This window comes from Emydura macquarii, unplaced genomic scaffold (assembly GCF_026122565.2).
Source record: "Emydura macquarii macquarii isolate MOO-44397 ecotype Brisbane River unplaced genomic scaffold, CSIRO-AGI_Emac_v2 contig_306, whole genome shotgun sequence".
Lineage (NCBI taxonomy): Eukaryota > Metazoa > Chordata > Testudines > Chelidae > Emydura > Emydura macquarii.
Genome location: NW_027130443.1, coordinates 600183 through 734208, shown reverse-complemented (window position 1 = coordinate 734208; position 134026 = coordinate 600183). Strand labels below are relative to the sequence as shown.

The 134026-nt window shown below is 62.0% G+C and overlaps 10 protein-coding genes, 1 long non-coding RNA gene and 2 other non-coding genes across 17 annotated transcripts; 8 read left to right on the top strand and 5 right to left on the bottom strand.

Annotated features, from left to right (window-relative positions):
* The first annotated feature begins 1555 nt into the window (after positions 1-1555).
* TRIP6 (thyroid hormone receptor interactor 6) lies at positions 1556-8058 on the top strand. The gene is made up of 10 exons (XM_067555326.1): positions 1556-1678; positions 2312-2462; positions 2600-2775; positions 3267-3374; positions 4058-4633; positions 4890-4980; positions 5289-5458; positions 5664-5842; positions 6061-6181; positions 6412-8058. The coding sequence occupies exons 2-10, from the start codon at positions 2321-2323 to the stop codon at positions 6541-6543; spliced, it is 1695 nt and encodes a 564-aa protein (XP_067411427.1). The 5' UTR covers positions 1556-1678; positions 2312-2320; the 3' UTR covers positions 6544-8058.
* Positions 8059-10577: 2519 nt separating this feature from the next.
* On the top strand, positions 10578-11993 carry LOC137158030 (uncharacterized). Its single transcript, XR_010921274.1, has 2 exons — positions 10578-10703; positions 11633-11993. It is a non-coding gene; the product is annotated as an uncharacterized lncRNA (long non-coding RNA).
* Positions 11994-13692: 1699 nt separating this feature from the next.
* Positions 13693-17001, bottom strand: LOC137162201 (thialysine N-epsilon-acetyltransferase-like). Its single transcript, XM_067561776.1, has 6 exons — positions 16939-17001; positions 16564-16615; positions 16205-16288; positions 15649-15747; positions 14348-14388; positions 13693-13971 (listed from the first exon to the last, which is right to left on the bottom strand). The coding sequence occupies exons 1-6, from the start codon at positions 16999-17001 to the stop codon at positions 13693-13695; spliced, it is 618 nt and encodes a 205-aa protein (XP_067417877.1).
* Positions 17002-20079: 3078 nt separating this feature from the next.
* LOC137158016 (thialysine N-epsilon-acetyltransferase-like) lies at positions 20080-24223 on the bottom strand. The gene is made up of 6 exons (XM_067555525.1): positions 24102-24223; positions 23727-23778; positions 23361-23444; positions 21826-21924; positions 20946-20986; positions 20080-20552 (listed from the first exon to the last, which is right to left on the bottom strand). The coding sequence occupies exons 1-6, from the start codon at positions 24162-24164 to the stop codon at positions 20274-20276; spliced, it is 618 nt and encodes a 205-aa protein (XP_067411626.1). The 5' UTR covers positions 24165-24223; the 3' UTR covers positions 20080-20273.
* Positions 24224-24816: 593 nt separating this feature from the next.
* TP53 (tumor protein p53) lies at positions 24817-34632 on the top strand. Of its 2 annotated transcripts, none has more exons than XM_067555399.1 (11): positions 24817-24891; positions 29478-29574; positions 30408-30453; positions 30905-31117; positions 31368-31554; positions 31890-32002; positions 32168-32277; positions 32568-32719; positions 33204-33283; positions 33680-33786; positions 34216-34632. In XM_067555399.1, exons 2-11 carry the CDS (start codon positions 29501-29503, stop codon positions 34301-34303), a joined length of 1170 nt encoding a protein of 389 aa, XP_067411500.1. In that variant the 5' UTR covers positions 24817-24891; positions 29478-29500; the 3' UTR covers positions 34304-34632. The 2 variants fall into 2 exon arrangements, with proteins under 2 accessions (XP_067411500.1, XP_067411509.1); XM_067555408.1 differs by lacking the exon at positions 24817-24891 and adding an exon at positions 24989-25062.
* Positions 34633-43836: 9204 nt separating this feature from the next.
* On the bottom strand, positions 43837-52565 carry ATP1B2 (ATPase Na+/K+ transporting subunit beta 2). Its single transcript, XM_067555511.1, has 7 exons — positions 52420-52565; positions 49004-49132; positions 48556-48660; positions 47738-47943; positions 47486-47542; positions 46232-46330; positions 43837-45889 (listed from the first exon to the last, which is right to left on the bottom strand). The coding sequence occupies exons 1-7, from the start codon at positions 52529-52531 to the stop codon at positions 45725-45727; spliced, it is 873 nt and encodes a 290-aa protein (XP_067411612.1). The 5' UTR covers positions 52532-52565; the 3' UTR covers positions 43837-45724.
* Positions 52566-62929: 10364 nt separating this feature from the next.
* Positions 62930-69843, top strand: GRK1 (G protein-coupled receptor kinase 1). Its single transcript, XM_067555336.1, has 7 exons — positions 62930-63628; positions 65983-66110; positions 66738-66895; positions 67120-67203; positions 67449-67573; positions 67795-67996; positions 69295-69843. Exons 1-7 carry the CDS (start codon positions 62930-62932, stop codon positions 69588-69590), a joined length of 1692 nt encoding a protein of 563 aa, XP_067411437.1. The 3' UTR covers positions 69591-69843.
* Positions 69844-72480: 2637 nt separating this feature from the next.
* SHBG (sex hormone binding globulin) lies at positions 72481-83257 on the bottom strand. The gene is made up of 8 exons (XM_067561762.1): positions 82780-83257; positions 75631-75746; positions 75138-75327; positions 74484-74645; positions 74058-74223; positions 73619-73764; positions 73197-73416; positions 72481-72656 (listed from the first exon to the last, which is right to left on the bottom strand). The coding sequence occupies exons 1-8, from the start codon at positions 82876-82878 to the stop codon at positions 72481-72483; spliced, it is 1275 nt and encodes a 424-aa protein (XP_067417863.1). The 5' UTR covers positions 82879-83257.
* Positions 83258-84017: 760 nt separating this feature from the next.
* ZBTB4 (zinc finger and BTB domain containing 4) lies at positions 84018-110878 on the bottom strand. 4 transcript variants are annotated; one of them, XM_067555298.1, is made up of 5 exons: positions 110650-110878; positions 109575-109722; positions 97104-97179; positions 94092-94168; positions 84018-90113 (listed from the first exon to the last, which is right to left on the bottom strand). In XM_067555298.1, exon 5 carries the CDS (start codon positions 90096-90098, stop codon positions 86526-86528), a length of 3573 nt encoding a protein of 1190 aa, XP_067411399.1. In that variant the 5' UTR covers positions 90099-90113; positions 94092-94168; positions 97104-97179; positions 109575-109722; positions 110650-110878; the 3' UTR covers positions 84018-86525. The 4 variants fall into 4 exon arrangements, with proteins under 4 accessions (XP_067411399.1, XP_067411392.1, XP_067411407.1 ...); XM_067555291.1 differs by lacking the exons at positions 109575-109722; positions 110650-110878 and adding an exon at positions 101831-102383; XM_067555306.1 differs by lacking the exons at positions 109575-109722; positions 110650-110878 and adding an exon at positions 99589-100482.
* LOC137162189 (solute carrier family 35 member G3-like) lies at positions 104230-106746 on the top strand. Its single transcript, XM_067561750.1, has 2 exons — positions 104230-104547; positions 105670-106746. Exon 2 carries the CDS (start codon positions 105703-105705, stop codon positions 106744-106746), a length of 1044 nt encoding a protein of 347 aa, XP_067417851.1. The 5' UTR covers positions 104230-104547; positions 105670-105702.
* Positions 110879-111368: 490 nt separating the features above from the next.
* On the top strand, positions 111369-129564 carry POLR2A (RNA polymerase II subunit A). The gene is given in 30 exon segments (XM_067555271.1): positions 111369-111686; positions 113812-113944; positions 114372-114508; positions 115352-115525; positions 115619-115900; positions 116047-116208; positions 116686-116906; positions 117003-117135; positions 117299-117423; positions 117846-118056; positions 118703-118912; positions 118996-119164; positions 119788-119882; positions 120163-120366; positions 120756-120978; positions 121436-121619; positions 121955-122126; positions 122323-122428; positions 123475-123680; positions 123986-124210; positions 124296-124542; positions 124918-125018; positions 125103-125207; positions 125513-125695; positions 125962-126165; positions 126270-126456; positions 126799-126912; positions 127226-127375; positions 127476-127928; positions 127931-129564. Coding segments are annotated over 30 exon segments (5907 nt in total). The 5' UTR covers positions 111369-111596; the 3' UTR covers positions 128632-129564.
* Positions 129565-133100: 3536 nt separating this feature from the next.
* On the top strand, positions 133101-133182 carry TRNAL-UAG (transfer RNA leucine (anticodon UAG)). Its single transcript has one exon. It is a non-coding gene; the product is annotated as a tRNA-Leu (tRNA).
* A 160-nt stretch (positions 133183-133342) lies between these two features.
* TRNAG-UCC (transfer RNA glycine (anticodon UCC)) lies at positions 133343-133414 on the top strand. The gene has a single exon. It is a non-coding gene; the product is annotated as a tRNA-Gly (tRNA).
* Positions 133415-134026: the final 612 nt, after the last annotated feature.

The following is a 134026-nucleotide window of genomic DNA, read 5'->3' as shown; positions in this document are numbered from 1 at the left end:
ACCACTAGTCCCCCCTGCCCTCCCCTTCCCTCCCAGAGCCAGGATAGAACCCAGGAGTCCCGGCTCCCAGCCCCCCGGTTCAATCCCCCCCCCCCGGCCCTACTTCCATATCTATTCCATTCACACCAGGACTTGGGAGAATTTGGTCCCTGAATGAATTTTCTCTGTGCCATTTCCTTGTATTGTCCCAGCCTGGCCTGGGAGATGGGGGGGGGGGGCGGGTCAGGCGAGGAGATGGGAATTGCAGGGGAGGGGGAGGAAATGGGCTGTTTATTTTGGACCCCGACCCCCAGTGAGACGAGACAAAGACGTACTTGGGGGGAAGCAGTGGGATGGCTCACACACATCCAGCTGAGCGCCGGGCGAGGGGTCCATGTATACCCAGCCGCCCCGCCCCAGAGGTGGCCGCATCTCAGCGCCGGGTGAGGGGTCCATGAATACCCAGCTGCCTCGCCCCAGAGGTGGCCGCATCTCAGCGCCGGGCGAGGGGTCCCTGGATAACCAGCCGCCCCGCCCCAGAGGTGGCCGCATCTCAGCGCCGGGCGAGGGGTCCATGAATACCCAGCCGCCCCGCCCCAGAGGTGGCCGCATCTCAGCGCCGGGCGAGGGGTCCATGAATACCCAGCCGCCCCGCCCCAGAGGTGGCCGCATCTCAGCGCCGGGCGAGGGGTCCCTGTACACATTTCTTCCATCTGGCTGCAGAGTTCATTGTGGTACAGTAACAAATGCAGGAAACTCCTGGTGCAGGGAGGGGGGGGGGAGGCGGGGGTGCCCCAGGAAGCGACGTCATTCACTTGGGGGGGGTGGAGGGGATCATCGCAGCAGCAGCTTGGGGGGACACCGGCCCCCTTCCTCTGCCCGACACCCGAGAGCCTGTGGGAAGGACACCGCTGCCTGTGGGTCGGCTGTGCCCCAAGGCCGTGCATACCAACGCCAGGCAGAGAACCCAGGCGTCCTGGCCACCTGCTCTAACCACTAGCCCCCACTCCCGTCCCAGAGCCGGGGAGAGAACCCAGGCGTCCCGGCTCCGCCCCGCCCCCGTCTCACGCCTTGAGCCCGGCGATGGGGGCGTCCATCGAGGTGTCAGTACCAGGCTGTGGCCGGCAGGTGGCGCTGCCGCACCGCGCGTCGCCGCGGTCTGCAGTGTCCGCCCTTTGGCCAGCAGGGGGCGCGCTGTGGAACTGGATTCCAGCCCGGACGCCTGGGTTCTTTCCCCGGCTGTGGGCCCGGAGTGGGGGCTGGTGGTCTACTCCTGGCTCCCAGCCCCGCCCTGCTTCACCCACTAGCCCCCCCTGCCCTCCCAGAGCTGATCAGAGAACCCAGGCGTCCTGGCTCCCAGCCCCCCGCCACCCTCCGAGCCGGGGAGGGAACCCAGGAGTCCGGGCTCCCAGCTCAGGGTGGGCTTGTGCTGCCCCTCCCGTCTGCCCCCCCACCGGAAGTGGTAGGAATTCCCGGCCCCACGTGACCCCCCTGGAATGTGGTGACGTCACACAGGGGGGTAGATTAAAAAAAAAGTTTTGGGGGAGGAAGGGGGGAAGAAAACTTTTTTTCCGGGGAGTTTTCGGGGCCGGAGCCGCCGGGATCTTCCCCTCCCCCCACCCAGTGTCTGCCCCCCCGCAGTGGGGCGGGACAGGCGGGGCTGGGAGCCCCACCGCTGGGATACCCCAACTGGGGCCAGGTAAGCATCGGATCCCCCACGCAGGATTCCGCCCCCGCGCCAGGAATCCCCTCCCCGGGATCCCCGCCCCCCCCCCCCCCAGGGCCAGGGACCCCCCCCCGCGATCCCCGCCCCCCTCCCGCGCCAGGGACCCCCTGACGCTACCTGGGCCAGGGACCCCCCCAGGACCTCTCCTCACCCCCACCAGACCCGGGTTCCCCCCTCCCACCCCCTGGGGTCTAGCAGGAGAGGGTGGGGGCCCCCCCAGCTGAGTTCCAACCCTGGAAATACACCCCCCGCAGCAAGGCCAGCCTGGCCCCCGTCCCCACTCTGCCCCGGGGGTTGGATCCCCCCACTGCAGCCGGCTCAGAGATGGAAGGCAGTGCCCCATTTTCCAAGGGGTTGCAGCCAGGGATCCCCTTGTCACCCCAATCTGGAGCCTAGGGAGTTGGGACCGCCCCCGAATTTCTTAATCTGGGCCCAGATTGAGAATATCCAGGGGTTTCCCCTCGACTAGGTGAGGTAGGGGTGAGAAGGGAATTGACCCCCCCCCCCGCTCTAACCACTAGCCCCCATCCCTGTCCTAGAGCTGGGCAGAGAACCCAGGAGTCCGGGCTCCCAGCCCCCAGTCTAACCTCTCCCCGTCCTCCACAGGTCCCAGAGATGTCCGGTCCCACCTGGCTTCCCCCCAAGCAGGGGGGCTCTTCAGGGAAATACGCCACGGTCCCCTCGTCCCCCCGGCTGACCCCCCAGGAGCAGAACAGGGGGGGCGCGAGCGGGACAGGCTACCAGCCAGCGGGCCCTGGTAAATACCCACCCCCCAGTACCCTATTGGTGTAATCCAGAGGGGCTGGGGGGTGGCAGGGGAGACATGGGTCTGGTGGGGCAAGGGAATACATGGGGAGGGGCCTGTGGGTCTGACCCCTTGTTCTCCTCCTCTAGGCGGCCACCCCTCCTGTCCCCAGGATCCCAGGGGGCCGGCCCCCCTGCCTTCCAGTTTTGGCCCCCTGGCTGGCTCGGAGCATCGTTACCCATCAGTCCCTGGGCACAAGGATGAGCCGGGGGTGGGGGCGGCCTGGGTTGGGCCCCCCTCTGCCGGACCCGGGTACCACATGCAGGTAGGAGGGGGGCAGGGGTACCGGAAGGTGGAGGGTGGGACAGGACTTGGGGTGCCTGGTGAGGTAGGGATTGGGGGGGGTCCTCTGGGCTGAACTTCCATCTTGGGTGGAGGGCAGGGTTCCCCCAGCCTTGAGGACCCCCAACCTCTCCTGGCCCTCAGGAATTCGGGGTGCTGGTTCAGGGTGGGGTGCTATAGGGAGGGGGTCATAACTTGGACCAGTGGCCGATTGGCGAAGGCATCATTTTCCCACAATGCACCTGCCTTCATCCTTTGGGGGCCCCACCCCCCACGGGTGTGTGGGAAGGTCCCTTCCTGACCCGTGAGCAGGTCACGCCCTGGAGCATGGTGCTTGTTTCCCGTTACCCTGTGGAACTGCCCACCACTGGAACGCACCCCTGCGGCAGCTGGACTGCATGACCCCAGCATATGGCACCTTGCCACCCGCCCGCATCCCAACACACACTCCGACCCCCTTGTCTGTTTCCCTAGGGGTCCGCCCTAGACCGCCCCTCCAGCATTGACGCCCAGATAGACTCGCTCACCAGCATGTTGGCTGACATGGAGAGTGCTGGCCCCCCGCGCCGGGGGGAGAGGCAGGTGAGCAGCCCCCCAGGAAGGGTCTGGGGGGGTTGACTTGGGGGGCGGGGGTTTGCCGCTCCCACACTAGTGAGATTTCGGACCCTCCAGTCCTGTCCTTCCAAGTACCTTCTTGCCTCTCTCCTGCCCAGCGCCTTGTCGCTCCGGCGCCCGATATCTCCGGAACCGCGGGACACAGGCGCCCGCGGGGCGTGCCGTTGGAAAGCAGAGACCCTGGGCTTTCCGGCCGGCTCCCTCGCCGGTTCCTCCCTCGATCGGTTCCATGAAAACTGCGTCCCGACCGCCGGAACCCCGGCGCCAGAGCCGGTGCCTCGCTCTGCTGGCCGGCGCCCCAGGGACCTCCTTTCTGGCCCGCTCTCTCGCAAAGCGGTGGGCGCGGAGACGGGCGCTGGGCGCCACTGGAAAGCTGACGAGCGGGGCTTTCCGACGGGGCGGGAGCTGCGTTTCCGGCCATCCCGGTTGGTGCGGTACCGGCGGTTTCTTGGCGTCTTTCCGGGCCCGGTGAGAGGTGACGCCACGCTGGGCAGGCTGGGTCTGTTCCCAGTGGGTTTTTCAGTACATTTCGGGGTGCAGCGGGGAGCATTTAGGGTGGGGAGCCGGTCCCCCAAAACCAAGAGGGGGTCCCCCAAATCCTCCCACCGCCCTACGTCTCAGCCGCCGGCCTGTCTCTCCTGTCTCTCCAGAGCTTCGACGCCGTCCCGTACCTGCCGGCTTCCGGCCCCCCCAGGATGCCCTACAAGCCAGGCCCCTTCGCCCCGGCCAAGCCCCCCAAGAACTCGCCCTACGGCCCAGCGGCCCCGGCCCCCACCTACATGGCTTCCTCCGTGCCGGCCCCCCAGTATGGGGCGGGGTATCCGCACGGCTACCCCCAGCCCACGCCGGCCTCCTATGCCACGGCATCGACCTCGGCCGGGCCGGCTTTCAACGTCCAGGTGAAAGTGGCCAAGCCGGTGCCGGGCTACAGCCAGCCGAGACGCCGGGCCGAGCTGGCCTCCGTGCCCCCCTCGCCCAGAGCCGGCAACGGGCTCCCGCCCCCCGCCAGCTACGCCTTGGAGCCGGGGGGTCGGGGACCGGAGGGCTGGTACCTGGAGCCGGGGGGTTACGGACGGAGGCTGGGCGAAGGGGAGTGCTACGGGGCCGGGGGGCTGGTCAAGCCGGGGGAGGCCGCCGGGGGGCTGTACCAGGCAACTGCTGGGACCCCCGGCAAGGAAGAGATGGGGAAGGGACCCCCTGGCGGCAGCAGCGGATACCACCACCAGGTAACGGGAGAGTGAATGAGAGGGGGGTGTCTCTGCTTGGGGAGTGGGGGCTAGTGGTTAGAGCAGGGGGGCTGAGAGCCAGGACGCCTGGGTTCTCTTCCCAGCTCTGGGAGGGGAATGAGGTCTAGTGGTTAGAGCGGGCAGGGGAGGAGGACTGGGAGCCAGGACGCCTGGGTTCTCTCCTGCTGGGGATTGCACCTGCGCCTGGGGGGTGAGTGATGCCCCCAGCTGAGGTCTCTCCCCTTCCCTCCTCCAGGCCCCCCCGATCCGCCCAGAGGACGAGCTGGACAGACTGACCAAGAAGCTGGTCTATGACATGAACCACCCGCCGGCAGGGGAGTACTTCGGTGAGGGGGGCGGGATTGTGGGGGGACTGAGAAGGGGGCTGGAGGGTGATGGAGGATGGGAACTAGGGGTGCGTGATGGGGGGGCTGGGAGTTGGGAGGGGTTATCTGTTGGGAGAGCTGGGGGCCTGAAGGCTGTGGGGGGCTGGGAGGGGGTTAGCCGGAAGTTGGGGGCTGAGAGGTGGGGGATATTGGGGGGGCTGGGAGGGGGCTAGCTGGCAGAGGGGGGCTGAGAGGTGGGGGAGGTGTTGGGGGGCTGGGGGTTGTGGGGGCACCGTATGACCCACCCCCTCCCTTCCCCCCGCTCCCAGGGCGCTGCGCCCGCTGTGGGGAGAACGTGGTGGGCGACGGGACGGGCTGCGTGGCCATGGACCAGGTCTTCCACGTCCACTGCTTCACCTGCACCACCTGCCACGCCCGCCTGCGGGGCCAGCCCTTCTACGCCATGGAGCGCAGCGCCTACTGCGAGGCCTGCTACGTGGTGAGCCTGCCCGGACGCCTGGGTCCCTGCCCCGGCTCTGCGAGGGGAGAGGGGGCTAGTGGGTAGAGCAGGGGGCAGGGAGCCAGGACTCCTGGGTTCTCTCCCCGGCTCTGCGAGGGGAGGGGGGGCTAGTGGGTAGAGCGGGGGGGGCTGGGGCTGTTCCGTCCCTACCAGCCGTGCCCCACGGCTCTCCCCCTGCCCCCAGGTGACCCTGGAGAAATGTTCCATGTGCTCCAAGCCGATCCTGGACCGGATCCTGCGGGCCATGGGCAAGGCCTATCACCCCCAGTGCTTCACCTGTGTCGTCTGCCACCGCTGCCTGGACGGGGTCCCCTTCACCGTCGACGCCACCAGCCAGGTGCACTGCATCGACGACTTCCACCGGTATGGCCCCGCCCCCGGCCCCGGCCTCTTGCCCCGCCCCCTGGCCTCCGGCCCCTCGCTTCCAACCCACTGCCCGGCCTCCTGGCCCTGCTCTCCTGACCCACAGCCCAGCCCCTCAGCCCCGCCGGTGCCCCTCACTCCTGACCCACGGCCCCCTGCTAGCCCGGTCCCCCCCGGTTTGCCCTGATCTCTCTCCCCTTCTGCGCCCCCCCTTGCAGGAAGTTCGCCCCCCGCTGTTCCGTCTGCGGAAACGCCATCATGCCGGAGCCCGGGCAGGAGGAGACGGTCAGGATCGTAGCCCTGGACCGCAGCTTCCACATTGGGTGCTACAAGTGTGAGGTACGGGGGCCGGGAGCCAGGACGCCTGGGTTCTCTCCCTAGTTCTGGGAGGGGAGCGGGGGCTAGTGGTTAGAGCGGCAGGGGGGCTGGGAGCCAGGACGCCTGGGTTCTCTGCCCGGCTCTGGGAGGAGAATGGGGGATAGTGGTTAGAGCAGGGGGGCTGGGCATCAGGATGCCTGGGTTCTAACTGCATCTCTGTCCTCCCCCATTTTACCCCCCCCCCGCCCCAGGAGTGTGAGCTGCTGCTGTCGTCGGAGGGCGAGGGCCGCGGCTGCTACCCCCTGGATGGGCACATCCTCTGCAAGGCGTGCAGCGCCCGGCGCATTCAGGAGCTGTCCTCGAAGATCACCACCGACTGCTGAGGGCGCTGGGTTCTCCCCCCCTGCAGCTGCCGCCCGATCGCTGTCTCTGGCATGTGGGGTGGGGGCTCCTTTCTCTCCTCACAGCCATCAGCTGCTTCCTCTTCTGGCAATTGGGGGCCCCCCTGCACCCCACTTCTCCCATCCCCTGAGGGGGGCAAAGTGTTTTTCTCCTGCCCCCCCAGATTTGTGACTCCCCCCCCCCCAGCTCTCAGTGTATTAATTTGGGAGTTCCCCCAGCACTTCACTTCTCCATCCCTTGGGGGGTGAAGAATCTGCCTTGTGCCCCCCAGGTTCCTGCCCCCTAGCGATGCCATGTCTATTAACATAGGGGGTCCTTCTGCACCTCTCTTCGCCCATCATTTTTGGGGAGGCCGAGCCCCCCAATTCCTGCTGCCCCTCAGCTCTCTTGTTTCCTGCTAACCCCTCTCTGTGTCCCATTTCTCCCTTCACTTTGGGGGGACCCCTCCATCCCACTCTGCTCCCCCCCCCGAATCTCTGCTCCTCCAGCAGCTGTGAAGTTGGGGTCCCCTGTGCCCCAAACCTGCCCATGGACTGAGCCTTCCTTGCCTCCCCCAGATTTGTGAGTCCCTAAAACCAGCCAGACCCCCAGGTTGAGATTGGGGGGGGCAGCGGATGGGTGTAGAACAAACCCCACTTTAATATTGGGGCGACCCCGCCAGCTGCTATAAGGGAGGGGGAGGGGCTTTCCACTGTCCACGCCCCCAGGTGGCAGGCCCCGCCCCAGATGACTTCTAGCTCCTCCTCCCTGCTTCCTGTCTGGCTCCTCCCCCATGAATTGTCACTTTCTCCTGGCCCAGCCTCCCAGCCCCGCCCCTTCTTGGGCGGGGGCTGTATTTCTCCTGCCCCTTCACCCCAGCTGCAGGTTTTCTCTCTCCCCCAATCCCTAGAGGCTGCAAATGGGATTTTCCCGTGTGTGTGGGGGGGTGACCTGGGGCAGCCCCCCCAAATCAGCCCCCAGTTTCATCTGGGTGTGCCCAACTATTAGTGGGGGGACCCCTATATCTCCGGGGGGCAGTTGCCCAGCAGGTCTCCCCAGTATTTCTCATGGGGGGGTGTGATTTTTCTTTCTGCTCTTGGGGTTCACAGCCCAGACTGGGGGGAGAGGGGGCTGAGGATTTTCTCCCCTCAATTCCTAGGTCAGTTTTATATGTAGGGTCACGGTGGGGGGGAACTGCACCCCCCCGAAGGAGCCCTGACTCCCCACCCAGCTTGGGGGGCCCTTCAGACCCTGAGCTGGTCTCAGGGTGCTGGGCCGGGGGCAGAGGATATGCCATTAATCCCCGCCCCCTGTCAACTGGTGCGGACTGGTTTGATGCCAGGATGCCAGGGTTCCATTCCCAGGGCGAGGCGGGAAGTGGGGGCTAGTGGTTAGAGCTGGGAACCAGGACTCCTGGGTTCTCTCCCTGGCTCTGGGAGGGGGCTCTATCACCTGTAACCATTTCCAGTGCATGCTTCTCCCTCCCACCCCAGAACTCTGTAAAACCCCATCCCCCTTTCTGGCGTGTCGGGGGGCCTGGATTAAAGGTGTTTTTTTTCACTCTTGGCAACAAACTTGCTGTACGTAGAGCCTTCCTTGGGTCGGAGATGTCACCCCAACGGGCACCCATCACGGCCTGGGGAGGGGGGGCTAGGGGGTACAGCGGGGGAGCTGGGAGCCAGGACGCCTGGGTTCCGTCCCTGGCTCTGGGAGGGGAGTGGGGGCTGTCTCTCACCAGGGGAAGGAAGCAAAAGCGTTTGGGGGTGAGGGGCAGGGAGGATGGGGCGGGGGGCAGCCAAGCGCTGCGATATCCGAGGGTGAGGCGGTCGGATCTCTGCCTTGAGCCGTCGGGATGGGGGTGGGACCAGCCGCTGGCTCCACTGACATCTGAGGCCGGGCCCGTGGGGCAGGCTGGGGGGGGCCCAGCTGGCTTCTAGATTCTAAGGCCCAAAGGGACCCCTGTGTTTGTCTAACCTCTGCCCCGAAATAATCCCAGACAGATCGGTGAGGAAAACATCCCCCCTCGATTTAAAAATTGCCAGCGCTTGAGACCCTCCCCCCACCCCCGCCTTGGCCACTTGTCCCAATGGCTAATTACCCTCCCCATCAAAAAATTGACGCCTGGCATCCGGTTGTCAGCTTCTGTTAGACTTTCCTCTGCCGGATGGAAGAGCCAGCCCTTAAATATTTATTCCTCACGGGCTCATGGCCCTGGATCAAGCTACCCCTTCGCCTTCTCTGCATTAAGCGAAATCGAAGGCGGCTGGTGTCGCCCCCGCTGGCCACCTCATTTTCTAATCCATCTTGGGGCTCCTCTCGGACCCATCTCCAATTCAGCCCCGCTGGCGTCCAATCCAGAGGTAAAAATCCCCTTTCTGCTCCTACTCCAGATTCCTCTGTTTACACACGCCAGGCTCCCGTTAGCTCTTTGAGCTGCGGCGTCGCACTGGGACCTCATCCACCATGACATCCAAATCACTTCCTAAGACAGAGTCCCCCACCCTGTAACTATGGCCTGTGTTCCTGGACGTCGATTTGTCTTTTAATATCGCTAAATATATTGTGCTTAATACGTTTTTAAAACCTCCTTATTCTCCTTAACTCTGCCGACCCTACATGTCCCTTTGGGTCCCTTTTGCTTCCCTTATCAATCCTCTACAATTCCTAGCTTCTGGTTTATGTTCATTACAAGCAATCGCCCCATTCTTCATTTTTTTTACAGCTGCCTTTTGCCCCTCTGAACTAGGGTCAGGGTTGGGGTTTTTTTTTAACCTTGACAGCTTTCTTGGCCTTAAGTGAAGCGCTCTGAAACAACTCCCAAGGGAGCCATGGCATTTGTCTGATTCCTTTTGTTTCCTCCCAGCTGCTTTGGCGTGCAAGGGCTTTCCGCTTTGGGAAACGGGTCCTTCAAAAGCCCCACCCCGGCACTTGCACGCGCATGTGTGTGTGTGTAAAAACCCCCATTGGGATTGCGTTCCGTGCACCATGATCGAGTCACGCGCTGGTGGGATTCGGAAACAGGCAACACGTGGCCCTGCACTTGATCCTTCCGAAATAGGTTATAACCCCGGATTTTAACGCCCAAGGGCGCCATCTTAGAGCCCCCCCCCGGTCCCGCGATACCAGTGAGGGCCAATTTAAATGAGCAGCTCCCTGGCGGTGTCCCGGGGGTCTCGGCCCTCCGAGGAGTTTCTTCTCCGCTCCCGGGCTTCCTGCATTCATTTTGCTCTCCACGCCTGGGCCCTTGGCTTGGCTTTTGCTGCTAGTTGAGTGCCCTGCCTCCCCGGGCACCTCCTGCCAGCTTAGCCCGGAGCAGGCGGGTCTCCTGCCAGCTGTGGGGTGTCCCCCACAGCCCCTCCCCCCACCAAAGCAACCCGACATCTCACCGACCCCAGATCCTCCGCCCTGTCCCGTCCCCCAGTCTTTCGCCTCGGAGCTGCCGGCGCGCAGCCCGGGGAAGCTGTTGCTGGAGGACGCGGGGCAGGTGGGCGGGGTTTGTCCCATGGGGGGGCCAGGGAATGGGGCATGGGGCCTCTTCCCTCTAGGGGGTGCCAGCCCTGATCCACCCCCAGGATGGGGGGCTGGCTGTCTTGGGGAGGATTATGTGGGGGCAGGAGAAAAAGCAATTGGCTATTTTTTACACCCCCCCCCCCAAATTCCTCAGCTTGGTCTGGTGCATTGAGGCCAGAATTGGGGGGGGGGGAAGCTCTGTCTGTCTGTCTGTCTGCTCCCAGGGCGCAGCCTTCCCCTTGCCCCCCCCACCCTCAGTCACGGTGCCCCCCCCCCCCAGGAGTGTGTGTCTGGGTGGCAGAAGAGCCGCTGGCACCCCACCCCCTCCTAACTCCTGGGGGGGTCCTGGGATCTCGAGCCCCCGCTTTCTTCCCCTGCCTTGCCCCCCCCCATCCCCTGTCTGCTCATTGGCTGTGCTGCCCCCCCACCCTCTCGGGGGGGGGGGGAGATATAAGAGACACAGCTGGTGTGGGGGGGGTTGCACACAAATCTCTGCTTCCTGGCTTGGTCTGAGGCAGCTGGTTTTGGGGGGGACGCCATGGGATCCCCGCTCTTCCTCCTCCTCCTCCTCCTCGCCAGCGCTGCGCTGCGCCCCGGGACCCCCCTGCCTGCCAGCGCCCCCCGGCCCCATGCCTCCTGCCTGGGGAGCCAGGTGAGATGGGGGGAACCCAAAGGGCTGTGGGGGAGGGTCAGGGGGTCTCTGGGGAGGGTGCGGCAGGGAAGGGGTAATTTGGGGGGGGGTGGAGGGATTGGGAGGTTGTGGGGGCCTGCAGTGACGGGGTGGACTGACCCAGGTGGTTAGGGGGCGGTAGATTGGGGAAGTCCTGGTGGCTGGAGAGTGGGGGAGCTCCAGGGGAATCTGGGGGTGTCACATAGACTGAGGGAGGGGGTGTGCACGAGGGGGGGCACAGGGCACTGAGATCTAAAGATAGGCGGCTGAGGCCCACGGGGGTGGGGGTCAGAGGGGGACATCCCATTTCCTGAGTGGGCTGGACCTAGATGGGAGTTCCGGGGGGGGCGGACAGTCACCCCTGCCCCCCATTTCTCCCAGGCTCCCTCCAGACGACCCCACCAACCACCCTTATTCCCTCTCTTTTCTCTACCCCCACCCCCTAGAATTAGCCTAAAGTGGGGGATCTGCGTATCTGGGAACGGGGGGGGGGGCTGTGTGAGCTGTTTGGGGGTCCCCCCATCGCGAGGTAGATAAATTCAGGTTGATTTTAGGGGTGACACAAAGGGAAGGGGCGTGAGGTAGAGCCAGGGGTGGCGGGGGAGAGCCAGGACTCCTGGGTTCTCTGCCCGGCTCTGGGAGGGGCATGGGGTTTACTGGTTAGAGCAGGGGGCTGGGAGCCAGGACTCCTGGGTTCTCTCCCCAGCTCTGGGTGGGGGTCTGGTGGGTCGGGAGGAGGGGCAGAGCCAGGACTCCTGGGTTCTCTGCCCGGCTCTGGGTGGGGGTCTGGTGGGTCGGGAGGAGGGGCAGAGCCAGGACTCCTGGGTTCTCTGCCCGGCTCTGGGTGGGGGTCTGGTGGGTCGGGAGGAGGGGCAGAGCCAGGACTCCTGGGTTCTCTCTCTCCCCTCCAGGCGCTGTCCAGGCCCCTGGTGCTAAGAGCCGTCTCCGGACTCCTGCGTGCCGAGCTGTCCCCGCACGATGGTGCCGCCCCCCGGCCCCCGCCCCCCCCGGCTCCCCGGGAGCGCAAGGCCGGCTGCAAGAGCTTCTACTGGAAAGCCCTCACCTCCTGCTAACCCCGCCCCCCGGGGTCTTAGCCCCGCCCCCCGCCCGGCTCCCGGGGGGCGGGTGTCTCCGCTGTCCCAACCCTGGGTGCTTTGGGGTGTCCGGAAAGTCCGTGATCAGTTCCCATAAATGACAATAAAACACGTGCCGGTGCGTCCGTCTGTCTGTCTGTCTGTCTGCTCCGCACCGGCCGGGCCGCAGCGTGAGCCGGGAGGGAACCCAGGAGTCCTGGCTCCCAGCCCCGCCCCCCCCAGCATTCTAGCCGAGCACAGAGCCAGGACACCTGGGTTCTCTCCCCGGCTCTGGCAGGGGAGTGGGAGCTAGTGGTTAGAGCGGGGAGGGGGCTGCTGGGAGCCAGGACTCCTGGGTTCTCTCCCAGGGCAGTGGTGTCTAGTGGTTAGAGCGGGGAGGGGGGGCTGGGAGCCAGGACTCCTGGGTTGTCTCCCATCTTTAGGCGGCAGAGGGATACTGGGGGGGCCCTTTATAGACCCCGCTTTGCTCTCCCCACTGCAGCAGGGGGTGTCCCCCCCCCCCCCGCGGTGCCGCCCCGTTCTTCTCTCTCTGTTCCGGCACTGGGAGGGTTAAGGGGACTCGGCCCAGCCAGGCCCCCCCCCCCGACCTTTCTGCTGCTGACTATGAAACATGATGAGTTTTCCCTTAATTGTGCCCAGCACGGGGTGCTGGGGGGGGTGATGAAGTCACCGCCCCCCGCCCCCCGCAACTCTCTGCTGCAGACCCAACTGCCGGAAGTGGCCTCCACCCCCCACCGCCCCTGAATTTGTGGGGGGAGGAGCTGGCCGGTGGGGAGGGGCCAATCCGAGTGAGAGACCCCTTCAATTTGCCCCCTCCCGGACAGCCTGACCCCCCCCCACTCCATCGTGACTCCAACACACCCCCCCCCCATCCCATCACACCCCTGGCAATGTGCTGGGTTGGGGGGGGGAGCTAGGACGCCTGGGTTCTATCCCTGGGAGGGCTGTGGGGTAGCTGCCCCGCTCAATAGGCTGGGGGGGGGGGGGGTTGTAGAAAGGCAGGAGGAGAGAGATGCTCCCCACCTCGCCCCCCCAGCGCTGATGGATTAGAGCTGGCACTTGTGACCTGCTCACACCAGCGGGGGGGTTCTGTGATTCAGCAGGGGGGCCCTGTGGACTCCCCCAGGCTGTCACAACTCAGTGCCAGCTTTGCCTCCCCCCACTTCTCCCAGCTGCCCCCCATTGCTAAGGGGTGGGGGTGTTGATTCCCAGCCATGCAGGTGGCAGGGACTGAGTCATACAGGCGGAGGAGGGCTAGCGCATTGGGCAGGGGGGCCAGGATACCTGGGTTCTCTCCCAGGCTCTGGGAGGGGAGTGATTCCTACTGGTTAGAGCTTCAGGTTCCCCAGCTCTTAAATGGAGAGGGTTTATTAATGCTGGTGAAATGCCCGGACAACACGAACGGTCCCCAGCCGGCCGCATCAGCCGCAGGGTGCAGGGGTCCCGGAGCAAGCGGTGAGCCGAGGCGCTGGAGTTTCCCTGCTTACCAGACCCAGCCGGGCGTTTGTGTAGGCTGCCCTCATGTTCCAAGGCATCGTCCAGCGTGGTCAGGGGGCAGGGGCCCGTGTGCACCAAGAGCTGAGCCGGAGGGCTGGATGGTTGTGGGGGGGCTGGATGCGGGGCAGGGGGAGGTCACTGGGGGATGGATGGATGGAGGCAGGGTGTTGGAGGTGTGGGGGGTTGGATGGATGGGGGTTGGATGGATGGATGCGGGTGTGTGGGGGGGGACGGACGGACGCATGGAGGCATGGTGGGGGAGAGAGGGACAGATGGCGGTGTGGGGAGGCTGCACGGGATGGTAGACCGCAGAGGGCTGCGGGTGGGGGGTGGACACGGGACCCCTCGGTACCCGAACGGCTCCCTGCATGTTTAGCCCGTCACCCCTGCCCAGAGCCGGTGGCTGCCTCCAGCCTGGATCCCCGCGGCCCCGTATCGCCGTCTGCACCCTCTGCCAAGCTGGGGGTCGCTGAGCAGCCGGCCCCCTGCCCCGTGTCCCCTGCCAGCCTGTGCAAGGCCTCGTCTTCCAGCTCCAGAGCGTGCCAGCCGGCCGTCTCCGTCTTGTCCTGGGCCCCCAGGCGCCGGTACCACGCCAGGGCCTGGGCGTTCCACTCCGCCACCGAGAACTTCATCTCGGTGCAGCCTCGCGCCAGGGCAACCTAATCCAGATTGCAGTCATCCACTCCCAATCCTCATTCAGCCCCTCTTCTTTTCCCTCTCCCAGTCCTAATCCTAATCCTAGACCTAATCCCGCTCCAAATCGCTTAATCTAGCCCCAATCCAGATCATCCTTCTCCTGCCCGAATCCGGATCCGTCGGGGCCTCTTGAAAACCTACTCGCCAGGGCCCATTGCGGTAGCCTCTTCTAGGGGAGGTGCTGGCCGCCTTGGGGGCTGCCCTACCCCCTCTAGGGCAGGGGTCGGGGGGTGAAGGAGAGGGGAACCAGCCCTTGACACTCATAGACTCAATCCCCTCCCCCCACTTGGGAGGAGCTTAAGGGGGGAGGAGCCTAAGGGGGAAGGGGGAATATTTTACCTTGGCCACTTCACTCATCAGCTGCCGTCCGATGCCCCGGCCTGGGAAGGCAAAGCCCGGCAAAGGGGGTTACCAGGCTTGTTTTGTGTCCATATGGGCACTGATTTCTCCCCTCCCGCACAAATCAGCATCCATAGCACCCCACCCCCTCCAGGCCCCCTCACCACTCTCCAAAACGGAGCAAACCCAGCATCTCCTAGCCAGCTAGAGCCAGTGGAGTGACTCCGAATTGACTCTGGGATGAGGGGAATCAGTCGCATTGACTCCAGTGGAGTGACTCTGGATTGACTCCGAGATGATGAAGAGGAGAACCAGCTACACTGACTCCAGTGGAGTGACTCCAGATTGACTCCGGAATGAAGGAGAAGGGAATCAGCCACACTGACTCCAGCGGAGAGACTCTGGATTGACACTGGGATGAAGGAGAGGAGAACCAGCTGCACTGACTCTAGTGGAGTGACTCTGCATTGACACTGGGATGAGGGAGAGGAGAACCAGTCACTGAATCCAGTGGAATGACTCCTGATTGACACCGGGATGAAGAGGAGAACTAGCTGCACTGAATCCAGTGGAGTGACTCCTGATTGACTCTGAGATAAGGGAGAGGAAAACCAGTCACTGAATTCAGTGGAGTGACTCCGGATTGACTTCAGGATATAGGGGAATCAGTCACATTGATTCCAGTGGAGTGACTCCTGATTGACTCCCAGATGAGGGTGAGGGGAATCAACTGCACTGACTCCAGTGGAGTGACTCCTGATTGACTCTAAGATGATGGAGAGGAGAACCAGTTGTGCTGACTCCAGTGGAGTGACTCTGGATTGACTCCGAGATGAAGGAGAGGGGAACCAGCTGCACTGCCTTCAGTGGTGTCACTCCGGATTGACGTTGGGGACTACTGAGCGATGCCACAGTTTCTTTTTCACATCCCAGTGGCCTGGCTCGTTAATCATTGCCGGACTCAGGGCGCAGATCGTACCTTGATTGCCATGACGTGAAGAGATGGGAGGAGGCAGGGGAGCTGTCTGGGACCGTCATCGCGCCGAGGGGAAGCGTGTGCCCTTGACCTTTGGCTGCATGATCTCAGCTCCTCGAACCGCAGTTACTAAACTCACCGGCTGAAACCTTCCTTCTTTTTCTTGATGTCAAGACCAGTTTCTGCTCCACTCCAGTGTCAATCCGGAGTCACTCCACTCAAGACACTGGGACTGATTCCCCTCTGGCACAGTCAGCTCCCCTTCCTCTCCCCTCCCCTCAGAGGCTCAGTTCCCAAAGGACGCAGGATTGGGATTACTCCCTACCTCTGAACTCAGACTCCACATACAGATTTTCCACGTAGATGATGCGGCCGGTGTTCACACTGTACCCAAAGAAGAATAGGGCATAGCCAATGAGGTGACCTGGAGAAAAGAGAGGGATCAAAGAGGGACCAGCGCCACTGTGTGGTAGGGCCAAGGGGGTTCCCCACATATAAGCTGGGGGTCCAGAGCCAGCTCCAGTTAGAGGTGGGATTTGGACCTGGTTTAGACGGGGATAACGCAGCAGAGTTAAATGGCACTACTTTGGATTCACACCGGTTCAGGATCCAGATTGCTGGCTCCAATGGAGTGACTGCTGATTGACTTCGGGATGAGGGGGAGTGGAGTCTGCCCCATTGACTCCACTGGAGTGACTCTGGATTGACAGCAGGGTGAGTGATGGGGAATGAGACCCATTGACTCCAGTGGGATGACTCCTGATTGACTCTGGGATGAGGGAGAGTGGAGTGAGCCCCACTGACTCCAGTGGAGTGACTCCGGAGTGACACCAGACTGAGCCAAACGGGAATTGTTGCTAAGGGATGTGAATCTTAGTTACCTTGCTTGTCTCCTTGCCCTGGAGGCAGTTCAGCCACAAGACATCGGAAGAAGGGCTCGCGTCCAAAACCGTCAGCCCTCAGCACTAGGGGAGCAATGGGGCAGACAGAAATAGGTTGTGGGGCGCTGTGTAGGGGCCATTGAAAGGTTTAGTCTGGGGGAAGGATCAGAGGGGCCGGGGGTGAGTTAAGGGTAAACTTTGGAGGTTCAGGAGGGGGGTAGACTCAGGACGGCATAGGGGTGAATTTGGGGGAGGCAGTTTGGGGGGAGTTTCTGGGGAAGGTTGGGGACTCAGGGTGAGGTTAGGGGGGTCAGGGTGAGTTGGGGGGTCCCCTCTCCGCCCTCCACTGTCAGGCTCACCCTGGGCGTTGATTTTGACCTCATCCAGCAGGTTATGATACTTGGCAATCTCCTGGGGGGATAAACACAGTCAGAGACCCCAGGAACAGAGGAGACGCTTGGGGGGCAAGGCGGAACCCCAACGCTGTGGGGAGAGAGAGAATTTGGGCTGCGTCTGGGAACAGCTGGATAGATTAGGGGATGGATGGGGGGAAGGTATCACTCCATTAACAGAACGGATTCTTCTCCCCCGTTCACCCCTGGGGAAATTGAGGCACAGAGCATTTCCCTGCGGGCCCCGAGGTCACTCAGGGAGAGCTGGGAAAGGAACCCTGGAGTCCTGATGTCCCCAGCCACCCCTGGACCACCCCTTCCCTGCCCGCCGCAGCAACTCACGCGGATCATGGCCATGAGGCAGTCGCAGTCGGCGCTCTGGGCCAGGCGGATGGTGCACTCCATGGTGGCCCCGGGGCCGGCTGGCGAGGGCAATGGATGTGCCGTGTCCGCCTCATGCCCGGGATTTATATAGCGCAGGGATTTACAGCCGCCCACGCCCCCCACCCCACCTCCCAGCCAGGCAAAACGGTGCCAGGTAGATGGGCTCAGTGCCAGGAGTCACCTGGGCAGGTTCCAGCAGCTGAGCCAGCTCTGGGGCAGGATTGTCAGCTCTGGGGAACATGAGCAAACCAGGTGCTGGAGCCCGGGGCTGGACGCTGCGTGCTGTTGTTAGCAGATTTGCCCGTCACCTTGAGGTATACTCATTTGCTAGGGCTACCTTCCTGGAAGGAGGGGGTGTGATTCTAGGGGTGTGATTCTATTAACGTACTGCTTGTGTTACTGGTGTGTTCATATGGCTACAAATCCCTTCCCCGTGGAGCTATCCAGGAGGACCTAAGGTTTTCAGGGCTGGGTTCCTCCAGCCCCAGATTCAAATAAACCCCCCCCAGATACACACACACATTCCAGATTAACCGAGCGTCTGAGCGGACCGGGCTAGCAGCACTCTCAGCTGACCCCTTCTGTGTCCCTGAACTCGGCAGGCTGGGTGACACCACACTTTCAGCGGCCACCCTTACATGCCCCTTTGCACCGCACCAGAGTGGAGCGCACTTCTGAGCAGGCTGGGTCCAAACAGCACTTTGAGCTGCTCCCCTTATTTGCCCCTGGACTCCGTAGGCCAGGCAGAGCCGCACTTCTCAGCCGCCTCCTTTATATGCTGCTTTACAATTATTCAAGCAGCAACCCCCTTGGTGAGCAAACCCCAGAGGATTTGTGGGCACTCCAGGGACAGGCAAGAGAAGCGTGGCGGCGGAGCAAGCTAGGAACCAAGAACACCAAGGAGTAAAACAAAGTTCAGAGAGAGAAAGTGGTGACCAGCTTGATTACCAGAGTTAGTTTATTGGCAGGTGCATAAAACTGATGATACTAACAGCGATACCATACAAGGAGAGAAAAACAATCCAACGCTTACAGTGCTACACAATCACAGCTGGGGTATTGGAGGAAGCTAGGCCAGGCTGGATTGCAAAAGCAGAAAGTTATACCTGGACTGAGAGAGAGACAGAGTGTTGGGGGAGGGGAAATGGGGGGGTCTCACCACTCCGTGCCGCTCAGAGGTTCCCAGGAGGCAGGCGGTCAGCTTAGGGTCTGGAGTGCTTGCGACAGGCAGAGCCCCAGCAGGATCGGTCAGGAGAGGGGACGTTCCAGTGGGACTGATGCAGAACTTGGATCCAGGCATCGGAAGAGGGGTTGGAACTCGGGCAGGGGTTTTGTAGACACCAGGTTTGTTCCTGGACAAACAATGTCTGGACACTAGGAGCTGAGCACTCCTGGCTAGGGGCGGTTTCCCTTGAGAGCTCACAGTGCAAGCAGGGGTCAGTGTTTTGCACGGCAATAACTAGAAAGGGCTGATAACTGTGGAGCTGGGTGTGCACAGGTGTGAGTTCACTTACAGCAGGTGCAGAGATCTCCCAGCATGCCGTGCGTCCCAGAGTCCAGGCTTCTGTTCTCCAGTGACGTGCTAAATGAGATGCCTCCGTTTTACATCTTCCATGGAGATGAGGCGTGGGGAGTTGTATCACCCTTGATGGGAGGGTTTTAGGTGTCTCCACTGCCTTTTCATATTGAGCTGCCTTTGGTTTCTGGTTCAAGCAAAGGCTGGGGGAGGAGGGGGATGTAACGCAGGTGAGGTAATGCAGGTGAGCCAGAGAGAGTTGGGGTTTTGCACCCTGGTTCCCCAAAAACACAGAGCTGCCAGGTAACAATGTGCTGGGGGTGAAGGGACCCCCGCCCTGGGAGCCCCTTATTCCCCAGTCCAAATGGCTCCAGCTCCCCCCGCACCCACCTGCTCTAACCACTAGCCCCCACTCCCCTCCAAGAGCCAAGGAGAGAACCCAGGAGTCCTGGTTCCCATGCCCCCTATTCCAACCACTAGACCCCACACCCAGAGCGAAGCAGAGAACCCAGGAGTCCCAGCTCCCAGCCTCCCGCTCTAACCACTAGGCATCACTCCCCTTTCACAGCCAGGCAGAGAACCCAGGAGTCCTGGCTCCCAGACCCCCCCGCTCTAATGCACTGGCCCCCACTCCCCTCCCAGATGGATGGAGGGAGGGGGTGTGGGGTTGGGTGGATGGAGCGTGGGGGACGGACAGACGGAGGGGGGGCATTGACCCCGGACACTCAGCGATCCGTGCGGACAGCAGTGGGACACAGCGCACCTGATGTGCAGCTCCGTACGCTTTAATGTACCCGGCCGGCCAGCGATACACTCGCTGAACACGAAACCCGCGAGGAACCCCCGGCGTCCTATGCTCCCAGCGCCTGGCCAGCCGAGGGGGCTCCGGGTTTCTTTGGGGGTCCCACAGGGAGGCCGTGGCCTCTGGGCCGACCAGCAGCCCCTCCCACGGAGCCTGGAGTGCCCCCCCCCCTTTGTCTGAGGAATGGCTTTCGTTACGCTTGCACTGACAGCGTTCCGCTCGGTCCACGTCTGCTTGTGATTATCGGCGCTAATGGGTTTTTATCACAAGCGGGGTCCTTAAAACAGCATCTGGGGATAAAAGCGGGCGGGGGAAAAATAGGCCCCTGGGCCGTAAAACACGTTCCCCCTCCCCACTTCCCCCCCGGCCGTTTAAAACTAACTTGGTATTCCCGGGACCCGTGTGCGGCGGGGAGCAGGTGGGTCGTGTGTCTTGTCTTGTGGTGCGGCGCGGGACGCGAAAGCGAAGACGTCGGCGGGGTCACGTGGCCATCCCAGGCCTCTCCGCCAACGGCGAAATGTCACAAGAGCCGAGCGCGCAACCAAAGTGACGCCAGGCCCGTAAAACAGCGGCCAGGCCACTGAAATTGTACTGGGCCTCCGACAGGAGCGGGGGTGTGGTGGGGAGGGATGGATGGGGCAGGGGGGACGGATGGAGGGCTGGGGGATGGATGGACGGATGGGGCCTGGGGGAATGGATGGGGTGTATGGGGTTGGGTGGATGCAGTGTGGGGCAATGGATGGACGGATGGGGGTGTGGAGGGGATGGGCGGACGGAGGGCACTGGGGGACAGACGGATGGATGGAGATGTGTGGGGGGACAGACAGACGGATGGAGGGCACTGGAGGACAGATAGGGGTGTGGGGGGACAGATGGATGGATGGGGATGTGGGGGGGACGGACGGATGGGGGTGTGGGAAGGCTGCACGGGACGGGAGACTGCAGAGGGCTGCGTGGGGGGGTGCGTTTGGCCCGTCACCCCTTGCCGGCACCGGTGACTGCCTCCAGCCTGGCTCCCCATGGCCCCGTATCACTGTCTGCGCCCTGTGACACACCGGGGGTCACCCGGCAGCCGGCCCCCTGCCCCGTGTCCCCTGACAGCCTGCGCAGGGCCTCATCTTCCAGCTCCAGAGCGTGCCAGCCGGCCGTCTCCGTCTTGTCCTGGGCCCCCAGGCGCCAGAACCACGCCAGGGGCTGGGCGTTCCACTCCGCCACCGAGAACTTCATCTTGGTGCAGCCTCGCGCCAGGGCAACCTAATCCAGATTGCAGTCATCCACTCCCAATCCTCATTCAGCCCCTCTTCTTTTCCCTCTCCCAGTCCTAATCCTAATCCTGGACCTAATCCCGCTCCAAATCGCTTAATCTAGCCCCAATCCAGATGATCATTCTCCTGCCCGAATCCGGATCCATCGGGGCCCCTTGAAAACCTACTCGCCAGGGCCCACTGCGGTAGCCTCTTCTAGGGGAGGTGCTGGCTGCCGTGGGGACCGCCCCACCCCCTCCGGGGCAGGGGTCGGGGGGGTGAAGGAGAGGGGAACCAGCCCTTGACACTCATAGACTCAATCCCCTCCGCCCACTGGGATGGTCGGGGGGGCGGAGTTATTCAGAGGGGGGAGGAGCCTAAGGGGGAAGGGGGAATATTTTACCTTGGCCACTTCACTCATCAGCTGCCGTCCGATGCCCCGGCCTGGAAAGGCAAAGCCCGGAAAAGGGGGTTACCAGGCTTGTTTTGTGTCCATATGAGCACTGATTTCTCCCCTTCCGCACAAATCAGTATCCACAGCGCCCCACCCCCTCACCACCCTCCAAAACGGGCAAACCCAGCATCTCCCAGCCAACTAGAGCCAGTGGAATGACTTCGGATTGACTCCGGGATGAGGGGACTCAGTCGCATTGACTCCAGTGAAGTGATTCCTGATTGACTCCCAGATGAGGGAGAGGGGAAATCAACTGCACTGACTCCAGTGGAGTCACTCTGGATTGACTCTGGGATGGGGGAGAGGGAAACCAGCCGCACTGAGTCCAGTGGAGTGACTCTGGATTGACTCCGGAATGAAGGAGACGGGAATCAGCCCCACTGACTCCAGTGGAGTGACTCCGGATTGACACCGGGGGACACGCATTAGTTGGGGATTATTGGGCAACGCCACAGTTTCTTTGTCACATCACAGCGGCCTGGCTCATTAATCATTGCTGGACTCAGCGGCGCAGATCGTACCTTGATTGCCATGACGTGAAGAGACGGGACGGGGCGGGGGAGCTGTCTGGGACCGTCATCGTGCCAAGGGGGAGCGTGTGCCCTTGACCTTTGGCTGCGTGATCTCAGCTCCTGGAACCGCAGTCACTAAACTCCCCAGCTGAAACCTTCCTTCTTTTCCAGTTCCTGCTCCACTCCGGTGTCAATCCGGAGTCACTCCACTCAAGTCACTGGGACTGATTCCCCTCTGGCACAATCAGCTCCCCTTCCTCTCCCCTCCCTTCAGTGGCTCAGTCCCCAAAGGACGCAGGATTGGGATCACTCCCTACCTCTGAACTCAGAGTCCACATACAGATTTTCCACGTAGACAATGCGGCCACTTTTCATACTGTAGCTGAAGATGAATAAGGCATAGCCAATGGGGTGCCCTGGGGAAGAGACACAGATCAAAGAGGGACCAGCGCCACTGTGTGGTAGGGCCGGAGGGGTTCTCCACATATGAGCTGAGGGTCCAGGGCCAGCTCCAGAGAAAGGCAGGATTTGGACCTGGTTTAGACAGGGATAACTCTGCAGAGTTGAACGGAGCTACTCTGGATTCACACTGGCTTAGGATCCAGATTGCTGGCTCCAGTGGAATGACTTCTGATTGACATCAGGTTGAGTGAGAGTGGAGTCAGCCCCAGTGAAGTGGAGTGACTCCTGATTGACATCAGGGAGAGTGAGAGGGGAAGCAGCCCCATTGACTCCAGTGGGGTGACTTCGGATGGACTCCGGGATGAGGGAGAGTGGAGTCAGCCCCACTGACTCTACTGGAGTAACTCCGGATTGATACCAGAGTGAGTGACAAGGGAATTAGACCCATTGACTCCAGTGGGGTGACTCCGGATGGACACCAGGGACAGGGAGAGGAGGGGAAGCAGCCCTATTGACTCCAGTGGAGTGACTCCGGATTGACACCAGACTGAGCCAGACGGGAAGAGTTGCTAAGGGATGTGGTAGATACCCTGCAAGGTAGGGATAGGATACAGAGTGACCTAAACAAACTGGAGGATTGGGCCAAAAGAAATCTAATGAGGTTCAACAAAGAAAAGTGCAGAGTCCTCCACTTAGGAAGAAAGAATCCCATGCACAGCTATAGACTGGGGACCGACGAGCTGGGCAGCAGCTCTGCAGAAAAGGACCTGGGGGTAACAGTGGATAAAAAGCTGGATATGAGTCAGCAGTGTGCCCTGGTTGTCAAGAAGGCTAATGGCATATTGGGCTGCATTAGGAGGGGCATTGCCAGCAGGTCACGGGAAGTGATTATTCCCCTCTATTTGGCATTGGTGAGGCCGCATTTAAAATATTGTGTCCAGTTTTGGGCCCCCCACTACAAAAAGGATGTGGACAAGTTGGAGAGAGTCCAGTGGAGGGCAACCAAAATGATGAGGGGGCTGGAGCACAGGACTTATGAGGAGAGGCTAAGGAAACTGGGCTTGTTTAGTCTGCAAAAGAGAAGAATGAGGGGGATTTGATAGCGGCCTTTAACTACCTGAAAGAGGGTTCCAGGGAGGATGGGGCTAGGCTGTTCTCAGTGGTGGCAGATGACAGAACAAGGAGCAACGGTCTCAAGTTGCAGTGGGGGAGGTCTAGGTTGGACATTAGGAAAAACTTTTTCCCTAGGAGGGTGGTGAAGCATTGGAATGGGTTACCTAGGGAGGTGGGGGAATCTCCATCCTTAGAGGTTTTTAAGCTGAGGCTTGACAAAGCCCTGGCTGGGATGATGTAGCTGAGGTTAGTCCTGCACTGAGCAGGGGGTTGGACTAGACACCTCCTGAGGTCCCTTCCAACTCTAATATTCTCTGGTTCTATGAATCTTAGTTACCTTGCTTGTCTCCTTGCCCTGGAGGCAGTTCAGCCACGAGACATCGGAAGAAGGGCTCGCGTCCAAAACCGTCAGCCCTCAGCACTAGGGGAGCAATGGGGCAGACAGAAATAGGTTGTGGGGCGCTGTGTAGGGGCCATTGAAAGGTTTAGTCTGGGGGAAGGATCAGAGGGGCCGGGGGCGAGTTAAGGGTAAACTTTGGAGGTTCAGGAGCAAGTTGGGGGGTAGACTCAGGACAGCATAGGGGTGAATTTGGGGGAGGCAGTTTGGGGGGAGTTTCTGGGGAAGGTTGGGGGCTCAGGGTGAGGTTAGGGGGGTCAGGATGAGTTGGGGGGTCCCCTCTCCGCCCTCCACTGTCAGGCTCACCCTGGGCGTTGATTTTGACCTCATCCAGCAGGTTATGATACTTGGCAATCTCCTGGGGGGATAAACACAGTCAGAGACCCCAGGAACAGAGGAGACGCTTGGGGGGCAAGGCGGAACCCCAACGCTGTGGGGAGAGAGAGAATTTGGGCTGCGTCTGGGAACAGCTGGATAGATTAGGGGATGGATGGGGGGAAGGTATCACTCCATTAACAGAACGGATTCTTCTCCCCCGTTCACCCCTGGGGAAACTGAGGCGCAGAGCATTTCCCTGGGGGCCCCGAGGTCACTCAGGGAGAGCTGGGAAAGGAACCCTGGAGTCCTGATGTCCCCAGCCACCCCTGGACCACCCCTTCCCTGCCCGCCACAGCAACTCACGCGGATCATGGCCATGAGGCAGTCGCAGTCGGCGCTCTGGGCCAGGCGGATGGTGCACTCCATTGCGGTTCCGGGGCCGGCTGGCGAGGGCAATGGATGTGCCGTGTCCGCCTCACGCCTGGGATCTATATAGCGCAGGGATTTACAGCCGCCCACACCCCCCCTGCCTCCCAGCCAGGCAAAACGGTGCCACGTAGACGGGATCTCTGCCAGGGGGCACCTGGGCAGGTTTTGGCAGCTGAGCTGGGCCTGGGGCAGGATTGTCAGCTCTGGGGAACATGAGCAAACCAGGTGCTGGAGCCTGGGGCTGAACGCTGTGTGCTGTGACTGTCCCGCGGGGCAACGTGCCGGGGGTGAAAGGACCCCCGCTCCGGAAGCCCCTCCCAGAGCGAGGGAGAGAACCCAGTAGTCCTGTCTCCCAGCCCCGCCCCCCTGCTCTAACCACTAGCCCCCACTCCCGTCCCAGAGCTGTGGAGAGAACCCAGGAGTCCTGGCTCCCAGCCACCCTCCTCCCCGTTCTAACCACTAGACACCACTCTCCTCCCAGCGCCGGGCAGAGAACCCAGGAGTCCTGGCTCCCGGACATCAGCACTGCCTACCCTATCATAGCCCCGAGGCGAGGCTAATTTTTTTATGCCCACACTAAGCATGGCGCCTGTGGCTTCACCGGGCCTACGGTGACGCTAGTGCGGCCGCGCAATGCATCCTGGGATGCCGGGAATTCCCCAACTCGTGCATGTGGTGGTTGGAAAAGTGGCCGGGGGAGACGGGAGTGGAGATCTCAGCGGAGGTGACTTTGGGGGGCTGGGAGAGGGGGTCGGTGGGGTGTGATGGGGGAAGCGCCCCCCCCCCGGAGTCAGGCACGGGGGACGGCGGGGGGGAGAGGGGGGAGCCTGAAAGTTGGCCGGAGAGCTGAGCGGAGCCGGGCTGGGATGAATGGATGAGACTATGAATCAGGGGGGTGAGTCATGTAGCCGCCCTGGCTGCCGTTCAGGAGTGGGGGTGGGGGCGTGGAATACCCCAAACGCCAAGATCCGCGCGGGACGCTGACAGCCGTGGGGTTCCGGTTTGTGGAACGTTGAAATCCGCGAGATTCTAGTCTTTGGAACTTTGAGATCCGTGGGGTCCCGTCTGTGGAATATTGAGATCCGTGGGGTTCCGGTTCATGGAACATCGAGAGCCGTGGGGTTCCGGTTCATGGAAAGTTGAGATCGGCGAGATTCTGGTCTTTGGAATATCGAGATCTGCAGGGTTCCAGGCTTCGGAACGTTGCGATCTGCTGGGTTCTAGGCTTTGAAATGTTGCAATCCACAGTGTTCCAGGCTTCGGAACGTTGTGATCTGCAGGGTTCCAGGCTTCGGAACATTGAGATCCACGAGGTTCCAGGCTTTGGAACATTGAGATCCACGGGGTTCCTGTCCATGGACCATTGAGCAGAACCTTCCATGGAGCTTTGGGGTCCACCAGGGGTTCCAATCCATTCAACCTCAAGACCCACGGGGCAGGGGGGTGTAGACTCGGACCCTGGAACATCAGGGGTGGCATGGTTCCGGCCAAGGAAACGTGGGGGGGGATCCTGGTCTGTGGATCTTGGGGATCCAGGAGGTTCTGATCCATGCAACGCTGAGATCCGGGGGGTTCGACCCCCGCGCGCCGAAGTTGGGCAGACAGCAGTGGAGGGAATCTCGTACCTTGGGGCCAACCCGCTCTCTCCCTGGAATCCCGTGATTTCCCCAGCCTCGGCGCAGGCCCCCGATGGCGCCGGGTGCTGTACAAACCCAGAACACAAAGCCTCCCCATGTCAGACAAGAGATGAAGACAGACAGATCGGGATGTGGGGGAGGTACAAGGAAACAATATCGGGGAGCATAATGGGCTGTGAGGCAGGGAACCACCATCGGGGTTTCCTGTAGGGCTCCGTTTTGGGGCGCTGGTGGACCAGCTGTGGCATCTCCATAGCCCACAAGAGAGGAGAGGTGCCACCTAAGGGAGACCCCAGAGTGTGTGTGGGGGGAGGATTGGGGAGCTGGGAGGGAGGCAGAATGAGGAAGGAGTTCTGCCCCTTGGAATGTTATAGGAAGGTCGGGGGGGGGGTCCTGAAATGTGTGTGTGGGGGGGGGCAGAACCTTGGTCTAATGAAGGGCAGGGTGATGGGTGTGTATCTGAAGGCGTGTGTGGGGCCCTGGTGAGGTGGGGGGTCCTACATTTTGGGGTGGGTCTGGACAGTGCAGAGCACTGGGGGGATTACATGGGGGGCTCCTGGCTGGGCCAGTTGGAAGGGTGCATGGGGGGTCTAGCTGGGGTGTGGAAGGGGGTTCCTGGCTGGGGCAGCTGGGGGGTGCATGGGGGTTCCTGGCTGGGGCAGCTGGGGGGGTGCATGGGAGGTCCTGGTTGGGGGGGTGCATGGGGGTCTGCTTAACTTGCATGGACTCCGGGGGGGCATTCAGTATGATGGTTTCTCCCGATTCCCAGGGGGACTGTGGCTTCTCCTTCCTCCCCCCTCCCTTCCAGTTTTGGTTCATCCTGGACCAGCCTATTGTGTCTCAATGGAGAGGGAACTCTATATTTTTGATGTGGGGGGGCTCTGTTCCGCCCATCAAGAACGGTGCCCCCCGCTTGTTGCCTGTCTGTATGCCATTAAGGATGGTTATGTGCTCCCCCACCCCGTTTCTAAAGGATTTGAAACCCTTTATTCCAGGCACACACATCCCTTTCCTCTTTCCAGAATGGTAGGGCCCGTCTGCCCTGGTCATTTGAAGGAACCATTGTGCGAAACGGGGGGAAGGGAGAGCAGACAAAGTGGGGGATGGGGTGAGGCTGACTGCCAGGTACATTGCGGGGAGTGGGAGGGGGCCTTTCCACCGAAGCTCAGTGCATGGGGGCGGGGTGTGCGCGTTAAACCTTGAGATGTTGGGAGGATTTTTATGGCGCACACCCCCACATCTCCCCCCCCCGTTGGTAGGAATGGTGTGGCCCGGCCTGGGCATCCTCCTCTCTGGGCTATGTGGAACGTTCAGAGAACGTGGGGTGGGGGGAGGGGTAGAGGAGGGATGAGTGGGGGGGGGGACAGGAAGGGTTGTGGGAGGACAGGAGGGGGGAGGAGGGACAGGAAGGGGGGTGGGGCGTCAGTTGGGGGAGACAGGAAAGGTAGAAGGTGGGGAGCAGGGGGGACAGATGGGGCAGGGCAGTGACAGTCCCCCAACCCGGCCCAGCAGCCCCCCTGCTCCTTGGATCTGTGCTAATCCCACGGCAAATCATCAAGGGGGGGAGCTGAGTGTCCCCACCTGGGTAGCCTGTGAGTGTGTCCCCAAATGCCCCTCCCATCAGCTCCCCCTCCCTGCTGTAACCACTAGCCCCCACTCCCCTCCCAGAGCCGGGGAGAGAACCCAGGCGTCCTGGCTCCTCCCAGCCCCTCTGCTCTGAGATGGCTCAGTGTGCTAAGTAAGAATGCCCAGCAGCCCTGTCTGTGATGAGCGGAAAGAAAAATGGCCGGGCTTTGCCCGTGGAGACACCTGCTAAAGGTTTTATGCAGCCAGCGGTAAAGTAGCCTGAGTGTCTCTAAAACGAAATTTGCTGGTATTCTCCTAACACAGCGGCGTTGCACCCATCCCGCTCTATTTTATGGTGGATAAAGGTGAATTAATCTCTGGCCTGGAAACTGGTGGTTGCTTAGGGGCCAGTGTTTGTGACCTGGTTACATTCAATATGGGCAAACAGATGACGCTCCAAACCAGTAATATATACACCTAGTGCTCCAAAATGGCTAATTTCCCAACGTGGAGGAAAATTGGGAGCAACATTGCCCGGGAGGAAATACTTAGACAGAAAAATGTGAATGAAAATTGGGCGTTCTTTTAAAAGCATTGAGTAGATCCCCAAAAGGCTAGGATTCTACAATCAAGAGAGAGAAATAAATTTGGCCAAAAGCCTGTCGATGAAGTGAAGGCAGCAGTTAGAAATAAAAAAAAGCAATGTACAACAAAGGGGGGGAAGAAAAGGGGAAACAGATTGCAATAAATTAGAAGTTATGAAATGTAGAAAATTGATAAGGGAAGCTAAATGCATCATGAAAAAACTGGCTGGGGCTAAGGCCGATAAAAGTTTTTTTTAAGTATATATTGGGAACAGAAGAAATTGTAGTCGTGGTACAGGCTTGCTGTTAGATGCAAATAGTAAAACTGTTAATAATGATGCAAAAAAGTTAGAAGTGGTCTGTAAACATTGGTGTTCTGTGTTTCGGAAGACAGATTGATAAAACGCTTTCCAGCCTATTCTGTGAACCAAGTAGGATGTTAAACAGCATCTACCAGGGATCGACATTTTTAAAATCAGCCTGCTGGCATAACTTGCATCCAAGAATCCTAAACAAGTTAGCTGAGGGAGGTCTATGGCTCCTGAGGTTAATACAATACCGGGGAAATTCCAGAAGAGGGCTGGTGATATGCCAATATTCAAAAAGGGCAAGCGGGATGATCTGGGAATAGGCCCATTCGCCTGACTCGGTCAGTGTGGTTTTATGGAAAATAATAGGCCTTGTCCAACGAGCTTTGATTTCGTTGCGAGTTGGGTTGATCAAGGCAACTGTGTAGTTGTAACCTATTGTCGTCTGCCCTGGGGCAGTAGCCGTCTTGCTCCCAGGATATTAGAGACCAGGTGGACAGGCAGTATCTTTTATTGGCCCGTCTTCGGGTGGTGAAAGAGAAAGGTCATCTTTCGCACCAACAGAAGTAGAGCCAATGAAAGATGCTGCCTTGCCCGGCTTGTCTCGGGAGTTGTAGTACTCTTGACTTAGCGCTGTGTGACACAGGGATTAAAAATATAGCCCAATACAGTTCCCAATAGCGCGCGTGGTGCTTGGAGAAAGGGTTCCCCGACGGACAGACCTCGGCCGTGGCAGGCGCATCCTCAAAGACGGGGATTTCTGAATGGCTCTCTGCAAGAATCTAGGCAGGGCGCAGCCTTTTTCTCAATGGCCTGGAGTCACGGTGCGTGGAAGTGGTGAAAGACTGGCAGAGCGAGAAAAAGGGGGGCGGCCAGGGCCGGCCTACAGAGCGACTTGGCGAGCCGGGCATGTAAAATGGGGTTTTAATCTAGCCAGATTCAAAGTTATGCCTCTGGGAACAAGAGGGCTGCCTTGAACCCTGTTACCCTGATCTAAACCCTGACCCCTCGCTTTCACCCTCCCCTTACTTTTTCCCAAGCCTCATCTTCAGTTTCACCTTAGCCCTTAACCTTCCATTTCACCTTAACCTTCCATTTCACCTTATCCTTAATTTCACCCTAACTTTCAGTTTCACCCGAGCCCTTCTCTCTACACCCCCTCTCTATCCTCCGTGTCACCCTAACCTTCGATTTCACTCTCTCCTTCTGTTTCAGCCCAGCTCTAGGGAACAGCTGCCATGGAGTCCTTGCTGGACTCCGGCTTGGATCCTCCCCTGAGCCAGGAGAGCTTTGAAGACTTTTGGAGCATGATGTACGTATGAAGGGGACCCCCTTGCTCTCTGGCCCCTTCCAGATTGTTAGCCTCCCACTGCACCAGGCTTCACGCCCCTTCCCTAGCTTAATCCCCCCGCCCCCCTTTCCCGTCCCAAAACCCATCGTGGCTTGCTCTACGCCCCAAGCCCCCGACCGCGTTGTGGGACTCTTGTCATTTCGGCTTGGTGATCTCAGAGAGGGGACAGGGCAGAGCTGGGTTGAGGCCCTGCCCCCCCGAAAACAAAAACCACAGGGGGGGGGGGGGGTTAATCAAAACGTTCCCGGATTCGTTTTACCTGATTCCCGGACCTGTCACCGGGTGAATTGACTGAGACTGAGACCCAGGCAGGTGCAACCAAACAGCTTTTATTTTGGGCCGTGTCAGAAACACAATTCCCACTTAACACGTCTGTAATAAACACTGGGGTCGAGACAGGATGGGGGGAGCGAACCCCAGGCCCAATCCCTTAGAACACAACCCCTTGGGTCCCCTCCATCTGCGAGAGTCACGACAGTTTCTTTTCTCTCCCTCCAAAATCACAATCTCCTTCGTCGAAACTGGGTCTCTCCAGGTAAGTCTGCTCCGGCTGCTTCTAGCCCTGATTCTTAGGTCTCTCGCCGTCACCTGCCGGCAGCCTGCCAAGTGTCAGCGTCCTGCCTGTCTGAGGCCGATTCCCAAATGGATTCGAAATCCCAGATAGAGTTTTCCCTTCTTATTTATCCTATTTACACCCGAAAGAAGGGCACTGAAACAGAACTATTATTTCCACCAAACGGGGGCAGCCTGGAGACCTGCCCCCCCTACATTTTTACCTTTCCTGTTTCTTTCAGGAGTGAGCCCCCCACCAACGTGCAACCTGAGAATCAGGAGCTGTTTGTAAGTGCTGGGGCCCAGTGCCGGAGACAACCCAGGAGTCCTGGATCCCAGCCCCCTGCTCTAACCACTAGCCCCCCACGCCCCTCCCAGAGCTGGGGAGAGAACCCAGGAGTCCTGGCTCCCAGCCCCCTGCTCTAACCACTAGCTCCCACTCCTCTCCCAGAGCTGGGGAGAGAACCCAGGAGTCCTGGCTCCCAGCCCAGCCCCTTCTGCTCCCTGATTGAGCCAGTAGGCCCCAGAAAGGTGCTGACAAGGGGTGGGGGTGCAGTGGGGTGTGGGGAGGTGCTGGGGGTGCAGTGGGGCGTGGGGAGGGGCTGGGGATGCAGTGGGGCGTAAGGAGGCTGGGTTGTGGGGGTTGGCGGGGTTGATGGATCCAAAGGGGGAGGCAAGGGGGTGGGGGGGGCCCTGGCCTGCGGCATTAACCCTTTGCTCGCCGTGTCTCCCCCCACAGAACCTGCAGGATCTGGGCCTGCCAAGCTTGGTGGACGCCTCCCTCCTGGCCCCGCAGGCCGGGGGTAGCGGTGAGGGCTGGGTGCCGGCCGGCCCCGCCCCGGAGCCGCCCCCCACCTCCTCCACCGTCCCCTCCACCGAGGATTACCCCGGCGATCACGGCTTCCAGCTGGCCTTCCAGCAGTCAGGGACCGCCAAGTCCGTCACCTGCACCGTATGGACCGGGGGGCACGAGGGGGGGGAGGGATGGACCAGGGGATTGAGCCCCCCATCTGCGCCACGGCACCCCCTGGCGCCACCGTGGGGCAGTAGGGCCGGCCCTGCTTGTCAGGGCTGAGCACCTGCTGCCGCCCCCCGCCTGCTGCGTGTTGTTTCCCACCCCCCTGCGTAGACGGGCCCACAGGCTACCTGTGGGGCGCTGCTGACCAACCCCCCCTTTTTTCTCTCCCCCGCCCCCATCGCAGTACTCCCCGGATCTGAACAAACTCTTCTGCCAGCTGGCGAAGACCTGCCCGGTGCAGATCAAGGTCTGCAACCCTCCCCCTCCTGGCACCTTTGTCCGGGCCACGGCCGTCTATAAGAAATCGGAGCACGTGGCCGAGGTGGTGACCCGCTGCCCCCACCACGAGCGCTGCGCCGAGTACAGCGACGGTGAGGGGCCTGCTGGGATGTGTGTGGAGGGGATCTGTGGGACTCCCTGCTGCAGGGTGTGGAGGGGGGCCCCCCATGGCTCTGATCTGCAGAAGAGGAAGATCTGTGGGACTCCCTGCTGTAGGATATGTGAGGGGAAGGGGCCCACAGCTCTGATCTGCAGGAGGAGAAAGATCTGTGGGACTCTCTGCTGCAGGGGTGTGTGTGTGTGGGGGGCCCCACGGCTCTGATCCGCGGGAGGAGAAGGCAGAATGTGGGTCGAAAGGGGAGGGGAGCAGGCGGGACACGGGGTCCGATGTGTCCCACCTTGAGCGGCCCCTTGGCTCTCCCGACAGGGGTCGCCCCGGCCCGGCACCTGATCCGGATCGAGGGAAGCCAGCAGGCCCATTACTGCGAGGACGACCACACCAAGCGCCAGAGTGTCACCGTGCCCTACGAGCCGCCCCAGGTACCGGGGTGTGGGGCTGCCCCCCTCTCGGGGGCGCCGGCTGCCATCCGGCCCCAGGGCAGGGCGCTGGCTGGCTCGGAGCGGGACAGGGGTGGGGAACGGGGCATGGGGCCATTCTCCCTCCAGGGAGCGCCGGCCTTGTTTAATTCCCCCTCTGCCCCACAGGTGGGGTCGGACTGCTCCACCATCCTGTACAACTTCATGTGTAACAGTTCCTGCATGGGGGGCATGAATCGGCGCCCCATCCTGGCCATCATCACCCTGGAGGGCAAGAAGTAAGTCCCCCTGCCCCGCCCCGCCCCGGGCAGCCCCCTCCTAGCCCCACACTGGGACTGCAGCTGCCTCCCCGTGGGACCAGTGCGTGGGAGAGAAACGTGCCCACCCCCCCCTCCCCCCGACTACCTACCCCTCATTCAGCCATGACATCCAGGTCAGGACTCCTGGGTTCTCTCCCTGAATCTGGGAGGGGCGTGGGGGCTAGTGGTTAGAGCGGGGGCTGGGAGCCAGGACTCCTGGGTTCCTGTCTGTGCCTAATGTCCGTTCCCTGCCCTCCCTCCTGGCGCAGCGGGCAGCTCCTGGGGCGCCGCTGCTTCGAGGTTCGGGTCTGCGCCTGCCCCGGCCGGGACCGCAAGACGGAGGAGGAGAATTTCCGCAAGAAATCAGCCTGCAGGGCCCTGAACGGGGGCGGGGCCCGCAAAGGGGGCGGAGTCAAGAGGGGTGAGTCGGGGGGGCGGGCCCCAGTGGCGCCAGGTGTAAGAGGAGTTAGGGGGCTCTGAGTGGGCGGGGTCAAAGGGGAGCGTGGAGGCGAGGCCCTAAAGGGGCAGGGATGAATATGGGGGTGGGGCCACAGAGGGGGCGGGGCCAACGGGTAGTGTGCCGGGAGGCCATGAGGGGAGTGTGAGGGTGAGGCTCTGAGAGGAGGGGCCAAGAGGGATGAGGATGGGGGTGGGGCTGGGGCCTTTGAGGGGGCGGGGCCAATGGGTCCTGTGAGGGTGAGGCTCTGAGGGGCGGGGCCAAGAAGAGCCACCTGGAAGTTCTTGCAGCCCTGTTATGGCTGCGGCTGGAATGCTGAGCTTGGGAGAGGAGTAGGGTCTAGTGGGTAGAGCGGGAGGGAGGGGGCTGGGTTAGATTTCCCATCACGGAGCCGTCTGACATTCCCTGGGGGGGGGGGTTTGACGTGAGTTTTTCCTCCCGCCCCCAGCTCTCCAGGTCACTGTGGAGGAAGCTGAGAACCCCAAGAAGCGGGTGGTGTCCCCTGAGAAAGAAGTTTTCTTCCTCCAGGTGAGTGCTGGTGGGGAAACTGAGGGCTCAGGACTCCTGGGTTCTCTCCCAGCTCTGGGAGGGGAGTGGAGGCTAGTGGTTAGAGCAGCCGGGTCCGGGGGCCTGGAGCCATTTGGGTCTGGGAGCTCCTGGTTCTGACTGGGCCCCTCATGGAGGGCGGGCGGTCTTTGGGGCCTATGCCGGAGAAGTGCCTTTGGCTTGGGGGAGGGGAAAGGGGGGCCCCACTGGTTTTGGGGGAGGGGGTCTGGGACTGGTTTGTGCGAGGTGGGGTTTGTCCGTCTGTCCTGTGTGCAATTGGAGGGGGTCTGGGACTGGGGGAAGCAGGGCTGGAGGGGGGTGGGATTGGCCTGTCCTGGGGGGCAATCTGACCCCCCCCTCCTCCTCCTGCCCCCCCAGATTCACGGGCGGGAAAACTACGAGATGCTGAAGAAAATCAACAACGCCCTGGAGATCGCGGGCTCCAAGCAGCCGGGGGAGCCGGACGGGCGCTGGAACCCCAAGGCGTGAGTCACACGCCCCCACGCTGGAAAGGGGGCGGGGCCCTGCTGGAAAGGGGATGGAGCACGCCTGCCCCCTGGGGGGGCCAGGCCTAGCTGCATCATGGGAAGCTCCTCCCCCTGATGGAAGGAGGCGGGGCTCCTGGCTGCAAAGGGGAAGGTGGGGCAGGCCACCCCATGGGAAGCTCCCCTCCCCTCCACCTTTTATGGAAAAAGGGTGGAGCCTGGCCTGGCCCTGGGGGGTGGGAAATGTCCCTGCTGGAAAAGGGGCAGGGTCTAGTTGCACCTTGGGAGGAATGGGGGGAGGGCCTGCTGGGTTCTCTCCCTGGCTCTGGGAAGGCAGTGGGGGTCAGTGGTTAGAGCAGGGGGGCTGGGAGCCAGGACTCCTGGGTTCTCTCCCTGGCTCTGAATCTCGTCCCCCTTTCTCTGGGGCAGGTGGCGGAAGAGCCGGAAGGAGCGGGGGGACGGGCTGCCACCCCCGACTGGGAAGAAGCTGCTGGTGAAGGAGGAGGATTCAGAATAGTCATCTGTCCCCCCAGACCCCCCCCCGCGCGGCCCCCGCTGGCTGCGCTCAGCTAACACCCACTGCCAGTCCTTTACAGAGTAGCTTTTTTCTATGAAATTTCTCTCCTGGGGGACGGAGCCGCCCCCCTCCCGTTACCCACCTCCAGCACTAGGGATCCCCGCCCCACACACCCCCCTTCTCAGGGCTGGGGGAGAGAAGGCTCCTGCCCCCTTTGTGGATCTAGCCTCACCCCCTGGCTCTGTGAATCCGCCCCCATGTTGCCCCCCCCTTCCGTGCTGCTGACACCCCCTCCCTTCCCTTTTGTATCCCCTTTTTATACAATAAAGCTATCTATTTCTTAGCTCCCGCCTCTCTGCCCCGCCCCCCACACGTGTGAGGGTGGGGAGAGAAAGGGGGCTCGGAGGCCGGATGGTGGGTGGGGGCGAATTCACAAGGGCGCCCCTCGAAACCAGCTGCGAATCAGCCCCAAGCGGGGCTTTGCAGGTTGGGATCCGTTCTCCGGCCCGGCGGGATTCAATATTGTTTCGCTCGGTCCCCTCGGAAGGAAACAAATCTGGTGGCATTTGCGGGTGAGCCCGCCCCAGGCGCGAGGGAGGGGTTGATGACCATGGGGCGTGGAGATGGAGCCAGCGGTGTGCGCTTTAATATGGCCCAAAACCGGCATTGAGGAGCAAAGAACGCGGGCCAGGCTTGTGGGGGGGGACAGGGTGACAGGGAGTTGGGGAAAAATTGGGGGTCCGGTTGGATGATCTGGGGAAGATGAGCCCCCTGGGGCGACGCTGCGGCTACAGGCGCTGAGATGCTCCTGGGCTGTGTAGACGGGATTTTTGTGTAGAATCCTAGAAGAGGAGGGTGGGGAGGGACCCCGGGAGGTGTCTGGACCAGCCCCCTGCTCGAAGCAGGACCCACCCCGAGTAAACCACCCCAGGCAGGGCTGTGTCAAGCCGGGCCTAAAAACCTCGAAGGATGGAGATTCCCCCACCTCCCTAGGTAACCCATCCCAGTGCTTCACCACCCATCTAGGGGGGACAGTGTTTGCTAATCTCCAACCTAGACCTGCCCCACTGCAACCTGAGCCCATTGCTCCTAGTTCTGTCTCCTGCCGCCCCGAGAACAGTCTAGCTCCATCCTCCCTGGAACCCCCTTTCAGGTAGTTAAAGGCTGCTATCAAATCCCCCCTCATTCTTCTCTTCTGCAGACTAAACAAGCCCAGTTCCCTCAGCCTCTCCCCATAAGTCTTGTGCTCCAGCCGAGTGATCCTTTTCCTTGCCCTCCGCTGGACTCTCTCCACTTTGTCCACATCCTTCCTGTAGTGGGGGGCCCAAAACCGGACCCAGTACTCCAAATGTGGCCTCCCCAGTGCCGAATAGAGGGGAATAATCACTGCCCTCCATCTGCTGGCAATGCTCCTCCTAATGCAGCCCAATATGCCGCTAGCCTTCTTGACAACCAGGGCACACTGCTGACTCATCTCCAGCTTCTTGTCCACTGTAACCCCCAGGTCCTTTTCTGCAGAACTGCTGCCTAGCCCGTCGGTCCCAGTCTGTAGCCGTGCCTGGGTTTCTTCCGTCCTAAGTGCAGGACTCTGCACTTGTCCTTGTTGAACCTCATCCCATTTCTTTTGACCCCATCCTCCAATTTCTCTAGGTCGCTCTGTATCCTCTCCCTGCTTCCAGCGTATCTACCACTGCCCCAGCTTGGTGTCATCCGCAAACTGGCTGCGAGTGTAAATCCGCCCCGTCCGCCAGATCATTGATGAAGATGTTGAACAAAACCGGCCCCAGCACCGACCCCTGGGGCACTCCGCTTGTGAGCGGCTGCCAGCTAGACATGGAGCCATTGATCACTCCCCATCGAGCCCGCTTTACTCACAGACTCTAAGGTCAGAAGGGACCGTTCTGATCATCTCGTCTGACCCCCTGCACAAGCCAGGCCACAGAACCTCCCCTGTAATAGATCCTGACCTCAGCCTGAGTTACTGACATCCTCAAGGTGCAGAGAATCCACCCGCAAGCGACTCCTGCTAGAGAGGGAAGACGGAAATCCCGCAGAGCCTTTGCCCATCTGCCCTGGGGGGAAATTCCTTCCTGACCCCAAATACGGCGATCCGCTAAACCCTGAGCACGCAGGCCACGCTCGTCAGCCAGCCACCCACGAAAGGATTCTCCGTAGTAACTCAGAGCCCGTCCCATCGCGGGCCATTGGCCTCTCTACCCCCAGTCGTCAAAGATCAGCCAATTGCCTTTGTATCCATCTTCTAGTCCATCCAACCCGGACTTCTTTATCTTGCTGAGAAGAATACACCAGGAGACCGTGCCCAAAGCTTTGCTAAATCAAGATACGTCACGTCCAGCGCTTTCCCCCCGTCCACAGAGCCTTTCTCGCAGCGCAGACAGCCGTCAGGAGGGCCGGGCGCGACTTGCCTCTGGTGAATCGGGGCCGACCGTTCCTGACCACCTCCCTCTCTTCCAAGCGCCTGATTCCTAGAGGACCTGCTCCGGGATTCTTCCAGGGACTGAGTAGGAGCCAGGGAAGGTGATTTGATCGCGGGGTTTGGCGCGTTGCTGGAATCCCAGGTCTGGTTCTGGGGTCGACAAGTCAAGCGGGACGTTGATTTAAAAATAGGCACGGGCTGGGTCTCCACCAAGCCACTGATTCAGGAAGAAGGAAGCGGATGAGTCATTTTTCGAACAGGGAACCATAGGGTTGGAAGAGACTCTCAAGGGGCATCTGGTCTCCTGCCTTGCCAAGACGCAGGATTTGCTGCGTCTAAACCATCCACGATGGACAGCTGGCCAGTCTGCTTTGGAAAACCTCCAGCAACCGGGCTTCCGCGATATGACACAAATATTCTGCTATTAACGAGGGGGCTTTTAACGACCTGGCCGCCCGTTGGAAAAAGTCATGCGGCAATACCCCGAAACTTCCAGTAAGTTCTCGGGGCGGTGTGACAGAGTCCCCCGGGACCGGGTCTCTGGAACCACTCATGCTTCGGAGTCTGCCCCCCCCACCCCCCGCCCTCAGCTCTCCACACACCAGTGGGTTGCGCTCCTCCTGGGTGGGACCCTGGGGAGCTCTTCCACACCCCCAAAGGGGCCATGGCTGCCCCCTCCCCCCCCCCCCCATCTTGCAGTCAGAAGCGATTCACAGCCAGCGTGGGAGTCAGCAGGGCTACGGCCCCGAGCCCTCACGGGGGACTGGCCTCTTCCAGCCCCCCCCGACCCGTTCCCTGGCCCCTCCCTGGTCCTTTGTCTCCTGCCCAGGCAAGGTGGCCACCCCTCCTGGTCTCCTTCTGCCGCGACCCGGCTGACCCAGGAGGGCAAAGGGCTCTGGTCTGCCTACGTGTGGCTGGGGAAAGCCCCTCCACCCTCCTGCGGCCTCTGCAATAATCACACCCCCGGGCCCCATCACTGAAATACACGAGTAACCGGGGAAACTGAGGCACGCAGACAGCACTCAGAGAAAACCCCCAAGAATATCTCCTCTTCCTCACAGATGTGTTGGGGACTTTTTTTTTTTAACCTGGAAAGTGGAGGAAATAATCGCAGTTTAGACTTGATTCGGGCCAACTGGCGGAAGGCAATTTGGGTGAAAGGGAGAAGAAAAGGGGTGATTTTCATGATCATGAGGAAACTAAGGCGTCAGAACAAGGACTTGGAAGCAAAAAAAAAAAGCAGATGAAGCAGCTCAGAGATCTGGGAGGTAAGATCCTACGGTGGGAAGAAAGTCTAAGAGAAAAAGTTCAGGAGAGCTGGCAGGTTTTTGTGGAGGCAAAATTAAAGGCCCAACCGCAAAGAATCCCAACGCAAAGGAAAGACAGGCCCGGAAAAGTCAACGGAGCTCCCTCGGGGGCTCTTTAACGGCCTGAAAATCAGAAAGAAACCCTCCAGACAGTGGAAACGTGGGCGAATTGCTGAGGAGCCATAGAAAACCGGGAGAAAACCAGACAGAAACAAGTCACCCCCAGCTAGGCCCAGAAAAAGGGGTCCCTTTACGAGCAAGAGACGGAAGAAAATAATGAGTGACGGCAGATGGATTCCAGGTGGCAGGGGCTGACGAAATGCGTCCAAGGGAGTTTAAGGACGACAGCCCATCATCTTAATGTCAATCTCTGGGAAGATACGGGGCAAGACGATGAAACGGTCCCATCGGAAGCACCTGGACGATAAAAGGCATGGCATCGTCCAGGACAGATCGTGCTGAGCCGACCTTTGACAGGGTCCCTGGCCTCGGGAAACGGACGGAGCCAGAGACGCAACTCCCTCTCGATTTGAGTCTGCGAGGCGGGCACCTACGGCACGCTCAAAAGCAATTCAGGGAAATCCGGACTGGCCGAAATTGCCGACTGAAAGACCGGTCGTTCTCAACGGCTCGCTGTCAGAGTGGGAGGGCGAATCGGCTCAGGTCCTGCCTGGGATCGGTTCTGGGTCTGGATAACGGAGCGGAGAGGACGTGTGTAACATTGGCAGATGACCCCAAGCCGGGGATGGGGGGAGACCAGAATTCGAACTCTGAACAACCTTGACAAATTGGAGAAGTGGGGCTGAAATCAAGGTGAAATGCAGTGAAGACAAAGGAGAGGGGCTTAGGAAGGAAAATCCTGGGCCCAACTGGGCCCAACTGGCTGCAGGGGGGGGTGTAGGGGTGTGCGGTCGTACGGCTGAAAAGGGTCGGGGAGTTTCAGCAGGTCCCCAATTGAATACAACTCAATACTGTGGCAACAGGCGAATATCATATGCCGGGGGGCGGGGGTGTTTACAGGAGAGCCGCGGGCAGGTAAGCGTCCCGCTGGGGTCAGTGCGAGGAGCTGGAGAAATGAAGACACGCTGGGGCTGAACGGGAGAGAGCCCCGAGAAATGATCCGAGGTGTAGAAAACCCGAAGGGGAAAAGAAAAATCCCGCCCCCGAGGCAGGGTGCAAGAGGAGAAGACGGAGGCGGGGGAATGAGGATCCCCATCCCGGGAAGGGTTGAACAGGTTGGACAAAGGCCGATCCAGGTTGAGGTGGGGCCTGTCTCAACACAAGGGGTCCCACTTGATGGTTGGGGGTGTGTGTGTGTGTGGGGGGGGGGGGGACATCCAGAACCCGGCTCCCCCTCCTGCGTCCCTGAAGTTCGGCGGCTGGATGCACAGGTGAGGGGCTCTCGCTGGCCATGCCCAGCAGACAGACAGCTGGGGTGTAAGGATAACCCTCTGCCCCATAACCCCTTCCCACGCATGCCTTGTTCTTTGCACCGGCTGTTCCCCGATCCGCCACGGGGGGGCAGCACCGCCCCACCGCTTCTTCTCTCCCCCCGCAATTCAATGCAGGGAAAGACAAGGGGTCCCCTGATTTCTATGAATGGGAAGTCGGGGGGGGGGGGGGGGGGATCGTGTGGGGGGGTTGCCCCCCGGCTGCAATCTGTTGAGGGGGGGGGGAGAGGCACAGGCTCCATATAGCCTGATGAGCCCTGACAGGTCTCTGATGGGGGGCACGAGTACAGACCCACCCCCCGCCCCATGGCACAGGCTGAATGGGGTGATGGAAATTCTTGGCCAGCTGGGTCGCGCCGCATCACGCTTTGTGTGTGTGTGTGTGGGGGGGGGGGGGAACAACGGGGGGGGGGGGGCGGGTCAAGGAATGAATGAGGCCAACCCTCCCCCCCCCCCCCGCGCCCAGCTCCTGCCAAGCCTTCATCTCAGCCAGCGGAGGACTGGAAATTTCCTCCGTCCCCTTCCACTGACCTTGAGGCAGATCCCACTACTGACACCAGGTGGCGCGGAGACGAGATCTGGGGCGGGGAGGGCTCCAGAGCGATGCCCCCCCTTCCAGCTGATGGCTCAGCCTCACATGGAGATAAGAACCCAGGAGTCCTGACTCCCAGCCTTCCCAGCTCTAACCACTAGCCCCCACTCCTATCCCAGAGCCAGGGAGAGAACCCAAGAGTCCTGGCTCCCAGCCCCCTCCCCCTGCTCTAACCCACTAGATGCTAATTTTGATCTCCAGACTGATGCTGTTGCAACTCATGGTCTATGGGGCAGCTGTCCTTGTGCCAGGGGCGACTGTATGAGGCTCAGCAGCTAGGGATGCAGGGGACAGAGCCCAGAGAGGTTATGGGGGGGGGGAGGTCTCACAATAGGGGGCCTGGATGAAAGCAACTGGCCTGTGCTAGATGGGAGGCGCTGACGGCCTCTGGTCGCCTTAGCCTCCATGGCTCTGCAATCTATGGGGCAGCAACGGTCTCGCCCACCCCTGCACTGAGTCCAGGAAAAGGGTTTGAGGACTTCATGCTTCCCACCAGTGGAGTCATCACGTCCCTTGTGAGTGGCCAATTCACACTGTTGCAACGGATGTTCTAGCCAGAACCTGCGGCTGGAGCTGGGCTTGGCCTGGCTCAGGTGCAGGCATGGGAGAGGCTGGCTGACTTCTGAGGGTGAGCTGGGGTTTAGATTGGCAAATGGCTCCTGGGCCCAGACCCCCCAAGAGGGTTGCAGGGGCACCGACTCCATGACCAATGGAGATGGGAGAGTGTCCAGTGCAAAGTGGCTGGCTGCGGGAAGCAGTTGTCCAGCCCCACACAACCCCTCCTCCATCCAGTTCCATGCGTCCCCTCCAGCCCCCCAACCTGCCTCTTCATCCCTGCACACCCTCCTGCCACTCCTCTCCCTCCACAGCCCTCCCTCTCATCAAGCCTGCTCTGCCCCCGCCCCTAGCCCCTTCCCCACCTCTTGCCATGCTGGGCTCGGACCCTCCCCACCGCCACCCTGTTGCAGCCCATGTTCTACCCTGAACCTGCCCTGGAACCAGACACAGCTGGGCCTGAGACCTTAGAAAGCCTGCCCCCACCCCCCATTGCCCCACACCTGAAATGAGGGAGTGCTCCCCCTATAGCTATTGGTGGGGGGGGGGAGGCAGCAGCTGCACAGGGGACATGTGAGGGGGAACAGAAAGTCCCCCTCCCCCTACGCTAGATCATCCTACCCCCAGGAAACCCCATTAGCTTCTGTCTCGGGTTCTCAGGGTGGGGGGTGGGGGCTGGAGGGGGGGGGGGTGCAAAGGAGTCAGGGACAGTGGGGGGGGGGGGAAGAGAAGGCAGCAGGGCAAGCGCGGGGCCTGGCAGGATTGGGGGTGATGGGGGAGGCAGGGGGAGCTCATGGGGGAGGAGGAGCTAAGGGGGAGATTGGGGGAGGGGTGGGAGTCAGCAGGGCCCCCCCGCGTGGAGTGGCTGTGCCCCACCTGCTGATGAGCTGGGCTCCGTGCCAGTCCCCCCACCCCCTCCCCGCGCCAGGCCCCACTGCGCCTAGCCCGGAACGCGCTGTTCCCCCGGCCCTGCCGTGCACGCGCGCGCGTGTGTCCCTTCCGCCTCATTGCGGGTGTGTGTGTGTGTGTGTGTGTGTGTCTCCTGCCCACCCCAGTGCAGTTGTATGTGTGTGTTGCAGTGTGTGTCTAGCCACTGAGGTTGTGAGGGCGTGAGCACGTGCGTGTGTGTGTTGAGGTATGTGTGTCCATTGTGATTTTCTGTGTGTATCCACAGAGGTTGTGAGGGAAGTGTGTCCATTGTGTGTTTGTGTGTGTGTGTGTGCCTGTATCCACTGAGATTGTGAAGGGTGTGTGTGTCCATTGTGGTTTTGCATGTGCATGTGGCTGAAGTAATATCTTTGTCACTGCCTGTGTGCTGCAGTGTGTGCGTCTGTGTATCCGTTCTGGTTGTGTTGCAGTGTGGGTGTGTGTGTGTGTGTGTGTCTGTCAGAAGGTGTGGGTGTCAGTGTGTGTCCAGCCCAGGCAGGTGCATTGTGTGCACCCTGTGACTGCTCTGGAACAGGCCTGTCTCCCCCCCCCGGTCTGGCAATGGATGTGGGGGGCCCTTCCAGGCAGGCTGGGGTGAGGGGGTGGAGCAGGGGGCTGGCTGAGCCAGAGCTGGGGGACATGTGGGGAGGGGGGCGGGGGGATGGTTGGCGGGGGGGGGACACAGCAGGCCGGGCATCCGTCCAGGCTGGGCAGGGCCTGGCAGTGCCGGGGGCACACGGGGCCGCGTCCCTTCCCATCAAACCCGGCACAATGCGCCTTCAGGCCTGCCAGGGCAGCCTGCCCAGAGACACAGCCCCCCCCAACGCAGGGGACAGCGAGGCACCCACCAGCCCCAGAATGGGGGGGGGGAGTCAGAGCAGCTGGGCACAGTGGGGTTTCCCAGCCCCCCTGCTGTAACCACTGGATCCCACTCCCCTGCCAGAGCTGGGGGGAGAACCCAGGTGTCCTGGCTCCCAGCCGCCCACAAACACGGCCCGTCTCACCCTCTGTATCCATGGGGCACACGCTGCTCCCGGGCTCAGGCAAATCCCTTGCCCACACAGCTGGGGGGCAGGACCCCTTGGACTCCGGGCTCCCGCCCCTTGGAGCTTGCCCCGCCCCCTGGCCATATTCAGCCAGCAAAGGATCAGGCAGTGCAGGAAGATTAACTGGGAATAATCGGTCTGGCCTGGCCCAGGGGCGGGGGGGATTAAAGTGATCGGAGGGGGGGGGGGTGGAGAGACATGGGGGGAGAATTAAATTCACCCAAGGGGGGGAAAATATACCAGGGGAAAGGGTCCCCCCAAGGACGGGGCCCTGGGGCTCAGACAGGGAGGGGCCGACAACCCAACATGCACCCCTCTCCTCTGGTGCCCGGTCCCCCTGTTGGCTAGCCCCACCCACTTCTATTGAAGACCCCCCCCCCAATCAATGGTCCAGCCCCACCCAACAATCCCCCTTCCTCCCCTCCCGCCCACCATCAGCTATGGCCCATCTTCTCCCTCCTGTGCCAAGAGACATGGTGTGAGCAATGGGATCTCCGGTATCTACCCCAGCAATCTCTGCCCTGGGTGCGGGGGATAGGGGGAGATATAGGGCCATGGTGCTGCACAATGGGCCCCCAACTGCACAATGGGTTCCACCCCCCCAGCAGTGGGGCTGGAGGTTAAACATCCCATTGAGCCACCTGGCACCTTTCCCTGAAACTTATTCAGGTCTCTAGGCAGAGCCGACTCTGATCCGGCCCCCGGCCAGGGGACTGGCTGGCTCAGGGAATGGGGCCACGGGGTGCTGGCTGCAATCTGGCCCTTGAGGGGAAACTGAGGTGTGGAGAGGCTAAAAGATTAGCCCCTCTGTACAATGGGGATCATATCCTGCTTCCCTCACAGGAAGACCAATCAATTAAAAAGACCCCAGGAGGTTCCGTCCCTTTTAATTAATAATCCCTTGCTCCTTTCAACAGTGGCTCTCCACGCACATTACAAAGGGAGTCAGGATCAGGAGCCTCCTTTTCATGGGGAAACTGAGGCACAGAGAAGGCAAGTGACTTTCCTAGTCAGTTCTCGGTTCTATCCACTAGGCCGCATTGCATCCGTAGCTGGAGATAAATTATACTGGGCTCCGTTAGTGCGATATTAAGTCAATTGCAAAGGGCACATTGGTTTTTTTTTGTATCCCATCCGTGACCTCAGTCCCTTGTCGCAGTGAGTTCCACAGGCTCTAAAACACGCCACACTGGAAATTAAATCCTCCGTCACCACCTGCAGTTTTTAAAGGTTTTTTTTTTTTTTTATTTCTCCTCATCTTTTACAGTAGATCCGATGCAGGCAATTAAATAATTCCGCAAATAAAAACAAAACCCGCATAAGAATAATAATAATAAAAAAAAGGGTTAAAAAGCAAAGGAGTTAAGTTATTTCATTCAAGCAGCGAGCTCGCGAGGAGGCAGCATGAGGGAAATGGGAAAGAAAAGGGATTTTGTGATTGTTTTTAAAAAAAAATTACTTCCAGTTCCAAATAAAAGGGAATTATTTTTTCCCCCCTTTAAAAATAAACAAACAAACACACACGCGTGGTTTACAGACCGCAGCAGAGGAGACTAGAGACCAGGCAGGAGTCTGTTTCAGGCAAGGTTTGCATCGGCTGTTTCAGGGGCAGAGTTAAGGACGTCCCAGGAGGGGGAAAATCAAGTCTCGTCTCAGTGCATATGCCGCATTAAGCGAAAAGACAGATTAAAAATAACTGTACATTAAAAGAGGAAGACAAAAACCTAAGATGAGGAAGGGGTGGGGGTGTCACATTTGTGGGAGTACGAGGTGCTGGGGGGGTTACAGCCCAAGATGGCAGCCATTAGCCATGGAGGCCAGGAATCCAAGATGGCCACCATTCCAGGACCAAGCCTCAAAACAGCGACCGCTCCTCAGAGGCTGCGGCAAGCCGGTGATGACAGTGGCCATTTTGTTTCCTCACAGACGTAGAAAAAAGGAGGCTGAAAGGGACGGCCATTTTATTTGCAGGCCTACATGGCCCAGCCAGGTTGATCAGACTTTGCCCACACAGGCCGAGCATCAAAATGGGTCACTTTTCCACAGCCCAAGGGCAGCCATTTTGACTCTGGGCCTACACAACCAATGGCTGCCATGATTATTTCACGGGTCAGGAGTCAAAAGGGCTGACGTTCCACAGCCAACATGGCAGCCATTTTGATTCGCAGCCTATACGGACGATGTGGATATGGCTGTGGAATGACGGCTATTTTGATTCCTGGTCTACGCGGACAACAGCCGCCATGACGTTGGCTGTGGAATGGCGGCCATTTTGATTCCCGGCCTACACGGACGGCGGCTGACACGTCATTGGCTGTGGAATGGCAGCCATTTTGATTCCCGGCATACGTGCCACAACCAACCTGGCATCTACTAGGGAAAGAAAAGTGCCACCCGCTGAAGACAAAACAGCACCCAATCTCCATTTCTGTTTTAGGGGTGCAGGGTGGGTGGCGAATGGAAAATGGGGGGAGAGGTGGGGGACTGGAGGGGAGCGGGGGCGTTGGGGGGGGGGGGGTGCACGGGAGGAAAATAGAGGACTCCGCGGTATCTTAATTTTTAATATATATATATAAAAAATATCTATATACATTTATTATTATATTAGGAAACATCTCCAGGGGAGGGGGGCACAGACTCTGAGCTGCCCCCCAAAAAAAGGGGGAGGGGGCATTAGAAGAGATCACACGACCTAGCATTCCAGAGGTTTTGGGCGGGGGGTGGTACCAGACCCTTCAGTGTAATAAGCACATTTTTTGGGGGTGTGGGGGTAGCGTGGGGGAGGGGGGGAGATTGTCACTAAAGAGGCCCTAAGGGCCAGGTTAGTTATCCAGGATTCTCACAGCAGGAAGATTTCAACAGCAACCATCCCCCCGGCCCCCCCAAATCCCAGGGGGTGTCCCCCACCCCCTCCAGCGAAACAGGCTCCGCCTCCACCAAGCCCCGCCCATGATATATTGGGGTGGGTGGAGCCCTGGGCGACCCTCTACGCAACAGGCTCCTCCTCCTCCATGGAGCCCCACCCACGATGTACTTGCTGGGGAGAGGGGGGGCCCCGGGAGAGGTGTGGGGCAGGGGAAGGGAGGCGGGGGTCGGGGGAGCTCCCTCAGTCCCTGTTGACCCGGATCTTGAAGGCCACGCGGCCGGCGAACTTGTCGCGCTCGTCGGTGGTGGCGATGTTGGCCGCGTTGATCCTGCATTCCACGTTGTGGTCCACGTTGGGCTCCGGGTTCAGGAACTTGACCGCCACGATGGGCTGGGTGTAGTTCACCTGCGGGGGGTGAGGGAGGGAGGATGGCACCCAGGAGTCCTGGCTCCCAGCTCCCCCGCTCTAACCACTAGCCTCCACTCCCCTTCCAGAACCAGGGAGAGAACCCAGGAGTCCTGGCTCCCAGTCCCCCCCCCACTCTAACCACTAGCCCCCGCTCCCCTCTCAGAGCAGGGGTTTCTCTCCCTGATCACTCCACAGCCCCCCCAGCTGAGATCAGGGACCCCCCCCCCCCCATCACTGTACAGCCCCCCCAGAGCTGTGCACTGCCCCCCAGCAGAGATCACCCCCCCCATCCGCACCTGCCCCCTCCCCGGCTGAGGCCAGGGCCCCCCCACCACTCACATGGACTTTCTTGCCGTAGTAGGGGAAGTACATGAGGTCGATGTGGCCCTGGGATGGGAACATGGTCATCTCCCCCAATTTCTGTGCGTCCTCCTCTTTCTTGGGGCGGAGGGGGAGAAAAAAAAAAAAAAGAGAGGTTAGGGGGTGCTCACAATCCCCTCCAGCCCCCCCTGCACTCCTTCCCCCGTGTGTTCACATCAGCATCTTCTGCCCCCCCAAAAAAAAACCCTACCCCAGCTCCCTCGTTGTCCCGCCAGCCTTAGCCTTAGCCCCCTCCCCCATTTCCCTGGCTTCCTCCCCTCCACCCCCGTAATCCCCCCCATTTAATTAGCCATCTCCCCCCCAATGTCCCTGGCTTCCTCCCCCCCGGTATTCCCGCCCCCATTTAATTAGCCACCTCCCCCCAAAAATCTCCTGTTCTTACTGCACGCTCCAACTCGGGGTTCAGCTGCCGGAAGGCGGAGGAGAGCGAGATGAAATGAGTGAATAAGGGGCTGAGAAGGAGAGTGGAGAGAAACCGTGGCTGCTCCGGGGCTGGGAGCTAAGGCGGGTGCAGGGAATTTGGGGGGCCCTCAAAGATTGGGGTGCAGTTGGGATCATCTAAGATTGGGGGTGCAGTTTTGGGGAGGGTCAGCTAAACAGCTGGGATCATCTAAGATTGGGGTGCAGTTCTGGGGGGTCAGCTAAACAGCTGGGATCATCTAAGATTGGGGTGCAGTTCTTGGGGGGTCAGTTAAACAGCTGGGATCATCTAAGATTGGGGTGCAGTTCTTGGGGGTCAGCTAAACAGCTTACTGCACAGGCTCTGGGAGCTAAGGGGATGCAGGGAATTGGGTGCCATTTTTGGGGGGGATCACCTGAGCCACTTACTGCTCAGGGGGTGGGACAGGTGGCGCTAAGGTGAATTTGGGGGACACAATTATCAGGGTGCAGCCAGAAGCCCGCTAACGCCAGGGTACGTGAAGGATCAATTCCACCCACGGCTCCCCCGGTTCCTACTGGATGGGGATGCTACAAGCTAGGGGGTATATACTTGGGGACCCCCCTCAGGCGCCCCCACTTGAGGGGGGTTCCCTGCTGCCCAGGTACGCCCCTTACCGCCTCCAGTTTGGAAACGGGCCTCTGCGGGCAGAAACCGCCGGGGAGAGAAAAGGAAGATGTGTCAATGGAGAGAAAAAGTGGGGGGCGGAAGATGATGGGGGGGCGAAGGGCAGAGGGAATTCAGGGCCGGGGGGGGGGGGTTCAGGGGCTCACCTTGGTGGCACAGGTGATGTTCATGGTCTGGTTGGCCCCCGCAAAGAAGTTGATGACCTGGAAGGCAGGAGGAAGGGGTCAGCCTCAATTGGGGGGGGGCCCACTTTCCAGGAGAACCCCCAAAGCTTTTGGGGGCACGCACCCCAGTTCAGAAGGGGCACTTTCCCCATTTCCCAGCAGGCTAAAGGGGCCCCAACCATGACACGCCCCCCCCTCCACAGGCCCCCAGACCTCTCCCCCCCCCACACCTACCCTGTTCATCTTGATGAGGATGCAGGGGCGCCCGTCGGCATAGCCATAGTGCGTGGGGTCGTCGAGGCCCGAGCAGTTGCCCAGCGCCGTGCGGTTGAACTGGCAGGCCCGCTTGGGGTAGTTCAGGACCCCGTTGTCCGGCTGTTCGTTGTAGCGGCCTGGGCGGCAAACGTCATTGGTGGCCACCTGGATGGAGTTGTTGTAGGCTGGGGGGGCGGGGAAGACGGGAGAAAGAGGGGGCAGGTTAGCATGAAGGAGGTATGGGCCCATCTAGCGTGGTATCCCGCCTCACCCCGCCCCACACACACACACCCATGGGCTCATCTAGCCCGGTATCCTGCCTGCTCCGCGCCCCTGGCATCCTGCCGTGGGCCCACCCGGCCGGGAGCAGAGCCAAGGGACCAGTGGGTGACACCCACCCAGAACACAAAGCTCTCCCTAGCAGATTCGTTCCTGACCCCCCCACCCCACCCCGCTGGGGACTTTGGTTTGGTGCTTGGAACCCCAGGGAAAGTTTTGCCCCCCTGGATGGCGGGGTGGGGTGGGTTACACCTGGGGCTGGGGGAAGAGAGGGCCCGCAAGAGTTACAGCCCTGAAGGAAAATCCTGCGGCAGGGAGTTCTGTGGGTTAACCACGGCCCAATGGGGGGGTGCAGGTTCTGCTGATGGCCACCAGGGGGCAGCAGTGTGCCATTCACCCGCACCCTCCCTCTGTCGAGGCAGCCGTGACTACGAGACACCCCCCCTCTCCCCTCGCGGGATCCTCAGTGCCCCCCCAAAATCTGCTCCTCCACCCCTATGCCCCCCCCCCAAACTCACGCTCCAGAAAGTCATTGAGCATCTTGACGTAATGGTCCCAGGTCTCCGTGTTGCTGACGTTGAAGGTCACGTCCAAAGCCTCCGTCTTGGGGCGGATCATCATCCCTGGGGGGGGGGGGCGGGATATTGGGGGGGCTCAGCTTTAGAGGGCAGTTCCAGCCCCCCTCCCACCCTCCCCAGCACAGCTAGAGACGCCGATCTAGACCCCCCAGCCCTCCGGTGCGCCAATTTCGCTGGGCACATGGGATGAGAGGGAGAGGCGTGGGGGGGAGGGCAGGGGCTCACACAGGCATGTGCAAAAGAGGGGGGGTGTCCCCCCTTACACGAGAGGGTGCAACAGGGTCCCCCTCCACCACCACGGCACAAGTGGGGGGGGGCTGGAGCAAAGGACCCCTGGGCCGGGGTGGACAAGTCGCAGGCGTGCGAGGCGTGCGTGCGAGGGGCTCACCGGGCACGGAGAGGCGGTCCTGGTATTTGGGGACGTAGGGGTCGACAGTCTGGAGCAGGACCCACATGGTGAGCGTGAAGAGGGCGGTGAGGAAGCCGTAGAAGACCAGGTAGAAGAATAAAATCATCGCTGTGGGGGAGGGGGAGAGAAATCGGGGGGGGGGGGTGTCAGGCAGAGTCCACACCTGGGGGAGGGGAGCCCTCCTGTGCCCACCCCCCAAACCCTGTCCCTCCACAGCCCCCCAAACTCTCCCTCTCTCAATCCTTCCTCTCACCGCCCACCCCAATCACTTCCTGGCTGACACCCAGATTCCTTCCACTCTCCCCACCCCCCAATTTGATTAGAGTAACTCTGGTGTAAACCTAAAAGGGATGACGATCAGCCCCTTTACTCCACAGCGACTCCCTGGTGTAAACCCAGAGTAACCCCGGTGTAAACCTAATGGGGATGGCGATCAGCCCCTGTGCCCCTCAGGAGCAAACCCAAAGGTGAGAGAGAACAGAGTAGCTCTGAGCTACAACCTGGTGTAAACTTGGTGCAAACACAGATTAACCCAGCTGTGAATTTAAAAGGTAACTGAGATTGGCATCCTGCCCTTGGTTATTCCCAGTGTAAATCCAGAGTAACCCCTTGGTAAACCTACAAGTGTCTGCCTGCAGCGTACTGGCCCCCTCTGCTTGTAACTACTTCTTGGTGCAAATGCACCTAACCCAATTTCCCCAGCCCCTCCAGAGCCCCTGCGCATGGGAGGGTGTAAATCCAGGGGAACAGGTGTAAATCTGTAGTAACCCTAGTGCAAACCAGAAGGTGACCGAGACCAAGAGTAGCCCCTCCACTCCGAGGTGTCAATCCAGAGTCAGTGGCGTAACCTCAATGGAGATCTGAGTGTGATCCACTACACCTGGGTGTCAATCCGGAGTGACTCCAAACGCAATGGGGATCGAAGCAGTGCATTGCCCCCCCGAGAGTAACCCCACTGATCCCTGCTGCCTTTGGGATTGCAGAGAGTGACCCACTGCTCCCAGATACTCCTGGGTGTCAATCCGGAGTAAACCCATTGCAACCTGAAAGGCAACGGATCAGAGCCGTGCCCCACACACGGCTCATTCTGGAGTGACCCCCGTGAAATCAGCGCAATGCTCCTAGATCCCCCCCACCCCTCCAGTGTAAACGCTCCTTCCCCCTCACCCGAGCCCTTCCTCCTGCCCCACAAACAAACCCCCTGGGTCGGCCCGTTAGCCCAGGACTGCAGAGGCAGGGCGCGGAGCGGGGCCGGGCTAGCCGGGCCCACCCCCAGGCTGAGTCTGGGGGGCGAGGCGACTATGGGGGAGATGGTGGCGGGGCTGAAGGGGTCAACGTTGTCCCACATCCTGCCTTCCGCCAGCCACCCCCCTCAAGGCTCCCCCCGCTTCCCAGCCCCCCCACTCCATCCTCCCCAACACCCCTCCCCACCAGCCCCCTGCTGCCCCCCCAGTTTCTCCCCCCACCGCTCTGCCCCCCGCAGGCCACCAGCTTCTCCGCAGTGCAACCGGCCAAGACATGATCCACCAGCCAAAGCCAGATTGGCCCCCCCCCCCCCCCCCCGTGTCACCGCCAGATCCCCCCCCCCCCCCCCCCGCCGCCTGCTGCAGTGAAGGGGGGGGGGGGGGCTGCCTTCCGCAGTGAATCTAAGCCAGGATTAAGGGTGAATCCGCAGACAACCCCCCCCCCTCCCCACACACACACACAACCCTGGACTATTGCACAAAGCGAACGGCAATAAATCCGGCCGGCTGGGGGTGGGGGTCCCTGTTGGGGGAGGGGGCCGAGGGGATAAAACGGACTAGATCTTTCACAACCCGCTGCCCTGCCCCCCCCATCTGGGTTCCCCCTGAGCCGCCCCCCCCCCCCCGCCATGATCCAGCCCCACTTCGCTGCCCATCTCACCCCATATATCTAGGTTCCCCCCATCCAGCCCCAACCCGTTCCCACTCCCCCCCATCTTTGGTGGGGGCATGGTGCCACGCCTGCAGGAGGAAAGTGGGGGGCAAGGCTGGATGGGGGAAGGGAGAGGGGCTGGATGGGGGGCAGGAAAGTGGGGCTGCATATGGGGAAAGCCAGGGAGGGGGCAGAGAAGGGGAGAAATCCAGAGGGGGGGCAGGCCAAGAGGTGCTAATGTAGGCAGCTAATGCTGGATTGGGGGGGCTAACCCTGGGGGGGATAATCCTGGGGGGGGCTGGATGGAGAAAGGGGGGGCGACCCCAGATGGAGGGGGCAATGCTGGGGTTTTTTCTTCTTACTTCATTACAAAAATACCCCCCCCCCGAGTCCTTCCTGGTGTGTGGGGGGGCTGTGTTGACGGGGGGGGGGGCTAGCTTAGCTCTTACAGAAAGCAGCTTGACCTATTTTCCCAGCACAGCTCTCCGAAACGGGGGGGGGGAGTTGAGAGAGACAGGGCATGGGGGGGGAATTACCCCCACCCCACAGCTCCTGCCCCATATATAGCCTGCACCCCCAGCCCCTTCTCTGCCCCCCCCAGCCCTCCACCCCAGTAAGCCCAGCTCTTGGCCCCCCCACTACTGCATAGAATAAGACAGCCTACGTTTTTTGGGGGGGAGAAGTGAACAGAGACCCCCAAAATTAGCTCTCCCCCCCTCAAGAATCCCAGACCTGGATCAACGCTGGTCCAATCCAGTTCACCCCCCCCATCTCATTGTACCCCTGTCAGGAGCTGGACTGCCCTGCGCCCCCTAACCCATATTCCAATACACCCCACTTCCTGCCCCCCATGGGAAATCCTGTCGTCCCCCCCGCTTTTCTGGGATGGGGGAAAATAGAGACCCCCACTCCCCGTTGAAGCGTGACCCCGAAGGACACCCCATCACCCCCTGCCAGCCCCCCTACCATTTCCCTCATCCTGCCCCCCATTTATTAGAATTTGGGGGGCACGGCCCCCCATTTCAACCCCCAACAAACCCTTCGCCTGATTTCTGTCCCCCACCTTGGGGGGGTCAATCGGGCCGGGACAGCCCTTAACAACCCCCCCGTTAAGGTGCTGTCATTCTCCCCCGCTTCCCCCCACTTTGGGGGGCCTTCGCTGACAAGGGCTCCCCTATAACCTGATCATTGGCCCCCCGGGTGACACCCCAAAACAGCCACCATTCTTATGGGCGCTTGGATCACAGCCCCCCCACCCGGATCCCTCCCCATTTTAAAGCACGCCCAACCCCCCCCGTACAACGATTCAATGACACCCCATTTATTCCCCCTCGACCCCCCCGCCTTTTGAGAGCTCTTGCGCATGACCCCCCCAAATCCCCCCTAGACAACCTGCTCGAGGCACCCCACGTTCTCCCCCTAGATCAGCCTGCCCCTCCCAAACGACACCCTCCTCCCCCGGCCCTAGAGCCAGCCCCCCCCCCCCCGGCCACACGTACCCCAGCTGCTACCGGTGCGCCCCATAAATTGGTGGGTGCGGGGGTTCCACACGAACTCCTTCCACTCCGTCATCACCTGCCCGCAGCTTTTCTGCTCCTTCTCGATGGCCATCGCGGCTGCAGAAGTGGGGGGGGGCTGGCGGCAAAACGGGGGACCCTGGCTTCTGGAGGAGGGGGGGCCCTGGCTGCAGCAAAGCGCCCTAAATCCCGGCGGCGGGGGGGGGGGGCAGATGCTGCACCGGCTGATGGGCAGAGCAAGGCGAGCGTGGTGGGGGGGCGGGAAGATGCAGCCCAGCCGCGGCGTTGGCTATTTATTCCGCTCCCCCCCACCACACCGCCCCGCGAGGCCCCGCCCACGGGCGCTCATGAATACGCAAATGAGCCCTCCCAGGGGCCGAGGCTCATTCAGGTTTTGCGGCCGGCCTGGGAAAAGCAAGGGGGGGGAGGGCGGAGGGCGGGGGGGAGAGTCTCCCCTCCCTCCTGCTGAAAGGGGGATGTCCTCCGAGGTGGGCCCCCTCCCCAGGGACAGGTGAAGTGGGCGCTGTGCGTTACATGTCACGAGTGCCAGGGCCTCAGCGGGCTGGTGTCAGGTCCTCTCATCGGGGGCGGCTGGGCGGGGACTGGGGGTCTGCCATTGACACAGCGCGGCTGTCAGGGTCAAACCCCCCCCACACAAACACACACTCACACACAAACACACGCACAGTCCAGCCCACCCGTGTCGGGAGACACACAACCCCCCCTCTCCCCCAGAGCACCAGGATGCATGAGCCGGGACACTCAGTCTGGTGTAAATCAGGAGTCACTCCACTGCAGCCAAGGAAGCTGTTTGGGGGGAAGGAGGAAGGGCTGGGTGTGGGGCCAGGCAGATGGAGGGTTCTGTGTGGGGCCAGGTGGGTGGAAGGTTCCGTGTGGGGCTGGGTGAATGGAGGCTGCATGTGGGGCCAGGTGGGTGAAAGTTTCTGTGTGGGGCCGGGCAGATGGAGGGTTCCGTGTGGGGCCAGTTGGGTGGAAGGTTCCGTGTGGGCTGGGCGAGCGAAGGGTTTCATGTGGAGCCGGGCGGGTGGAGGCTGCATGTGGGGCCAGGCGGGTGGAAGGTTCCGTGTGGGGCCGGGCGGGTGGAAGGTTCCGTGTGGGGCTGGGCAGGTGGGAGGCTGCATGTGGGACCAGGCAGGCGAAAGGTTCCGTGTGGGGCCGGGTGAGCAGAGGGCACGCAGAAGAAGACAGTCTGCTGATAGGACTCAGCGCCCCAGGGCCCCACACGCTCCGAGCCCCCCCAGCTCTGCCCTGGAGGGCCGTGGGCCTGCGCCGGCTGTCACTGGGCCAGCAGCTAATGACCAGGTGTGAACACAGCAGCCCGATAAGCGCCCCAGGCAGGGGCCGCGCCAGCCCAGACACACAGGGACCATTCAGCTCTGAAGGACGAGCCAGGGGCAGGGTGGGGGGCTGGGAGCCAGGCCCTCCACCCCATAGAACCCTCCATCCGTCCCCTTCCCCATCCCACCCCTTGGGTCAGGTACAGTCTGTTCCTCCATCCAGGCCCTGTTACCCCCGCCTCCATCCACAGACACCCCTTAGATTTCAAGGGCGGGGTGATCACACGATAGTGTAGCCGGGACCTTCCCAAGGGATCCACCCGCCTCTGCACCGGGGTCACCTCCCCCCTCGGGGAGCCGAACGAAGCCCCCACCGGCTCTAAATCTCCCGTTCTGGGTGCAGACGCCCATGGGGACGGGAGAGGGGGAGGGGAGGGAAGGGGGTTAGCAGCAAAGGACCTGGGAGGAATCCTTCAGGGATCCTGCCACTAAGAGGGCGTGCCTTAACGTGTGTGGGCGTGGCCTGGGGAAAGGGGTGTGGCCTTGCTGGCTAAGAGGCATGGCCAGAGAAAAGGTGAAACTGGGGCAAAGCTTCAGGTTATGGAGGGAGGAAGCTCTAACCACTAGCCCGCACTCCCCTCCCAGAGCCGGGGAGAGAACCCACAAGTCCTGGCTCCCAGCCTTCTGGGGTGGAGGGGATATCTAAGTTGGGGGGCTGGTGGAGAGGGGCTCTCTGGGGCACTAGCCCCACACACACACTCTATGGCAGAGGGCCGGGGCGATCCCAGCTGATGAAACCAGGAACCGACTCAGCATCCCCTTTCCTGACACCAAACTGGCTCAACTGGTCCAGCTGGCTACGGTGCGGCAGCTGGCCCGGCAGAGGCAGCAGCCTGGCGAAGGCAGGTGCCCTCTTCTTCCTCTGTCCTCCTCCCCCCAGCCCTTCCCACAGAGCACAGCGGAGTAGAGAGCTGGAATAATGCATTTAGCACAGCCGGGGAGAGAACCCAGGAGTCCTGGCTCCCAGCCCCCTTGATCTAACTACTAGACTGCACTTCCCTTCCCTGGCAAGGGATAGAGCCTGACCATGCTGGCTCCCAGTGCGAGCCCTCCCACCCTGTGACGGGATTAGAACCCCATGGCAGTCACACCCATGCTCCCTGCCCCACCAGGGAAGGGGTCAGGAAGGCCTTTTTCCCAGCCGGCCAAACTTTGGCATGTGAAGGCCTCCCCAGCCACTCCCTATCTTTCCAAGGGGAGGAGGGTGAGCAACCCAGGTGTCCAGGGTAGCAGGGTGGGGAGGGAAGAAATACCTAGGGGTCCGAGATGTGGATCCAGGTTCCCAGAAACTGGGAGCCTGAGGGGAATGGGGGGGGGGGGGGGGCGAGATGAAGGGAACCCAGGAGTCCTGGGTCAGGAAGTCTATTCTGTCTCTGAGAGGGGAGGGGGCTAGAGGGTGCCTCCTAAATCCCTATGCTCCCAGCCCAAGGGAGTGTGGGACGAGCGCAGGACGGTCTGAGTCACAAGGGATTCAGGCGCTTGGCATTTGACCCAGTTGTGTGGGGAAGGAAACTCACTCGCCCTGTAAGTGGCTTTGGGAGCTGCTGTCCCAGTGGAGAGAGGGAACTGGGTCAGTCCATTCTAAACTGGGCTGAGAGCCGGGGAGGAAGGCCTCGAGGTCAGGACTCCTGGGTTCTGGCCCCAGGTTGGGAGTGGGGGGGCTAGTGGTTAGAGCAGTGGGGCGCTGGAAGCCAGGACTCCTGGGTTCTCTCCCCAGCTCTGGAGGGGGGGTCTGGTAGGTTAGAACAGGAGGATGCTGGGAGCCCGGACATCTGGGTTCTAATCCCAGCTCCGCCCTGCCTCGCTGCATAACCTTGGAGATGCCTCACCCGTGCCTCAGTTTCCCCACCTGCGAAACTGAGCTAATGAGAGGCTGCATAAAGGCAACTCATCTTTTCCACGCCGGCCGGCTCCGCAGGTCCCCGGGCGGGGCCGGCGCTGACCTCGTGACCCCGACCCAGCGATACCGGCCGGTGACACAATCGACCCCCCCACACCACCCCCCACCAACGCAGCTGGAAATAGCTGGTTTATTGGGGAAGGCAGGTGAGGTGCCCAGAGCCCAACCCCGGGGCTGTCCCGCCCGACTCGGTCGCATTCCACAGGGGCAAACAAGTTTGGCCTAGATTCCCGGCGCGGCTCACAGGGAAATGGGCCGGGGATGCCACTCTGGCTGACCCAAACTGGGGGGAAGGAGGGGTTCAGCTGCCGTTTGGGGGTACAGGGTCTGGGTTCGGGGAGGTTAAAGGGGGCAAGATTCAAACTGGGAGGGGTGAAGGGTCAGGCAGGTCATTGGTCTTTGGGGGATCAAACGTTGGGGGGTTCAGCTGGAGATTTAGGGTGCAGAGTTGGGGGGTCAATCCGGATTGGGGGGCAATGTGTGGCTTTGGGTGGAAAGGCCTGGTGACTGGGCAGGAGTTTGGGGGTGCAGTTTTAGGGTGGGGGGGTCAGCTGGAGTTTTGTGGGGGTGGTGCCAGACTGAGTGTGGGGGGCAATTGGGGGGCTAGGGGGGAATTCACTGGATATCTCAGCAGGGCAAACTTTTAAGGAGGTGAAGGGTCAGGCAGGGGGTGCGGTTGAGGGGGAAAAGGGGGTGCGAGTCTGGGGGAGGGGGGAGGTTCCAGGGAGGCCAGGATAAATTTGGGGGGATGAGTCAGGCAGGGGCAGTCGCAAATTTCAGGAAGAGGTTTGCAGGGATCGGGGTGACCGGGGGGTGAATTTGGGGGGGCAGTTCTGGAAGGGGTGGGGCTACTTTGGGGAGAAGGCTTGGGAGATTGAGGGGGTTGATTTTGGGGGAGAATTCAGGGGAGTCTGGGGGAGTTTGGGGGAGCCCTGGGGGGTGGATATGGGGGGGCAGCTTTGGGAGAGGGGCGGTGGTGAGCATTGAAGGAAGTTGGGGGGCGGGTCACGTGTTGCCTTTGCTGACACCCCGCTTGTGGGGTGCCCCACACACGTCCCGTCACCCTCCCCATTCCAACCACCCCCTCCAAAAAAACCCAAACAAACCCTTGAACAACAAAGCCACGATGTCGCAACGCCGGGCGTGGGTCCAAGGGAGGGGTCGGACCCAGCAGCTTCCGGATTAAGGGGTGCTAAAGTCCAGTCTGTCTCCCTGTCTGCCGTGGATCAGCCGGCGCTGGGAGCGGAGTGGGGGCTAGTGGTTGGGGCAGGGAGCCAGGACGCCTGGGTTCTCTCCCCGGCGCTGGGAGGGGATCTGGAGCCAGGACCTCGCACGCCCTGCCCTGCCCCCAGGTGAAACGCAGGCCGGGGCAGGAGCTGGTTCTGGATTCTTCAAGTCAGATCCAGATTGCGGGAGGTCTGGCCCGGCTGCCCTGGGGCTGAAGGGCTGCCCCACGGGGCTGGGGAAAGACAAACAGACCCAGGGTGGCCCGGGTGTGTGCTCCAGGCTGGGACCAGAGCTGGTACGTCCTGGTATAAACCAGGAGCCTCTGCACAGCGGCTGATTCTCACTCACCCTGGTGTCACTCAGGAGTCACTCCACTGGCGTCCCTGTGGCAGCGATGTTGAATGCACAAGGACAGCAATTCAGGGACTGTGTCTAGGTGCTTTTTTTCTGAAAGATGTGGGAGGGGAGGGGGGGGTCTAGTTTTTAGAGCGGGGGGGGGCTGGGAGCCAGGACTCCTGGGTTCTCTCGGCACAGCACAGGCAGTGGGGGCCCATGGGGGGGGGGTGTGGCTGCTGGGCACCAGGACGCCTGGGTTCTCTCCATGGCTCTGAGAGGGGAGTGGGGGCTAGTGGTTAGAGTGGCGGGGGGTGAAGCTGGGAGCCAGGACTCCTGGGTTCTACTGCTGCGGGGGAGGGGGGCCGTGACTCCCAGCTCACCGGCTTTGGCCCCGGTTCTTTGCTCTTGGCACCGGATCCGTCCCGGCAGCCCCAGGCCGGCCCAGCTGCTCTGTCCCCCACCCCCGGCGGAAGCACTGGAAGCATCAATGGGGCTGGCGGGGGTGGAGCTCAGGCGCCCCCTGGCGGCGAAGGGGGGAACTGCGCCCAGCGCAGGCTGCCGACGTTGCGGGGGGACGGACAGGTGTGTGGGGTTGGGGGAGGGTGACACCTGCACCCCCATCAGAGCCAGGGGGCCGGGACCCTCGGGAGCTCCCCCACCCCCCAATCTGCCCTCCCCGTTCTTCCCCACAGCCTGGGCGCCTGGCTCTGCCACCCTCCTGGACACACAGGATCAAATGGCTAGAACGGGTGGGGCGTGGGGGAAGCCAGCACTCCGGGGTTCCATCCCCAGCTCTGGGAGGGGAGGGGGGGCTAGTGGTTAGAGAAGGGGGGCTGGGAGCCAGGACTCCTGGGTTCTACTGCTGGGTGGGAGGGGGGCTAGTGGTTAGAGCAGGGGGGCTGGGAGCCAGGACTCCTGGGTTCCATCCCCAGCTCTGGGAGGGGAGTGGGGGCTAGTGGTTAGAGCAGGGAGGCTGGGAGCCAGGACTCCTGGATTCTCTCCCCAGCTATGGGAGGGGAGCGGGGGCTGGGGGTCAGAGGTGGGGGTGTTGGGAGCCAGGACTCCTGGGTTCTCTCCCTGGGGGGGGGGCGGGAAGGGAGGGTGGTGACCGCCCCCTCCCCCGTGCCCTTTGATTCCCCAAAGCTGGGCAGACGGGATTTGGTTAATGGCCTTTGACAGGCCCCGGGCCCGGCGCGGCTAATCTGGGGCGCCAGCAAAGCCCCCGGCACATTGCCCTGCCCCGGCGCTAGCACAGCCCCCAGCGCAGGCGGTGGGGTGGGGGGACGCCCAGCACTCGGGCCTGGCCAGCCGGTGCGGAGGGAACCCCTGGGGGGCAGCCGGAACCCTGCCTCCGACGGAGCCCCCTCCCATTCCAACCGCTCGCACACCGTAAGTCCAGTGGGGGGGAGAGCTGGGGTGGGGGTGATGGGGGAGGGTCTGTGAGTCACTATCCATCCCCTCCCCATGCCACATGGGGGTGCCCTTTAAGAGTGGTGGGGCAGGGGGGAGGGAGGGAGGGGTCGATGGCGGTGGGGGAGGAAGGAGGAGATGGCTGGGGGGTGGGGATGCCGGGAGGGGAGTATTGTCAGGGGAGGTGCGGCTGTGGCGTGCGGGGGGGGGGGGAGAGGGGAGGCGTGGGGGAGGAGGGGATAGGAGGGGGAGGGGCACAGGTGGTGAGGGGGCTGTCGGTGGGGTGGGGCTGAGGAAGGGTTTGTGACTAGGGGGAGGACAGGGTGGCTGTGGGGCAGGCAGAGGAGGGGTGATGGCTGTGAGGGGGCAGGGTGGGGAAGGCCTCCGTGGGGGCGGATGTGGGGAGCTGTGGGGGCAGTGGTGGCAGCTGGGTGGGGGAGGGAGGCGCGTTAGTCTCTAGCTGTCGTCTGGGCCCTGCCCCCACCAAGCCAAGGGAGGTCGGCGCCCCAGTCTGTATGTGGGCACTGTGGGGTGTGGGGCGGGTCCGGCCTCCCTCCCATGACCCTGTGTGAGGGGGTGGGTCTTCAGTGGGATCTGCCTTTGGGGGAGGGGAGGGTGGCCCTTCCCTGCCCCCACCCTGGCCTTCTCCCCGCCCCAATATCCTTTACGGCCTTGCCTCAGCACAAGGATGCCAGGAGGAGAAGCGGGATGGGAAAGCGGCTCCCAGAATCCTTTGCAACGGGGCGGCTGGGAAGGGGTTGTGCAAGATTTTGCTAGGCAGCGGGCTGCTCCCAGAGTCCTTTGCAGCGGGGCGGCTGTGCAAGGGCTTCTGGGAGGGGTAACACTGGACTTTGAGAGACACCCCTGGGGGTACAGTGCGGGGCGTGGGGGGGCGATGCTGCTCCTGCTGACTGCGGGGGGGGGGGGATGAGGGGGTGCCTGGTGGGAGAAGCACTTATGGCTGTGAAATCGGCTTACGTGCCGCACGGATTATCAGAGCTTTGGATCCCCCCCGCCCCCGTGAGACGGGCCAGGTCCCCAGGTGACGCTGCAGGGCATTCTGGGAGAGCTGGGGCCAGCCCCCTGCCCCCCACAACCAAGCCTCCATTGGGCTCATGGGAGATCTTAGGTTTTGGGGGCGCAGCGTGACGGTGGCGGCCGCAGACGGCTGCGGCTCAGCAGTAAACGTTCACACCCCCCCACGCCTGTGCTGAGTATGTCCAGGCCTGCGTGTGTGCACGTGTACCATGGAGGGGTCGACACACCCGCTGGGGTGTGTGCACACTGCAGATATTCCATGCACGCTGCAGGTGTGTCAACAGACACAGATACACACGTGAGTGTGTGCACACTGCAGATATCTCCATGCACGCCGCAGGTGTGTCAACAGACACAGATACACACGTGAGTGTGTGCACACTGCAGATATTCCATGCACGCCGCAGGTGTGTCAACAGACACAGATACACACGTGAGTGTGTGCACACTGCAGATATCTCCATGCACGCGGCAGGTGTGTCAACAGACACCGATACACACGTGAGTGTGTGCACACTGCAGATATTCCATGCACGCCGCAGGTGTGTCAACAGACACAGATACACACGTGAGTGTGTGCACACTGCAGATATTCCATGCACGCCGCAGGTGTGTCAACAGACACAGATACACACGTGAGTGTGTGCACACTGCAGATATTCCATGCACGCCGCAGGTGTGTCAACAGACACAGATACACACGTGAGTGTGTGCACACTGCAGATATCTCCATGCACGCGGCAGGTGTGTCAACAGACACAGATACACACGTGAGTGTGTGCACACTGCAGATATCTCCATGCACGCCGCAGGTGTGTCAACAGACACAGATACACACGTGAGTGTGTGCACACTGCAGATATCTCCATGCACGCGGCAGGTGTGTCAACAGACACAGATACACACGTGAGTGTGTGCACACTGCAGATATCTCCATGCACGCCGCAGGTGTGTCAACAGACACAGATACACACGTGAGTGTGTGCACACTGCAGATATTCCATGCACGCCGCAGGTGTGTCAACAGACACAGATACACACGTGAGTGTGTGCACACTGCAGATATCTCCATGCACGCGGCAGGTGTGTCAACAGACACAGATACACACATGAGTGTGTGCACACTGCAGATATCTCCATGCACGCCGCAGGTGTGTCAACAGACACAGATACACACGTGAGTGTGTGCACACTGCAGATATTCCATGCACGCCGCAGGTGTGTCAACAGACACAGATACACACGTGAGTGTGTGCACACTGCAGATATCTCCATGCACGCCGCAGATGTGTCAACAGACACCGATACACACGTGAGTGTGTGCACACTGCAGATATTCCATGCACGCCGCAGGTGTGTCAACAGACACAGATACACACGTGAGTGTGTGCACACTGCAGATATCTCCATGCACGCCGCAGGTGTGTCAACAGACACAGATACACACGTGAGTGTATGCACACTGCAGATATCTCCATGCACGCTGCAGGTGTGTCAACAGACACAGATACACACGTGAGTGTATGCACACTGCAGATATCTCCATGCACGCTGCAGATGTGTCAACAGACACAGATACACACGTGAGTGTGTGCACACTGCAGATATCTCCATGCACGCCGCAGGTGTGTCAACAGACACAGATACACACGTGAGTGTGTGCACACTGCAGATATCTCCATGCACGCTGCAGATGTGTCAACAGACACAGATACACACGTGAGTGTATGCACACTGCAGATATCTCCATGCACGCTGCAGATGTGTCAACAGACACAGATACACACGTGAGTGTGTGCACACTGCAGATATCTCCATGCACGCTGCAGATGTGTCAACAGACACAGATACACACGTGAGTGTGTGCACACTGCAGATATTCCATGCACACCGCAGGTGTGTCAACAGACACAGATACACACGTGAGTGTGTGCACACTGCAGATATTCCATGCACGCCGCAGGTGCATCTATACACCCAGACACACACGTGTGTGTGCACATTGCAAATCGCTCCACAGGGGTGTGTGCATGCACTGGGCACTAATATGCCCACATAGGGTCACGCGGGCATGTATGCTGCAGATATCACCACACATGCGTGCATGCGTGCTGTGCAAACGTGTGTACACACACACATGTGCACGCACACACAAATGCTCAAACCAAGCACACGCCGAGAGAGAGACATGATCTGCACAGCCAGAGCCATGCGAACATACTCACACCATGTGTGCACAGATACACATGCAAACACATGGCCCTAGGGAAAGGCGCAAACACGCAACACACACACAATCTCCAAGGCAACCTGTGCAAATATGGCTGCGCCCGGTCCCACACACACACACACACACACACACACACGAGGCTATGGACACACCCGCTGGGCAAGCCCCACAAACACACACGTGCCCACACTCACACGCACAAGCAAAAGGAATCTGTGCATCTAGACAGACCCGCTACACAAAGCCAGGTGCACACTACGCACACCCACGCACACGCACACACCCACACCCTCTGGCCCGCTCAGTCGCGGATGCACAACGCCCACGTGCCTGCAGACACTGATCGGCTTTCCCGTGGGGCCCCCCCCAGCTAATCTCGGCACCAGGAGGCAAGCCCCAGTGCTATGTGGGGTGGGGGTTGGGGGGCTGGCGGGGGAAGAAGGGGGTTTATGTGTCTGACTCCCCAGGCCAGACCCATTTCAGCCCAGTCCGGATACAGGAGGGGAGATGGATCAGGCTGTCCAGATGTGTGGGGTTAAGGAGGGTGGGGACAGAGTCTGGCTGGGAATCTCTTCTGGTCATGTTAGGGGGGGACATGGGCCCCGCTTCAGATCTCTGGCCAGAGGTGAGCCAAAAGCAGCTCTCCAACTGTGTCCAGATGTTTGGGGGGATCAGAGCCAGCTGGGAACACCTGGCGTGGGGGGTGTGGGAGCAGTGAGGGGTGTGCAGATGTGCGGGGGGAGCTGGGATCTGGGGCAGCCACCACTCCAGCTGTGTCCAGATGTTTGGGGGAACTGGAGCCAGCTGGGAACACCTGCCCAGAGGTGTGGGCGTGGGGGGAGGGGTGTCCAGATGTACCCGGCCTGGGGGGGCCACCCGGATGGGTCCGGGGACCTGGGCCCGGCTCTCCAGACGTGCTCCTCCGCCCCGCGGCCGGGGGACGCTGCGGTTCCTCACCTCCCCTTCTCCTCCTGCCTCCCCAGCTGAGCCACCATGGACATCGGCGGCTTGGAGACGGTGGTGGCCAACTCGGCCTACGTGTCGGCCCGGGGCAGCGCGGACGGCGGGGCAGCCTCCAGCCTGCGGGACAAGAAGATGCGGGCCCGCCTCAAGCTGCCCCACATCAGCCAGTGCCAGCACCTGCAGGCGCAGCTGGAGCCGGACTTCCGGAGCCTGTGCGTCCGGCAGCCCATCGGCAAGCGGCTCTTCCAGCAGTTCCTGGCCAGCGAGGCCGAGTTCCAGGCGGCCAGCGAGCTGTGGCAGAGCCTGGAGGAGTACGCGGCGGCCGAGGAGGGCGAGCGGCCGCAGAAAGCCCAGCAGAGCGTCAACCGCTTCTTCGACTCGGCCTCCAAGACCTTCTGCGCCTTCCTGGAGGAGAAGGCCGTCCTGCGGGTCAAGGAGGACGCCCGGCACGGGCGGGGGGACCTCTTCCAGGAGACGGAGCAGCGGCTCCTCCAGCACCTGGAGGAGCGGGCCCTGGCCCCTTACCTGGGCAGCCTCTTCTTCGCCCGCTTCCTGCAGTTCAAGTGGCTGGAAGGGCAGAGCGTGACGGAGGAGTGGTTCCTGGATTTCCGCGTGCTGGGCAAAGGGGGATTCGGGGAGGTCAGCGCCTGCCAGATGCGGGCCACGGGCAAGATGTACGCCAACAAGAAACTCAACAAGAAGCGGCTCAAGAAGCGCAACGGATACGAGGCGAGAGCGCAGGGGAGGGGGAACCGGGACGCCGGGGTTCTCACCCCCGGGAGGGGAGGGCAGCGGGGGCTAGTGGTTAGAGCGGGGGCGGGCAGGGAGCCCGGACTCCTGGGTTCTATCCCTGGCTCTGGGAGGGGAGTAGGGTCTAGTGGGTAGAACAGGGGAGGCTGGGTGCCAGGATTCCTGGGTTCTCTCCCCAGCTCTGGGAGGAGAGTGGGGGCTAGTGGTTACAGCTGGGGAGGGCAGGGAGCCAGGACTGTCTCTCATGGTACATTTGTGCAGCACCCTAGCCAGCCAATTGAAACGTTGTTCCCTTTGCTGTGGGCTGTGTCTCTGGATCGCTCTGTTTGGACCAGCACACGGAGAAGAAGCCTAATTTCCGGCTCTACAGGGGCGCGGGGCTGCGAGGCGGGGTAGCTGGCACGCGGGAAGCGGGGGCAATTTCAGGGCTGCCAGCTGCCTACGTTCCCTGGCTGTTTCTGCAGGAAGCTGTGGAAAGCGTGATGAGGTCAGCTGCCATCAGTAGGTTTCAGAGTCAACGCCTGCTGGGGCAGCTGACAACAAGGGTCTCAGGCTCTCTGCAAACTCAGGCAGCCAAGCTCTGGCCCCTGACAGCTCCGGTCCTGCCCCCCAAGCCTGTGAGGGGGGTTCCCTGGCCATGGATGCTGTCCTGCCCTGTTTGTAAGCGCTGGGTACCAGTGATGGGACAAGATTTGAGGCAAAGATTGGGGGCAAATTTGGGGTGACAGCTGGAGAGCCCGGGGCGTGGGGGGGGCGAATTTCGGACCAGCTTCAGGGATCAGATCGGGAGGCGGGGGGGCATTCCTGGAGTTTGGGGTGCAGGGGTGACGTGCCTTGTGGGGGAGGGTTGTGGGTTCGGGCTGAGTTTGGGGGTGAAGGGTTGGGGGGTCTGAGAGATTCAGGGCGAGGCTGGGGGTGGACAGTGCAGGGGGTGTGAGCGGGTGTGCAGATGACTGCTTGTGTTTGGGGGGTGAGTGAGAGACCTCCCCACTTAGCAGGCCAGTGGAAACCCTGGAATTGGACACACACATATACACACACAGACAGCCTGACACCCACAACCACACCCACAAACACCATATCTCACAAACACACACAAACAAACACACAAACAGCCTGACACCCACAAACACACACACACACACAACCTGACACATACATTGAGACATCCACTCCACCTGACACAACAGATACACACATATACACATAAACAGCCTGACACCCACAAACACACACACACACCATGTCTCACAAACACACACAAACAGCCTGACAAACACACACACAGAAACACTGTGCCTCAGACACACACATACACACAGCCTGACACACAAACACAGCCTGACACATACATTGAGACACATAGAGTGATAGCCTGAGACACACAGACACACCCTGACACACAAACATACACACACAATCTGACACATACATTGAGACATACACACACAGCCTGACACACACAAACACACACAGCCTCCCACACACACTCAGCCTGACACACATATCGAGACACACACAGCCTCTCTCTCTCACACACACACACAAGGCCACACAGAGTCTGACACACAGAGAACTTGATGTACATACAGAGGGCCACCTCCCAAACACACACAGACCCACATACACAGTGTCTTACAAACACACCCCTAGCCTCGCGTGCACGTGCAGACACAAACACACATGCGCAAACGTTGTGCCTCACACACACTCAGAGGCAGCGTGACACACAAACACAGCCCAGCACACACATCGTGACACACACACAGCCTCACACACACATACACACGCACATAAAGCCACACACTGCCTGACACACATGGCGTTTGATGTACATACCCGCAGCCTCCCGCCCACACCCAGACCTACAAACACAGTGTCTCACACACACACACCCTTAGCCTCGCGCGCGCTTGCACACACACACACACACACACACACACACAGCCTGACCTTCACCCCCGTGGCCCGGGATAAACCGCCCTCCCTTCCGCACCGAGTTATTTCGGTCCCAGCAAATGAGCCCCGGCTAATCCAGGCCATGCATCCCTGGAAAGAGGCAGGGGGCTGAGAGCTCACCTGCCCCCTGGCTGACCGGCATCTGGGGGGGATTGGCTCCCCCACCCCACATAAATGGCCCTCCATCCATCCACCCACCCATCCATCAATCCGTCCGTTCCCATGCACGCACCCCTCCGTCTCCACACACATCATTGCCTTCCTCGCCCATCCCCTCACCCCAGACTGGCACCTCGCCTCTGTGTGTCCTATGCCCCGCGCGGCTGGTGTGGGAAGGGCAACTGACACTGTCCCCCCGCTCCATTCCCCACCAGGGTGCCATCGTGGAGAGGCGAATCCTGGCCAAGGTGCACAGCCGGTTCATCGTCACGCTCGCCTACGCCTTCCAGACCAAGCTGGACCTGTGCCTGGTCATGACCCTCATGAACGGCGGGGACCTCAGGTGAGGGGGGAGGGGGCAGGGCCTCTGTGCCCCACCCTGAGCAGGGGGTGGGGCCTGGGGCTGCATCCTGGGAATAGTCACCCCTGTCTCGGGAAAACGCCCTTCTGGGTTTATCTGGGACCACAGCCCAGCCCCACAACCCCTCCTAGGTCTATCCCACTACTCTCCATCTAGCCCCACCCGTCATGGGAGCCGTAGTTCAGTCGCCTCATGTCTCCATTCTTCAGTATGGGCCCCGTTCCCTGGGAGGACTACATCTCCCAGGATGCACCATGGCCAGGGATTCCCATGATGCACTGCTTCCCCGTGGTGTGAGGGGAGAGCCCTGTGCCGCCTGGGAGTTGTAGTTCAGTTGCATTATGTCCCCATTCCTCTCCAGAGGTCAAGCTCCCCAGACGGACTACGTCTCCCATGATGCACTGCCATTCCCTGGCCCGGGCTGTGGGGCATCATGGGAGATGTAGTCCAGCAGGGGAGCCTGGGCCATAGAGAAGAACCGGGGGGGGGGGGGCACCTGAACTACCACTCCCATGAGCCACCGAGGCCGTGTGGTCAAAATATGTGTTGTTGTTGTGTCACGTCCCCCCGGGTACCACATCTGTGTCACCTCCCCCCTCCTCCCCCCAGGTACCATGTGTACAATGTGGACGAGAAGAACCCCGGCTTCCCGGAGGCCCGGGCGGTTTTCTACACGGCCCAGATCATCTGCGGGCTGGAGCATCTGCACCAGAACCGCATCATCTACCGCGACCTCAAGCCAGAGAACGTGCTGCTGGATGACGCGGGTGTGGGGCACGGCCGGGGGGTGGCGAGGGACCATGGGGCCCCGGGGGAGGGGGTGAGGTCTGGGTGCAGCCAGTTACAGGCCTGTGGAGGGGCTCATGGCCGGGGGGGAGAGAAGGGTGGGGAGCGACTGGGACCAGGACCCGCAAGAGGGGCAGAATGGGGGGGGGCCCGAGGGTCTCTTGGGTGGGGGGGGCTCATCTGACGTGGTTTCCTGTCTCCCCAGGGCATGTCCGCCTGTCGGATTTGGGGCTGGCGGTGGAGCTGCCGGAGGGGAAGGACAAAACCAAGGGGTACGCAGGGACCCCAGGTGAGTGTGGGGGGCAGGCAGGGGGGGGCGCCCCTTCTGCCAGGGAGCTGCAAGGCCCCTGTTCCCCCATCGCCTTGTGGTGGGGGGGAATCTCCCTCTGGTCTCCCCCCCTTCTCCCAGCCCTGCTGCCCTTCTCCAACGTGCCCCCATCTCAGCTCCCCCGCTCCAATGACCCCTTTGCTTCCTGGCTCCCATCTCGCCCCCCCGGGCCAGGGTGCCTCAGTTTCCCCCTCTGTCCCCGGCAGGGTTCATGGCCCCCGAGCTGCTCAAGAACGAGGAATACGACTCGAGCGTGGACTACTTCACTTTGGGGGTGACGCTCTACGAGATGATCGAAGCCAAGGGCCCCTTCCGCAGCCGGGGGGAGAAGGTAAACAGGGACCCCCCGCCCTGGGGAACCCCTAGCCCCCCTCCCCGACTCATCACCCCCCCCAAACAAAGACCAAGGGGTATCCCCAGAGCGCACCGACCCACGGGGCTGGGGGTGGGGTGGGAAGAAGGGAAAGCGGCTGGGATGGAGGGGGGGGGTGGCCCTGGCGGGGAGGGGTGTCCAGCCACCCACCCGTCCGTCCGTCCGTCCCGCCCACGCAGGTGGAGAACAAGGAGGTGACGCGGCGCATCCTGCACGACCCGGTGAGGTACTCGGCCAAGTTCAGCGCCGCCTGCCAGGCCGCCTGCGAGGGGCTGATGGCCAAGGAGCCGGCCGCACGTCTGGGCTTCAAGGACAACCAGTGCGCCCAGCTGAAGGGCCTGCCGCTCTTCCAGCAGGTGAACTGGGGCCGGCTGGAGGCAGGTAACGGCCCCCCCCGTCCCCCCCACACAGCCCCCCCGCCTCTCCACCTGGAGCAACCCAGGCCTTTCCAGCCCCCGGGATGAGGGGTACCCCTTAGCCATCCCCTGAGCCCCCCCACAGCTCTGGGACATGGAGTCCCCCCCAACCCAGCCCCCAGGGCTGAGGGGGGTCCCCGTGCCCCTGACCTAGCCCCCATAGCCCCCACCCCCAGTATGAGGGATCCACAGAGCCGCCCCCCGGCCCATTCCCCCGAGCCGCCCCACACCCAGGGATGACAGCGTCCCCCAACAGGACTCCCCGCACCCCCATCCTTCGGGATCCGCACAACCCGTTTCCCCCAGGTCCGCCTGCCCAGGGCACCCTCACTGTGTGTGTGTGTGTCTGTGTGCTTGTGTGTGTGAGTTGGTCTGTGCCTTTTTGTGTGTGTGAGTCTGTGTTTGTGTGAGAGTCTGTGCGTGTGTCTGTGTGTGTGAGTGAGTCTGTGTCTGTGTTTGTGTGTCTGTGTTTGTGTGAGAGTCTGTCTGTGTGAGTGAGTCACTGTGTGTGTGTGTGAGTCTGTGTGCGCGCATGTGCTTGAAGAATACACAGCCTCTGTGCAGGGACCACTCTGTGTGTGTGTGTGTGTGTGTGTGTGTGTGTGTGCATGGAGGTTGTGGTGCATCTTGGAGTTGTGGAGGCCGGGGGAGGATGATGGTTGTGATGTGTGTTGGGGGCGTGGTGTGTGTTGGTGTTGCTGTGTATATTGTTATTGGGGGTGTTGTGCCTGGGGGGATGTGTGCCGTGGGGGTTGTAAGTTTTGTGTTTCTGTGCATGCAGCAGTTGTGGTGTGTATGAGGGTTGTGCACATCAGGAGTTGTGGTTGTGGCAGGTATTGGGGGTTGTGGGTGTCAGAGGCTGTGCATGTGCTGGTTGTGGTGTGTATTGGGGGTTGTGTGCATCATGCTGTGTGCATGGTGGTCGTGATGTATATAGGTGGCTGTGTGCGGTGATTGTGACAGATATTGGGGGTTGTGCATGTCGGGTTGTGTATGCATTTGTTATGTGCACAGCTGGTTGTATGGTGGGCATTGGAGTTTGTGGATGTGGTGGTTGTGCTGTCTGGGTGATGGTGGTGCGTTTTGTGGTTGTGTGTGTGTGCTGTGGGCGCGGTGTGTATGGATGGTTGTGTGGTGGTGGGTAAGGGAGTTTGTGTGTGTGGTGATTGTGGTTGTGTGCATGGGCTGCGGCCGGGACTCGCGCGGGTTTGCCTTGCACGGTGCTGGCCCCACGCACGGTTCCACCTCTCCCCCCCCCGCCAGGTCTGGTGGAGCCCCCCTTCGTGCCGGACCCCAAGACGGTCTACGCCAAGGACATCGGGGAGGTGGGGGCCTTCTCCACGGTGAAGGGTGTGGTGCTGGACGAGCGGGACAGGGCCTTCTACGATGAGTTCTCCTCCGGCAACATCCCCATCCCCTGGCAGGAGGAGATGCTGGAGACCGGGGTCTTCGGGGAGCTCAATGTCTGGGGGGCCAAGGGCACCGTCCCCAGGGACCTGGACCCCAACGCCCCCACCGACAGCGTCAGCAGCAAATCGGGGACCTGCCTCCTGCTGTGAAGGGCCAAGGGGGAGGCGGGCTGGGGGAGAGACTTGGGTTAGCCCCTTGCTTCTGGCCCGCTAGGGACCTTGTGAGCTGCACCGCCGCCGTCTCGTGGGTGCATGGGATGGGGAGAGAACCCAGGAGTCCGGGCTCCCAGCCCCCCCACTCTAACCACTAGTCCCCACTCCCCTCCCAGAGCTGGGGAGAGAATCCAACCCACCTAGCTCTAACCCAGTAGACCCCCCCCCACTCATGTGAGAGCGCTGGGGAGGGGGGTCTTGTGGGTTAGAGCCAGGGGAGGTGGAAGCCTGGACTCCTGGGTTCCATTCCAGGGCTGGGGGAGGGGAGGGTTTGACCATGTGACTTTGGCGGGGGGGGGGGGGAATTATAATAATTGCTAATAATCATTGTCACATTTCAATAGCTCTTGATCTCCACCCCAATTTCACACGTGGGGAGGGTCGGGGCGGTGTGGGGGAAGGCGGCTTAGGGACAGGATTGGAACCCAGGAGTCCTGGCCTGTAACTATTAGGCCAGGCTGCCCCGTGGGGGCGGTTGATTCTGCAACCCTTTCTTAGCTGTCTAGGACGGGTCACCCCGGTCCGGCACGCGACCCAGCTCTAGGGTGGTCCCAGGGCCGGTTCGGGGGATGGTAGCTCCCCCATTGTCACATGCAGCTTCGTAGCCAATTGTGTATATAATAATAAATTGGGTTGTGGTTGCTGCAGTGGGGGTAGCTGACGGCTGTTCTTTACCTGGGCACCCACGGGAAGGGAAGCGTGGTGGGCACCGGCGCTGTGTGTTGTGGGGGAAGGGGTGGCGCAGGGCACACACCCAGTAGCGTTTCAGTCTCACACAAACTGCAGTCACACACACACCCCAGCTACCGTCACACACCCCCCGGCTACCGTCACTCGACGATACACATTCACAGCCAGCCAATCTCCTGCTACAGTCATTCAGGGAGACAGCCACAGCTATATACTCTGTTAGGCTCACACACACACAGGACAGTCACAGGCGTACAGTCATAGTCACACACACACCTACAAGCATTCTGTCATAGGCTGTTAACTGCACACCTCCCCCCACACACACACACAGAATTACACATCTACAGTCAATCTGTCCCAGGCTCTTACTACACCTTTCACATAAGTACAGTTATTCATTGTACAGTCACAACAGCATAGTCACCTCATCTCTCTCATATGGTAGTTTTCCACAGTCATAGTCTATTAACCCCCCCAAAAACTACAGTCATTCACAGTTACAGCCATCAAGTCTTAGTCACACACACAGCAACAGTCGTCCATAGACACATAGGCTCAGCAGTGCTGTCTCTTAATCTCATGCACAACTACAGTCAGTCCATCATAATCTCTTAGTTATGCACCCCGCCCACAAGTACAGTCGTTCAAAATTACACAGTGTCAGTCGTGAGGGGTGCATAGGTAAGAGATTATGATGGAGTGACTGTAGTTGCGTGTGAGATGAAGAGACTATGGCTGTGCCTGTGTGATAGACTGTTGCTGTATGTGTGACTAAGGCTTGATGGCTGTAACTGCAAATAACTGTAGCTGGGGGGGGTGTGATTAGGAGACAACTGTAGTATATGAGTGAGACTAGGAGACTGTCCTGTTGTGACTGTAATTGTGAACGACTGTAGTTAAGAGCCTATGACAGAGCAACTGTATGACTGACACTGTACAACTATGACCACAATGTGAGAGAGATTTCACGGCTGTGAATGATGGTAGCTGGGTATGTGATGGTAGATGGTATGGCCCTGTGTGTGTGTAATTAAGAAACTACAGTCATTCATAATGACACAGTTGCCAACACACACAGCAGTCAGTCGCACACACTCACAGCCACACCATCTCTTAGCCACACACACAAACTACTTCAATCGGCAAAGACTTTAAGTCTCAGTTTAACAGGGCACAGAACAGTCTTTGCAGGCTGTACATAGAACCAAAGCACACACACATATACATACACGGTATCAGACCGTCACCCACAGTCACAGTCACCTTGACAAAACACAAGGAACACCACAAAAACTGGACCCACAGTTGACCTTGTGTGCGCCATGGCGGTCACACACCCCCTTGGGATGAGTCGGACACACGCACACAGTCATACTGTCACTGTTGCACACTCACAATGGAAGCCACCAACATTCGGAAACACAAACACCCACATGGGAGGCAACTGCACAGTCCTGCACAGTCGCAGCCACAAAACCACTGACGTGCACAATCCTACAGGAGCACAATCACACACACACAAAATCAGTCCTGGGGCTACAAAAAATCCCACTTACAAACGCAGTCCTTTACAACCACCATCCATCACAACTATACAACCACATACAATCTCAGCTCACAGCCACACAATCACTCACAGTCTAACACTGTCACAGACAACCACACCCAGACACAGCCCCCCCACTGTCACTGACACAGCCCCACGCTGTCACAACTGCTCCCTATCACAGTGCTGCACATCACAGTCGCACAACCAGTCACAACCGCACACCATCACCACCACACACTCGCTCCCAGCCACAGCCTCTCACACTGTAACCATTCCAGCTCTACACACTGTCACAGCCACACAGTCACAGCCACACAGTCACACAGCTGCACACCATCACACCCCCCCACCATCACAACCACTCCCAATCACAGCTGCACACCATCACCCCCCCCCCACCATCACAGCCGGTGCTAGTCACAGCTGCACACCGTCACACAGTCGCGCGCCATCACAGCCATTCCACGTCACAGCCGCACACTGCCACAGCCCACAACCGCTCCTACCCTCAGTCACGCCCTGTCTCGCATCCAGCGGTGTCTGTTGCCCGGGTAACGAGGGAGGCGGTGTTGCCCGGCAGATCCTTTAATCGGCACCATCACCTCCCGGCCCCTCGTGGCCCCCGGGGCAGCTGTGGGCCCAGATGGAGTCACTCCTGAACAGGGCCAAGTCCAGGTCCAGCTGGTGGCCTTGCACCCGGATCGCCCGCAGGCAGCCCCGGAAGGAATTGGGCTCCTGGGGCCATGGAGCCTCACCCCCCGCTGCAAGGGAGAGACAGAGGGGACGGGGGGTCAAAGGGTGGGTAGAGAGGGGAGCCCAGCCCCCCCTGCACCCTGCCCCCGCCCACCGCCCAAGCAAAAGCCCCTCCTAGGGCCCACCATTGGGGGGTGGGAGGGTCTGATATCAAGGCCAACCCGGCCCAGCTGGGGGGGTAACGTCAAGGATGGCTTGGCCCAGCTGGGGGGGGGGGGGGTAACATCAAGGACGGCTTGGCCCAGCTGCAGGGGGGTGTAACATCAAAGACGGCTTGGCTCAGCTGGGAAGGTAATTTCAAGGTTGGCTTGGCCCAGCTCGGGGGGTAATGTCAAGGCTGGTCCCGACCAGCTGTGTGTGTGTGGGGGGGTAACGTCAAGGACGGCTTGGCCCAGCTGGGGGGGGGGTAACGTCAAGGATGGCTTGGCCCAGCTGTGAGGGGGGTAATGTCAAGGCCAGCCCGGACCAGCTGGGGGGGCAATAGCGGTCCCCAGGGGTGGGGGGGTTTACTGCAGCGTGCCGGGGAAGGACGAGGGGGGGAGACGTACCTGGCAGCCCCCCAATGAAGAGCCGCCCCCCCTGGCCCAGCCAGGCCTCCCGCAGCCCCTGGAAGTCGGGGGGCTGGGTGGGCTGGACCTCCTCGGCGGCGCCCAGCCCCAGGGCCAGGCTGGCGGGGGAGACCTGCAGGCGCAGGGGGGCGTCCAGGCAGGGCCCCACTGGCAGGGGCAGCCGCAGGCTGGTCCAGTTGCCCAGGCGTGCCACCACGGCCTGCAGGAAAGCAGGGGGGCAATCGGGGGGGAGACAGAGATGGGGCCGCCCCACCCCACACCTCCCCCCGCAGGCGAGCGGATCCCTGTGTCACGTTCCCCACCAGGTGAGCGGCTCCCCGGCGCCGTGGGCCCCCTCCCCCGCCTCCAACCCCCCCCCCACGGGCAGCCCCCCCGCCCCCCCAGCTCCCCACCGGACCCACCGTGGGCTGCAGGGCCAGGCTCAGGGCCAGGCCCCACATCGGGGCTGTCACGGCCAGCAGCAGCGCCGTCTGCCGGGGAGCCCGGAGCCCCACTTCCACCGCCAGCTCCCAGCTGCCATCGGGGGACACCTCGCCGCCGGCCAGGTCTGGGGGGAGAGGGCGAGCACAGGGGGCAGGTTAACTGGGGCGTGGCGTGGGGGGCTCAGGACACCTCCCCAGGGGCCGCGGCTGGTGAGTGGGTGAGGAAATGGGGCTTATTAATGGGAGGGTCCCGATTGAGGGCTGTCACCATAGGGAGGTTATGGGGGTTCACACAGGGGTTGGGGGATGTTGCTCCAAGGGGGGGCTGGGCAGAGGGGGCATGGGATGGGGAGGTCCCTGTGGGGGACGGAGGCGGGGGTGGGGCGGTCAGGAGATCCAGGGGTCCCCGCGGTGGTACCTGCCGGCCGGAAGCTGGCCAGCCCGGCCCCGGGAAAGAAGCTGCCGGGGTGCAGGGCGCGGAAGCAGGGCTTGGGGTCTCCCTCCAGGGCGGTCCCCTCCCGCCAGGTTGTGCTCTGGTTCAGCCAGTTCCAGCGCCGCAGGCAGCCGTCCATGGCCGTGTTCATCTGAAACACACACCCCCGCTAGGCTGGCCCCCCCGCCCTCCCCCAGCCGGGGAGCGAACCCAGGCGACCGGGCTCCCAGCCCCCCCGCTCTAACCACTATCCCCCACTCCCATCCCCCAGACAGGGAGCGAACCCAGGCATCCGGGCACCCAGGCCCCCCCCGCTCTAACCACTGGCCCCCCCCCCGCTCTAACCACTGGCCCCCACTCCCCTCCCCAAGCCAGGGAGAGGACCCAGGCGTCCGGGCCCCCAGCACTCACCGGGGCCAGCAGCTGGGCGGGGGGCAGCAGCAGCCCCCCCACGGCGATGCGCATCTGGGGCACGGGGCGCTCGACGATGGGGTAGGAGACGTGGCCCAGGCTCAGCGTCTCGTCCCCATCTACCTCCAGCAGCACGGAGTCCCCCTCGTTCCTCACCAGCACCTGGGGGTGGGGGGGGGACACATGACTGCTGTGCCCCGCCCCCAGTGTCCCCCCAACCCCACCCGGCCCCCGGGGGCCCCCCAACCCCAGCCACTCAGTTTTCCAGCCTCTCCCACCCTGAGGAAGCCCCCAAACCCCAAGTGTCCCCTCTTGGCCCCCCCTTCCTCCTCAAGGGTCCCCCCAAAGCAAGGGAACCCCAAAAACCTTCTCCCTCCTCTCAGCCACCCCTGCCTCTATTGCCCCCCAAATATCACCCAGCCCCCCTTCCCAGCCCGCACTGTCCCAAGGAACTCCCAAAGCGACCCCCAGCCCCCGCCTCAGAACAGCCACTCCCAAGAGCCCCCTCCGGCCCCCTCTCCACCGCCAGGGAGCCCCCCAGTCCCCCTGTGCCCCATACCAGCCCCCCTCCACCTCCAGGGAGCCCCCAGCCTCCACACCAGCCCCCCCATCACCTCCCAGGAGCCCCCAGCCCCCCAGGCCGGCCCCCCGTACTCTGTGCCAGTGCCCATCGTCCAGGCGCCGGCCACCGCGCACGGTGATGTTCGTCATGACATTGCAGATCTGCATCTCAGCCTTGCCCCGGCGCAGCCCCAGGACGAACCAGTCGCTGCCGTCCCCCATGTCCCCGAAAAAGATCACCCCCTCGGGGTCCAGGGTGCGGAAGTCGAAGGACGAGGCGGCGCTGGGGAGAGAGAAGCGAGGGGTTGGGGGGGGCACAGGGTCCAAATGGAACCTAGGTGTCCTGGGCTCCCAGCCCCCCCCCACACCTCTAACCAGTAGCCCCCACTCCCCACGCAGAGCCGGGGAGAGAACCCAGGAGTCCTGGACCCCAGTGCCCTGCGCTAACCACTAGCCCCCCCGCTCCCCTCCCAGAGCTGGGGAGAGAACCCAGGCATCTGGGCTCCCAGTCCCCCTGCTCTACCCACTAGATTCCTGCAGGGACGACACCCCTTCCCGCCCCCCGCCTCCCCCCCCCCGATTATACCTGGTCACCTGGTGCAGGTCGATGTAGATGGTGGCTGTCGGGGTGGAGCCTCCCCAGTGCCGCCCAATGTTCAGGGCTCCCTCCTCACCCGGTAGGACCTGGTGGCAATGGCCGTCCTGTCCGGGGTGGGGGGCAGAAAAGCAGTGGGTTACTTGTAGGGCAGGATAGGCACTGCTGATCGGGGGCGGGGGGGCAATACACCCCGTGCGTTCCCCGACCTGGCCATTGGGTGTCGCTGCTGCCCCATCCCAAGAATTCCACAGGCCAAGTGGGTGAGAACAATTTTTTCCCCCTGGGGGGTCAGGGCCCATTTTTAGGCCTTTACATTTCCTGGTGTGACCCCCCCCCACCCCAACTAGCCATCAGGATTGGACGGGCACACGGAGGGGAGTGGGGTCCAGTGGTTAGAGCAGGGGGCTGGGAGCCAGGACTCCTGGTCCTGCGGTCTCGTGACTTACATAAAAGGAACAGCAGTTCCCATGGTCTCCTGCCTGTTCATAGCTTTTGAAACCCCTCCCACCCCCCCAGCTGCCCCTCCACACCCCAACAGCTCTGACCCCAGCCCAGAGCCCTTGGCTGATGCCAGCAGGGGTCAATTGAACGGGGGGGGGGGGGTTGGGCGGGGCGGGCCGGGCTCCGGCTGTATCGTGGCCAGGGGGTGTCTGCCCCCTCGGACGGCTGTTCCAACCAGGGAAGGCGAGATGCGGGGCCGGGCCCCAGCTCTGCTGGGGGGATCCCCGTGGCTCAGCCTGGGAACCCCGCTTTAAGCCCCCCTCAAGTGCTAGGTCTGTGCTTTTTCCTTCCACCAACACAGAACCTGGCTCCAGCCGCTCGGCGCCGGATTCAATCCGTGGGTGGAAAAAGCCGGACGTTTTCCATGGTGGGCACCAGGTCAGGGGGGGCCCCGAGGGACCCCACAGCGTGGAGACACCCAGGTTTGGGGCAGCCGACCAGTGCCTGCTCCACGAGGGGCACACTCTCCCCTGAGGCCGTCTCAGACATTAGACTCAACGACCCTGGCCTGGAAGCCGCTTGCCCGGAAGAGGAGGAAATTGCGAAGCCCCGGCGCGGTGCTGGTGGGATAATCCCGAGGCCGTCAGAAGAAGCCCGTCTACAGCTGCCTCCAACCGCTGGCTCCCTCATGGTGGAGGGGGTGATATGGCAAGCCTGCCTCAGTTTCCCCTTTGAACCAATCACCATTTAGCCCCGTGGCTAGGAGGCCCTCGCCATGCCTCCGTTAATCATCTGTCAATAACAAGGCCAGTGGGCTGGGGGGACGGGGGAAGGCCGTTTGGGGTTTGGACCCCTTTGTTTCACAGTGGGGTGAATGGCGAGCTGTCCCTTTAAACAGAGAAGCAGGAGATCACAGGCCGTCTGCAGGGAAAGGTGGCTGGCTTCGTGTAGGAGCAGCCTGTTTTGTCTATCTCTGTTTTATGGGTTCTTGGCCATTATGGGCCACACTGGGTCAGCCCAATGAGCCAGATGGCCCAGGATCCTGTCCTCTGACGGTGGCTGGTGCAAGATGCTTCAGAGGAATGAACAGAACAGGGCAATTATTGCATGAGCCAAGCCCAAGAGTCTGGCAGCCGGAGGTGAGGGGCACCCGAAGCACGGGACTGCATTCCTGGCCCATCTTGGCTAGGAGCCATTGCTGGATCTATCCTACAGGAACATCTCTCGCTCTCCTTCGAACCCTGTTAGCACCTGGCCGTCTCAACATCCCCCGGCGAGGAGTTCCCCAGGCCCACGGTGCGTTGGGCAAAGAAAGTTCTCCCTTTGGTTTTAAACCTGCCACCTGGGAATTTCAACGGGGGACCCCTGGTGCGGGCGTTACGTGCAGGAGTAAACACCTCCTTATTCATGGTCCCCTCCCACCCCCCCACTCATGAGTTTCCAGATCTGACGGATTTCCCCCTTTGGCATCTTTTTTCCCAAGCCGAACGGCCCCCATCTTTTTCCTCTCCCCTCCTACGGAAGCTGTTCCTTACCCTGCAGCGTTTTTATGCCCCTTCTCCGTCCTTTTCCAGACTGGAATAGCTTTGCCCCAGAGCTGCCCGCTGGATTCAAGAGGTGTGTGCGCCGTGGGTTTACACGGTGGCTTTGTGCTATTTTCTGTCTTCTTAGGATCAAGAAGTGCAGAGGCTGGCTGTGATTTACGAAGCACTGACCTGGCGCAAGGCGTTTTGAACCCCCTCGGGAACTGCCTCATTGTCCCAGACGCGCTTTCAGACGTCTTAGTGGCCGTTCTGGATTCAAAATCCCTTTAGCTTATTACCCATGTGAACCGAGAGGCCCTAAAAAGCATCCCATAATGAATCAGCACCACAGAGAGACTGAAAACAGAATTGATAGCGGCCCAATTACTTCTCCGCCACCCAAAAGGGGCTGCGTTCAGGGGCCTTCAACCGGGCAGGGAAAAGCTGCTTGGTGAAGCACGTGTCTTTCGTTCTTTGTCCAATCATCTCTGCTTAAAGGATCCCACGTCAGCCAATCATGTGGCGTCCCGGGTTGTTAGTCTCATGATCCAATTCAAGCAGGCGACACCCTGGAGCGATTTCCCCATGTTTGCGGGCAGATGCTCCGTTTTTTTCCCGTCGGCTCCGGGAACTGGTTCGGGGAAGTTCTCTGCTCCTCGTGCGATGCTGTGTGAATCTTCTGCAATATTTTCACGGGGGGGGGGGGGGGGGGGAGCAGGCCACAGCATGCCTCGGTTTCCCCCTGGGCTTTCCAGGGCTACCCAGTGGGCAGGGGGGACGGGACAGGGTTAAGTCTGTTCTCGGGGCAGACCGAGAGACGCAAGGGATGGAAGACGATGGAAAACCCTGTCCCCAGGACGTGAATGCCTAGCCCCCAACGCTAGAATCCAACTGGACGATGCTTGAGCCTACCCCAACTCCGTGCTGCCCTCAGGGCGTCCCGCGCTGTGGGCCAGGGATGAATAAACCCGTCCTGGTTGGAAAAGGCTGTTTGGGGTGTCCCTGCAAACAGGGCCTGGGGTGCCCAGGTCCCGAAGGAGGGGACCGGTCCCCCAGGTACCCATCTTAGCTCAACGGCGGCGAGGCAGGCGCCTGCGTCAGACATGGACCCCTCCTCCAGGCTTCTGCCCAGGGACCCTGCGATTTTTCACCCGCCGTCGGGCGTGTTTCTGCTAGATCCACTCTCGGGAAGGAATTCTGGGGAGATTCCCAGGCCAGGGGAGATGTCTGTGAGCGTCCAGCCAGATCGCATCAGGCCTCTGCCGGCCGCATGGAAAAGCCCACGAGGCTTCCAGCAGGCGGGTGGGGAAACTGAGTCACGCCTCTTGCACCTCAAGTAGCCGCCTCCCCACCCACCTCCGCAGCCCTGCAGAGCAAAACAATCCCAAGATCATAGCTATAACCGCTCTCTAGCCTCCGTAGAGCAGAAAGGGTTGCCTGGTGGTTAGACCTCCCAGCTGTTCCACAAACCGTGGGACCGCGGGCAAGTCGCGCTGTGCCTCGATTTCCCCACCCATGTGATGGGGGATTATAGCACCGCTCTGCCTCCCAGAGGGAGGGGGGTTGAGAAGACATGCATGAAAGAGGCCAAGGGGCCTAGACACCACACTGATGGGCCCCTCTACGTCCCATAGACAGAGACGCCTAATAACCATTGTCTGCTGGGTCTGTGTTGCCCTTGACCCTCGACACGTGGAGCTGCAAGATGCGTGCCAGGCTGGGGGCAAATTCCTCCCCACCCCCAAACCTGGTGACCCAGGCCCATGGGCGTATGACACGCCAGCCAGGCAGTTAGCTCCGGGCCAGCTCCAAGCACCGGCCCACCCCTCTCCCTGGCCGGTGCTGATCACTGATGCGTCAGATGATGGCAAGGGGGCATTTTGACCCTTTAACAACAGGACTACGTGCCCAGGCCAGTCTTCACCCAAGAGCCCTGAAGGAACTCAGAAATAAAATGTGGCTCTACTGACCACAATACGTCATCTGTCACTTCAATCAGGCTCTGGACCAGATGACGGGCAGACGGCTAACGTGACGCTGATTGTTTTTAAATAAAGGCGACCCCCGACACTTACAGGCTGGGATGCCTAACTTCAATACCAGAAACAACAGTAAAAACCAGGATGATCAGATCCAGAGATGAACACAGTGTTGGGGACCCGGCTTTTGTAAAGGAAAATCATGCCTCACCACTCTACTAGAATTCTGTGACGGGGGGCCAACAAACGTGTGGATAAGGGTGAGCCAGTGGATGGCCTGTACTTGGCCTTTCAGACAAGGTCCCTCCCCAAAGGCTTTTAAGCAAAGAAAGGAGGCATGGGAGAAGAGGGAAGGGCCTCTCCTGGAGCAGTAACTGGTTAAAAGACAGAAAACAAAGGGTAGGTTTTCAGAAGGGAAAGAGGTAAATAGCGGGGTCCCCCAGGGATTTGTGCTGGGCCCAGCGCTGTTCAACAGATTCATAAATGATCCGGTAACAGGGGTAAGCAGCAAGGTGGCAAAATTTGCAGATGCTACAGAACGACTCAAGCTAGTTAAATGCAAAGCAGAGGGCGAAAAGATACAAAAGGGATCTCCCAAAACGGGGCAACCAGGCAACCAAATGGCCGAGGAAAGCTGAGTGCTGCTAAATGCAAAGAAATGCACAGTGGGAAAGGTAATCCCAGGCCATGCACGCAAAGCGACAGGCTACCAGTCGAGAAAGATCTTGGGAGTCACTCTGGAGACGTCGTGGAGACGTCCGCTCGGTGCACAGCAGCTGGCAAAAAAGCGCCCGGGAGGTCAGGAGCCATCGGGAAAGGGATGGAGCACAAGACAGAAAATAGCACAAAGCCACTGTGTAAATCCGCGGTGCGCCCGCACCTCAAGGACTGCGCGCAGACCTGGTCGCTGCCTCTGAAAAAAGTTCGATTCGAATTGGGAAAAGTACAGAGAAGGGCAACAAAAATGACGCGGGACAAGGCACAGCTTCTGGATGAGGAGAGATTAAAAAGACGGGGCCTGTTCTGCTTGGAAAAGAGACAGCTTGGGGGGGATACAATGGAGGGCTAGAAAAATCATGGCTGGTGCGGCGAAAGAGAACAGGGAAGCGTTCTTTGCCCCGTCACATCACACATGAGCCAGGGGCAACCCGTCGAAATGAATCGACCGCGGGTTTAAAATAAACAGAAGGAACTCCTCGCTGGGAAGGCCAAAAAGTGTCACGGGGCTGCAAAAAAGAATGAGAGATGTTCCTGGGGGCTGGGTCCATCGATGGCTGCTAGCCAAGACAGTCAGGGGCGTGACCCCTGGATGTCCCTACACCTCTGACTGCCGGACCCTGGGACTGGGTGCCAGGGGAGGGACCCTTTGACGATTGTCCAGTTCTGTTCCACTCTCCCCTGGGTTTCTGTGTCCCTTGGGGAGCGTCGTGGCTGATGGTTGTCGGTGTTGATTTGGTCCCCGGGTCTCAGCCGAGTAGGGAGTCCTGGCTCCATGCAGCAGATGCCACGGGGAATCTCCCGCCGCAGATCTGTTTCTCCCAGCCGACCTGGAGAGATACCCTTTTAAATCCGCCCTCCAATGGGGCGCGCCTCCTGGGGCAGAGCTTCCTGGAGTCCTTCCTGTCCCCTCACCCCTGCAGCATGGGGTTTATCCACCCCATCACAGGGGAGGAGAGACCCAGGAAAAAAAACCCAGCTCAGAGCCATCAAGGCCTTTCAATTCAATTTTGGTTGCTTATTAACGACGAGGGTGAGGATTTTAACTGTTTCGTGAGGACGTTTGAAGGGGCCGTTCCCATTCAGTCTCGGGGAGCGAATATTCACAGGTGAAATCAACCTCCGCTCTCGCGCCTGGGGCTGGGGGGTTCCCATCTACGAGCGAGCGTCTTTATACCACGTTACAGGTCTGCGGCCGGTGAGCTTATGGAAAGCGAGCGAAGCCTCGCGTCCCATGGGGCCCACCGAACGTTAATCGTCAAAGAAACTGAACAGGGCACACTAGACATGGAGGGAAATCTCTGTCTATTAAATGTTCAAGCGCTGGAGAATACAAATAAAAAATCCAGGCAGGCTAGACATGGCGAGAAATCTCTGGTTCCCACGAGTCTATTCAATGTTAAAACATAAAAACCAAAGTCCAGGCGGGCTAGACCTGGTGAGAAATCTCTGATTCCATGTCTGTTAAATGTTAAAACTCAAAAACCAAACTACAGTCGTGCTAGACACGGAGCGAAATCGCTGCTGTCACATCTCGCCAATGCTAAAACTCAAAAAAAAAAAAAAAAAAGGTCCAGGCAGGCCAGACATGGCGAGAAATCTCTGAGTCTATGAAATGTTCACACCACAAATATGTAGCGGTGTGCTGGAGAGGGAGAGAAACCTCCGATTTCACGTCTATTCAATGTTAAAACTCAAAAAGCAAAGTCCAGGCGGGCCAGACATTGCGAGACATCTGATTCCACACAGCTATTCAATGTTCACACCAAAAATATGTACAGCCGTGCTAGACATGGAGTGAAATCTCTGGTCCCACAGGGACTATTCAATGTTAAAGCACTAACAAATCAAATAAAAAGGGTCCAGTCGTGCTAGAAATTGAGCAAAATGTCTGATTTCACACGGTTAAAACTCAAAAACCGAAGTCCAGGCGGGCCAGACATGGCGAGAAATCTCTGAGTCTATGTCTATGAAATGTTCACACCACAACTATGTAGCGCTGTGCTAGACAAGGAGAGAAACCTCAGATTTCAATCTTAAAACTCAAAAAGCAAAGTCCAGGCAGGCCAGACATTGAGACATCTCGGAGTCCACGGCCGTTCAATGTTAAAAGACAAAAAATCAAATCAAGTCAGAGCACAGGCCTGCTCCGTGTTGAGTGTGGATCAGACATTAACAGTGAGGGGGAGAAGAAACGGGCCAGGCGTGCCGAGGTTTTGTGCTGGTGACCATCCGGCCTGCGAGGAGGGCTGCCGAAAGGAGAACTGAATCGCGAGCTCTCTATGTGGCGGCTGGGCTTTTAGAAGCCGGTTTCTCCGCGCTTCTCTTTTACACTGCGGGCGGCACCTCGAACGGCAAAAACGAAACGGTCCCTTGGGAAATTAAAAAAACTTCCCGGCCGTTTTCAAGGCTTTCGTCCTCACGTTTTATGCGAACCACCCGGCCCTCCCCCCTTCCCAGCCCCGTGCCGGCCTCACCTTGGCAGAGTCCCCGTGGGTTATTTGCTGGTACAGCACGGTCCCAGCAGAAAATGCAGCCAGAGCCAACAGGACGAGAAGCCGGGACAGGCACCCCATGGTGGCCGGGGAAGGGACCCCGGAGGGCAGCGGAGCGGCAAGGAGCCGATGGCCAGGCGGTCTGAGCCTCTTCACCCCACCAGCTGCTCTGTGGGGGCGGGTAAACAGTGGGCGCTTGCGTCGACGCCAGCTCAAGGGTCAGGGCCACCAGATGGGGAAGAGACGGCAGGGCATTCGCCCCTCCTGCGCGGAGGCAGGCGTGGGATCGCTCCCCGGCTGGCTGGATCGGAACCAGCGTCAGGGTGGACAAGGGGTGTGGGGGGAAGGGGAGAAACTGAGGCAGAAGGTGGAGTTGTCTTCGATCTAGTGGCTGCGGTTCTGCAGGTCAGGTGCTGGAGCTTGGCACCATGGGGTGGGGAGGAAAAGGCTCTGGGGGGGGAGGGATCCTGCAAAAGGGGAGCCCCCTCTACGGGCACAGGGACACCCTAAGCTCCCCATCTTCCAGACCCCCCCCCCCCCCCCGACAGCCTGTAGACACCCTGACCCCGGCTGGCTCCCATGAGCCATGGCTGTTTGCCAAGTGACCACGCTGGCTGGGATCCCAGAAGTGGGGCGGGGGGGTCAGTCTAGACAGGATGGGGGTGTGTGGAAAATATCCCCCTGCAGCGCCCCCAGCTGGCTATGCCAGGGACTGGGCTCTCCCCGGCCACCCCTCCCCTGCAGTGCCCCCACCGCTCTGGCAATCAGGGCTGGCCCCACTGCTGTGCAAGGGGGCTTTGGGCTGCTGGGCAGAGGAGCAGGCACCCTGCCCCTGGGAATCAGATCAGAGGTGGCTGCATCTCAGTGCGGGGCGATGGGTCCCCGTATAACCAGCCGCCCCGCCCCAGAGATGGCTGCATCTTGGCACCAGGCGAGGGGTCCCCGTATAACCAGCCGCCCCGCCCCAGAGATGGCTGCATCTTGGCACCAGGCGAGGGGTCCCCGTATAACCAGCCGCCCCGCCCCAGAGATGGCTGCATCTTGGCACCAGGCGAGGGGTCCCCGTATAACCAGCCGCCCCGCCCCAGAGATGGCTGCATCTTGGCACCAGGCGAGGGGTCCCCGTATAACCAGCCGCCCCGCCCCAGAGATGGCTGCATCCTGGTGCCGGGCGAACCCCCCGTCGCTCGCCGAAAGGAGTAGCATGGGCGGCCGGCGGCTGGAGCGTATAGTTCTCTTTTTATTTTGGAGAAGTTATTCTAGTTACACACACAGATGCAGAAAGATAAATATCGGATTGTTCTCTACAGGTCGGCCACACAGTCACAGCTGGAGCAGAGCCCAGGAGAAAAGCGGCTGGAACGTGGGGTGGGTTTGGTTGGTTTTTTTTGTGTTTCTCGGGTGGGTTTGAACCGTTCCGTTAGGTCTCTAAAGTGCTGTCAACTAACCGGAGGTGCCTCTAGAAAATAAAGACGAGATACATTCAGTAGCAAACGCTCGACGCTCACTGAAAACTCAGTGACAAAGTGCAAAAGGTCTCAGAGACGGACAGCTATGTACAGGTCGCCGACTGCGCCCCCCGCACTGCCCCTCGGAGGGAGGGGCACCTTCCCAGAATGCCTTTGGTGCTCTCTGCTAAATAGCTCCCCCACCCCGCGCAGCCGGGCCTAACGCGGCGTGGATGCATGGCTGAGCTGCGGGGGGGGGGGCCGGCGAGGGCTGTGCCATGGGGGGGACGCAGTGGCCGCTGCATTCGTGCACTGCGGGGGTGCGACACCCCCGGCCGCGCAGGAGAAGGGCTGGGGGGGCCTGCAGCGGTCCTGGCGCCGCGTTGGCGGGCTGCGGGGGGGGGGGGGGCCCGTCGCCAGGCGACAAGTGCAGGGCTCTAGGCTGCCCAGCGGCGGGCGAGGCCTGGAATGTCCATGGCAGCGCCGAAGCAGGGGAGGCCGCCGTGGGGCGCTGCGCTGCCGCGATGCAGCAGGGGAGGGCGCGACGCCCGTTGCGACGCGTCGCTGGGCAAACGCACACGGGCCGCGCACCCCTGCTGCAGCTGCCCAGCCGCACGCCCTGCTGCCTGGAAACCGAGGGGACAGAGACCCCCATCCTTGGAAGTGGGGGGGGCAGCCCCCCTGCCCAATGATCCATGGGGACCGTGGAGGCTGTTTTGGGGGGGGGGGAGATACAGGGTGAATTGGGGGGAGTTTCAGGGGGCAGGCTGGGGGGCTCCATTTGAATTTGGGGGGACAGAGCTGCATTCCCTCCAACTACCCCCCCATTTCCTCTTGGCTCAACAAGCCGGGGAGATCAACCCCCCCCAGCTAGCGGGGGGTATAACTGGGCTGGACCCCCCATTCCCGCCCCCCCACTCCCTGACCCTCTGGGGCCAGAGCTGCCACGAATAAGACAGGCCCCCCTTCGCTCCCCTATATCCAATCCCCCTCCGCAACCCCCCCACTTCCAAAGCCCTCCCGTCCAAGCTGTTTGTGACCCAGATGTTGGGGCTCAAAGGGGGGGGTGCAGGCTCCCCCCATACCCCCCCAAATCAACCCAGAGCATGACGGTTGTGCCATGAAGATGCGCTAGTTTTGGGGGAGGGTGGCCTGGAGCAACGAGGTGGCTAGGCTGGAGAGATGCCAGAGGGCGGAGAGTTTGGGGGTGCCCCCCCTTGTCCTTATCTCCCCCCTTGTCCTGCCAGCTGGGGGATAAACCCACCCCAGAGCCAGCTCCGGGGACTGAATTGCTATGGGGAGGGGTGGCCCCGGCGGGGAAACGGGCTGGGAATTACGGGGGTGACGGAGAAAGCCGGGGGGGGGCTATTTTGGGGGGGGGCTAGCGCCCCGGGGGGCATGGTGGCCCACGTTGGAGAATGACTAGTGCAAATGGGGAAACCCGCCTCCCGCCCGGGCTGCAGATCGGGAGGGGCAGCAAATGGGACATCGCCCCCCCCCAAGACCTCTACAGCGGCCCCTGCTGGGAGAGTTTGCGGGGGGGGAGCTGGGGCAGCCAGGAATCCCCCCCCCCCCCACCCAAGGAAGCTTCTGGAAGTGCCGAAGCCATGGATGTGTGACTCAGAGTCACCGGCTGCAGTGCCCCACCAGGACTGGGGGGTGGAGGAACGGGGGGGGGGGGCTGGGGTGCAGGATGTGAGTGTGGGGTGGGAGGTACACGGGGCGGCCGTCTGCCCCCCCCCCATTGGTCCCTCTCCGGGTGACAGGGGTGGAGCTGTTCAGCCTCCCCCCCCGGCAGCCACCAGCTCAACAGTGGGTGCACAGGTGGGGGGGGCTGCAAAGGGAAAAGGGGGGCTGCTATTTCCCTGCTGGGGAGGATCCCCCCAAGCCATCCCCACCGCGATTGGAGGGGGGCCCACTACCCCTCATCAGCTCTGGCATCCCCCCCGTTCTAGAGCCCCCTGACTCCAGCATCCCCCACCCGGTGCCCTCACATCACACTTCTGGGGGGGGCCTCCACAGCTCAGCTCTATCACCGCCCCTCCCCACCCTGGGCTCCGGCACCCCCTGCAGTCTGGCTCCGGGCGCCTCCCCCTCTCCTCCCTTCCCCCGCCCTCGGCTCCGGCACCCTGCCCCGAACCTTGGCTCTGGCGCCTCCCCCCAATCGCGGCTCTGGGGCCTCCCCGACCCGCCTGCATCTCGCCTCAAGAATCCCCCCCATGGCAGCTCCAGCGCCTCCCGTCTGAGCTCCGGCGCCTTCCCCCCCCCACATCTCCCCCTTCACAGGAGATTTCCCTTCTTCAGGCGCTCGGGCGCCGGGGGCTCCCCCCGAACCGCCCCCCGGGGCCCGGCTGCCCCGCCCCCCGCCCCGCTGCCGGCCCCATGGGCCCCGCCGCCCCCTCCATCCTGGGCCTCGCTGCGGCAGGGGTTGACGGAGTAGCTGAAGACGCTGGGCAGGAAAGGCAGGGGTGGCTGCCGCTTGTCGTCCGGCAGGACCATGTTGAGGGCGACGGGCAGCGCGGCCAGGCTGGTGAAGTTGTAGGGGTAGGCAGCCAGCAGTGGGTGCCCGTACACCAGCGGGTAGGGCTCCGGGTAGAAACTCATCTTGGGCTCCCCGTCACCCGTCCCGGCCTTGGCCACGGCGTTGAACGGGAGGGCGCCAGGGTAGGCGAGGAAGGCGGCTTTCTCTTCGGCCTCCTTCCGGGTCCGGCAGACCCCCGGCGCCAGCAGGGGCAGGGGGTACTCCTGTACCGGGTACCTCTCCTGGAAGCTTTCCTCCTCCTCCTCCTCCTGCGCTGTGGGGGGCGCCGGAGCCGGGCCCGTGTGCGAGATGACGGGATCCTGCAGGGAAAGGGCGGCCGCGGGGCCGGGGGGCGACGGAGCCAGCTCGGCACGGCTGGTGGTGGCTTCGGGCAGCGGGGCGGCCGGCTCCTCCACCCCGCCAGCCTCCGGCGGCATCTCCTCTCCTTCCTCCTCCTCCTCTGCCACCGGGACTGGGGCCATCACGGCCGCAGCCTGGCTCTCCGGCACGTCCCGCTGGCCGGCGGCCTGGGCCTGGCTCACCTCGGCAGCCGGCGGCTCCCCGCTGGATGACGAAACCTGCATCTCCTGCGTGATCTCCTCTTTGACGGCCCTCAGCGCCGGCTCCTCTGGCTTCTTGGAGTAGGTGATGACAGTGGTGAGGACGGGCGGGCCGGGATCCCGGCTCTCGCCTTCATGCCGCTTCATATGCCGGCTCAGGGCGGCCGCCGTCTTGCAGACCTTGGCGCAGTGGGCACAGGTGAACTTGACCGAAGGCTTCCGGCCCACCCGGTGCACCGGGGCCAGGGCCGGGGCTGGATCGTCCTTCCCCGGCCTCCCGTGCACCCGCTCATGCTTCCGGAGCTTCTTCAGCGCCGAGAAAAGCTTGCCGCAGGCCCCGCACTCGTGCTTCCACTCGCCGCCGCCCCTCCCGGCCTTGTGCGCCGGCTCCAGTGCCGGGGCGTCGGAGCCGCCGGGAGCGGGCGATGCTCGGGTGGGCGCCGGGCTGGGCTCCTGCCCTTCCTCCTCCTCTTCCTCCTCCTCCTCCTCTGCCCGCTTCACCCAGCGCAGGGAGCGCAGCTTGCGGCGCCAGCGCGACGAGCGCTTGACCCTGGGGACGCCGGAGCCAGCCCCGCCCGAGCCGCAGGCCTTCCGCTTGGGCTTGTAGGTGTAATAGGGGCGCCAGAGCTGGTCCTCGGCATCCCGGTCGCTCTCCTCCTCGCCGCTTTCGTTGGCGTAGGAGCCGCCGGCCCGTTTGCCGGCCCCGGTGGTCGGTTTCTCAGCTGGGCCGGGATCGAAGCGTTTGTGGGGCCGGGAGCTCTTCTCCAGCATCAGGTCAGTCTCAGAGATGCGCCGCTTGACGATGGCCTCCTCCCCGATCCGCACCGTGATCTGGCAGAGCGGGGCGCTCCGGCTCTCCGAGGCAGCCCCCACATAGGCCGGCTTGGCCATGTACGTCATGGTGCGGCCTGGGCGTGGGCCCCGCGGTTTCGCCGGCCCCCTGCCGCCTGCCTCCTCCTCCTCTGCCGCCTGCTGCTCCGCCGCCTTTTGGGCCTGGATGTAATCCTTCAGCACTTGTTTCTTGAGGGGCTCGGCCGGTGTGGGGCGGGGGGCCACCGGCTTGCTGTTGTAGGCGATGACCGAGGAGGCCTGCCCGCCACCGGCTGCCGGCATCACGGAGGTGCTGTGCACGATGACGGAGGCAGCCGGGTGGCCATAGGCGATGACCGACGGGGCCTCGCCCGCTGCCCGCTGTGCCGGCTCCGGCCCCGCCCCGAAAGCCATCTCCACCGGGAATGGGGAAGTTGGTGCCGGTGTCTCGGCCGGCAGGCGGAAGCGCTCGGCCTCGGGGGCCTCCAAGGCGCCGGCCGCCCCGAAGCTGGGCCCAGGCTCGCTGGGGCGGCCCAGCGGCTCGCCTGGGGCCAGGGGAAGGGACCGGGGAGGCAGCAGGAGACCCTCACCTGCCAGGCCCTGGCTGTACGTCTTGTAGGGCCGCTTCTGGGAGCGCATGGGCAGCAGGCGGTAGAGCTTGAGGGCGTTGACCTTGGGTTTGTAGCCGCCGTTGGGCGTCTTCTCGGAGGAAATGAGGCCCGGGTTGATGCCGTGGAAAGCCTTCTGGTGCGTCTTCAGGTTGTAGTAGGTGACGAAGGTCTCCCAGCAGAAGATGCACTGGTAGCGGCGCTCGCCCGTGTGCCACACCTCGTGCTTGGTCCGGTACTCGGCCAGGGCGAAGACCTTGTCGCAGTAGCGGCAGGGGTACTTGCGCCGCCATGAGTGGACGTTGGAGTGGCGCTTGAGGCTGGAGAGGGTCATGTAGGAGCGCTCGCAGACGGTGCAGAAGTAAATCACGTGCCCATCCACCACCTTGACGAAGTGGTCCTGCTCCGGGATGTAGTCCGGCCGCTGGAAGGCGCGGTGGCGGTAAAGCAGGCTTTTCTTAGACGAGGCCGGCTTGGGGGGCAGTGGGAGGGCGGCCGCCGGCTCCTCGCCTCGGCCGGCCCCCTTGCAGAGGACCTCGTGGGTCTGCAGCCGCTTGACGTGGATGAAGGTCTTGCCACAGTGGCGGCAGGAAAGGGCCCGCCGGGAGCGGTGCAGCTTGCCGTGGAGGCCCAGGGCAGCCGAGGTGGTGAAGGACCGGCCGCACAAGCCGCAGGAGAAGGCGCTGCCCGCCGGCGAGGAAGAGGAGGAAGGCGCCGGCTCGGGGGGCTCCCCGGGGCCGCGCTCCCAGTCAGGCGGGGGGCCCGGCTCAGCCGGCGCCGTGCTAAGGGCGTAGAGGATCTTCGCCGTCTCAGCGGCGTTGTCCGGCGTGGGAGGCGAGGCCGGTTCCCGAAGGCCGGCGGGGCTGGCGGCTTCAGCTGGCCGCGCCGGGCAAGTCAGGTCCACCGGGGAGCCGCAGGACCTGGTGGACGAGGCGTCTCCGGCGTCCTCGGGGCTCCAGGGCTCGCTCATCTCCTTGGCACGAGCGGCTGCGTCCAGGTTCTCCAGCCACGAGATGCCGAGGAGCCGGCCGGCGGCCTCCAGCTGCTGGGCAGCCACCGGGCTGGGCACGGAGAGGCGGGAGTTGTAGATGAAGTTGAGGACGTCAGAGAAGACCCCAGCCCGGATGTCGGGCAGCTCGAGGACCTGGGCGGGCTGGCGGCTGGCTGGCTCCTCCGCCAGCACCTCTTGGAAGTAGGGGCTGGAGGCCGCCAGCACGTTCTTGTGGGCCGGGAACTTGGTGTCTTCAGCGATGACGATCACGTCGCAGAACTGGCCCCGCAGGCGCTGCTCATTCAGCTGCAATAGCAGGGAGCCGGAGTGGGCCGCGTCCGAGAGCTCCACAACCGGAGCCATGGCAGTGCCGCCGAGCTGGGGAGGGAGACACAGGCATCAGGGCTAGTGGTTAGAGTGGGGGGGGCTGGGAGCCAGGACACCTGGGTTCTCTCCCCGGCTCGGGGAGGGCAGGGGGGGCTAGTGATTAGAGCACGGGGGACTGGGAGCCAGGACTCCTGGGTTCTCTCCCTGGAGGGAGAGAATGAGGAGGGGGATGAGGACTAGTGGTTAGAGCCGCAGGGCAGGATGGTCCATGCCAGATCGGGGCTGGTGCCCACTCCCTCCATACAGCCCAGAGGGGCGGCAGCCATGGCGCTCGCGAGTGCCCCCCTAAGCGCACACAGTGCCTGCAACCCTGCCAACAGCCCGCCCCACGGGGGGGCATCAGGTCTCCGCGGCCCCTTCTGCCTGCTGCCAGGACCCCGGGACAAGGCTGGGAGCGGACATCCACTGGGCCGGGGACAGATTAGGCCAGGTGCGGGGGGGGGGGGGGGAGGGCCGCGGGTCACGGGGTCAGGTTGGTGTGGGTTGGGCTGGGTGGAGGTTGCGGGTCGGGTCGGTGTGGGGGGTGTGGGTTGGGGCGGGTGGGAGTCGCGGGTCAGGCCGGGTGGGGGGCGCGGGGCAGTGTGGGTTGGTTTGGGCTGGGCGGGGCATGCCGGTCGGGCCAGGTGGGGGGCGCAGTTGGGGGGCACAGATGGGGGCGTGGGGCACTGTGGGTCAGCCTGGGCGGAGGGCATGGGGCGGTGTGGGTGTGGACCGGGCCATGCCGGGCCGGGTGGGGGGCATGGGGTGGTGTGGGTGGGTAATGTGGGTCAGGCTGGGTGAGGGGTGGGGGTTGGGCCAGGCGGGGGGCGCAAAGCGGCGTGGATCAGGCAGGGGTTGTGGGTTGGGCTAGGTGGGGGGTGTGGGGCAGTGTGGGTTGGGCCAGGCAGGCCAGTCGAGGCGGTGTGGGTCAGGCCGGGTGCGGGGAGGCGTGGCTCAGGCTGGGCGGGGGGGCACGGGTTGGGCGGGAGATGGTGTGGGTCGGGCGGGGCGGCGTGGGTCAGGCCTGGCAGGGCGGGCGGCGTGGGTCGGGCCAGGGGCGGTGTGGGCCTTGCGGAGGGTGCGGGCACTGTGGGTCGGGCCAGGCAGGCGGCACGGGGCGCTGTGGATCAGGTAGGCGGCGGCGGAGGGGGTGTGGGTCTGGCCTTGCGGGGGCGCAGGGCGGTGTGGGTCGCGCCAGGTGGGGGGGCAGCGTGGGTTGGGTCAGGGGTGGTGTGGTCAGGCTGGGTGGGCCAGGCGGGGGGCGCAGGGCAGTGTGGGTCGAGCTGGGCATAGGGCGGTGTGGGTCAGGCCGGGCGGGGGGCATCCGTTGGGCCAGGCAGGGGGCAGCGTGGGGCAGTGTGGATTGGGTAGGCGGCGGTGGAGGGGGTGTGGGTCGGGCAGGGGGTGGGACGGCGTGGGTTGGGCCGGGGGGGGGCGCAGGGCGGTGTGGATTGGGTAGGCAGCAGCGGAGGCGGTGTGGGTCTGGCAAGGGACGGGGCGCCGTGGGTCGGGCTGGGTGGGCCAGGCGAGGGCGGGGCGGCGTCTGTTGGGCCAGGCGGAGGGCGCAGGGCAGTGTGGGGTGGGCCAGACGGGGCGGGCAGCGTGGGTTGGGCCAGGGGCGGTATGGGTCGGGACAGGGGGCATGGGGCAGTGGGGCATGGGGCAGGCCTGTGGGTCAGGGCTGGGTGGGCCTTGTGGGGGGCGCAGGGCAGTGTGGATCGGGCCAGGCCGGGGGCGCGGGGCGGTGTGGATCGGGCCAGGCCGGGGGCGCGGGGCGGTGTGGGTCGGGGCAGGCTGGGGGCGCGGGGCTGTGTGGGTCGGGGCAGGCCGGGGATGCGGGGTGGTGTGGGTCGGGCCAGGCCGGGGGCGCGGGGCGGTGTGGGTCGGGCTGGGTGGGCCAGGTGGGAGGCGCAGGGCAGTGTGGGTCGAGCTGGGCATAGGGCGGTGTGGGTCAGGCCGGGCGGGGGGCATCCATTGGGCCAGGCAGGGGGCAGCGTGGGGCAGTGTGGATTGGGTAGGCGGCGGCGGAGGCGGTGTGGGTCGGGCTGGGTGGGCCAGGCGAGGGCGGGGCGGCCTGGGTTGGGCCAGGCGGAGGGCGCAGGGCAGTGTGGGGTGGGCCAGAGGGGGCGGGCAGCGTGGGTTGGGTCAGGGGCGGTATGGGTCGGGACAGGTGGGGGGCATGGGGCAGTGTGGGTCAGGCTGGGTGGGCCTTGTGGGGGGCGCAGGGCAGTGTGGATCGGGCCAGGCCGGGGGCGCGGGGCGGTGTGGGTCGGGGCAGGCTGGGGGCGCGGGGCGGTGTGGGTCGGGGCAGGCCGGGGATGCGGGGCGGTGTGGGTCGGGCCAGGCTGGGGGCGTGGGGCGGTGTGGGTCGGGCTGGGTGGGCCAGGTGGGAGGCGCAGGGCAGTGTGGGTCGGGCTGGGTGTAGGGTGGTGTGGGTCAGGTCGGGCGGGGGGCATCGGTCGGGCCAGGCAGGGGGCAGCACGGGGTGGTGTGGGTTGGGTAGGCGGCAGTGGAGGAGGTGTGGGTCGGGCAGGGGGCGGGGCGGCGTGGGTCGGGCCAGGCGGGGAGCACAGGGCGGTGTGGATTGGGTAGGCGGCAGCTGAGGGGGTGTGGGTCTGGCAGGGGATGGGGCGGCGTGGGTCGGGCTGGGTGGGCCAGGTGAGGGGTGCGGGGCAGTGTGGGTCGGGACAGGCGGGGGGCGCGTGGCTGTGTGGGTCAGGCTGGGTGGGCCTTGTGGGGGGCGCGGGGCGGTGTGGGTCGGGCCAGGCCGGGGGGAGCGGGGTGGTGTGGGTCGGGCCAGGCCGGGGGGAGCGGGGTGGTGTGGGTTGGGTCAGTGGCGGTGTGGTCGGGCCAGGCGGGGGGCATGGGGCAGTGTGGGTCAGGCTGGGCGTAGGGCGGTGTGGGTCAGGTGTGGATCGGGGTGGGCAGGGGGCAGCGCGGGGCAGTGTGGATCGGGCTGGGTGGGCCAGGCGAGGGGTGCGGGGTGGCGTGGGTCGGGACAGGCGGGGGGCACGTGGCTGTGTGAGTCAGGCTGGGTGGGCCTCGTGGGGGGCGCGGGGCGGTGTGGGTCGGGCCAGGCCGGGGGGCGATGTGGGTCGGGCCAGGCCTGGGGTGGGCAGCGTGGGTTGGGTCAGTGGCGGTGTGGTTGGGCTGGGTGGGCCAGGTGGGGGGCATGGGGCAGTGTGGGTCAGGCTGGGCGTAGGGCGGTGTGGGTCAGGTGTGGGTCGGGCTGGGCAGGGGGCAGCGCGGGGCAGTGTGGATCGGGTAGGCGGCGGCTGAGGGGGTGTGGGTCGGGCAGGGGGCGGGGCGGCCTGGGTCAGGCTGGCTGGGCCAGGAGAGGGGTGCGGGGCGGTGTGGGTTGGGCCAGGTGGTGGGCGCGGGGCTGCGTGGGTCGGGCCGGGAAAGTGGGTTGGCGTGGGGCAGGCAGAGGGGGGCCGGGCCGGCGGGAGCCATTTTGCGGCGGCATTCCCAGCTGGCAGCTAAGATGGCTGGGGAAGTGGGGCCGGTGCCAGCTGTGAGCAGCAGCCAGGAGTTGGCCGGGTCCCACGGCTCCCCCCACGGCTCTGGCACAGGCCGGCTCGGCCGCCTCCCGTCCCCCCCCCCGGCACCTGCAGCCACCGGCCCCGGCCTGGCACCAGCCCCGGAGCCCGGGCGGGCGGGCGAGGACGCTGCCAGGGCAGGGCAGGCGGGACCGTCACCTCCTGCCAGCCCAGCCCGGAGCCGCCCCTTCCTCCCAGCACCCCCAGAGAACAGACCCCCCAAAACTGGGGGTGAGAACTGAGGGGAGGGAGGAGATCTGCTGTGTCCCATCCCCTGCCCCCCGAGCTCGCCAGTGCCCCGCCATGGGGCCGGATCCTAGCTGGCACCTTCTAGCAGGGAAAGGGCCCGGGCCCCCCTCCAGGACAAAGGGGGCACGTTGTCTATGGGGCCAGTCTCTGGATCCGCCCGGCGGTGCTATGGGGACTTGAGCAGGGACTAAGAACCCCTTACCTGTGATAGGGGGCCTCATGGACTACGCACAGCTGCCCCACGGCACCACGGCTCTGCTCCTCCACACACCGGATCCTCTGCGGAGACACGCTGGGGGTTAGGTGCTGAGACCCACCAGAGGAGTTGGGGGCTGGGGGCCAGGATGCCTGGGTTCCCTCCCCGGCTCTGGGAGGGGAGGGAGGGCTAGTAGGTAGAGCAGGGGGGCTGGGAGCCAGGACTCCTGGGCTCTATTCCTGACTCGCTTTGTGGCCCTGGGCGAGTCCCAGCTCCCACAATCCGTGCCTCGGTTTCCCCTCTCTAAGCCAGGGGTAAGCGTGGGACTGAGCGTGCAGCGGGGCAAGGGGGGTGTGGCGCGCACACGTCTTTCTCTCTCCATCCTGCCCCGGGGTAGGTGGACGGTTTTCATGGCAAATCTCGCACCAGTTGGCCTTCTCCATCCAATCCCCAGCTCCCGGAGTCGCGGGATTAACGTCATGGGGTATTTTGGGGGGCAGAAAAAGCTGGAGAGACCCAGAAAGAAAAGGCGTTGACGGCTGTTGAAAACCCCTCCATTACGAAACTAACCTGGGGGGAGTTAAACCCGGGCGGTTGTCTAGCATGAGGATGAAGCAGGCTCAGGGTTCCCGGACTCGACGATCCGCCTGTTCCTAGCCTGGGATGCAGCAAAGGCTGTTCAGGGTCACCAGCCTCATTTTAAACACGGGGAAACTGAGGCACGGATCGGGCAACGTGACTTGCCCCGCGGGCCGGGGGCAGAGCCAGGCCTAGAAGCCACGGGTGCTGAGCCCTGCTCCAGGGTGCCAGCCATCCCGCCACACGGCCTCCAAAAAGGGCCGATAATTAAAATCGTACAAGGGGCCTTTATTGGGGGGAGTGGGGATGGGCACAGAGAGCCCTAACGCCAAAAGAGGGGTGCTATGGGCTGGACAAAAAGCTGGGCCTTGCCCCAGAGGAACAGCAAGGGGCTATTTCGAGTAGGACACCGTCTTTCCTGTGCCGGCAGAGGGCATCAATTAACGAAGCCCCCACAGGGGAGGAGGAGGAGGGACAATTAGTTCAATTTTATAGAGAAGGAAACTGAGGCACAGAGAGGCAGGGACTTTTCTGGGCTGGGATAGGAACAGAGCCCAGGAATCCCGGCTCCCAGCTCTAACCACTAGATCCCAGTCCCCGCCCAGAGCTGGGATAGAACCCAGGCGTCCGGGCTCCCAGCCCCTCCTGCTCTAACCACTAGCATCCATTCCCCTCCCAGAGCCGGGGCGAGAATCCAGGCCCATGCCAAGGTCACATGGTGGGCAACGTGTTACTAATTACAGGCCAGAGGCTGTCACGGGAGCCAAGCCAGGCCGGGCCATGTCCCACCAGCCCAGCGAAGCCTGTGGTGGGGGAGGAACGCTCCCCACGCGTTTCCGGAGCGGGTCTTGTGGTCGCCGCCAGGCCCGGCCAAGCGGAGACGCAAGGGTCCCCCGGCGGCTCCAGGAAACCAAAGCCAGGGGCTGTCGGCGACTGTGACTGGCCCCTTTGTGACCAGGGCAAAGGGGTGACAGGCACAGTCTGGCGGTGCGACTGAATACGTGTCGGAAACTGGAGGGGGGGGGCATGTCCGGGTGCAGGCTCCGAGATGGGGGGAGGCGTAGCCCAGCTATACTGTGACGTAACTGGTGTGCGTGCCCCAGATACAGCTGGAGCTAATCAGAGATGGGAAGGAGGTGTATCACAGCTACAGTCTGATGTAACTGGGGGGGAATTGTGTGTCTCCCCCTCCAGATACAGCTGGAGCTAATCAGAGATGGAGAAGAGGTGTATCACAGCTACAGTCTGATGCAAATGGTGGGGGGTTGTTTATCCCAGGTACCGTTGGAGATAATCAGAGACGGGGTGTGTATCACAGCTACACTCTGATGTATCCGGGGGGGCAGGGGGTTGTCGCCAGGCGCAGTCTGTTGAACTTGGTGCATGTCTTGTTTGATGCCAGGTCTGTCTGGTGTATGTTTTATGCACAGTTTCGTGGGATGCACAGTCAGGTACAACGTGACTTTTTTGGGGTGTGTATGTGTGTGTGCATGTAAGTCTGATGCAGTCAGGGCCTCTGTTTTGGACAGCTGTGACAGAAATGGAGGTACAGCATGCTTGCACTTGTGTGTGTGTGTGTGTGTGTGTGTGCGCCTCACAATACCATCAAAAGTAATTGGCATGTACACACTAAATGCAATCTGATATAATTGAGGGGGGCATGTGGCACGCACAGCAGGACACAAAGGGGGTGTATGGGGCAGGGATAGTCTCATGGAACTGGAGTGCACGGGTCAGACACACCCTGACAACTGCGTTGTGTGTGTCGAGTAGAGGGTGGTGTGATGGATGCATACATCAAGGTACAGCCTGATGAAATTGGTCTGCCTCTCAAAGGTACAGTCTGACGTAATGGGGGGGGTGTCAGGTACAGTCTGACGTGACCGGGGGGGGTGAGGAATACACCCGGATGTCATGGGGGGGGTGCATGACAGGAACCATCTGACATCACCGGGGGCGCCCATGGGGAATACAGTCTCCTGTGGTGAGGTGTACGTGCCAGGTACAGTCAGATGGCCCTGGGGGGTGTCCCATGTCACAGCTGCGCTGGAAATCAGGGGGCTCCACTATCCCTCCCAACCGCATCAGCGCCGGGCCACCAAAACCACCACGAAATCAGACGTGTTGCCATAGAAACCACAAAGGATGTTCCCCCCTCCCCCTCAGCCCAGGTGACTGTCCCATCTGCTTCCTCCATCACCCGCCTGCCAGGACCCACCAGCTGGGTCAGATGGTCCCCGTGACAACAGCCAATGACAGCCCTCTGGGGGGGGACCGGGGTCACCCGCTGTTGCTGTGGAACCGCTGGTCTCAGAACCCAGGTCTTGGCAGGGGAGAGACCTTGAACCCGGGCCAGCCAAGGGTATTTACAGCCCACAACCCGCCTCACCCCCCCGCCCCAGCCAATTGGATGGCAGCGAGCGAAGCTGCTGGGCTCACCTGAGTGCTGGTTGGTTGAGCTGGCTGTGATGTCATAAGGCCTTTTCCCATGTCAACCCCTTGCTCCAGGTGTGACCTGAGTTAAAGAAGTAGCCCCACAAAAACATTCGCTGAGCAAAACGTGGGGGGGGTGATCTCTCTCTCTCTCTCTCTCTCTCACACACACACACACACACACACACACACACACACAGAGTACAGATAACACTGCACGCACTGTACAGATAACCTCCCCCACACTGCACAAATGCAAACACCCGCTCTGCACAACACCTCACACGCACTGAGCACACACACCACACAGATAACCCCTCCACTGCACGCGCACACACACATCATTGTACACTCACAAAAATGCCACAAACATCTCACAAATATACTCAGTACATGCAAGCATGCTGACTGAATACACAAATGCACATTTATTCACACGCACACTGTACAAACACGCAGGCACACTCATGGTCACGTTGTCCATACGCAAATACACCTGCACTCAGAAATACACCCACTGTTACACAAATACACTCCTGTTCACACGCCCACTACACAAACAAGGGCACACTTATTCACAAACACACCCTTCTGTGGTACACAGCCTCACTCGCACACACCCCCAAATACACACCCATTCAAATGGACACTATACAAAGGCACACTCATCCACAAACGCACACTCACACTGTACACATCCACGTGTGCACACTGTGTCATAGCAGCTCACAAAACACACCCACAGCACACGTGCAAATCCACATTCCCGCTGTCCGTGCCTTGCTCTACACCGTGAACACACGCTCGTTCACAAACACACCCGCGCAACAAATCCACACTCGTTCGCGGCCACAATCAGGCTGCAGAAACACACGCAAAGGCGCATTCATTCACGAACACACACACACACACACACTCCTTCCCAAAGGGGGAGAGAGACACACTAGCGCATCCTCTCTTTTGGGCAACAGCCACCCCGGACCTGGCCCGGAATCCAGGCTGATTTCACCATCAATCAGCAGGATCAATACGAGGATGGGAGACCCAGAGTGCTGCAGTGCTATATATAGGGTATTAACAGCCGCCCCGCCCCAGAGGTGGCCGCATGTCGGTGCCGGGCGAGGGATCGCTGTATTTGCCCCGCCCGAGAGGTGGCCGCATGTCGGTGCCGGGCGAGCGTTCGTTTGATCTACGCTGTGGGCTTCTAGAACACTTGCGTGCGCTGATTTTTATACGTGCAAGTTATTCAAGTTCTGGGGTTGGGAATGTTCCCAGCTTTTCTGTTTGGTTTGGGGATTTCCGCCCTGCCCCGCAAATCTGGGGTTAACACGAGCCCTTCCCACGGCCACCGAGCCCAACGCCCGTAGCCTGCTGGCCTCTCGGTACTCCAACCAACCACTGCCAACCAGAGCCGGTCAGCGCCGGGGGGGAGCAAACCGTGCCGCGAGCCCTCTGGGGGCAACATGGGGCTTGGGGCGGGCCGGCCGGCCGCTGTTCCGCTGGGATGTTTTCCATGAAGAAGTGACCTTTTCCTCTGGGAGAGGCGGCTGCCATTAGCTGAGGCAGGCCTGAGTCATAGGGGCTGGGGGGGAGCGAAAGAGGCGGCCGGCGGCACGCACAGGGGAGATCAAAGGGGGGGACAGGCTGCAGGGGAATGGGACCAGAGCGAGCGCCAGGCCCCGATCAACTGGCCCCGCCACCGCAGGAGGTGGGGACCCCGCGCACGCACAGGTCCCGTCTCACTCACACAGACCCCCCCAAAGATCTCTCCTCACACACACACACCAATAGGAGTGTCGTCAGAAGAAAATACACACACACACACACACCCCGCCAGGAGGCCGCTCTGGGGAGCAGGCTGGAAGGCCCATGGGCCAAAACTGGATTGAGTGTAGTTACTTCCCCACTCCTCAGACCGGTCCCATACACCCCCCTCCAGACCGGTCCCATACAACGTCCTTTCCCACCCCACCACCAAACCGGTCCCATACACCCCCCTCCTGACCGGTCCCATACACACACACACACACACTCACCAGACCGTAAGCCCTCTGGTCTCCACTTCTCAGACCAGTCCCACATGCCGCCTTCCCCACTTTGCTTCTCAGACCAGTCCCAGCTGCCCCCCCACCCAAACACCTTGCCCCGCCCCCCAGCTCCACCCCCAGCTCCCAGGCCCTGTCCCCCACCCCACTTCTCGGCCCTGACACCCCAGAGCGCACTCCTGCAGCACACACAAACACAAAGCACAAACTCGCAACTCCATTGTTCCATCCCCCTCCCCACACACACACGGCGCTGCACAGACACACACTCAGACGCACAGCGTACCCAAACACACCAGCACTTTAGCATACTAGCACCACAGACAATCACACTCGGCACCGCACAGACACACACACATACACTAGCACTGCACAAACAGACACACACATGGCACGACACATACACACAGCACCGCACAGACACACAGAGTCCCATGCCCAATCACCCGCGGCACCACACCTGCCCGCACGTCCGTGGTACCGCACAGACAGACCCACACACACACACAAGCGCTGTGCGCGCACACGATGGCACGAACCGCAATGCACGCGCACTCTCTCGCTCACTCACGCACACACACGCAGTCACGAGGGCCCATCATGAATTAATTTCTCACGAGACCCCCAATGCCAGGCCCCCGTGTGAGCAGCAGGGAGGGGCGTGTGAAAGGGGCGTGAAGGGTCATGGAGTGGGTGCTAGGGGAGTGGGGAAGGGCTGGGGGGAGGTGAGAGGGGGTGTTGGGGGCTGAGGGGTGTAAAGGGCTGGGAGAGGTGTGGATAAAGGGGGTGTGGGGTGTCTGTGTGAGGGGTGTGTGGAAGGACTGAAGGGTGTAGGGCGTGTGTGATGGCTGGGTTTGTGCGGAAGGGGGTCTGTGTAAGGGGTGTAGGGAGGTGAGGGGCTGTGTGAGGACCTCGAGGGGGGTAGGGCAGTGAGGGGGCGAAGGGTGTGTGTGTGTGAGGAGTGTAGGGTGGTGACGGTTGTGCATAAGAGGGTGAAGGGTGTGTGTGTGTGAGGGGGGTAGGGCGGTGACGGTTGTGCGTATGAGGGCGAAGGGTGTGTGTGTGAGGGGTGTAGGGCGGTGAGGGGTGTGGGGAAGGGCCGTGGAGTGTGTGTGAGGGCTGTAGGGTGGTGAGGCGGGTGTGTGAGGGGGGTGAAGGGTGTAGGGCGTGTGTGATGGCTGTGTTTGTGTGGGAGGGGTCTGCGTAAGGGGTGTAGGGAGGTGAGGGTGTGTGTGTGAGGGGTGTAGGGTGGTGAGGGGTGTGTGTGATGGCTGTGTTTGTGTGTGAGGGGCCTGCATAAGGGGCGTGGGGCAGTGAGGGGTGTAGGGTGGTGATGGTTGTGCAGAAGGGGGGGGGGTGAGATGTGTGGGGAAGGGCCATGGAGCGCCTGTGAGGGGTTGTAGGGCGGTGAGGGGTGTGGGTGAGGCGTGCAGGAAGCGACTGTGTTTGTGCGAGGGCCGTGCGAGAAGTGGGGGAAATGGCCGTGCACGTGAGGGGGGGTTGGAGGGGGGAAGGACTGTGTGTGGGGGGGGGGGGCGTAGGTAACAGCCATAGCAGGAGGTGATGGCTGGTGTGAGAGGGTCTGTGAGGGTGTGGGGAGGGGGGTGCAGTGGGGTGGGGAGATGCCCCCAGGTGCACAAGGGGGTCCATGAAGGGTCAGCGGGGCAGGGGGAGGAGGTGGGGGAGAGATTCAGGGGGGTTATGTAGAAAGGGGGGCACAGTGGGATCTGTGGGGGGCAAAGGGGGGCTGTACTGGGGGGTGGGGGATCTGTGCTGGGCTATGTGCAGTGCATGGGGGGGCTGCATTTGGGGGGTGCAGTGGGGCTGGAGAGAGGCAGCCCAGCTGCAGTTTTAACCCTTTGGGGAGAAGGGAAGGTGGGGGGATGACATTGGTGGGGGGGGCTCTAGTTGGGGGGAGGGGCCCTGGCCTGAATCCCCCCCGCTAGTCTCCCCCACACCCCCAGTGCCCCCAGACACCCCCATGCTCCTGCCGGAGGACGCCCCGCTTAGCCCCACACTTTCCGCCTGGGGGGGGAGATTGCCCCCTTGGGGCAGGTGGCTCAGGGAGAGCCCCCCAGCGAGTGACCTCTTTGGGGATGCACCCTGCAGCAGCAGAGCAGCTGGGGGGCCAGGGGCGGGCCATGGGGCAGGCGGGTGGGCCCCTGCAGGCAGAGGGAGACGGGGGGGCCTGAGATGGGGGCAACGGGGGGGGCTCTGCCAGGGTCGGGGGGGAGCAGAGAGGGGGCCGGCGGCGGTCGGGGAGGGGAAGCTGTTGGGGGCTGGGGGGGTTCGGGGGGGGCGGCTCAGGCCCGGAGGGGCTGGAAGGGAGGCCGGGGGGCCCAGCAGACCCGAGCACGGGGGGCGGGGCTGTGGGGGGGCGCCATGGGCCCGAGGGGGCGGTACCCGGCCAAGCGGACTCGACAGGGGTCGCGGGGGGGGCGGAGAGAGCCTGGGTGTGTTGGGGGGAACCGAGGGGGGTGCGGGGGGAGGCTGGGGGGCCGCAGAGGGCCCGCGGGGGGCGGACCGGGGAGCGCGGGCCCAAGGGGGGATCCGGGGTCGGGGGGAGGCCGCGGGGGGCGGATCGGGGGGGGCGGGCCCGTGGCGGGGCCCGCGGGGGGGATCCGGGGTCGGGGGCCCGCGGGGGGGATGTGGGTTCCGGGGGGGCCCGCGGGGGGGTCCGGGCCCTACCTGCGCTCGCAGCCGCTGGCGCCCGCAGCCCAAGATGGAGGCGCCGCCCGGCCCGGCCCGGCCCTTCATGGCCAGCGCTGGCGGGGCGCGTGTGGGCTCCGCTCCCGGCCCGGCCCCGCCGCTGACATCATCCCGCGCCGCGCCGGGCCGGGCCGGGCCGGGTCCGGGGGGGTGTGTGTGTGTCCGTGTGCCCCCCGCCGCCCCCCGCCCCTGTCACGCGCGCCGCACACACCCGACACACACACACACACAGGGACCCACACGGACACGGGCCTGCCTGCGTCACACACACACAGACATGGGCCTGCGTCACGCACAGAGACACACACACACACAGACACAAACCGACACAGAGGGAGAGAGACACATACACCCACACAGAAGGACCCACACAGAGACCCGGGCCTGCCTGCGTCACACACACACAGACACACACAGACACGGGCCTGCGTCACGCACAGAGAGAGAGACACAAACCGACACAGAGGGAGAGAGACACACACACAGAGGGACCCACACAGAGATCCAGGCCTGCCTGCGTCTCTCACACACACACACAGATGCACACAACGCACCGACACACAGAGACACGGGCCTGCGTCTCACACACACAGACACTGAGAGACTCATACAGCGACACAGGCCTGCCTGCGTCACACACACAAACGCACACAACAAACTGACACACAGAGACAGGGGCCTGCATCACACACACAGAGAGACACACACAGACACAAGACACAAATCAACAGACACGCACACACAGAGGGACACACAAGACACAAACAGACCCACACATGGCCGTCCCTGGCACCTGGTGTGCGACACATACAGGCCTGTGTCGCACATACATACACACAGACTGTCATCTAGACGCACACCCAGACATGGGCCTGCATCACACACACAAGACACAATCCGACACACAGAGAGACACACACAGGGACACACCGAGACACAAACAGACACGCTCATGGCCCTGCCCAGCACCTGCCACGCACACATAGACCCACACACAGCCCTGCCCCATGCCTGGCACACACACACACTGCTGTGTCACACATACATACACACAGACTGTCACCTAGACACACACCCCAACACTGGCCTGCATCACTCACACAGAGAAACACGAGACACAAACTGACAGAGAGAGAGAGAGATCACACACACACAGAGGGACACACGAGACACAAAGAGACCCACACACGGCCCTGCCCAGCACCTGGCGCACGCGCATACATACAGACACACATACAGGCCTGTGTTGCACATACATACACGCAGACCATCACCTTGACACACACCCAGACACGGGCCTGTGTCACTCACACACACAGATACACACACAGACCTGGATCAAACACACACACATGGGCCTGGATCATGCACACACGAGCCTGGATCACACGCGCACACAGACACACACAACCTGGATCATGTATGGGCACACACATACACAGGCCTGGATTGTGTGCATTGTGAGCATGTGCACACACGGACACACACAGGCCTGGATCGCACGCACACACACACAGAGGCCTGGATGATGTATGTGCTTGGATCAAGCGCACACACCGAGGTCCAGACTGCATGTGTATATGCGCACACACAGGCGTGGACGGCATGAGTGTGCACCTGCCCACATACAAAGACACACAAAGGTCTGGATGACACACTCCCTTCCCCAAAGATGTAGCTTGCACGCACACAAAAACACACACACAAACAGGCCTGGATCAACCTACGTGCACACATATGCCTCAGTTTCTCTCACACACACACAGATGCAAACACGCCTAGATCACACAAACACAGCCGGGCTTAGATCACACACGTACAAACATACACACACAAGGATTTAGATCTCCCTTTCACACACACCCGCCCCCCACACCCAGGCGTAGATATCACACACACACAGAGGCCTCTCTCTCTCTCTCACACACACACACACACACACACGGATGTCTAGGTCTCTGTTGTTCTCTCCCCAAAAAGGCCCAAATCACACACCCCCCACACATATCTCACAGACACACAGGCCTAGATACAAGACACACACAGACATGCACACCGGCCTACTTCACAGCCAGCTCACAAATACACAAAGAGAGGCCTACATCTCTCTCTCACACACACACACAGAGGGAAGGAGGTCTGTATGTATGTGATCTAAACACACACGCACACACAGATCTCTCAGACAGACACAGGCCTAAATATCTCATCACACAACGCAGAGGCCTAGATATCAAAAACACAAAGCCTAGACAAACACAGAGGCCTAACACACACACACAAAGGCCTAGATCACACCCCCCAGTCATACATACAAACATATGCACACAAACACACACACACCCCCCCTCTCTCAGCTTTTTGCCCCCCACCCAACACACACTGCTGTGTGTGGGCACACAGAGGCCTACATCACACTCTCTCTCTCTCACACACACACACCCCCCCTAGATCTCACACTGGCCCGCGTCTCTCTTACACACCACGTTGCACATGTATTCACACACACACACACACACACTCCTCCCGGAGCAATAAGCCCAGTCCGGGGGGGCCCATGACATCATCCGTGGCGGAGGTGATGTCATAGAGCAGTGCAGGTGAGGTCACAATCCCTGGCGCAGCCTGCCCGAGTCCTGCCCTTGGGGGGGCACCGCCCGGTGGGAGGGGGGCACCGCCCCCGACCGAGGCCAGAGGTGAGGACTGGAGACCTACGAACCCGGCTCCATGCTACAACTCGGCACCCCGACTGTGACCGGGGCCGGCTCTGAGCATGGCATGGGGAATGGATGGGGGGCTAGTGGTTAGAGTGGGGGGGCTGGGAGCCCGGACTCCTGGGTTCTCTCCCTGGCTCTGGGAGGGCAGTGGGGGCTAGTGGGTAGAGCTAACCTGTAGCAGGAGTAGACAGACCCTGGGGCAGTCTGGCGAGACCCCTACACCCATCAGGGGCAGCTCCGCACACAGTCAAGGTGCTGGGTCCAGCCGCGCCCCTGGGAGCCGGAACCAGCCGCGGCAGCGCCGGGAGACTGGGCCGGGCAGACAGAGGCAGAGTGAGGGGGTCCCGGCTCCTACTCATCTGTGCCTCGGGCAGAGACACACTGCTAGCTGTGCAGCAGGAAGGAGGGGTTGCATGGGGACAGACGGACGGCCCATGTGGCGGGGGGGACGGACAGACGGAGGGAGGGCAGACGCATCTCTCCTGCACCTTGCGCAATCCAGTGTCTGGGCCACGGACAGGCTGTGCCGAACATACGTAGGTTTGTCCTGAGCCCCACAGCTCCTGCGCTAGCGTCTAAGAAGTGATGGGAACACGGGAGGCTGTGGGGCAGGCTGGGCGGAGGATAGGTAAAGCTGGCAGTGTGGGGCGGACGGGGTTGGACGACGTAGGTGGGGGGTAGACTGGGGGCCCCGTCACCAGCCTGGGATGACCAGTCAGCCCAGTCCAGTTCGTGGCCCTCACCCCAGGGCCCTGTTTATTCGCCAGCCGGCTGATAGCCCGGACCTTGCCCAGTCCAGGAGGCGCGCGGCTTCCTCGCCCTCTGGGGCCTTGGCTACCCCCCTGGAGAAAGCATGCGGCCCCCTCTCCGTCCCAGGCCCCCCTTCACATCCCCCTGCTGGGACTTGTCAGACCCAGACACTTGAGGCCACCCAGCTGGGTCGCCTGATCCCCCCAGCCTGTTAGAGGAGTGGGGCTGGATGGATGGGGTAGGTAGACGGATGGATGGATGGATGGACAGACGGACGGACGGACAGGGGGTTGTGGGGAAGCAAAAGTCTTGCTCATGCCCCATTCACCCTCCCCTCTCTCTCTCCCCCAGGCTGTGGTGCGAGCGCTGCCCCACGCCGGCCCCATGGCCGTGCTGCCGCCCAGCCCACCTCCCACGCCCTCCTGGCCGCTGGCTGCCCTGCTGCGCTCCTCCCGCCCCGGCTCCCCCGCCCCCGCCGCGCCAGCGGGCTGGGCGCCCTGGCGCCGCTACCGCCTGTCGGAGAGCATGAAGGGGCTGCTGGTGGCGCTGCTGGGAGGCGGGCTGCCGGCCGGCTTCGTGGCCCCCTTCACCCGCATGGCCCACGAGGCCTCCTCCATCCCTTCGCTGGAGATCCTGCTGGTCCGCTGCACCCTCCACCTGGCCTTCGCCTGGCGCCTGCGCTGCCGGCAGGCCCCGCTGCTGGGTCCCGCCCAGGGCCGCCGCCGCCTGCTGCTCCACGCCACCGCCAACCTGGTCTCCGTCGCCTGTGCCTACAGCTCCTTCGTGGTGGTGCCCAGCGCCAACGCCGCCACCGTGCGCAAGGGCTCCTCCACCGTGGGCTCCGCCCTGCTGGCCCTGTGCGTGGAGAGCCGCCCGCTGAGCGGCTACGACTGGTTCGGCCTGCTGGGCAGCACCTTGGGCTTGCTCATCATGGTGGTGCCGGACCTGCTCAGCCTGGACGCCAGCACCCGGCTGACCGACGCCTTCGGCTACGCCCTGGCCTGCCTGGGCGGCGTGGCCTTGGCGTTGGGCTTGGTCATCTTCCGGGCCTTGGATTTCCCGGCCAAGCTGCCCACAGCCGCCTTCGCCTTTGGGGCGCTGGGGGCCTTGGTGTGCGCCCCGGCCATGTTCCTGCTGCAGGAGCCGGTGCTGCCCGCCGACCCGCTCACCTGGACCTGCACGCTGGCCATCGGGGTCCTGGCCACGGTGTCCTTCCTATGCGCCAGCCACGCGGCCACCCTGGCGCACCCGGCCCTGGTGTGCGCCGTGCTGCACTCCGAGGTGGTGGTGACGCTGGCCGTGCAGTACTACGTGCTGCGGGAGGCCGTTACCCCCTTCGACGTCATGGGGGCCGGCGTCATCCTGGGCAGCATCGCCATCATCGCCGCCCAGAACGTCAGCTGCCACCCGCGGGAGGAGGACGGGTGAGGGTGGGGACAGGCAGCAGGGGGGGACGCTCTGCTGAGGAACCTACACGCCAGGCCCACGCTGGGACCCTCCACCCCATGGACACACGTGGAGGAAACCCCACCTGCCAGGCCCACGCTGGGACCCTCCACCCAACCAGAGGCTGCTATGGACCAAGGGGGATTCCTCAACTGCTCAAACGAGACCTGATCCCGCTGGGCACCAGCCCTTAGCACCCGCCATCCTCGTGCGGACATGCACGCCTGAGACAGACCCTTCCCTCGCAGCATGGGTGCAAGGGACCGGCCCGGCCTGGGCACTACAGCCCTCGACTCCCCAGAATAATTCGACGGTTCTCGCGGGCGGCCCGGGCAGATGTAACACGCCCGGAGCCGAGCGTCGGAAATAAAAATCGTGTGTCTGAGGGTGGGCCGCAGGGCGAAGAGATACAGATCCCGGGGGCAACGCGCCCTGGTTGGGTGGGCAGGATCCACCAGGCCATTCCCACCCTGGCTCCCTTGTCCGTCCAGCCCACTGCCTCGCTTTCCCCAGCCCTGGGTGCCCCAGCAGCATGGCTGGGAAGGAGCCTGTTGATAGTGGGAGGAATGGGAAAACTGGCTGGGGATGGGGGGGGGGGAAGAAATGGGGGAGGTCACACAGAAATGGGAGGGGGGGTCACACAGAGCTGCTGCTTCAAGCCCGTGATTTGGTTGCCGACAAGGCATGGGTCGAGGACAAAAATTGCTGCCTGGGGGCAGAACTGCCCCACAACCCAGTGGGGGAAGAGACAGGCCCTGGCATAAGCGGAAGGGGAATGAGGACACAGCCCCCCCAGGTGCAGAAAGGGGGGGTGGGAACTAGGGGACCCAGAAACAGGAGCACACAGAGCCGCTGGTCCAAAGGTGCCCCTACTAATGGGGGTCCGTGCAGCTCTCAGTCAGGAGGGTCCGTGCAGCGCCCGGCGCAACGAGGGGCATCTAGGCCGTGCCCTCATGAGGAGCCCTGCTCTCAGTGGGCGGGGTCTGGGCGACAGGGGCACCCCTCTTGGTTGGGGGGATGTGGGCAGCACCCCACGCAATGGGGCCCTGATCTCAGTCGGGGCAGGGGGGGGGGGAGCCTGGGCGGCATCCATAGTCACAAAAGCCCCAGTGTTGGTCCAGGGGGTGGGCACTGCACTACAACGCCTAATCCGAGGGGCACGGTATGTCGGCTTGGCAGTCCAGGTGTGAGTTCGTCACATCCGCTGCCTGGGCTAGGAGGAAAGGGAGGCCCCCCCCATCCCCGCAAAATCAGGACTCCTGGGTTCCATCGCCGGCTCTGGGAGGGGAGTAGGGCCGAGCGGTTGGCGCACAGAGCCCGGGCGTGCAGCGGAAACACAGAGAGGCCGGGGGAGACGAGAGTTGCAGGACTCCAGCTTTATTGAATAGCTGCTCATCAGGACACGTCTGTTCCCTTCTTTTGAAACCCAGCTGGGGGGGGTGGGATTAGCAGGCAGGGCAAACCCCACAGCCACAGCAATCCACACTCCGTGGATCTGTTACTCCCCCCCCAACACATGCTAATATAATCACGCTCCCTGAGGCAGGGGCACCCACCAGCCGCTGGGGTTTGTCCTGACCCTTAACTTACCGGCTCAGTCCTGGCTCCCAGGGGACATGGAGTCTTTGCCACCTAGGGGACGCTGGCCCGGATCCAGTTCCAGGGCAGGACGCTGCCTGGCTCAGAGGGGCGGGGAATGGGGCAGGGAGCCTTTCCGCTCTAGGGAGCACTAGCTCCCATCCAGCCCCAAGGCCTGGCACTGGCCCCGGGGGTAAGGATGGGGCGTGGGGCCTCAATCCAGCCCCAGGGTGGGAGAGGCTCCCCCCCCCCCCCTGACCCCAGGGCAGGGCACTGGCTGGTTTAGGGGGCAGGGCAATGAGGTGTGGGGCTGGGTTTAAACAGGCGCTAGCGCCATCTAGTGCCCAATGGCCAGAGCTGCATGCACAGGCTCTAGAGGGTGGGCTCTGATTTGGGGGGGTGCTGGATTGTACCCTCCCCATACCCACAACCCCCCAATTACTCAGCGCCCCCGCCCCGTGGCTCCGGGATCCAGCTCCTCTCCACTCCATGCTTTGGCACCCCTCCTGCGCGGCCTCCATGCCTTTTCCGTCCCGTTCACGGCACGTCTCTCTCTGGCCTCAAACTCCGCGTGGCCATCACCCCCCCCAGCTCCCTCTTATGAGCTGCAGCCGTGACACCGGGGATTTGTTCCCGTCACATTTCCCCCCACATGCCGGCGCAGTGCTCGCCGCGGACACATGGGCCTCTTCCGGGGCAACACCCCCGCCTCCCTTTCCGCACCATGGGCCTGCTCCCGGCGACGGTGGCTTCCTGCTTCCCACCTGTCTCCGGAGTCGGTACCATCCTTGGCAGAGGCAGTCGGGCTTCAGGCTAGGAAGAGCGGGTGTTCTTGAAACACACGCCAGGGGACCTAGCAGATGGTGAGTCACAACCACCGCTGGCATCTGCACCCCCAACGCCCGCTGTACTTCCTCTCCCGCTTTGCCAAATTCAGTTTGTGTAGCAAAGCGGGAATTTTCTGTAAAACTTCTATGAAGCCGGGTGCCTCAGTTTCCCCCATCCTTCACACGGCTACCCAAGTGAGAGGACAAGGATTAAGTTTGCTCCCAGAGCTGTCCCATCCGCCTGGGGGCGGAACAAACAGAGGGGCTCAGGGGTGCAGATTTTTCACACCACATTTGAGTGTAAACCTGGCCTAAAACTGACCCAAGACCAATGTAAACACCCCAAATTTGGTAGCAAGTTATTTTGCGACTGTAATTCCCGATGCTCCGTAACTAACCGCGTACCGTTTGCAGACGGATTCCAGTCACGCCTGGGAAGATCTAACAACTCTTTGGGGGACAAGAAACCAAGCAGATCATCACCACCACCAAGCTGCTGCTTTTTTGCCGGTGACGGCAAACTCACTGCATCGCTGCTTCTGTTTGCAGTGATCTGTAAATGTTAAAACACACCGGTCAGGGGTGGCGTTCGGTGTGCCTGCGGGGCCAGGCGAGGGCTGGGTTTGCTGCGCCAGTGGGGGGTCTAAATGAATGTTTCAAAGGTGATTTTTTGAAATGGTTTCTCGATGATGTAGCTACGCTGCGGGACGAGGATTGTCACGTCGGGCGTGCCGGTGACAGAAAAGGCATCGCAGGAGACCCACCTCGACCCGCTTCCCATCAACGCTGCCTGGTGCTGGGAGCCGGCAGGGACAGGGAGCCGGGCCAGCCACCCTCACTCCACCAAGGCCGACAGCGGTGAAATGACGATTCTGTGGATTTTTGACACTCAGGGGACCCCTCGCTTATCTTCCTTTTGCTAACCTGCCTCCCAAATTGCACTGACTGTAGAGTCCAGGACCCCCCAACCCGCTGGAATCCTTCCTGACCCAGATCTTCCCACCAGCACGACTCCCCCTGTTCCAGGTTCCCTCCCCAATACAGATCTCTCCCGCTACCCCACATCAGGACCTCTGACCTACACCTCCCCCTAAGCAGGAAGGACCCCCCCCCGCCTGGATTCCCCCTCACCCCCGAGACCCCTAACCGGGCCCCCTCCCCCCGGCCTGGATTCCCCCCCCCCCCCCCGGCCTGGATTGTCCCCCCTCCCCGAGACCCCTAACCGGGCCCCCCCCCGGCCTGGATTGTCCCCCCCTCCCCGAGACCCCTAACCGGGCCCCCCCCCCGGCCTGGATTGTCCCCCCTCCCCGAGACCCCTAACCGGGCCCCCCCCCGGCCTGGATTGTCCCCCCTCCCCGAGACCCCTAACCGGGCCCCCCCCCGGCCTGGATTGTCCCCCCCCCAGACCCCTAACCGGGCCCCCCCCCGGCCTGGATTGTCCCCGAGACCCCTAACAGGGCAATGTCCTGTCTCCGCTCACCCCGGGCCCGCGGTCGTATTTCGCTCCAGACAAGGCCCGAGCCGCGGCCTTTCCCAGTCAGCGCGGCCGAGCTGCGGTGCGCCCCACCCGGCAGGCGGCTCACGCGAGAGCCCCGGCTCCGCGGGCCGCACCCAGAGCGTTCGACCGGCCTCGACTTCGCTGCTCGGATAGGCGGCTCCACTGACAGGCCGCGGCAGCGCCGGGCTTCCTCCCGGCAGCGCTCGGGAATCTCCGGCTGTTTCCGTCCGGCCGTCCTTGCTACCTGCCTCTCCGCCCCTCCTCTCCCCCCCCCCCCCGATTCACATGAATATTCACGAACAGCCGCGGCCGTTCACATTAATTATTCATGAGACTGTACCATTACACCAGAAAGGAGGGGTCTTTTTTTTTAAAAAAAAGGGAGGGGTTATTTGATCATTTCGGCGCGTCCCATTCCCTTCCTTTATTTGAAAGCGGGGGAAAAAATCCAACTCGGCTCCCGCTGATTTCACAGGGAGGCTGTCACACAAAAACGGGCTCTTCCCCCTGCCCCCCTCGCCATCACCCTTGGTCCAGTCCCCCGCCGCAACCACCTCCTCCTTCGCCCAGGCGTGGCCACGCCCCCGCGCGCCGTGCGTGCTCACCCCTGCCGCCTGGCCCGGGCCTCCCCGCGGCCGGCGAAGGTGGGGGGGGCGAGGCTATATAAGGCGGCTCCCAGGCGCTCGCGCTTCAGTCGCGCCGAGGAGCGCGGAGGGCAAGGAGTGGAGAAGGGAGGGGACGTGGCGGCCGGGCGGTCTCGCGCATGCGCGCGCGGAGGCTGGGGGCTGCCCGCTGTGTGTGAGGGGGCGCCCCGCCGGTAGTGAGTGGGGGTCGCGGCGCCCGCTGTCCCGCGGAGGGGGGAGAAGGGGGAGAGACGGTTCCTGCTGCCGGAGGAGGCCGCCGCGCGCGGCCGCGTCACGTGACCCGCGATGCACGGGGGGCCGCCCTCCGGGGACAGCGCGTGCCCGCTGCGCACCATCAAGCGCGTGCAGTTCGGCGTCCTCAGCCCCGACGAGATGGTGGGTGCCCGCCCGGGGGCGGGGCGGGGCGGGGCGCAGCCTGGCGATCGCTGGGGGTGCGTGGCGGGCGCTGCGCGTTGCCTTCGGGGGTGCGTTGCACGGAGTAGTGATCTCGGGGTGCATTGCACAATGCAGTGGTATCTGCAAGTGCATTGCACTAGGGGATGTCTTGCACGACACAGTGCTCTCCATGGGTGCGTTGCACTGGGGGTGTGTGACACGGCATAGTGATCTCGGGGTGCATTGCACAATGCAGTGGTATCTGCAAGTGCATTGCACTAGGGGATGTCTTGCACGACACAGTGCTCTCCGTGGGTGCGTTGCACTGGGGGTGTGTGACACGGCATAGTGATCTCGGGGTGCATTGCACAATGCAGTGGTATCTGCAAGTGCATTGCACTAGGGGATGTCTTGCACGACACAGTGCTCTCCGTGGGTGCGTTGCACTGGGGGTGTGTGACACGGCATAGTGATCTCGGGGTGCATTGCACTAGAGGGCAGGGGGGTTGAGTTGCAGGGCAGCAAGGCAATGAAGGCAAGTTTATTTAGTGTGGGAAAAGGAATGAGCATGGGAAGTGCATACACTAGAACTGGGGTATAAGCAATTCGGGGTGCTAGTGACTGAGGTAAGGGGAGGTGCTGTGGAATACGGGCAGGTACAGGGAGAGGGTGCAACTGTTGAAGGAAAAAGCTTATGTTGGGTGCAGTTTGTTTCCAGACTCTGGGGCCAACAACCTTGATCTTCGGGACAATTTTGCCATGCTGATATTTGGGTAATCGGCATGAAGGGATTTTATACACGGGAGACCGATCGGATTAACAGTGTAAACATTTGGAAGCTTTAATTCCTTCAAAATGTTTTACTTTTGGGAGCTGTTTGCAGCATTGTGTCAAAGCTCTGCTCCATTTGAAATCCACTGCCAATTGGAAACGCAGTCAAATGTGAAAAATGAGTTTAAAGTCATTTCGGGTGCTGTGCCTATCCCTCAGGTCCTACCAAATTTTGTGGTTTTACCACCACGTTTAAACATATTGTCACGTTTTTTCGCTGTGGGTCGCTCTGTGAGAAGGAGCGACGTCGGCCACACAAAAAGCGTGACAAGATCAGCAATACCAAAAAACCCAATGGGTTAGAAAACCAGGAATGGTTTTATCACCAATCTTCCTGCTGCAGTAAAGTTAAGTGGTGTTTGTAGCAATGGCAGGTAGGGGGGGAAAAAACATAAGTGGGATTAATTTGGTCGTAAAGTGAGTCAGTTGAAAGATGTTGGGGAAAAAATTGGTCGGGGGCAAATGCTGATCTTAGCTGAGTTTTCAGAAGCCCAGATTTCCCCGTTTTTTGAAGTTTGTACACGTCTCTAAAGTATACGGTAGCAGTCGCTTTCTTTTCTCTGTTCACACACAATGGCTCCGCACTGCAATATTTGGGTTGTGGATTTGAGGATGAAAGGCCGGTTTGGATGAAAGGAATAAAGTTTGATCAGTTCACTCTTACAAAGTGGCAAATCTGAAGGGGATTCTGACAATGCCTGCAACACCGAAATGGTTATCGTAGTGCTCCTGGATGAAATGTGATTTGTAAATGGCGGCGTGTGAGTTACCACCTCCCTTGATTTACCAAGAGCCGCTCAATTCTTACATTTCCCTTTCTCAAGCTCAGTCTTGAACTGATTTGGTTTGAAAGGGCGGGCAGGTTTAAAGTAGGAAGGTAATTTCAGGTTGGTGCTAGGTGTGGTGGGAGGGTTAGGTTATTATGCAATGCAGATTAACCTATGGAACTCCATGCCACATGAAATGGGGGCAGCCTTGAAAATCTGCTAGATGTTGACAGGAATCATAAGGATGCAACTCTCATGCTTTGGGGGCATTGCTGGAGATTAAGAAACTAACCGATAGGGAAATCGTCAGGCATTCAGCACTGGAGACAGGAGATTGGGCTAGGGGGACCATCGGTCGGACCCATCGTGATGCATCCTATGCATCCAATAGTCCATAAATCCCCTACATGCTGCGTCACCATGTTGGTGGTCCATGCCATTGCCTGCCTCAGTTTCCCTTGTGTGTCGTGCCGCTTCCTGCATAGCCCTGACACCCGCTTTCCATTTTGCACAACCCCCCCCCCCAGAAACGAATGTCGGTGACGGAAGGGGGGATCAAGTACCCTGAGACAACGGAGGGGGGCCGCCCCAAGCTGGGAGGCCTGATGGACCCCCGGCAAGGAGTGATTGAGAAGACGGGCCGGTGCCAGACGTGTGCAGGTGAGAGCGAAAGACCTCACATGGGAGGAGGAGATGCCGGATTGAATCCCTCTGAGTTCTCAGGGCGGGGGTTCCTTGGGGTCTCTACCCCTCATTGATGTGCGTCAACCCTGCTCTGCAGAGAGCTGGAGAGGTTGTGTAGCTACAGGACCTGTGTCCCACTTCCTGCCCCCAGGGCCAGCGGATCCCCCTGCCTTGGGGCCAGTGCCCCCCGGGAGGGAAAAAGCCCCATGCCCCATTCCACGCTCCACAGAACTGCAACTCTCGGACCCAAATCGTCACAGGCCTAGCATGGCAGGGAGCCTTGATTGACCGGCGGTGTGGGCCGTACGCCAGCCCCCTGTGGGAAGCTATTCCTGGTGTTGGTATTTCTGGGAGTGCCGTAGCCATGCTGCTCACAAGGGGAGGGGGCCCGCTGTCCCCGCAGGTAACATGACCGAGTGCCCGGGACACTTTGGGCACATCGAATTGGCCAAGCCCGTGTTCCACGTCGGCTTCTTGGGCAAAACCATGAAGGTGCTGCGCTGCGTCTGCTTCTTCTGCTCCAAGCTGCTGGTGGACTCGGTGAGTGCCCTCTCCCAGCCGCGGTGCCCCTCCCCTTCCTGGGGGGTTTCTGTCCATAGGCCGGGCGGGGGGGCCAGGCTGCCCTTCGTGACCCTTCCTCCCTGTGGTGGATGAAAACCTCCCTGTGATCTCTGGCCTGCGTTGATTCCTGGCCGGTTTCTCCCCGTTGGCCCTGGTGCCAACATCCTCCTCCCACTTCGTGAGCTCTGCGCTCTCCTGGCCACTGCTCGGTTTGTAAGGAAAGCGGCATCAGGGCTCAAGCGTGTTTTTCACCTTCCACATCGGACGTGGCAAGGCCAGAGCTGCTGGGCTGCAGACGTGGCCCAGATTTGGCACCGCTCCTTCGGCTCCCCTGGTGCAGAGAGACGTTACTGGGTGTGGAAAGACGGGCCCCATGTCCCATTCCCTGCCCCGCCCAGGGCCAGCCAGTCCCCCAGCTCTGGGGCCAGATCGGAGCTATAGAGGGCAAAGGCCCTGAAGAACGGAGAGCAATGGCGCCTCAGCCTGCAGTTCAGGCCGACCAGACCCAGCTGTTCATCAGCTCCGTCCCCTTCGCGCCCCACCAGCCCGTGTCTACATCAGGGCCAGCAGAGATTCACGCCTCCGAGGCAGGCCTGGTCCCGCTTCGCTTTACTCAGACCTTTTGGGAGGGGGCTGAACTCGGGGTCATGGGACAATTGTGCCCCCCTGTCAGCCCTGTAGGAAGCAATAGACCCCCCCTTCCTGCATCCAAGGGTCATTGGGTTTTCCTGGGTTGGTCCCGTTCTCCCGAGGAAGTACCTGGGGCGCTCAGGTGATTTCCCGGCCTCCCAGCCCACCTGCTCTTCAATCTCCCCTCTCCAGAACAACCCCAAGATCAAGGACATCCTGGGCAAATCCAAGGGGCAGCCCAAGAAACGCCTGACGCACGTCTACGACCTGTGCAAGGGGAAGAACATCTGCGAAGGGGGCGAGGAGATGGACAACAAGTTCGGGGTGGAGCAGCCGGAGGGAGACGAGGACATCACCAAAGAGAAGGTGCCGGGAAGACCTGGCGGGTGGGGCAGTGGCAGGGGGGCTCATCCTGGGACGGGCCGCCCCTAACCCCGGGACTCCCTCCTTTTCCCCCAGGGTCACGGCGGCTGCGGCCGGTACCAGCCGCGCATCCGGCGCACGGGGCTGGAGCTGTACGCCGAGTGGAAGCACGTCAACGAGGACTCGCAGGAGAAGAAAATCCTGCTGAGCCCCGAGCGGGTGCACGAGATTTTCAAGCGCATCTCGGACGAGGAGTGCTTCATTCTGGGCATGGAACCCAAGTTCGCCCGGCCCGAGTGGATGATCTGCACCGTGCTGCCTGTTCCCCCGCTCTCCGTCCGGCCTGCGGTGGTCATGCAGGGCTCTGCCAGGAACCAGGTAGGCCTTGTGGGGTAGTAGCCGAGGAGCCAGAACTCCTGGGTTCTCACCCCAGCTGTGGGAGGGGGATCTAGAGGTTAGAGGGGGGGCAGGACTCCCAGGTTCTGTCCCACTCCCTCGATGTTTGCCATCTCCCACGTGCTCAGGACGACTTGACCCACAAGCTGGCCGATGTGGTCAAGATCAACAACCAGCTGCGGCGTAACGAGCAGAACGGGGCAGCCGCCCACGTCATCGCCGAGGACGTCAAGCTGCTGCAGTTCCATGTGGCCACCATGGTGGACAACGAGCTGCCTGGCCTGCCTCGGGTGAGAGCAGCCAGCAAAGCCCCTGGGGGGGGGGGCTTTATCCCAGCCTGCTCTGCTGAGCCGGGAGGGTGGGGGCAGGCATGTCTTGCTACTGGACCAGTGTTGGTAACATGGGTGTGTGTTGCATGCTGGGAATTGTAGTCTCTGGCTTGGCTGTTGGGGGGGGTGGCAGCAGCGCGGCAGCATTGCATGCTGGGACCTGTAGTCTGTCTTAGCTTGGGACCTGCAGTGTTGCATTCTGGGACTTGTAGTCTCTGGCTTGCCTTGGGGTGCAGAGTTGCATGCTGGGACTTGTAGCTGCTGGCTTGGGGGGGCAGTGTTGCATGCTGGGACTTGTAGTCTTGGGCGGGCTGCAGATCCATGTTAATGGTGAAGAGCATGGCCTCTGTGTGTGCCCTGCTTTACCCAGGCCGGAGGGTGCCTGCCCGTTGGGGCTCATCCACACCCAGTTAACCCCTTTCCTTTCCGCCCCGGCAGGCCATGCAGAAATCCGGGCGTCCCCTCAAATCCCTAAAGCAGCGGCTGAAGGGGAAAGAGGGGCGGGTGCGGGGCAACCTGATGGGGAAGCGGGTGGATTTCTCCGCCCGGACGGTCATCACCCCGGACCCCAACCTCTCCATCGACCAGGTGGGGGTGCCCCGCTCCATCGCCGCCAACATGACCTTCGCGGAGATCGTGACGCCCTTCAACATAGACAGGTGGGGCTGCCGGCACGGGCAGGCGGCTGGCAGAAGTGGGGAGGGGGGGGCAGCGTGGTTCCCTGCCCCCTAACGCTTCTGACCCCCCTCCTGTAGGCTCCAGGAGCTGGTACGCAGGGGCAACAGCCAGTACCCCGGGGCCAAGTACATCATCCGAGACAACGGGGACCGCATCGACTTGCGCTTCCACCCCAAGCCCAGCGACCTGCACCTGCAGATCGGCTACAAGGTGGGTGTGGCCGGGGGACTCCTGAATCCTTTACACAAAGGGTGCTTCAGACTGGGGCGGGGTGGGGTAGATCTGTCAGGTGGGAGGGTTCAGACTGGGGGGACACAGTGTGGGGGGGAACCGCACCACTTACCACCACCCTTCCCGGCCACCGTCCCCCCAGGTGGAGCGGCACATGTGCGACGGAGACATTGTCATCTTCAACCGGCAGCCCACGCTGCACAAGATGTCCATGATGGGCCACCGGGTGCGAATCCTGCCCTGGTCCACCTTCCGCCTCAACCTCAGGTGAGAGGCCCTGGGCCGTGCCCCGGCTCGTCCGCCTGTGGGAGGCCCCTCCACAGGGTGGGCTCCCTTAACCCTGATCTGGGCACCCCTGGGCCAGGAAGGGCAGTGCGGCCTGGCAGGAAGGGGCTCTGAGCCAGGAGGGGCAGAGAGTCTCTTCCCAGCCCCCCTCCCCTCAGAGGAGCTGGGGAGCAACTGGAAACCGGAAAGGGGGGGTCAAATTGGGGTGTGGCGTCCAGGCACCCCAGTCCTGGATCAAGTCCCGTTACGCCAGGGGCTGTACAAACCCACAACACCTGCTTCTTGCCCCCCTCCTCCATTCCAGGGACTCCCTGCAACCACACGTGGGTGGGGGGCTCTGATCTGCTGGGCAGCAGGCTGGGTGACGCCCCCCCCTTGATGGGCTCTGCCCCCTCTCCCTGCAGCGTGACCACCCCCTACAATGCCGACTTTGACGGGGACGAGATGAACCTGCACCTGCCCCAGTCACTGGAGACGCGGGCAGAGATCCAGGAGCTGGCCATGGTGCCCCGGATGATCGTCACCCCCCAGTCCAACCGGCCCGTCATGGGCATCGTGCAGGACACGCTGACGGCCGTCCGCAAGTTCACCAAGCGGGACGTCTTCCTGGAGAGGGTCAGTTGGGGGCTGGGATCGGGGTGGAGCTTCCCAGGAGGCAGAGACGAGGGGTTATGAACAGATGGGGCATGAGTGACCTGTTGTCAGGGGGAGAGGCCACTGGGCCAGGAGCCAGGAAGGGGCAGCGCGGCCTAGGAGAAGGGGCTCTGGGCCAGGAGCCAGGAAGGGGCAGCGCGGCCTAGGGGAAGGGGCTCTGGGCCCGGAGCCAGGAGAGGCAGCGTGGCCTAGGGGAAGGGGCTCTGGGCCCGGAGCCAGGAGAGGCAGCGGGGCCTAGGGGAAGGGGCTCTGGGCCCGGAGCCAGGAGCGGCAGCGTGGCCTCGGGGAAGGGGCTCTGGGCCCGGAGCCAGGAGAGGCAGCGCGGCCTAGGGGAAGGGGCTCTGGGCCCAGAGCCAGGAGAGGCAGCGTGGCCTAGGGGAAGGGGCTCTGGGCCCAGAGCCAGGAGAGGCAGCGTGGCCTAGGAGAAGGGGCTCTGGGCCAGGAGCCAGGAAGGGGCAGCGCGGCCTAGGGGAAGGGGCTCTGGGCCAGGAGCCAGGAGAGGCAGCGCGGCCTGGGCAGGTGGGACACAAGGAGGCGGTGCTGCTGGGGACAGTGGGCGGGGTCCGATGGGGGTGCCAGCCCCCGGCGCTCACCCTGGGCTCTGCAGGGCGAGGTGATGAACCTGCTGATGTTCCTGTCCACGTGGGACGGCAAGGTGCCGCAGCCGGCCATCCTCAAGCCGCGCCCGCTCTGGACGGGCAAACAGATCTTCTCCCTCATCATCCCCGGGCACATCAACTGCATCCGCACCCACAGCACCCACCCCGACGACGAGGACAGCGGGCCCTACAAGCACATCTCTCCCGGTGACACCAAGGTACCCGCGCGGCCCCGGGACGGGGGGGTGGGGGAGGGAGACCAGCCTCTTCCTCCTTCCTCACCTTCCCCGCCGCCCGGCAGGTGATCGTGGAGAACGGGGAGCTGATCATGGGCATCCTGTGCAAGAAATCGCTGGGCACCTCGGCCGGCTCCCTGGTCCACATCTCCTACCTGGAGATGGGCCATGACACCACCCGCCTCTTCTACAGCAACATCCAGACCGTCATCAACAACTGGCTGCTGATCGAGGGTGAGCCGCGGGGCTGGGCCCCCTACGTCAGCCGGGCGGGCTCCGCGCCTGCAGAAAGCGTGGGCTGATGTTTATAGGGGCTGTGACTGGGGGTCCCCCTATTTGGGCCAGATGCTACACAGCCCCCTCCCCCCCCACCGAGATCAGAGACCCCCTTGTGCCAGGCAGCGCTGAGAGAGACAGTTCCTGCCCCAAAGACCTTCCAGTTCCCCAGACAAAGGGAGGGAAACCTCCGATGTCAGGAACTTGGTCAGTAACAGACCCTGATTCAGCTCCCTGCTCTAACCACTAGCCCCCACTGCCCTCCCAGAGCCAGGGAGAGAACCCAGGGGTCCTGGCTCCCAGCCCCCTCCCCCACCACCACCTCTCTAACCACTAGCCCCCACTCCCCTCCCAGAGCCAGGGAGAGAACCCAGGCATCCTGGCTCCCACCGCTGCCTTCTGGAGGTGGAACCCCACATCTGCCCCGAGCCTTGGGAGGTCAGAAATAGACACCCCGTCCCCCTTTCCTGGGGTTTGTGGGTGGATCCCGCTGGGGGTCTGACTCCCCTTGTGCTCAGTGTGGGGGCGGGCAGCCCCCCCAGTCCCCGAGGGGTTGGGCCTGACCGTGCCGCCCTCCCCAGGGCATACCATTGGCATCGGAGACTCCATCGCTGACGCCAAGACCTACCAGGACATTCAGAACACCATCAAGAAAGCCAAGCAAGATGTCATTGAGGTGGGAGAAATGGGGGGCCGGGAGCGGGGTGTGGAGCCAGCCTGGCCCCTTTGAGGTGGCTACGGGGCTGGGGAGGGGGAAGCAGACTAGTGGGGGCGGGTGGATGAGTCCCCTGGAAAATGGGGGGGGGGGTGGAGGAGGTGGGAAGTGAACAAGGGTGTCAGTGGGTGGAGTTGGGGGGTCTCCGAAAGCTGGGAACTGTGGGGGGCTGGGCCCCTCTCGGAGCCGGGCTGGAGGTGGGGGTTGGGGGGCCTCCGGCTCATGCCTTGGTCCCTCCCAGGTGATTGAGAAGGCCCACAACAACGAGCTGGAGCCCACGCCGGGGAACACGCTACGGCAGACCTTTGAGAACCAGGTGAACCGCATCCTGAACGATGCCCGTGACAAGACGGGCTCCTCCGCCCAGAAGTCCCTGTCCGAGTACAACAACTTCAAATCCATGGTGGTGTCGGGAGCCAAGGGATCCAAGATCAACATCTCCCAGGTGGGGGGCCCCCCCAGCACCCCGCTTCCCACGCTTCCCAGAGTGGGAGGGGCCTTCTCCCGCCCCTGCCCCCCTGTGGCCCTGCCCCCTGCATGGCCATGAGAAAAGGGGGAGCTCCTCTGTCCCCACTGCATGTGTTGGAGGGGAGGGATTTTGTGCAGCCTTTGACAGCTGGGGAACCCCCATCTCGGTCGGGGGGGGGGGTTCTGTGCTGCCTCTGGCACACTGGGGAGTCCTGATCTCGGTCGGGGTGGGGGGCGTCACCTCTAGTGAAATGGGGGGCTCTGGAAGACAGGCTGGGCGGCCCCACCTCTTGGCAGGGGGTGTGTGGGATCGGGGGTTCTTCTCCCCAAGGGAAGCGCTGGCGATTCACCCTGGGGTCTCTCCAGGTGATTGCCGTGGTGGGGCAGCAGAACGTGGAGGGGAAGCGGATCCCCTTCGGCTTCAAGCACCGCACGCTGCCCCACTTCATCAAGGACGACTACGGGCCGGAGAGCCGGGGCTTCGTGGAGAACTCCTACCTGGCCGGCCTGACGCCCACCGAGTTCTTCTTCCACGCCATGGGCGGGCGCGAGGGGCTCATCGACACGGCTGTCAAGACAGCCGAGACCGGTGAGCTGTGCCGGGGGGGTGCTCCCCTTTCAACATTCCCCAAGTGAGGTGCGGTCCCGGCCCCCGTCTCCAGAGTTAATTCCCCCCACCGCCTCCGAGGTACCGACACTCCCAAAAATCCCTTGGTCATTTCTGTTGGACGTGGGGTGGTTCTTTGCGTCTTGAGCGGCTAACTGAGCAGCTGCGCACACCCCAGAGGCAGCTGCAATAGAGACATCCCTGTATTCACAGCCGCCTTGCCCCAGAGGTGGCCGCATCTCAGTTCCAGGCAAGGGATCCCTGGATAACCAGCTGCCCCACCCCAGAGGTGGCTGCATTGAGGGATCCCTGTGTAACCAGCTGCCCAAACCACAGGGGTGGCTGCCTCGGTAGCCGTGGGGCAGGTGTCTGGCAGGCAGTTCCCTGGGCATTGGCCCCCGAGTACGCCCTCAGTGACGCTGTTTCCCTCTGTCCCCAGGATACATCCAGCGGCGGCTGATCAAGTCCATGGAGTCGGTGATGGTGAAGTACGACGCCACGGTGCGCAACTCCATCAACCAGGTGGTCCAGCTGCGCTACGGTGAGGATGGGCTGGCCGGGGAAAGCGTCGAGTTCCAGAACCTGGCCACGCTCAAGCCCTCCAACAAGGCCTTCGAGAAGAAGTGAGTGAACCTCGCCCCATGTGCGTGGGGTGTGATTCCCCCCGCCCCAGAAGTGGCCGCATCTCTGGGCCGAGTGAGGGGTCCTTTCATAACCAACCACTCCACACCAGAGGTGGCTGCATCTTGGTGCTGGGTGAGGGGCCGCTGTATAACCAGCCGCCCCACCCCAGAGGTGGCTGCATTTTGGTGCAGATTTGCCCGTTTGGGCTGGGATACCGCAGGCAGCAGCAGCCCCTGGGTGGGGTGGGGTTGCAGGGAGTAGGTGGGGATGGGGTGTGGGGAGAGGCCCCCCCCAGCTGGTGACTCATTCAGGCCCCCCACCCCGTGTGCTGCAGGTTCAAGTTCGACTACACGAATGAGCGGGCGCTGCGGCGCACCCTGCAGGAGGAGATGGTGAAGGACATCCTGAGCAACGCCCACATCCAGAACGAGCTGGAGCGCGAGTTTGAGAAGATGCGCGAGGACCGCGAGGTGCTCAGGGTCATCTTCCCCACTGGCGACAGCAAGGTGAGCGGGTCCGGGCGGGACCCAGGAGTCCCGGCTCCCAGCCCCTCCCCCCCCACCTCTAACCACTAGCCCCCCACTCCCCTTCCGGAGCCAGGGAGGGAACCCAGGTGTCCTCATTCCCGGGGGTGGGATCTGGCTTTAACACGTGCTTAACCCCCCCCCATCTCTCTCCCCCTCCCCCCCCCCGCACACACAGGTGGTCTTGCCCTGCAACTTGCTGCGGATGATCTGGAACGCACAGAAGATCTTCCACATCAACGCGCGCCTGCCCTCCGACCTGCACCCCATCAAGGTGGTGGAAGGTGAGTCGTGTTCTCCCCCCCCCCCCCCGCCCGCCCGCCTGGCGCCCCTGACAGGGCGTGGGCAGACGGGCGCCTGGTTGCTCTGAGCTGAGTTGTGTATCGTCCTGTCTGTCGTCCTCCCGCGCAGTTTCAAGCTGCTGTAAGCAGCGGGCGGCGAGATTGAAGCGGGTTACCCGCAAGAGGAAAGTAGATTCGCTGTCTTGGCTGGACGGCTGAAGCAAGGGTCAAATCGAGCAGTCTGTCCCCAGCCGGACAGACGTTTGTGCCGGAGTCCCCCAGCACCAGGGGGCTGGAAGCCGGGTCTCTGGAACCAGCCCAGGCGCACCAGTCAGGACTCTAGCGTTCAGCGTCTGTGCCCCCCAGCACGTCCAGCCGCCTCTGCTCCGCATGCTCCCTACATGCCCCTCCATCTTGCAGTCAGAAGCGATTCACAGCCAGCATGGGAGTCAGCAGGGCTATTGCCCTGACCCCTCACGGGGGACTGGCCTCTTCCAGCCACCCCCCCCCCCATCCCCAGACCCATTCCCTAGCCCCTCCCGGTCTTCTGCCGTGACCCGGCTGACCCAGGAGGGCAAAGGGCTCTGGTCTGCCTACGTGTGGCCGGGGAAAGCCCCTCTACCCTCCTGTGGCCTCTGCAATAATCACACCCCCGGGCCCCATCACGAGGAACATGTGGGGGGAAACTGAGGCACACACAATGCTCAAAGAAAAACCCCGAGACTCTCCTCTTCCTCACAATGCTCCCAGTTCTCAGTATGCAGGCTGGGCGCCATCTCCCCAGATCAGTGTTGAACTGCGACTGGGTCATCTACAGATGGGGGGGACAAAGTGACCCCTTTCTGGGACGTGGGCAGCGTGAGACCGAGTGGTTCTTGATGGGCCATCGGTGCCCGTCTGGCCCCGCGCTAGGTGCTGCTTCGTTGCCACTAAAGCTGGTTGGGGGCGTCTCCTGAGTGTGCCGCTTTCAATGCGGCGGTGAACAGGGGCTCCCGTGGGTGCTGCTTTGGGGTCCGGAGTGTCTGAGTCTCTGCCCTTTCCCCGTCCAGGCGTGAAGGAGCTGAGCAAGAAGCTGGTGATCGTGAACGGGGACGACCCGCTGAGCCGGCAGGCGCAGGAGAACGCCACCCTGCTCTTCAACATCCACCTGCGCTCCACGCTCTGCAGCCGGCGCATGGTGGAGGAGTTCCGCCTCAGCGGCGAAGCCTTCGACTGGCTGCTGGGAGAGATCGAATCCAAGTTCAACCAGGCCATCGTGAGTGGCCGGCTGGCCGCAGATTCCTCTCGTGCCCCGGGGGGAGGGGGGAGCTGTGACGTGTGGGGCGGGCACGGCCGGCGGGTTTCCCAGCCCGGAAGGCAGGCCAGGGAGGGATGCAATGGGCCCGTTGCGCTGATAGAGGGGCCCGTCGCTGGCTTTCAGAGGCGGAACAATGGATGGGCCAGTATGGCAGCGTGGGAGGCCGAGGCCGGGGGGCCCCCGGGAAGCCAGTTTCCTGGGCCTGATGTTGTCCCTTTCGCCCGGCCCCGGTTCTGCCGCCGTCTCACCGGCCTCCTCCACAGGCTCACCCGGGTGAGATGGTGGGGGCTCTGGCCGCCCAGTCGCTGGGCGAGCCCGCCACCCAGATGACCCTGAACACCTTCCACTACGCCGGAGTGTCGGCCAAGAACGTCACGCTGGGCGTCCCTCGCCTCAAAGAGCTGATCAACATCTCCAAGAAACCCAAGACCCCCTCCCTCACCGTCTTCTTGCTGGGGCAGTCTGCCCGGGACGCCGAGCGGGCCAAGGTAACGGCTGCGCCGCATGGGGCGGGGTCCCGGACGAAAGGCGGGGTTCCCCCCCTCACCCCGTCTCCCTTTCCTCCTTGCCTAGGATATCCTGTGCCGGCTGGAGCACACGACGCTGCGCAAGGTGACTGCCAACACGGCCATCTACTACGACCCCAACCCGCAGAGCACGGTGGTGGCCGAGGACCAGGAGTGGGTGAACGTCTACTACGAGATGCCGGACTTCGATGTCAGCCGCATCTCGCCCTGGCTGCTGCGTGTGGAGCTTGACCGCAAGCACATGACCGACCGCAAGCTCACCATGGAGCAGATCGCTGAGAAGATCAACGCCGGTGAGGGGGGGGGGTGGTTGGGGCCCTGTCTTCCCCCTCCTAGGTGGCTTGCCCTGGCAGCTCTGCATTAAGCGGGTGCTGCCCCATCCAATCTCATGCTTCAGGGCTCCAGCCAGCAGGGGTCAGGAAGGATGCACAACAGGAGAGCTCTCAGCTTCTCCGTGAAGCATCAGCGCTCGCCCCATGGTGGGAGATCGGGTTATGGGGCAGGATGGCACTCTGAGCTGGAACAGGGAATCCTCTAACCTTGCCAGGTTGGGGCATTGGGAGCACCCCCAGGGCATCCTGCTCTCTGCCCGTTGGTCCCTGGGGGGGGCTGAGCTGACCGGGGGGGTGGGCAGGGAAGCAGCTGACGCCCCCTCCTCTCCGGCACAGGCTTCGGCGACGACCTCAATTGCATCTTCAACGACGACAATGCGGAGAAGCTGGTGCTGCGGATCCGCATCATGAACAGCGACGAGAACAAGATGCAGGAGGTGGGACCCTGGCTGGTGGGGGGGGGGTGCACCAGGCAAAGGGGGGGCTGCCACTAACCCAGCCCCCCTCCCCGTGCCCCGCAGGAGGAGGAGGTGGTGGACAAGATGGACGACGACGTTTTCCTGCGCTGCATCGAGTCAAACATGCTGACCGACATGACGCTGCAGGGCATTGAGCAGATCAGCAAGGTAAGGGGCCCCCGCCCGCCCCATGGCACCCTGGGTACTGGGCCAGAGCTGTGGGGAATGCGGGCGGGTGGGGCTTCGCTCCTGGGCCTCCCCCCACCGCAGGCTCCGTTACAAACAGTCGCCTTCACTTCCTGTCCTAAACGGCTGGCAGCGTTGCTGTGTGGCTGTTCCTCATCCCAGAGCTGGCCGCATCAGAGCGCTGGGCGAGGGGTCCCTGTTTAAGCAGCCCCCCAGCCCCAGAGGTGGCTGCATCTCGGCACCGGGCAAGGGGTCCTTGTCCTTGACCCGCCCTGCCTGTGCCCCAGGTGTACATGCACCTGCCCCAGACGGACAACAAGAAGAAGATCATCATCACGGAGGACGGGGAGTTCAAGGCGCTGCAGGAATGGATCCTGGAGACAGACGGGGTCAGCCTCATGCGTGTGCTGAGTGAGAAGGACGTGGACCCCGTGCGCACCACCTCCAACGACATCGTGGAGATCTTCACTGTGAGCCTGGAGGGCTGGGTTCTCCCCTGGCTCTGGGAGGGGAGCGGGGGCTAGTGGTTAGAATGGGGGGGCTTGGAGCCAGGACTCCTGGGTTCTCTCCCTGGCTCTGGCAGGGGAGTGGGGGCTAATGGGTAGAGCGGGGGGGCTGGGAGCCAGGACACCTGGGTTCTCTCCCCGGATCTGGGAGGGGAGGGGGGGCTAGTGGTCAGGGCGGGGGGCCCCATGCTAGGTGGGCACTGGTGACCCTTCGCCCCCCTGCCCCCCAGGTGCTGGGCATCGAGGCGGTGCGCAAGGCACTGGAGCGGGAGCTGTACCATGTCATCTCCTTCGACGGCTCCTACGTCAACTACCGGCACCTGGCCCTGCTGTGCGACACCATGACCTGCCGCGGCCACCTCATGGCCATCACCCGGCACGGGGTCAACCGCCAGGACACTGGGCCCCTCATGAAATGTTCCTTCGAGGAGACCGTGAGTCGGGGGCACTGCAGGCAGGGGGCAGAGGCCGGCTGGCCAGGGGCGGGAGGGGAGAAGTGGGGCGCGGCCCCTGACACCTCGCTTGGGCTTCCCTGCAGGTGGACGTGCTGATGGAGGCGGCAGCCCATGGGGAGAGCGACCCCATGAAGGGGGTGTCGGAGAACATCATGCTGGGGCAGCTGGCGCCTGCCGGCACCGGCTGCTTCGACCTCCTGCTGGACGCTGAGAAGTGCAAATACGGCATGGAGATCCCCACCAACGTGCCAGGGCTGGGCGTGGGCGTCCGTGAGTACCACGCCCGCCGGCACCCGGTTGCTGGGGTCCTCTGCCTGCCTCGCGGAGGGCAGTGGGGGCGAGGGGTTAGGGCAGGGTGGGCTGGGATCCCAGACTCCTGGGTTCTCTGGGAGGGGCATGGGGGCAAGTGGTTGGATCTGGGGGGCTGGGAGCCAGGAATCCTGGATTCTCTTCCCAGCTTTGAGCTGTCACTTGTCCGTACCAGGGCACGGGGCCTTGTCATCAGCCCTGACCCCTCCCCAGCGGTTGGGGGGAGGCCACGGGATGGGATTTGGGACTGAATCACGCCCCCCAACCCTACCCACCTCTGACGTTCCTCTCTCCTTCCCGCAGCCACCGGGATGTTCTTCGGCTCTGCCCCCAGCCCCATGGGGGGCATGTCGCCTGCCATGACGCCCTGGAACCAGGGGGCCACCCCGGCCTACGGTGCCTGGTCCCCGAGTGTCGGTGAGTGTGGGGCAGGGGGGTGAGGCTATCTACGTGGGTGCTGGGAGGGGGGGCTTCCAGTTTACACCCCCTTGGCCTGGGAGAATGGATCTACTGGGGGGGTGGGGGTTCCCCACTCCCATAGGGCTCTCCTAGCTGGAGGTTGGGTTCCCCACTCCCATAGGGCTCTCCTAGGGGGAATCAGTTCTGCTGCCCCCCCCCCCCTTGCTCCCAGCTGGGAGGGAAATTGCCCATGACCAGGTGTGCAATGGGGGGGTTGTTTCCTGTTTTCCCGTCTCCCCCCTAACCCGCCCCCCCTTTGTCTCCCCCACAGGCAGCGGCATGACCCCTGGGGCCGCCGGCTTCTCCCCCAGCGCCGCCTCTGATGCCAGCGGCTTCAGCCCCGGCTATTCCCCGGCGTGGTCCCCCACCCCCGGCTCTCCCGGCTCCCCTGGGCCCTCGAGCCCCTACATCCCGTCGCCAGGTGAGTGTTGGGGCCCTGACCCCCCCTCGGCTACCCCCACTCCCCAGCCGGTGCTGGCCTGCCTCTAACGCCCCCCTTCTCCTCTTCCTCCGCCCCACAGGTGGGGCCATGTCTCCCAGCTACTCCCCCACCTCGCCGGCGTATGAGCCCCGATCGCCCGGCGGCTACACACCCCAGAGCCCCTCCTACAGCCCCACCTCCCCTTCCTACAGCCCCACCTCCCCTTCTTACTCCCCCACCAGCCCCAACTACAGCCCCACGTCACCCAGTTACAGCCCCACGTCACCCAGTTACAGCCCAACCAGCCCCAGCTACAGCCCCACCTCGCCCAGTTACAGCCCAACCAGCCCCAGCTACAGCCCGACATCACCCAGTTACAGTCCAACCAGCCCCAGCTACAGCCCCACGTCGCCTAGCTACAGTCCAACCAGCCCCAGCTACAGCCCCACGTCGCCTAGCTACAGTCCAACCAGCCCCAGCTACAGCCCCACGTCCCCTAGCTACAGTCCAACCAGCCCCAGCTACAGCCCGACGTCCCCCAGCTACAGCCCCACCGCCCCAGTTACAGCCCGACCAGCCCCAACTACAGCCCCACATCCCCCAACTACACCCCCACCAGCCCCAGCTACAGCCCAACATCGCCCAGTTACAGCCCGACCAGCCCCAACTATACCCCGACCTCGCCCAACTACAGCCCCACCTCTCCCAGCTACAGCCCAACCAGCCCCAGCTACAGCCCGACCTCGCCGAGCTATTCGCCCTCCAGCCCCCGCTACACCCCGCAGTCGCCAACCTACACTCCCAGTTCTCCCAGCTACAGCCCCAGCAGCCCCAGCTACAGCCCGACCAGCCCCAAGTATACCCCGACCAGTCCCTCCTACAGCCCCAGCTCGCCCGAGTACACCCCGACTTCCCCCAAGTACAGCCCAACCTCACCCAAATACAGCCCCACCTCACCCAAGTACAGCCCCACCTCGCCAACCTACAGCCCCACCACCCCCAAGTACAGTCCCACCTCGCCCACCTACTCCCCGACCTCTCCCGTCTACACCCCCACCTCCCCCAAGTACTCTCCGACCAGCCCCACCTACAGCCCCACCACCCCCAAGTACTCTCCGACCAGCCCCACCTACAGCCCCACCTCGCCCAAGGGCTCAACCTACTCGCCGACATCGCCCGGCTACAGCCCCACCTCGCCGACCTACAGCCTCACCAGCCCGGCCATCAGCCCAGATGACAGTGACGAAGACAACTGAGCCGGCCAGGAGGGGGCGCTGTTCCCGGCTCCTGGCAGCCCAGGGGGCATGAGACATTTAAGGGTGGGGTGGGCAGGGAGGGAGTCCTGTTGCAACCAGGCATGTCTGATCTCTTTTGTGGAGATGTCACCCCAAGAAATCCTGGGGGGCAGGGGCTGGGGTTGTCTGATCTCCATTGGGGTAGGCTGGGGGTGTGACCCCTTTAATTCCAAGGAGGGCAGGATTCACATGACCCCCCCACCCCCCAAGAAAACGGGGAGATCATGCCCCCTATTTTAATTCTCTTTGTAGATACATTTAGACTACCTGGCCGGCAGGGGTAACAACCAGGTGCCCCCCCCGCCCCCCCCCCGGGCGCAAAGCAGCCAGTGCTGTGAGCGGCTTCCATCGAAACCTTTCCTGCTGGCACTGGGTGGGGGCTTTAATTTCTTTAGGTGTCGGCTTCATTCTCTCCCCCCCCCCCCCCCCGGGGGCGCCACAGCTTAAAAAAAACCCGCCGGCCACCTTCTCCCTACCACAGGCGCCCAGCTCTGTTCATATGGCAGCAGCTTCGCTCCGTGGTGTGTTAATTGTGTTAGAAAAGCAACTGCCAGGGGGATGTTTCCTCCCCCAAACGGTTCCTTTGCCTGGGCTGGCACCTGGCTCCCTGTTTGGCGTTTTTAAGCGGTGCAGAAAATCCCGAGAGGGTGACGGGGGACCTGATCCTCTGGGCTTTTAATCAAATTTCCTCGGGGATGCACAGTACGTGTGTGTGGGGGCGTGTCTTGGCTGTCCCAGCCCGGGCGCCGTGGGACCGGTTGTACATTACAGCCCCGGCTTCTGTGATATTTTTTTTTCTTTTTTCTCCCTGGTGTTTCATGTTTGACTCCCCCGAGCTGGGGGAGAAATAACTGTACGTGTGCAGGAGGGAAATAAACATTTTACTGGTTTTCATCTAGGTGCGTGTGTGTGTCTGTGAGAACCGAGAGCCGTGCGGGGTGGGTAAATCAATGCCAGGGAGAGAATGCAGGAGTCCTGGCTCCCAGCCCCCCTGCTCTAACCACTAGCCCCCACTGCCCTCCTAGAGCCCGGGGGAGAACTCAGGCATCCTGGCTCCCAGCTCCCTCTGCTCTAAGCACTAGCCCCCACTCCCTGGCTCTGGGGTGGAAAGAATCCAGGAGTCCTACCTCCCAGCCTCCTGGCGTGGACCCTGCATGGGGGGAATTCAGTGCAGGCATGAAAGGCTAGCACGCATGGCTTTTCCTGCCTCAGTTTCCCCATGGGTAACAGCCAGGGAATCTCCTGCTGGCCAGCTCTGGGGCTGTAAAATTCTGAGGGCTGGAAACGGAGGTGGCTCAGCGGCTGGGCTCCAGGGCAGACTCTTGACCCAGCTGCCCCTGCTTTTGCGAAGGAAAAACGCCCAGCCGCTGTGTCTGCTGAGCCGGCGGCCTGCTGGGGAGGCAGCTATGTTCACCCCTCTACCACCACCGTAGCCTCCATGGGCACTGAGGTTTCCCTTGCCTCTTGCAGGCGGGGTCTAAAATTGAAGCCGAGGGGGGGAAGGGAAGCAGCTTCTTGCGAGCGGTTGGATTTGACCCTACGTCGCTGAAGAAACTGGAGCTGAAATCCCTTGCCTGCGCTGGCTCAGCCGTGCTACCGTAGGGGGCTCGTGTGGGAGAAGGCGCGACTGTGGCCAAGAGATTCTGCAACGTGGGTGGGGGGCAGCTGGTTGCGGAGGCTGGTTGGTGAACTAGGAAAATGGGGAGTGGGGGCATGGAAAATTACTCCGGACTCCTGGATTCTGGCCCTGGCTCCGGGATGGAAGAGAGGGCTCCTGGGTCAGAGCTGGGAGCCAGGGTGCCTGGGTTTTGTGACTGTTTTTTATGGCTTTGGGGCAAGTCACTTTGTGCCTCAGTTTCCCCAGCTGCAAAATGAGTGAGTTTTTGCATCAGTCTTGGTCTGGGGGGGGGGGGCCTGGGCAGCACCACTTGAGCCCTCTGCAATGCTGTGTCTCCTTTAAAAGTTGGGGGTGTTATTCACATCTGATTTAACTCAAATGCCCAAGAAACAGAGGGGAGAAAAGCGCTTTTTGTTAAAACTGGGTTGCTGCCCAGGGCGGGCTGGGGCTGTGGATCTCCAAGTGATTTCTACTTGTTCTCCAGGCAGATTTTCTGGCAATCTCTTTATCCCTGGGCCACCCCAGAGCTGCAGCATTTAGCTGTGTTCCAGCCACTCCAGAGGGCAAGCGTCACCTCCTCCTAGGGGCTGGCAGAGCCAAGATATTTCGCAATCCCGTGGACGGTTTTGCACTCAGCTCCTGCTGAACCACTGGGGCTGGGCAAGAATTCAGCGTGAGGTTGGCGCTGCCGATAACCCAAACTCGGCTGTTAAAGGGTAGCGGTGCCTCATCCCAGAGATGGCTGCATCTCAGTGCTGGGCGAGGGGTTCCTGTTTAACCAGCCGCCCCACCCCAGAGGTGGCTGCATCTCAGTGATTGGCATAGGGTGACCAGATAAGTGTGAAAAATTGAGACAGAGGTGGGGGGTAATAGGTACCTGTATAAGAAAAAGCCCTGAATATTGGGACTGTCCATATAAAAAATTCAGGACATCTGATCGCCCTAGCCAGGCAAGGGATCCTGGTATAACCAGCCCTCTCATCCCAGAGATGGCTGCATCTCTGTGCCTGGTGAAAGATCCCTGTATAAACAGCCACACCGCCCCAGAGGTGGCTGCATCTCAGTGCTGGGTGAGGGGTCCCTGTTTAACCAGCCGTGCTGCCCCAGAGACAGCTGCAATATTCAGAAATTCTCTTAAAAAGGGACACAAACCAGGCTCTGGATCAGTGCTAGTGGTGAGCAAGGGTGGAGGGGGACAGGACCCTGGGGCAGATGGGCTCAGGGGTGGATTGGCAGGGGGGCTACGCGGCTGCAAGGACCCATGGGTCTGACACTGGAATCTCTGGCTGAGCTCTCATTCTTCTTAGGAAGGTAGGAAAAAACCCCACATGTATCCAGTCAATTTTGCACTGGGGTCGGGTCGGGGGCGGAGGGACCCCTGCTGGCTGGAGCCTTGAAGCATGAGAGTGGATTAGAGGCACGTTAAAGCAGCACTTCAAAGGGTTAGGAGCATATTTCTGCCCTCTGGCTGGGGGGTGGCCTGGAGGTCTCGGGCCCCCTGGGGGAGAAAAGATGGGCTCCTATCTCCAGCCCTTCCTTGCCTCCCCGCCTCCTCACAAGCGGGGATCTTCAGGGTGCAGTCGGTCTTGGTGTGGCCAAGCTCCTGGTGCACCAGTTGTCATCGGAGGGGGAAAAAACCCTGCACGTCAGGACATTTGTGCACTAGAGTCCTGGTTAACTGTGGGATTAAGATTAGATTAGCAGCAGGTCAGATTAGAAAGAGCTGAGTTTGAATTCTGTTAACTGAATTAGTAGTGGAGTTAGACTAGGGGGTCAGGGTTGGAATTAGATTAGCACTGAGACTGCAGTTTCTTCTGCCTTCAGGAGCAAATTAGCGTCACTCCTGGTGTAAACACAGCAAGTCATATTAGGCCTTGAATTACGACAGGGTCAGATTAAGAAGCAGGATTAGCAGTGGGCCAGGGGCTTGGCAGGAGGAGGGCCGGAAATGGCCTTTACCTTCACTCCGAAAGGGGGAATGATTGACTGATCTGCATTCAGACTGGACTGGGACTAAAGCTGGATTGAAATGAGACCAGAATGTTTGGGCTAGGATTAAAATTAGCACCAAATCTGGGGCGGAACAGGACTGGGTTAGCACTGGATGCTTTGGGGGGCTGGATGCACACTGAGATGATGGTTATGGGGTTGGTAGATTACAATTAGCACAGGCCCTGGAATCAAAATGAGAGATTATGTGTTCATCAGCTTTACCCCAGATTCAAATCTGCAACGCTTCGCTTTGGGATTAGGGTGGCCGATGAGAACCAAGCACCAGTCCAGAATTGAATTAGCACCACCGCGCTTTCAGTCAGGATTACAGGTTAGCAGCAACCCCCCCCCCCCATTGTGCCGGGCCCAGGGCTGTAAACCACAACGAATTTTAGCAGTGAGAACAATTATCAGGTGTGGATCCGGATTGGAGCCGGTGGGGGCAGGGGGTGGGAAGCACAGCGTGGACAAATTTCTCGGGGGGAGGGGGGGGGTTGTTTTTTTTTAATTTCTAAACCTCCCCCCAGGGGGGAAGGGTTGTTTTTCCTTCCACAGTGGTGCTAGCGGAAACCCAGATGCATTGCTGGAGCGGGCTGGGGTGGGGCAGGATGGCCCCCCCTCTGCCCCCTGTGGGAAACTGAGGCACGGCACATGAAACTTTGCTGCGCCGCCAAAAAAGCGTGTCCCCCCCCACCCCTCCGAGAAGGGCCTTTCAACCTGGTTCTAGTTTTTTTAACTCCTCGTCACCTTCCCCACGAAAAAACCCCAAAACTTGTTCCCAACCCATTCCCAACACAGAACAAGGGGGCAGGCCACTTGTGGTAGCGTGGCCGAGCGGTCTAAGGCGCTGGATTTAGGCTCCAGTCTCTCCGGGGACGTGGGTTCGAATCCCACCGCTGCCAGTAGGATTTTTGTCACCTGGTTTTGTGTGAGCCTGCCAGGAAAGGGAGCCGCGGCCCCTCCCCCACGCCAGTGATTATTGGGTTTTTTTAGCATCATCCCCCCTCCCCTCCCTCCAGGCCTAGCAGGGCCATCTCACGCAGCAGGCGTCTTGTTCATACAGCGTTGGTGGTATAGTGGTGAGCATAGCTGCCTTCCAAGCAGTTGACCCGGGTTCGATTCCCGGCCAACGCAGTCGCTGGCCTTTTAAAACCAAGGGGGTTTAACCCCTGCCTGACCTGATAGGGCCAGCTCCCCTCCCCCTCTCCAGACTCTTTTCTTCCCTATAAAAGAGTGAAGGGTGGGGGTCAACTCTGACCGCTATCCCAGCCCTCCAAGGGGGGGTCAGGCTTTTGGGGCTGTTCCACGCGCTCCCCGCCAGAGAGAAACAGAGCCAGACTTCCGCCCAGCCCGGCAGTCAGCCCGCTGCAAGCTGAGAACCCAGGCCCTGCCCCAGAGGTGGGCGCATCTCGGCGCTGGCCAAGGGGTCCCCATATAACCAGCCACCCCGCCCCAGAGGTGATGTGATGCTGCGCATCTGCTTGTCACAGACACATGCACGCCTTGATTGCACACCTGGCACACACACACTTCCCTCTCTTACACACACACACACACACACACACACACAGAGCTCACTTTCACATACAGTTCTCTGCTATGTACAGAGATTTGCCTCTCACACACACATCGTGTCACGTGGTGTCTCACACACTCACTGTCTCACACACACACACTGACACAATGTCACACACAGTCAGTGTCACACTGCATCCCAAAGTATCTCAGATACAGTCGCGCGCACAC

Excerpts from the sequence above, each read along its gene's own strand:
- TRIP6 (XM_067555326.1), top strand. The coding sequence starts at position 2,321 with ATGTCCGGTCCCACCTGGCTTCCCCCCAAGCAGGGGGGCTCTTCAGGG. Across the intron at positions 2,776-3,266 it reads GACCCGGGTACCACATGCAG|GGGTCCGCCCTAGACCGCCC; the intron begins GTAGGAGGGGGG and ends CTGTTTCCCTAG. Across the intron at positions 4,634-4,889 it reads GCAGCGGATACCACCACCAG|GCCCCCCCGATCCGCCCAGA; the intron begins GTAACGGGAGAG and ends TCCCTCCTCCAG.
- LOC137162201 (XM_067561776.1), bottom strand. The coding sequence starts at position 17,001 with ATGGAGTGCACCATCCGCCTGGCCCAGAGCGCCGACTGCGACTGCCTC. Across the intron at positions 16,616-16,938 it reads GCCTCATGGCCATGATCCGC|GAGATTGCCAAGTATCATAA; the intron begins GTGAGTTGCTGC and ends TTATCCCCCCAG. Across the intron at positions 15,748-16,204 it reads AGGGCAAGGAGACAAGCAAG|GTCACCTCATTGGCTATGCC; the intron begins GTAACTAAGATT and ends TCTTTTCTCCAG.
- LOC137158016 (XM_067555525.1), bottom strand. The coding sequence starts at position 24,164 with ATGGAGTGCACCATCCGCCTGGCCCAGAGCGCCGACTGCGACTGCCTC. Across the intron at positions 23,779-24,101 it reads GCCTCATGGCCATGATCCGC|GAGATTGCCAAGTATCATAA; the intron begins GTGAGTTGCTGT and ends TTATCCCCCCAG. Across the intron at positions 21,925-23,360 it reads AGGGCAAGGAGACAAGCAAG|GGCACCCCATTGGCTATGCC; the intron begins GTAACTAAGATT and ends TCTCTTCCCCAG.
- TP53 (XM_067555399.1), top strand. The coding sequence starts at position 29,501 with ATGGAGTCCTTGCTGGACTCCGGCTTGGATCCTCCCCTGAGCCAGGAG. Across the intron at positions 29,575-30,407 it reads GAAGACTTTTGGAGCATGAT|GAGTGAGCCCCCCACCAACG; the intron begins GTACGTATGAAG and ends TGTTTCTTTCAG. Across the intron at positions 32,278-32,567 it reads ATCACCCTGGAGGGCAAGAA|CGGGCAGCTCCTGGGGCGCC; the intron begins GTAAGTCCCCCT and ends CTCCTGGCGCAG.
- ATP1B2 (XM_067555511.1), bottom strand. The coding sequence starts at position 52,531 with ATGGCCATCGAGAAGGAGCAGAAAAGCTGCGGGCAGGTGATGACGGAG. Across the intron at positions 47,944-48,555 it reads GCTCAATGACTTTCTGGAGC|CCTACAACAACTCCATCCAG; the intron begins GTGAGTTTGGGG and ends CCGCCCCCCCAG. Across the intron at positions 46,331-47,485 it reads ACATCACCTGTGCCACCAAG|AAAGAGGAGGACGCACAGAA; the intron begins GTGAGCCCCTGA and ends CTCCGCCCCAAG.
- GRK1 (XM_067555336.1), top strand. The coding sequence starts at position 62,930 with ATGGACATCGGCGGCTTGGAGACGGTGGTGGCCAACTCGGCCTACGTG. Across the intron at positions 67,574-67,794 it reads TCCGCAGCCGGGGGGAGAAG|GTGGAGAACAAGGAGGTGAC; the intron begins GTAAACAGGGAC and ends CCGCCCACGCAG. Across the intron at positions 67,997-69,294 it reads CTGGGGCCGGCTGGAGGCAG|GTCTGGTGGAGCCCCCCTTC; the intron begins GTAACGGCCCCC and ends CCCCCCCGCCAG.
- SHBG (XM_067561762.1), bottom strand. The coding sequence starts at position 82,878 with ATGGGGTGCCTGTCCCGGCTTCTCGTCCTGTTGGCTCTGGCTGCATTT. Across the intron at positions 75,747-82,779 it reads CCCACGGGGACTCTGCCAAG|GACGGCCATTGCCACCAGGT; the intron begins GTGAGGCCGGCA and ends CACCCCGGACAG. Across the intron at positions 74,224-74,483 it reads CCGCCCAGCTGCTGGCCCCG|ATGAACACGGCCATGGACGG; the intron begins GTGAGTGCTGGG and ends TGTGTGTTTCAG.
- ZBTB4 (XM_067555298.1), bottom strand. The coding sequence starts at position 90,098 with ATGGCTCCGGTTGTGGAGCTCTCGGACGCGGCCCACTCCGGCTCCCTG.
- LOC137162189 (XM_067561750.1), top strand. The coding sequence starts at position 105,703 with ATGGCCGTGCTGCCGCCCAGCCCACCTCCCACGCCCTCCTGGCCGCTG.